General features: G+C 42.5%; 1 protein-coding gene and 1 long non-coding RNA gene across 2 annotated transcripts; both read left to right on the plus strand.

Annotated features, from left to right (window-relative positions):
* The first annotated feature begins 20,383 nt into the window (after nt 1-20,383).
* Nucleotides 20,384-31,129, plus strand: LOC145353653 (uncharacterized). Its single transcript, XR_013888754.1, has 3 exons — nt 20,384-20,498; nt 28,809-28,875; nt 30,579-31,129. It is a non-coding gene; the product is annotated as an uncharacterized LOC145353653 (long non-coding RNA).
* A 14,319-nt stretch (nt 31,130-45,448) lies between these two features.
* ptgis (prostaglandin I2 (prostacyclin) synthase) lies at nt 45,449-119,201 on the plus strand. The gene is made up of 10 exons (XM_080204919.1): nt 45,449-45,667; nt 72,077-72,200; nt 79,480-79,658; nt 84,112-84,255; nt 88,266-88,420; nt 88,913-89,094; nt 107,042-107,195; nt 109,305-109,486; nt 112,790-112,941; nt 118,890-119,201. The coding sequence occupies exons 1-10, from the start codon at nt 45,597-45,599 to the stop codon at nt 119,035-119,037; spliced, it is 1,491 nt and encodes a 496-aa protein (XP_080061045.1). The 5' UTR covers nt 45,449-45,596; the 3' UTR covers nt 119,038-119,201.
* The last annotated feature ends 9,686 nt before the right edge of the window (nt 119,202-128,887 follow it).

The following is a 128,887-nucleotide window of genomic DNA, read 5'->3' on the forward strand; positions in this document are numbered from 1 at the left end:
GATACATCGTACAATTCAAATGCTAATGTTTTGTTTACAGTATTCGACTCTGACCATCCTGTTTCGATGTCTTCAAGTATTGTAACAATGGTTTTAAGTGTGTGTTAATCGTTTCTGTCTGATGGGTTTATTAATGGTCTAGAATCTCCGGGGTTTGAACAATGGGTGTTTGACTATTCTCAGGAAGTTTGTGGGGCCAGGGATGCTTCCTTAGTTATGCTAATCTTTAGGTGTCTCCATAGAGGGTTGCTTGATTAGATCTGAGGTGCTGATTTGGTCGGATGGGGGTGTACTTTTAATTTAGTTCCTGTAGGTGCCACCCTGTCTGGTTCCCTTTGTGTGCTAGCCCTCATTAGCATTCTAAAAGCACGTCCTTGCCTGCTAGTCTGTGTCTGTTCCCTTGTGACCTTTAGTGGGGAGGCTCTGAGTGCAGCTTTAGTCTGCTTCCATATTGTGTACCCAGTTTCATAACATTTGTCGTCCGATAACAGCCCCCCGCTGCCGGTTGGGAGCGGACTTGTTCCACCTCTCTCAGACTGATTTCTTTAGCAAATTTTGTGTCTGGTGCTTCCTGCATTTGTACGCTGCATTCGTACAGTTTAGGGGAGCCCCAGGTTTTGTCAAATTAGGTGTGTGTGGGAGAAGTCTTCCCGATTTGTTAATTGTCCCATGTTGCCAATCATCCTGATTAGTTCCTTCTGAGTTTTCATTTTCTTGCGCTGGCGGTATGTAGAGCGCATCATTACTCCCCAAGATATTGCGAGTATGAGTTGGATGGCAACCAGTACGTGTGAGATTATCCAGATCCAGGGGTGAATGTCTACAGCATTTGATACATACTTCGTGTCTGTTCCGAACAGCATCCCGGCACCTAGATCCCTGAGATATCGATCAGAACAGGCACGATCTCGTGTTTTACATTGTCCTATACACTTTCTCTCTTGTTCCACAGCACTAGTCCTCTCTCCGGCCCCCCGCTCAGCAAGGCACAGGGTAAGATTTCGGGTGCCGTGGTTGTGGGGGCCTGCATTGTAGGAAGTGCAAAACATACGTATAGTGAGACTGCAGGAGCCTCAACTAGTCCATAATATCCACAAATATCAATGTCCGGTTTAAGAATGTCCCTTTGTAGTGGGGTCTGCGGATCTTCAGGGAGGGCGCAGATAGTTCCGAAGGTGCAGCCAGAGTCGCTCAGCGAGTCTGGCCGTTGGATACATGTTCGGAGCTTATCCAGTGTGCAAGTGAAGCAGATCACATTGATACCCGGGTGGACTTGTAGCCATGCATTGAAATACATTCTGTTGTTCTCGGGGCATGGTGTGGCCGGCACGCACAACGCCTCGGACGTATTGCGTATTGTTCCATGGGATTGTTGATAGGTGTTGTGTCCCTGGAAGGCGACACTCGTCAAGAAGATCGTAGTGAAGATCATCCTTCGGATGGTCCGCATTGTCCTGGAGAACATAAGAACATAAGAACATAAGAACATAAGAAATAGGAGCAGGAGTAGGCCATCTAGCCCTTCGAGCCTGCCCCGCCATTCAGTACGATCATGGCTGATCTGTCGTGGCTCAGTTCCACTTTCCCGCCCTCTCCCCATAACCCTTAATCCCCTCTCTTATCAAGAACCCATCAACCTGCTTCTTAAAAATATTTAGCGAGGCAGCCTCCACCACTTCAACGGGCAGAGAATTCCAGAGATTCACCACCCTTTGAGTGAAGAAGTTCCTCCTCAACTCCGTTCTAAACCGCCTCCCCTTTATCTTGAGGCTGTGCCCCCTAGTCCTACTGTCTTTTTTGAGCGGGAAGAGTCTCTCCACCTCTATCCTATCCATCCCATTCATCATCTTATACGTCTCAATGAGATCTCCCCTCATTCTTCTAAACTCTAACGAGTACAAGCCTAGTTTATTCAGCCTCTCCTCATAGCTCAATCCCCTCAACTCCGGTATCAGCCTAGTAAACCTCCTCTGCACTCCCTCCAGGGCCAGGGAAGGGTACACAAAACCTGGTGGCCGCCAGATATTAGATTCTCAGTATTCCCTAATTTTTTCTTAACTAACTTACTTAAGCATACACCTATACCTATACACATATATACATATATCAGAGCCATGGCTGACATGTGGCTCTCCTCCGTTCTAGAAATGAAGGTTGTTAATGCAATCTCCGCTGCGTGGATGAAGGTGGTTAGTTAGGGGTCGATACGTGGCCTGTTTATCTCGAAGGACTATCCTCGTCCCTACGGTCGGTCTGTCCTGTCTCCCCCCCCAACCCGGGGCGGTATGCCTTTAACTGCAACCAGTGTTTCCAGTGGCCTTTCCCTTCGATATCGACACAGGCACATGTGTCGCTGGTGAGGATAATCTCATGGGGTCCTATCCATTTTGGTGACAACCCTGTTTGGTCGGGAGCAACTTGGATTAGGACTTTGCCCCCTACTCGGGGGAGTGTGGTGGTGTGACTGATATCCTGCTTCCTAGCCTAGTCCCTTATAGCTTGTTGGTCTCTGGCTGCATGGTGCTCATTCTTTATGTGCGCTCCCCCCCCACCCACCCCCCCATGGTCATGAACCTGCGCCTTTTCCAGGCCATCATGTAGTCGTGGACCACCCCTTTGGAGTTAAGCATTGTGTAATAAATATTCCAGAAAACAAACGGACTTTTAACACCTCTGCTCTTAACTTAATGCAACAACAATCACTTACATTTGACAAGCAGCCAGACCACACAAACACGCTGAATTACAATACTACTCAAATTATTAGCTCAACCTTAGATTTCCCTAATCAATTTTCCATCTTGCCAATTAATTTGTAATATTTTCCTAGTATGTTGCGACAATAGTATCTCTCAAAATTTTGCAACACACCCTGTGCACTTCCTTCTTTAAAAACAAAGGACAACTTGAGTGTGACTATATACAGTGCTCAGATTCTTTAAAACATTCATTCCCTCCCAATCAACAACATCTCCTGGTAATTCCATGCCTTCCTTGCAACTAATAGTCACAGAATTCATCAAACCAGGGGCAAATTCTAAACTTACTGTGGGATCAGGTGCCTCCGGAAAAAGAAGTGGGGCGGGGAGGGGGGAGGTCCCCAGTCAATGCCACAACCCAATCCATAAATACTATTTCCCTCAGACTCAACTGCCCCAAACACAGACAACATCCTTATCTGCATTGACAACTGAGATTTTAATTGATTAATCTCCTGCTAGAACTTAGAGTAATCAGTACTTGGATTCTTTTCACTAACTTGATATACATTAAACTGACTCATAGACAATATATTTACCTCATTGTTTTGTTCCTGCTTATCTACTTTTCCACAAAATTACTTATTTTCTTCTCTTAATTTCTCAACTAATTCTCTCATAATTTCTGATTCATGTTTTAACTCCATTTTCTCTGACTTCTCACTCTGTAATTGTTCTAAACTAATAATCACAATAACTTTACTTGGTTTCAACAAGCATTTTCTTTTATCTCTGTTTCTCTCATTAAGACATCTCTGACTCATGGATCCCAGATCCAAAAACTTACTGTAATCTTCTACGTATTTCTCTAGGCATAGTCCCAGGAGACCAAGAAGTGACTGAAAGGGTACAGTGCCTACTAATTTACCAATCAGTCCCTCTAAGTCAGTTGGTATCAAGGGTATGATGAACACCCCCTCTCAAGGTTTGAGCCTTGCCTCATGGTCGACAATAGACTCTTCCCCTTGACTAGCCTTACTTCAAAATCTGCCGTAGGGATCCCAGTCCCATCTCAGTATTAGCACAAGATTCTGCCCATAGGGGCCATTCTTTCTTCGTAATATATTCTCTGATTCTTTTTTTTCATATGGGACATTTCTCTTTCTCTATACGTTTCCTGCCATTCTATAGTTAATGACAAGGGGTAGGGAGGCGATCGGACTGCAGGTGGGGGTAAAGTTATGGGTGCAAATATTTATTTACAGAGTGACTGATGGCTCTTCGTGTCTGTGGACTTACAGTGGCAGGAAGTGAGGGGGAAGAGGAGGAGAACATAACCTGGCCAGAGGGGAAGTTTGCAAGTATGAGATTTCAGGGTGCCGTCATTCACAGAATGGCGATCACTGAACAGGAAGTCACCAAATCGTTCCAATTTGTTATACTTCATACACAATGGGTAAAGGGAATGTCAGCTGCGTGTAGGTGGTACAGAGTGCCCAAACAAAATCCTGACTTGCTGTCGTGGCAGAAAATACATTTATCACGAGGCGGTAATGAAATGGCTTGTTCACTTCCGACTGCTTATCGTTCTCGTGTGGTCACAATGCTCAGTGGGTCAGTGCAACTGCATAGGTTTGTCAGTTAACAATGGCCACTTGATGTGGCTTGTGGTAGCATAAACTGTGCTTGTTAGGGAGGGTGTCAACTCCTTCAACTAGCGCCTAGCAGACTTTTAATGCAGCCCACCCCACTCCCTTCCCCCTGAAATACATTGGGGTGCAGAGCCACAGCTTTGGCATTCAATTCTTTGAGATACACAAGTCTCTGGATGAAGGGGAAATGGGCTGCCCGCTGAAGCCAAACTACACCTTAACAATTACACATGGGCAACATCTCTGGATGTGTCCAAATGCAGCACAGGAAACACCCTGCCTCAAGTGTTCCGGGGAATGGACTCCACCAGCCCGTTACCAAAAGGGGAATAAGACGGCACGTCCAGAAGGCCTGGGCATGAGACCAAAACATGAGGTCTGCTGCAGAGCACAGTGTGTGTTAGACAGTGAGTTTTAAATGTCAAGGCTTTAATCCCAATAGTTTATCGCTATGGAAACGCTGGGCTGTTAAAGTTAACAGTCTGGCAGCACCAAATATAGGCAACTGCTCCAAGTCACGACAACTTATCTTGCCCCAAAGCTAAGGATTTGATATTTGTGGATGTGGTGGGGGAGGGATTTCAGCATGATTGGTGAGTGACTTAGTTTAAGATCTATTTAAGCCAACAATGAACCAGTCGAGGGGGGTGGTGAGAGGTGTAAAATCATTGCCTTATCAATTAACTTTTCATAACTGCTGGAATGTGGGGTTCTTGTGTTTAAATTACACGCTCTTCCGAAAGCCCACATTTCGAAATGTCAGAAGGCAAGGATGTGACCCTGAGGAAGGTGAGCAAGGTGGGAAAAGGAGATTTCTTCCTCTCCTTGGCGATTAGTGCAGAAATAAGACGGGCACGAGGCAGCTCAGAAATGGTTAAAAGGGGCACAGAAATTGAACTGGCCCAACCCTGAGAAACAAACAGTCGCCGCTACCTAGATTGAACCTCTCCGATGAGGGAAAGCACGACTCACGCCTCGGCGAGAACGAGCACTGAAGAAAGAAGGCAGGGGGGGCCACACAGAAAGCGGCAGGAAAACTCCACAACTGAACAAGCAACACATCCCAGAGCAGACAAAGCACGTGAGGGCAGTGTAATCTATGGTCAGTCAGTAGCTTGCGTCTGGCTTATGGACTGGCCACATCGGGGAGTTGGTGTTGGACACTGTGGATCTTAAGATACCCTGGACGACCAAAGCCTGAACAATTTCCTCAGTGGCTTGTAGTGCCTCGGGCTTTATGGGGTATTGTTTGTGGGGAGTGTGGACCGGCCTGTGTATGTGTAGGGGAGGGATTCATATGAGGTCGCAGCCTTGTTTTCCTTGGGAACCAATATCCCTGAATCCCACGTATATGTATATTATTTAAATTCTATACCTTTTAAGCACAATCATGGTCATTGATTATACTCAAAAGGCTAAGAAATCCCAAGAATCTATTTCAATTTAATCCAATCCAATTTCCAAATTTTATTTAAACTCTGTGTCAAACCCACCGTTGTAAAATCATAATTAGGGGAAGAACACTAAAACATTAATAAAACAACAAAACAAAAACATTGATGCAACCACTTTACCAAACACACTCACAGACACACATGAAAGCTTCCAACATGCATTCCACATTACCTTCATCATGTTTTTAATTAGATTCTTATTTTTATCTGCTAGATAGCAGGTGAGGGACCCTTCTGGTCCCTATTCAAAGGTGGTATTATTGCTATCCATGTTGGTTTCCTTTACTAGGACCAGTAGTATACTAATCCTGGCTCTAATGCTTTCACAGATACATGTGTGGGTATCTCTGATTGGGTTACGGTCTGGTGTTCCCACTGTCAGTACGTTTAAACCTTCAGTGGCAACATGCAGAGCCTGGCCTGCGTGTAGTGGGATTACTGCTCTCAGAGGCAGGTGAGCTCTGTACAGCCTCTCTGCAGGGGCCGCAGCGTACGGAGAGACTATCGACTACAGGGACTGGGGCCACGAGCTCCTATCCAAACTCCTATTGCTAAATCGACTCTCAGAGGTCAGCTGTTTCCCTATCTCCTCGGGAGTCACCCGGACCTGGGTGCGGACAGGCGTATAGTCGACCGCGGGTTGGAGTCCCCCGGTGTGTAGTCGTTTCTTTGCGCTACCAGAGGTCTCCTGCTTGTAGTGTTCAAGGCACTCACAGAGGCGCCAGGCTTAGTAGCGCCCGGACATGTAGCAAACTCCTCGCGGAATTTGCCCCCAGTGGCCCGATCTTTCGTGCCTGCAGAGGTCCTTCCTGACTTGCAGCACCCAGACTTGTGCTGAACTCCGAGAGTCTGATCTCAGTGGCCCGAAACCTTGGACGTCCTCCTTAACCTTAATTCCCAGGGTACTGTCCCTGCTCTATACCTGTTAACACCTGTTCTGTCAGGTCCCCTAGTGGGCAGTCAGTCTGTGGCCGGGCTTGTCCTTGGGGGTCAGCGGAATGCAAAAATAACACAATCAACCACAGTTCATGATCCCAGTCGCCCGCCCAAAAACAAACTTAAAGCCACTTTACAGCTGTACAGCTATCAAACGGACCCTGTTCACAAGTTCAGATTGCGGCAGCTGTGAAACACCGCTCTGACACTGGGACACTAGTATTCCACGGATTTGATGAAATGAGTAAAGATACTCACCCAGTGCCAGGAGACGGCGTTCCAGCGACGGTCTCGATCCCGGACGAGCCCCCAATTGTTAGCGTGAGTGGGCGAACACGACCACTACGGACTCAGGGTCAGGTTCAAAAGCGGTACAGCTTTATTTTAACGTCGGCGGAGGTGCAGTCAGGACATACAAACAGAACTGTTCTGAAAGCACTCTAAAGACCTGCCGCAATGGGTTACAGTTATGCCTGAACATTGATACATCGTACAATTCAGATGCTAATGTCCAGTATTCGACTCTGACCATCCTGTTTCGATGTCTTCAAGTATTGTAACAGTGGTTTTAAGTGTGTTAATCGTTTCTGTCTGATGGGTTTATTAATGGTCTAGAATCTCTGGGGTTTGAACAATGGGTGTTTGACTATTCTCAGGAAGTTTGTGGGGCCAGGGATGCTTCCTTAGTTATGCTAATCTTTAGGTGTCTCCATAGAGGGTTGCTTGATTAGATCTGAGGTGCTGATTTGGTCGGATGGGGGTGTACTTTTAATTTAGTTCCTGTAGGTGCCACCCTGTCTGGTTCCCTTTGCGTGCTAGCCCTCATTAGCATTCTAAAAGCATGTCCTTGCCTGCTAGTCTATGTCTGTTCCCTTGTGACCTTTAGTGGGGAGGCTCTGAGAGCAACTTTAGTCTGCTTCCATATTGTGTACCCAATTTCATAACATTTGTCGTCCGATAACAAAGGCAATTCTCCTTAGTGCATGAGGACTCCAAGTTTATAATCTGATTCGCAGTCTCACGGACCGAAATGTGTCTGACTCCAAACCATTGAGAAGCTTGTCATATCAGGAACAGTTGAAGACTCTGAGTCTGTACTCATTGGAGTTTAGAAGGATGAGGGGGGATCTTATTGAAACTTACGGGAGACTGCGAGGCCTGGATAGAGAGGTCAGGGAGAGAGGGTTTCCACTAGTAGGAAAAACTAGAACCAGAGGGCACAACCTCAAGCTAAAGAGATGATCCTTTAAAACAGAGATGAGGAGGAATTAATTAATGCATCACTGGTATGCAATGTGGAAGAGCCTAACACCAATGATTTAAATATTTAGTCACTTTTTAACACAAAGACTGGCAAGAAAGCCCCCATTACTGTAATGCACCAGGTAAATGGGAAGCCTCTTAAGATGGAAGTCAATACAGGAACATTGGCTATTGTGATAGGTGAGCATACATATTGGCATTTGAGAGCAGGAGTTCAACCATTAAATTTGAAGAGTACTGCAGCCAAGTTAACAACTTTTATTGGAAAAGCACTATAAATAACAAACACTACAATGATACCTGTGAGCTGTGGTCGACAGTCTGCCCAACTTCCAGTGATCACAGTGTCAGCCTTCTCAGCTGCAATTGGTTTAAGTAAATCAAGTTAAATTGCATCAAGATTTTCCAAGAGCAGGAAGAAAGACTGCTCGAACTGATGAAGAAATACGAGAGCATCTTCAAGGATGAATTAGGCAAAATGAAAAGGTTGCGGCCAAATGTGGACCCAGAGGCAATCTCTTGATTCTTTAGGATGAGCCCAACACCATATGCTTACGAGAGAAAGTAGATACTGAATTAAAGTATTTGGAAGTTCTGGGCATTATCCAGCCAGTTCAGTTCTCGGAATGGGCAGCACTCATGTTTCAAGACAAGGCCATCTACATCTGTGGTAATTACAAGTTAACAGTTCATCAGGCTGCCAAATTGGATAAATATCCAATTCCAAAAATTGAAGGCTTGTAAGCAAAGCTGTCTGGAGGTCAACCTCATCCAAAGCTGGATGTGAGTCACACGTATCATCAACTCGAATTAGACTACGCATCCCGCGGTTAAGTCACAATAAACACACTCATGCTAAAATCATGTCTGGGTCAGGGCAAGCGGGATCCTGGAGGGAATCCAGTCCTTGCAATTTCACATTTCCCCTACCCATCCCACCTCAAAACACATCGGGGAGGTGGTAGGGGGGAGCCTAAAATGCAGGCCAATATTTCAGATTTGTTTCAAACAAAAAAGTTCAGGATGCGGTTCAGTCAAATATGTAGCTTCATTGCAAGATGATTTATTTTTTAAATTCATGGCAAAGAGACATTTCCAGTACATCTTTTAAAAGCTTTTGATTTTCTTTTAATTGAGAGGTTCGCTTCACCAGCCGTGAAACATTTTGGGATTATGTAGTGGGTTCAGACAGAAACAACCCAAAACAACAATCTTCAATGGTAAATATGTCTCTACCTGTTTTCCAGAAAATGAAACCCACCATCGTGGGGGTGGGGCGGAGCAGGGTTTGAAATGCGTATACTTTAATGCGAGGAGTATTCGCAATAAAGTGGATGAACTTGCAGCGTGGATCAGTACCTGGGACTTTGATGTTGTGGCCATTTCAGAGACATGGATAGAGCAGGGTCAGGAATGGTTGTTGCAGGTTCTGGGGTTCAAATGCTTTAGTCAGAGTAGAGAAGGAGGTAGAAGGGGGGGAGGGGTAGCATTATTGGTCAAGGACTGTATCACAGTGTCAGAGAGGAAGTTTGATGAGGACTTGTCTGTTGAGGTAGTATGGGCGGAGATTAGAAATAGGACAGGAGAGGTCACCCTGTTGGGAGTCTTTTATAGACCTCCTAAAAGTTCTAGAGAGGTTGAGGAAAGAATTGCGGAGACGATCCTGGTTAGGAGTGAAAGTAATAGGGTAATTGTTATGGGGGACTTTAACTTTACTAATATTGATTGGAATTGCTATAGCTCTAGCTCGTTAGAGGGGTCAGTTTTTGTACAAAGTGTGCAGGAAGGTTTTTTGACTCAGTATGTAGACAGGCCAACTAGAGGTGAGGCTATATTGGATTTGGTGCTGGGAAATGAGCCAGACCAGGTGCTAGACTTGGAAGTTGGTGTGCATTTTGGTGATAGTGACCAGAATTTGGTTACGTTCACCTTAGTGATGGAAAGGGATAGGCATGAACCTCGGGTCAGTAGTTTTAGCTGGGGGAAGGGTAATTATGAGGCTATTAGGAGAGAATTAGGAAGCATAGGTTGGACTAGGAGACTACAGGGACTGGGAACGTCCGAAATGTGGAGTTTTTTCAAGGAGCAGCTACTGCGAGTCCTTGATAGGTATGTCCCTGTCAGGCAAGGAGGAATTGGTAGAGCTAGGGAACCGTGGTGCACTAAAAAAGTTGATTCGTTGGTTAAAAAGAAAAAGGAGGCTTATGTTCGGATGAGACTTGAGGGCTCAGGTAGTGCACTAGAAAGCTTTAGATTGGCTAGGAGGGAGTTGAAGAGTGAGTTAAGAAGGGCTAAAAGAGGACATGAGAAGACTTTGGCTGATAGGATCAAGGAGAATCCTAAGGTGTTCTATGGGTATGCTAAGAACAGAAGGTTGGTTAGGGCAAGATTAGGGCCAGTTACAGACAACAGAGGGAAGTTGTGTGTGGAACCGGAAGAGATTGGAGAGGCATTGAACCAATATTTCTCTTCGGTGTTCACGCAGGGGGACATGAATGTAGCTGAGGAGAACACTGGGTTGCAGGGGTGTAAACTAGACAGTATTGCAGTTGATAAGGGGGATGTGCTGGATATTCTTGAGGGTTTGAAAATAGATAAGTCCCCTGGTCCGGACGGGATTTACCCTAGGATTCTCTGGGAGGCAAGAGAGGCGATTGCAGAGCCTCTGGCTCTGATCTTCAGGTCGTCGTTGGTCTCAGGTATAGTACCGGAAGATTGGAGGATAGCGAATGTTGTCCCATTGTTTAAGAAGGGGAACAGAGACTTCCCCGGGAATTATAGACCGGTGAGTCTTACTTCTGTTGTGGGCAAGGTTTTAGAAAAAATTATTAGGGATAGGATTTATAGTTATTTGGAGAGTAATGAATTGATTAGAGATAGTCAGCATGGTTTTGTAGCAGGTAGGTCGTGCCTTACTAACCTTATTGAGTTTTTTGAGAAAGTGACCAAAGAGGTGGATGGGGGTAAGGCAGTTGACATGGTATATATGGATTTTAGTAAGGCGTTTGATAAGGTTCACCATGGTAGGCTTCTGCAGAAAATGCAGATGTATGGGATTGAGGGTAATCTAGGAAATTGGATCAGGAATTGGCTAGCAGATAGGAGGCAGAGGGTGGTGGTTGATGGTAAATATTCGTCATGGAGTTCGGTTACGAGTGGTGTGCCTCAGGGATCTGTTTTGGGGCCACTGCTGTTTGTAATTTTTATTAATGATCTGGATGAGGGTATAGTTGGGTGGATTAGTAAATTTGCTGATAACACCAAAGTCGGAGGTGTGGTAGATTGTGAGGAAGGGTGTCATAGTTTGCAGGGAGACTTAGACAGGTTGCAGAGCTGGCGGATGGAGTTTAATGCGGAAAAGTGTGAGGTAATTCACTTTGGTGGGAATAACAGATGTGTCGAGTATAGGGCTAACGGGAGGACTCTGAATAGTGTGGATGAACAGAGGGATCTAGGTGTATGTGTACATAGATCCCTGAAAGTTGGGAATCAAGTAAATAAGGTTGTTAAGAAGGCATACGGTGTCTTGGCATTTATTGGTAGGGGGATTGAATTTAGGAGTTGCAGCATCATGTTGCAACTGTACACAACTCTGGTGCGGCCGCACTTGGAGTATTGTGTGCAGTTCTGGTCCCCACATTATAGGAAGGATGTGGAGGCTTTGGAGAGGGTGCAGAGGAGGTTTACCAGGATGTTGCCTGGTATGAAGGGGAGGTCCTATGAGGAGAGACTGAGGGATTTGGGGTTGTTTTTGCTAGAAAGAAGGCGGCTAAGAGGGGATCTTATTGAAACATATAAGATGATTAGAGGTTTAGATAGGGTGGATAGTGATAGCCTTTTTCCTCGGATGGAGAAAGCTAGTATGAGGGGGCATGGCTTTAAATTAAGGGGTGGTAGTTATAGGACGGATGTCAGGGGTAGGTTCTTTACCCAGAGGGTGGTGAGGGATTGGAATGCCCTGCCTGCTGCAGTTGTAAATGCGCCTAGTTTGGGGGCATTTAAGAGATCCGTGGATAGGTTTATGGATGAAAAGGGTTTGGTTTAGGTTAGAGGGTCATTGTTTTTTAACTGGTCGGCGCAACATCGTGGGCCAAAGGGCCTGTTCTGCGCTGTAATGTTCTATGTTCTATCCAAGTCTGATCAATCTGACAGTAGAATTGCTCATTCTGTACGATCATGAACATTTAAAAATATGAATTGCTACAATTATAATGAATTTTATTCAGATAGGTACATCCACTGATGTTAAATTGTTGATTCCTTCGAAGATCAACGATTCAATCTGGCACTGCTGTAAGATTTCTTTTGTAGTTCCCCATAAGGTCAACGGAAAACTACAAAAGAAATCTTACGGCAGTGCCAGATCGAAACATTGATCTTCATAACCTACCGGCCACCCTTCCTAGTTACCAATTCCAGCGCTGTGGCAGGATTCCTTTTGTAGTTGCCCCACGTAGAGCCACGTGATGCTCAGTGGCCATTTTCTCCGCCCCCCCCCAACCCACTCACTCGCTGCTGATCCTCCAACTTGAAGTTTCAGTCCACAAATGGAGGAAATAGTTTAAAACAGGTGCCTATTCTCTTGGGAGATAGGCCCTCCAATTTAATTATGTTTCAGAGAATCCTTACAGTGCAAAAAGAGGCCATTCAGTCCATCGAGTCTGTACCGACTATCCAAAAGAACATCCAATCCAGGCTATCCCTCCGTCTTGTTCCCCTAACCATATGCATTTACAATGACTAATCCACCAAACCAGCGCATTTTTTGGACATTAAGGAGCAATTCAGCATGGTCAATCCACTTACCAAGTGCACATTTCAGTAGATGGTTACAGCTTTTTGAAGTAAAATCAATCTGTTTTTTTAAAACTCTTGACCAATTTCCACATTCGAAGAGCAAGGCTGCAAAAGTCAGTTAAGCAGTGAGCATGTGTGCCAGATCTAATGTACATTAACAAAACAGACTTGTTTTTATCACAGTCTAGTGCAGTGTGTGAAGCATGCCTGGAAGAGATGAAAAGCCATGGAACTTGGAGAGGAAAAACTGAAGATTAAAGTTTTAGGTCTTGATAATATATTGGCCAGATTTTTGAGACTTACAGTCAGGATGGAGACTATCAAAGCCTCTACAAGCAGTAATTAGCCTGTGTAAAGTTTGTTAACATCTTGCAGCTCTTGAACATCTGGAGATTATCATATGTGACTCTTATGTTCATTATGTTTGGCCACTCCTGGCCTAAGCTGATCATAGTCCCTAAACAGAATCTCTCTTCTTGTCCTCGCTATGCCATTGGTACCTACGTGGATCATGACAACTGGATCAGCCCTCCTACCACTGCAAGTTTCTCTTCAGCCCAGAGCATATCCTGAATCCTGGCACCAGGCAGGCCAGATAAATTTCTGGATCCTCATTAGTGATTGCAGAGAACTGTGTCTTTCCCCTGACTGTACTGTACTCCAAGACTACTACTTGCTGATTTACTCCAGCTCACCCATCCCGCTGCTTGAATAGCTGTAACATTGTGTTGTGTTCATCCACCCTGCAGTCCCCGGCTTTTGTCCGTACAAACCGTAAGACTGTTTGAACTGGTTGGACAATTACAAGGGCTGATGTTCCTCCACTCCAACCTTCTCAATCCCCATAGCTGCCGCACTCACAGTCACACCCTATTATCCCTGACCATGGATCGAATCAAAAGACTGGAGCCTAAGTGGTGTGGCTGCCTCCTGGAATAAAATGTCTGCATCAGATTCCTCCTCACTGACACTTCGCAGTGTCTGCAGCTCAATCTCCCATTTATTGTTTCTGAGCCAAAACCCCTTGAGCCCCAGACACTTACTGCAGATGTGTTTGCCACAGATCACACTGGTGTCCATGAGTTCCCTATACGTATGTGTAACACACACCTGCCCTACCATTTTTATAGTGTTTTAGTTAATGATTTTACTAATTCAGTTTTAATTAATATATTCAGTTCCCCCGTGCTTATATTCTGATTGTTTACACTTAAATTAATTATTCTTAAAGCAAGCCAATGTCTGATCTATCACATTTCTATCACAATATGGTTCTTCTTATCTGCATCTATCCATGTGTGTATGGGTGTGCACCCAAGTCTTGAGTCATGTGGTCAGTGGCTATTCATCACTCAATAGTCACTCGTTGCTTTGTCACAATGACTAAAATAGAGCTTTGATTTGATTTGTTATTGTCTCATGTGTTGAGATACAGTGAAAAGTATTCTTTCTTGCCTGCGAGACAGACAAAACATACATTCATAAAGTACATAGGCAGAAGGAAAGGAGAGGGTGAAGAATATAGTGTTATAGTCATAGCTAGGGTATAGAGAAAGTTAAGCTTACTCTATATGATAGGTCCATTCAAAAGTCTGAGGGCAGCAGGGAAGATGCTGTTCTTGAGTCGGTTGGTACATGATCTCAGACTTTTGAATCTTTTTCCCGATGGAAGAAGGTGGAAGAGAGTATGTCTGGGGTGCATGGGGTCCTTGATTATGCTAGCTGCTTTTCCGAGGCATGACACACCACGACATGCATACATCTCCTAACGCAAACAGTGCTCAGTTTCAGTTTATGCCTCTTTATATATGGCCAAGTGAAATGCCAACTAATGGGTACCAACTGCATGCATGTGAACATAATTAACATATAATTAACAAATAATGCCCTGCAACTTTCATGAAGATGTATTCTCACTGCACTTACATAAGTATTTTGCTCCCTTGGAATAGAGACCCTCAGAGACCATCTTAAGCAACAATGAACAGCGAAATGGGAGATCTTACAAATCTGCTCCAGCCTGGAAGAACCAAATGCAGAAAAATTCATGGTCATCCTCATATACCTGATCATTTTGGATTTTGATTGAAATGTGATGAACTCATTGTTAGTTTTCTTGACCTTAGCTTTAGTTTTACAACAGAGTTCAGATTCTGCAATGTGGATTTGAACTCACAATATCTGGATTGTGGGTTTCTAATTTCCAATTCCCAGTACAGACCTTTTTAATGTTGCTTCTGACAGCTATAAATATGTCCCACACATAATTGTATAGAAACAAAGAGAATTATCGTCTGTGATTTGTACTGCGGTTGAAAGGAATACATATTAAAACAGTATAATGCAGGACTAATGTATTTGTTCGGAGTCAGAGGACCATTAAAGACAGTGTAAAGCTATTGAAAGGTGCCTCAGGACAGAATCAAATGGACTGCCAAAGACTCCCAGTGGAATTAAGCGATCACTTTATATCTAGTCTTCGTTCCTCCATATGATGTTGAATTGCCAGCCATGGGTAGATTTGTATGGTGGATAAAATAAGTAAAATCTTAAAATAGTTGAGGCTACCATTCTAGCCAGAATAAAGCACTTTGCTATCGATCAGCCAGCCAACTCAGATAGCATTCACCCAAAACTAACTAAAGAGATGGGATGTGTGCTTCACATATTTTTAGCAGCTCAGTAGTCTTGTATTGCATATGTCAGAAACAAGACACTCTGGCTAATCTCAGTAATTAATAGTTTAAAGTTTATTTATTTTTTTGTCACAAGTAGGCTTACATTAAGATAGCAAAGAAGTCGCTGTGAAAATCCCCTAGTCGCCACACTCCAGCACCTGCTCTGGTGTACTGAGGGAGATCTTAACATGGCCAATACACCTCACCAGCACTCTTACAGACTGTGGGAGGAAACCAGAGGACCCAGATGAAACCCACGCAGACATGGGGAGAATGTGCAAACTCCCCACAGACAGTCACCCAGTCTGGGAATTGAACCCGCGTCCCTGGCTCTGTGAGGCAGCAATGCTGACTACTGTGCCACTGTGCTACCCAGTCCCAAGAGTCTAGTGGCAACAGCTTTAATAGTTTATTAAGAATATGTTTAGCTTCTGCCTTTAAATTGACGTACCACTTCTAATAAAGGTGCAAGTACTGTACATCCACATCATCTCCAAATGTTCTCCAGGAGAACACATGGCTGCTGCTGTTTGGGGTGAGTGAATGTCTAATAATGATGCTTCGGACATTACAACTGTGTGAAACAGGTTGAACGGACTAGATAGCCTTTCCACTGTTTTGTAAAAATTCAGAAGCCAAAGCAATTTGTTTCATGGAATATTCTGAGTTTATCTTTGCATTATGTTCAGCGGAATACTCAACATCATTCAACATGCATGCTGATAAATAAGATGTTTCTTCTAGCAGTTTCAGCAAGATCTTAAATATATTTCACAAAGTTTTCAAAACATTTTACTGTGACAAAGTAGGAATTCGATTACATAAAATGTTAACACTACCTAATATAATGGTTTAAAGTTCTTTACCTTTTTCACCTCAAGGCACAGTTCAGCTGAATAAAATCAAAACTGTTTGAACTTGATTCATGTGAAGCTGTTGAACAATGCCTGTAAATCTTTCACATTTGTGACATATCAAAACAAACATTGCAATGCATACGGGTCTTATCACTTTCTACTTCTTTAGCCTTCTACTTACTGCTCCTATCCTGTGATTGAATTCAACTTCCCTCCCGCCACTCCTTGCTCCTCTTATGAAGGCACAGTGAGATAGTGGAGAACCGCGTTGCCAAATCCAATCCCGTTCTTACAAAAATCCACCCAAGTTTATCCCATGGCAGAGATTGCTGATAGCAGTCAGGAGCAGAATTCTTATCTCATTTTGTTTCTCACCAGTCAATTGGCCCTATATTACTGTCAGAGATCAGTTAACTCAGCACAGACCCATATCAAAACTTCAAAGCTGTTTGATTTGACAAAGAACAAGAACAAAGAACAAAGAACAACACAGCACGGGAAACAGGCCCTTCGGCCCAACGAGCCCGCGCCGCCGTCCTACTATCTCAGTGACCTATTCATGATTTTAGTCTACGTCTAACGTGCGAGGATCAGGGAGGTCCAATTTAGGGACAATTTTAGTACCCAATCAATCAGCCTAAAAGCACATCTATTGACAAACCTATTATTGGCCGTGTAGCTTATGCACTTGGTAATACAGCAAAATTCATACATGATGTTGCTCAATTGTGTGGTAAACAGAATGTCTTTTGGACTGAAGGTAGCATCTTCTTATGAAAACTACTCTTCACTGCATAATAGCAGCATGAAAGGGTCCCTTCAACTTGTTGTTCAACGTTTCAAAATATGTTCATGCTGTAAACCTCTATGACTCAATGACTCTAAGACATTGCCTTTCTGGGATAATCGGAGGCTGATTAAATAGAAGTGTATGTTCCTTTAGTTGTTCACAATCAGGTAGAGTACAGACGGTACTGAACCAGCCAAAGCTTGCAATGGCAAAAACAAAATGTCTGCTGATTCCCTAATTGCAGTAAAAAGTCTGACAACACCAGGTTTTAGTCCAACCAATTTATTTGATAGTAAACTCACATGCTTTCGAGGGGACACCCTCTTCATCAGGTGAATGGAGAGTTCTGGCTTCAGACAGAGCATATAAAGCACAGACAGTTTAGAGATTACTGATTAGAATGCGAATCTTTACACCTAACCTGCTGTTCAAGTCCTAAAGTGGCCGACAATGTGTGTGGAAGGAGCACTGATCACAGGTTAAAGAGATGTGTATTGTCTCCAGACAGCACAGTGAGTGAGGTTTTGCAAACCCAGGCAAGTCACGGGGGTTACAGATAGTGCGACATGAACCCAAGATCCCTGTTGAGACCGTCCTCTTGTGTGTGGAACTTGGCTATCAGTCTCTGCTCAGCGACTCTGCACTGTCGTGTGTTGTGAAGGCCGCCTTGGAGAATGCTTACCCGAAGGTCAGAGGCTGAATGCCCGTGACCACTGAAGTGTTCGCCAACAGGAAGGGAACAGTCTTGCCTGGTGATTGTCGAGCGATGTTCATTCATCCGCTGTCGTAGCGTCTGCATGGTCTCCCCAGTGTACCATGCTTCGGGACATCCTTTCTTGCAACGTATCAGGTAGACCATGTTGGCCGAGTTGCAAGAGTATTTACCGTGTACCTGGTGGATGGTATTCTCACGTGTGATGATGGTATCCTTGTCGATGATCCGGCATGTCTTGTAGCGGTTGCTATGGCAAGGTTGTGTGGTGTTGTGGTCACTGTTGTCCTGAAGACTGGGTAGTTTGCTGCGAACAATGGTCTGTTTGAGGTTGTGTGGTTGTCTGAAGGCAAGAAGTGGGGGTGTGGGGATAGCCCTGGCAAGATGGTGAGATTGCTGAACAATCTTGTGTGTTATTGGATACACTAACAACCAAGTGAAGAAAAGCTTGTAACATGACTCATTTGCACTTGCCAGAAGTTACATACATTCATATGCAGGGATCTGTTCTCTGTGAACAAAAGAAATATGTTTAAGAATGGTGTTCTTTTCAAATTACCCAGGAACTGAGGAGCCTTTCATTCCCTGATGTTTTTTCAGCAGCAGCATCTCAGCCAATCACAATTGACTTGTTAACTAATCAGCACTCTTTCCTCCTGAGGTATAAATTGTTGTGAGCATTTGAAATTTGGTATTCTTGCATTTGCCTGATGAGGAAAGCTTCAACAACATGGCTCTCTGTTCAGTAACATCCAAGTTCTATACTACCAAATGACTGTTTGCATTCAGTTTAAGAGGATGGGCCTTCAGCTGATAATATACAAGATGTCCTGAATTTCTTAGTTAATTGATTAATATTCCTCAGCATACAGGAATTGTTTCTAGCAAGGCCCACCAGCATTCTTTGACTATTTATTGCTGTCCCAAACATTTGCCTAAAGAAGCCCAACCACAAAAATCAATGGGGGTCACCCACTGATGTCAGTTAGTGTGGAGGTTGGTCAGATTGAGTAATGCCCACTTGTTCTATAACAAAATTAAGGCAAGGAACTACCTATTTCAATTCAGTAAAATAGACAAAACACTGTGGGTGCTGGAATCCGAAACTATAACAGAGGACGCTGGAAAAACAGCATTTATCAACAGAGAAACAGAATTCACACTTTGAATCCATAGACTCTTCATCAGAACTGAAAGCAGAATGTGGAAACTGCAACAGAAAATAGCAACTTCAATATCAAAAGACAGATGGTCTGGTGTGAGAGGAGAAGGGCTGTTTTGCATTGAGATAATGCATGTATGGAATATTTAAAATAAAGGAAAGGGGTCTAAAATGGGATAGAAAGGTCAAAATCTAAAATTGCCGAACTCAACATTGAGTCCCAAGGGCTCCAACATGCCCAACCTGAAGATGAGGTGCTGCTCTTCCAGCTTGCACCAGGCTTCACTGGAAACTTGCAGCGTCATGATGTGGGTATGCCGGCGTTGGACTGGCGTAAACACAGTAAAAGGTCTGACAACACCAGGTTTTAGTCCAACCGATTTATTTGATAATATACTCACAAGCTTTCGAGGGGACTGCCTCTTCGTCAGGTGAATGGAGAGTTCAGCGTGCCAAGGGTGGACATGTGGACATGAGAGTAAGGTGCTGAGTTAAAATAGCCAGCAACAAGAAGGTTGGGATCATACTTATAAACTGTGCAAAGGTGATCTGCAAAGCAGTCACCCAGTCTGCGTTTAGCCTCCCCTCTGTTAAAGATACCACACTGGGAGCAGCAAATGCAATTAAGCAAACTGAGGTTAGCAGTAAGTGAAACTTTGCTTAATGCAAAAGGAGTATTTGGGTGACTGCTTAGTGGGGAAGGAGGGCAGTCAGCTGGTGATCTACTTCATAGTTTCATGTTTTGCAGGTTTTAGTTTATTGAAACAGGAATTTGGATGGATCGAAGGGTTTAAAGTACATTGAAGTTCTTTATGAAGTATGATGTGGGGATGCCGGTGTTGGATTGGAGTGGGCACAGTAAGAAGTCTCACGACTCCAGGTTGAAGTCCAACAGGTTCATCTGGAATCAGGAGCTTTCGGAGCACTGCTCCCTTGTCAGGTGAGTGATGAAGGAGCAGCACTCCAAAAACTCATGATTCGAAATAAACCTGTCAGACTTTAACATGGTGTTGTGAGACTTCTTTATGAAGTATGACTAAGCTCAGCAGCCAAACTGCTAAACAACATGCTGGCACTGCAGTACAATTGTATGCTGTGTAAAGTTAAGACTCAAATTGTATGTTGTGTTGATGGAGTTTTTAGCTTATCATGATTGAATTCGAGGGCATGCTTTTATGCTTGGGGTGAGAACTTGAGAGAAGTCACTACTCAGGAGAGCTAGGCAAAGAGTTGAAATGATTTTCACATCTGGAGGAGTGAAGAGCAGGAGTAAAGAAGCTTGATGTACTTTAAACCCTTCAATCCATCCAAATTTTTGTTTCAGTAAATTAAAACCTGTAAAACCTGAATCTATGAAGTAGCTCACCAGCTGACTGCCCCCCTCCCCCACTAAGCAGTCACCCAAATACTCCTTTCAGGTTAAGCAATATTTCACTTATGTTAACCTCAATTTGGTTAATTGCATTCTCTGCTCCCAATGCGGTCTCTTTAACAGCAGGTAAGTAATTTTGAAATGGCTGGAATCTATCCAATTCATTCTCATTATAAAGAACAAAGAAAAATGCAACACAGGAACAGGCCCTTCGGTACAGTGACACAGTTGTCACTGTATGGGCCTTACAACGCCAAGGACCTGGGTTCAGTTCCTGGCTTGGGTCAATGTCTGTGTGGAGTTTGCACATTCTCCCCGTGCCTGTATGGGTTTCCTCCGGGCGCTCTGATTTCCTCCCCACAGTCCAAAGGCGTGCTGGTTAGGCCATGCTAAATTCTCTCTCAGTGTACCCGAATGGATGCCAGAGTGTGGCAACAAGGGGATTTCACAGTAACTTCATTGCAGTGTTAATGTAAGCCAACTTGTGACTAATAACTTAGCTTCAACAAACCTGTGCCAATCATGATGTTCTATTTAAAGTGAATAAGAACCTCTGTCATAGAATCCTACAGTGCAGAAAGAAGCCTTTTTGGCTCATCGAGTCTACACCAACCACAATCCTACCCAGGCCCTATCCCCATATCCCCACATATTTACCCACTAATCTCTCTAACCTATGCATCCTGGGACACTAAAGGGCAATTTTGAATGGCCAATCAACCTAGCCCGCACATCTTTGGACTGTGGGAGGAAACCAGAGCACTTGGGGAAACCCACGAATGCACAGGGAAAATTTGTAAACTAGACACTGACCTGAGCTGGGATTCAAACCAGTCCCTGGAGCTGTGAAGCAGCAGTGCTAACCATTGTGTTACCGTGTCATCCCTTACCTGTCCTTACTTGGTCCATATCCCTCTATTCGCTCCTTATTCATGTACCCACCCAGATGCCTCTTAACTGTTGCTGATGTGCCTGCTTCCCCCACCTCCTCTGGCAGCACATTCCAGGCACCCACCATTGTCTCTTAAACTTTCCCTTTCTCACCTTGAACCTTGTAATTGATATTTCCATCTTTGGAAAAACTTCTGACTACCCACCCTGTCAATGCCTCCCATAATTTTGTGGATCTTTCTCAGGTCTCCTCTCAGCCTCTGTCTTTCTAGTGAAAACAATCCTAGTTCATTCAACCTCTCCTTACAGCCAACACCTTTGAGATGAGCAACATCTTGGTGAACCTTCTTCGGACTCTCACCAAAGCTTCCATGTCCTTCCGGAGGTGTGGTGACCAGAACTGCATGAAATAGTCCAAATGTGGTTAACCAAAGTTTTATATAGCAGCAACATGATTTCCCAACTCTAGTACTCAGTAAAGTCTCTTCACTGTTTGTGATTTTGCAGCAATGTGATCCCACAGACAGCAAGATTTTACTGTATAATGGGAAACAGGCATATAGACAATTGGCTTGCAACCCAATTTCATGGATTTTTCTACATGTGTTGGGTAACAGCTTTCCAATTTGCAAATGTAAAATCCCAAGCCTAGTGTTTGTGAAAGAAGCTAATGGTGTTCCTGTATGTCAAAAGATAAATAAGGCAAATATGCCGAAGGTCCAGTCATATTAAAATCAGTGATTGCCTATATTCCAGTATATTTCCGAAAATAAGTCGTAAAAGAAACTTTAGAAATAGGAAATCTAATAGCATGGATTGCAATTGTATAATTCATGCTTAACTAACCAATCAGAATTCTCTAGAAGCAGCAATGGAAAGAGTAAATAAGGATAATGTAGTAGATGTCATATACATGTTATTTAAAAAAGACCTTCAACAAAATATCACACTGTAAACTTGTGATAAAGATTAGGTAATGTGGAGACAAAGGACATAAATTTGGATGGATTGCAAATTGGTTAAAAAAGCAGAAGGTAGGGATAAAACATCTTTATTCAATTTGGAAGAAGGTAGAGATCACTGTCTCACAAAGATCAGTGTTGAGGCCCTCTTCTTCTCTACTTAAGTGAATGATTTGGATTCGATAACACTTAAGAGTTGCAGATGATACAAAACTGAGAAATTAATTAACACCAAGAGAGCAAAGCGATCGGGGATACAAGTCAACAAATCAATCAAAATAATATCATGGGTCAGTGAAGGAATTAAAAGCTAACAAAGGATTGAGATTTATTTTTATGAACATAGAATTCAAAAGTAACAAAATTATATTTTACTTGTTGAGGACCCTGGTCATGTTTGTTGCTGCTAAATGATAAACATATCCCTTTTTTTAACTCTGCATTTATTAGCTAGCGAACAGTTCAAAAGAGCGTAAGAATTTGTTTGTATTATCTTCCCCTTTAAGATCTGAAATGCAGCCATATTTGAGAAAGGGCTGATTTCTTGCTCATTGATCTTGTCATCAATGTGCCTTGTTTTATCAATGTATATTTGTGTGGTCATTGCTTTCTCTTCTCTTCATCCTCATGTCTGTACCTTGTGTTGCAGGATCTTATTCTCACCACGTGCATGCTACCGCTGCTCCTTTCCCACCACCGATTTCAACCTATATGCTTCTACCTCACAAATTTCATGGTTTAGGAACATAGGAATCAGGAGCAAAAGTCGGCAAATTCAGCCCTTTGAGCCTGCTCCGCCATTCAATCAGATCATGGCTGATCTCTCTCTGGTCTCAAATCCACCTCCCCACCTGTTCCCCATATTCCCTTATTTTTTTTATACATTAGAAATATATCTATCTCCCTCTTGAAACCATTCAACCATTCAGACTCCACCGGTTTGCGGTTTTGACAAAGGTTATGCACCCAAACCACAAGCTTCCCTTTTCTCTGGATGACCTGCTGAAGATTTCCAACTTTTCCTGATTTTAATTTCCTGTTGGATAGCTCTTGCTCAGTTATTGTTGTCTCTCTCCCGCTCGCATTCAAGCCCAGTGTTTATATAAGAAACCCAGATTCTTTAGCCTAGTATCAGACCTTTAGATCCAAGACAAACTGGAAACATGTGTTGGCTGCCAAAGATACATGAGAAACTGTACTTAAAATACAAATACTGGAAGCTACCTCACTAACAACAGTGTCCTGAAATCCAAATTGAAAACCAGCAACACACAGGGGGCTTAGATTTAAGATTGTAAATGGAAACCATCTTAGGTTGGGTTGGCATTAGACTCTTCAGCATAATGAGAAACTTAACATGATGAACCTCTGGCATTTTTCATAATGGATTTAAAAGAAACAATAATAAATGGATCATTGTAAGACCGTGGGATCCCAGTGTTCAACATAACCACATTCCCAATAATCTTCCACCCAGATTAGTGGATGAAAACTGTGTGGAAGCAAGGCCAACATGTGAACTTCCACCAGTGGCACAGTGGTTAGCACTGCTGCCTCACAGTGCCACGGACCCAGGTTCAATTCTGGCCTCGGGTCACTGTCTGTGGGGAATTTGCAAGTTCTCCCTGTTTCTGCATACGTTTCTTTCGGGTGTTCCGGATTCCTCCCACAGTTCAAAGATGTGCACATTAGGTTGACTGGTCATGCTAAATTGCCCCTTAATATCGGGGGATCACGTGGGGTTGCTGGGATAGGGTCTGGGTGGGATTATGTCAGTGTAGCTTGATGGACTGTATGGTCTCTTTCTTCACTGTAAGAACATAAGAAATAGGAGCAGGAGTAGGCCATCTAGCCCTTCGAGCCTGCCCCGCCATTCAATAAGATCATGGCTGATCTGTTGTGGCTCAGTTCCACTTTCCCGCCCTCTCCCCATAACCCTTAATCCCCTCTCTTATCAAGAACCCATCAACCCGCTTCTTAAAAATATTTAGCGAGGCAGCCTCCACCACTTCAACGGGCAGAGAATTCCAGAGATTCACCACCCTTTGAGTGAAGAAGTTCCTCCTCAACTCCGTTCTAAACCGCCTCCCCTTTATCTTGAGGCTGTGCCCCCTAGTCCTACTGTCTTTTTTGAGCGGGAAGAGTCTCTCCACCTCTATCCTATCCATCCCATTCATCATCTTATATGTCTCAATGAGATCTCCCCTCATTCTTCTAAACTCTAACGAGTACAAGCCTAGTTTATTCAGCCTCTCCTCATAGCTCAATCCCCTCAACTCCGGTATCAGCCTAGTAAACCTCCTCTGCACTCCCTCCAGGGCCAAAATATCCTTGCGCAGGTGCGGCGCCCAAAGCTGCACACAGTACTCCAGCTGCGGCCTCACCAATGCCCTATACAGCTGCAGCAAGACCTCCCTACTTTTATATTCAATCCCCCTCGCTATGAAGGCCAGCATCCCATTCGCCTTCCTGACCACCTGCTGCACCTGCAAGCTGGGTTTTTGCGACTCATGCACAAGGACCCCGAGGTCCCTCTGCACCGTCGCCTGCTGCAGTTTTTCGCCACGTAAGTAATAGTCCTTCCTACCATTCTTCCTACCAAAGTGGACCACCTCACACTTGCCAACATTAAATTCCATTTGCCATTTCCTGGCCCATTCGCCCAGCCTATCTAGATCCTTCTGCAGACTCTCCACACCCTCCGCACAATTTGCCTTTCCCCCAATCTTGTTTTATGCTTCTATGAACTTTAATGTACATTCATAAAATTGCCCCATTGTGGTCACCTTTTTTCAGACATTTTATTTAAAAAGACCATCCTTTTGTCTTTTGTCTGTTTGTCCACTTTTATCAGCTCACCACCAGCTTAAACATCCAATCACTGAATGACTGGTGCACAATTGCTACTGTGTCTATTATCCACTTTATGCACAGTAGCAAGTCGCCCCTACAGAACTATAATATGGAATTAAAGTACAGAATTAATTAAATCAAAATATAGTAATAATCATCCATCCATAAATTAAACTCTCTCATTGGTATCATTTCCAAACTTCTTTTTACACTGGCAACATAATTCAATAGGATATAAACATCCTCTTCTTTTTCAAAAGACTTCCACCATTCTGATGGATGGTCAGTTCCATGAAACACGTATCTTTTATCTTCAGTCCAGATAGAGCTAGCATCTTCTCATTTTCAGTCCAATACAGCTTGCAACTTCTTATCTTCAGTCCGGATAGAGCTAGCGTCTTCTTACCTTCAGTCTAGACACAGCGAGAATAGTCTCATCTTCAGTCCGGACACTCCATCTGGAGGAGTAGGGGGGAATGACAGATCTCCCGGTGCACTGTGTACACAGTGCACTGAGAAATCAGGCTGCCTGTGCAATGGTGCCTCCAGAGCTCAGCAGCTGGCTTTCTGGGGAGAATAAACACCATTCATTCCCTCTCCTGATGAGAATCACATCTGGGCTCTTTTTATCCTAAGTGCTGTATGATTGTGACTGGCAGCTTGTCCAAAATATTCTCTCTCGTTTCCATGCTCATTTGGCACTTAGAATGTTTTTGGTAAGAAGTCTCCTTAGGAACATTCAAGTGTAAGTTTAAAGGCCAATCTTACAATAAAACTACTAATTAATCAATAATTATTTAATTATAACTCAGATGCAGTTGTAGTTTCTGGACTGAGATACTATCCACATGAGTTGATGTAACAAGGTCTAGCTGTCCTTAACTTCTGTTTCCATGGCGACATACATTTTAGTATTGCATGTCTTTCTTGTTCACCTTAAAACTACAAAAACTACAAATTCAAGTGATTTAATCTGAACTAAAAATGTAAAACCGAAAGAAGTAACAACTTAGCTAAAATTATGTACTGTTGAGTTCTGCATTTTGTTACGAGTTATTCTGGGGGTCATGCTTTTTAAAAAAAAATCATTCTAATGTTCTTCATAACTGAAGTTCACTGTTACAATAACTCCAAGAATCAGCTGTAAAAGAACAGTGTTTTATTGCACAAAACAAAGTAAAGCAAAAACCATAAGCCTGTAGTGAACACAATAGGTCCCAACTGGGACAATGGAATAAATAATGGACCCACTCAGGGGCTTTCTTTATACAGAGTTTGGCATACAAGCCCCACCTGGTTAGCTAATTATCAATTCAACGAGTCCTACAGGGAGGTTAATCAGTGATTCCCCATGCAAGTCCTGCAAGGGGGGGAGGGTTATCACAACTGTGTTACAATCATCTGTTGCTGGCTGACTAATTTCTGATATAACAACAATGGGCGGCACGATGGCACAGTGGTTAGCACTGCTGCCTCACCTCACCAGGGACCCAGGTTCAATTCCAGCCTCCAGTAGCTGTCTGTGTAAAGCCAGCACTTTCTCCTGGTGTCTGTGTGGGTTTCCTCTACGTGCCCTGGTTTCCTCCCAAAGTCCAAAGGTGTACAGGTTAGGTTGATTGACCATGCTAAATTGACCCTGGTGTCAGGGGAATTAGCAGGGTAAATGTGTGGGTTATGGGGATAGGTCCTGGGTGGGATTATGGTCGATGCAGACTCGATGGCCAAATAACCTCCTTCTGCACTGTAGGAATTCTATCTATATATAACGTGATTAATGTCAAGGAATCAGATGTTACTTTTCAGATGGCTTCCTTTGGCTCTGTTAGTTTATTCATTGGACAGAATCTTACTAAAAAAACATCGAAGTGCCAGAATCTGACTGGGAACTGGCATGCCTTTCTCCAGAGAAACAGAATGGTTTTCTCTCCAGGTCTTCTGACATTTGCCAAATAAAGTCAGGCGGTCGGCATGTTTCATGCTGTCATGTTGAGGGGCAGGGCCTAAACATACCAATAACATGTCCATTATGGGCTCGAACTTGAATATGTTGCCAGCATGGGGCAGCCAAAATCGGAAATCGTAATCTCACCAGCAAAATTCGCAATTCCTGGGTTTCGCCGGACCTTGAGCCCACACCGTCATTCCAGTGCAGACAGAGTGTGGGCTCCAGATTGCCACCAATACGTTTAGTCTGAGAATGATTGATCTCTCCTAAAAATCACCATTTCAGCTGACTTGCAATCGCAACGCATCAAGAAGAAGGCCCACTACAATCTCTTTTTGGGTGACTAACGATTGACAATACAGTATACCTTTACCAACAATACTCATATCCCAAGAATATTTTTATTCAAAAACAGGACCCGATGAAATCACTTTGTTATCCTTTGTGTGTTATCTATTTTGTATGTGCTGAAAAATTGTACAGGAAGAAATGGTCCACAAAGTATTATGGGGTGATTTAGCTGCTGTTAAAATGGGAGTGCAGCAAGGTGCAGCACAAGAAATGCCCAAACCGCACAAAGTGTGGATGATTGACAGCTATGCAACCTGATCTGCTTGATGTGTGAGCCACAGCTACTCTTCAGATCCAGCTAGAAAGATGACACCGCACACGTGAAAGGGAATCCTAGGTTAGCTATTAAGCGTTGCAAGACAGAAAGTTTCAAATTGCAAGCAGATCATTCTGCTCCATTTAATTTTTTGTTAATGGTTATTATTAAAATATGTCTATAAATGTGGCAAATACTGAATCCTGCTATTTCAGTCTGAATCCTGACAAATGAAACAAATAGCAACAGAAAACATTTAAATGTTAAGGCCTTTTGGGGTGAACTGATACAGAAAGTGGCCACTCTCAAGGTCAGGCAAATAGTTAAATTGAAAGTTCATAACATTGACTGCTGTTTGGGTTAAAAGAAAAGGATTGATTAATATGTAGCGCCTCACCTTCGACTGGTGTGATCTTACTGGCCTGTTCACACCCTATTGCCGCTGCAAGCAAGGATGGAGAATTTGGCATTCAGCTGAAGCTCCAGTCATTGCAGAGGGAACAGAAAATCCCACTGGTGTGAATGGCCGGAAAATCCCCCCAAACATTCTGATGCTTCAAAGCTTGGCTCACAGTTTGTGCTCCTCCTTCTGAGGCTGAAAGATATGGGTTCAAGCCTCACTCCATAATGTAAGCTGCCTATTATATCTGTGCTGGCTGTTTGAAAAAGCAAACTTTTGGACTTAGCATAACTGAGTGCAAAAGCTACTGTTGTTTGTCTGTAACCCTTTAAGTTATTTGTGCTCAAGAACCCATCCAACTCGCTTTTAATATTACTTACGGAATCCAGTTGCACCTATTTTTCAAAATTCAGAAAGTTATAACTGCAGATCCTAGAATGAGCACAAATCTAAGAAATTTTCAATGTGTTATATATTGTGAAGTGAAGCATCTCTGTGTGATTAGTTACACGATGTGCTGTGACATCAGTGGGGGGCATTTGCAGGATTGTACCTTTCTTCAATGTTGGACTTCAGTTAGGCAACATCTTGTAAATAAATCTGCATTAGGTTTGTTTAAATAACTCACAGTGTGACATCCCACAAATCCCTTTTCCCTTGTTGTCAAGTCGGTCAGAAACAATTGCACATACGCAGCAAGAAAAACACTGACAATGAGATTTGTTTTAAGCTGAAATTGACTAGATTCTGAAGCTTTTCTTTTGAACTGTGACTTCAGCATGAAATGGAACATTGACAGCAGGAAGACAAAAGAAGTAAAATTCAGTGCTTCGACTCTGAAACAGGTTTAAAAAAACCCTCCGGTGTAAGAAAAACTGTGAGCAGACTTGATAAAGAATAGTTTGCTTACTGTTTAGTAGCGGGGTAGGCTTCCGAACCTTGCACATGGGGACTACAGCAATAAGATCTCGCACTCATTAAAAGAGAAAGAGTCCATACATTTTAATAAGGGAAGCTACTGCTCTAAATATAAAAAAGAAGCCAAACAGGAATTACAAGTAAAGTCTTCTCATTAAGGAAACAGAAGTGTGTTTGCCTACCAAGAATAGATTTGAATTTTTTTTCCCTACAAATCCACTTAAACAAAACAACAAAACCAATAACACAAATTAATAAGGAAGGGAAAAGAAATAAGAGAGGAGGACAAGAGAAAGAAAGTACTCCGAATTAAGAACTGGTGATTGCAATGGTGGGCAAAGGTGGCACCATAGAGGTATTTGAAGAAAATATGGAATAAAGAGGGATTTCAATGTTGGCTGGCTGTGAAAAAGATACCTGATTAACTTAAAGTAGCCACTTTCCAAAGCGTAGTAGGGCATCAAACCTTTACATTGCTACAGAGCCTTGTCCATCCTGAGAAACCTAGTGAAGAAACCTATGAAGAACTGACCAAGATTCTTGAAAGACTCGCCTAAACCACTGATAATTCTGATTTCATTAACAAAGCCAAGAGAGGGCAAAAATAGGTCAAAATCTGTTGCAGTGCTGAGAAGGTTAGCTAAGCACTGTGAGTTTGACTCGACCCTTGAAGATTGTGAGACAGACTTATTTGTGGACTTTGAATTGAAGCAATTGAAAGACAATCGCTCACCAAAAGCTCTTTAACAGTAAGACTTACTGTTGGGATCATGGTGTCCATGGAATTGCCTTCAAAAGAAGCTTCCCAAATTGGAACTGAAGGCAAGATACACAAGATGGAGCAGCACGGTGGCACAGTGGTTAGCACTGCTGTCTCACAGCATCAGGGTCTCAGGTTCAATTCCAGTCTCGGGTCACTGTCTGTGTGGAGTTTGCACATTCTCCCTGTGTCTGCGTGGATTTCCTCTGGTTGCTTCGGTTTCCTCACATAGTCCAAAGATGAGCAGGTTAGGTTGATTGGCTATTCTAAATTAACTCTAGTTTCAGAGGGGATTAGCAAGGTAAATATGATGGATTACAGGAATAGGGCCTGGGTGGGATTGTGGTCGGTGCAGACCTGATGGATCGAATGGCCTCCTTCTGCACTGTAGGATTCTATGATTCTATGAAGATGGGAACAGACAGGAAGAAATCAATTATTACAGGAAGTTCATCCCAAACCTCGCAACATTACTAAAGCCACTTGATTCTTGATGTGCTAACCAATAATGGAATTGGACAAAAAAGGACAAAAATGTGTGAAAGTGTGTACAGATGAGTTAAAGATGCGCTCAAGCAATCTGGGGTATTGGTCCATTTCAATTCATCGTTGAAAATTGAACTAGCATATATGATACATCGCCTATTGGTGAGTGCTCTTGTATCTCACATCATGGTAATTGGGGAGGAGTAGAAAATAGTGTTCACATCATAAATGTTACCAAATGTGGAACAAAATTATGCACAACTTGAGAAAGAAATGCTCAACATTACTTTTGGCACTAAACAATTTCGCTAGTACCTGTATGGCAGACAATGTACTTTGTTGACCAACTACAGGTCATTGACAACAATTTTTGTTCCATACCAGGAAATCCCATCATTAGCCCATCATTGGCTTCAAAAATGGACATTAATATTATCAATGCATATTTATGAAATCAAGTATCATGATACCGTCACATGTCTTAATGGACCACAACTCATGCCAATACACATAATTTATGGGCAATGATGTTCCTCAGAAGAAAATTAAGAATTCAATCTATTCACACCACCTGACACTACTACAGTATAGAATGACAACAAAAAGTCCATGTTACTCGCCATGACCAAACATCGAAATGGAGGAGTTTTAAACAAGGAGAAAGAGTTTTAATGAGAAATTATTCAAAAAGTGAGAAGTAGATACTGGCAACCATTCTAAGAAAAGCCTGATTTATCGTACAGTGAAACTTGATGACAAGAGAATATGGAGGAGACTCATGGATCAAATTCTCACTTCAAAAAGTAAGTTAGCGGAGACAATATCAGAATGGCTTATGTCAGACACCGAGGTCCTGAAATCCCTGAATCAAGGATTACTACAGAACCAAGTTCGGTTTCTACTCCAGTAGAACAATCAAGGTCTTTGGAAGCTGAAAACAATGCAGCTCATAGAGGAAATACCTGATACTTGTGAGAATCGAGGATGTCAAAGATTAAGTTCTGGAATGTCACCTCCTACCAAAACAAAATTGATGTCCACCAAAAAGACTTTTGTATTAATTGTAAATATGTAGTTAATAATACTTGCTAATGTAACTAATGCTCATAGTGGGTAATCATTAATGTTTCAAGTAATGTTTCAAGTAATGTTTCCATGCCTCTGTGTGATTAATTGCATAATGTGCAGTGATGTCACTGGAATGTATCTTAGGGTTTTTATCTTTCTTCCATGTTCCATGTTAATCTTCTTCCCTGCTTCTTCCCTGCTGCCATCAGACTTTTGAATGGACCTATCTCGCATTAAGTTGATCTTTCTCAGCACCCTCACTATGACTGTAATACTACATTCTGCACCCTCTCCTTTCCTTCTCTATGTACAGTATGCTTTGTCTGTGTAGCGCGCAAGAAACAGTACTTTTCATTCTATACTAATACATGTGACAATAATAAATCAATTCAGATGAATCAAGCATCATCTTGTCACCCACGGTGTAGTACCTCAGGACTCCTTTTCGCTTGTTGTCAAATCGGTCAGAAAGAATTACTCACACACAATACAATGGAGACCAGCAAACTGCTTTCAATCCTCACATGAAGTTTGGCAAACTTTCTATCATTAATGATTTTAACATTGATCAGTGTGAACAAGGAAAATCATGGCCAGAACTTTCAGCTCCCATTTCTGTCAGGCGCGTTCAACGACAGGAGTGGAAAATCTCAAAGGATGTCCAAAACATATTTCACACCTACATAATCACATGATGTTACTGTCTCTCCTCTTCTCCCCATCAGTAACATTGCACATTTCCCAGTGTTGAATGTTTGGGGTGGAATTTCCATACATTTACATATAATTGCCAGACCACTACACAGCATTGCTTGGGAGAAAGGTGGTAATGCCAGGAGCACTGTCAATAGCATTGTCCCTTGGCACTAGCCCTTGGCAGAGCACAAAATACTTCCCTGTTGGCCTATCCAGGCACAGGCTTTGCATGGGAGCAGTGCTGGGGCAGGGGGAGGGATATGCGGGAATGACAAGCTTGGATAAGGTTTCCTGGTGAGCTGATATACACTGTGCCTTTAAAAACGGTGCCCTGATCTTCAAAAAGTAAGTGGGTGCGTGGGGAGGTGAGGGGGGAGGGGTAGTGCGGCGGGGGGGGATGTGGGGGAGTGGGGCGTGATTTTCCATGCTGTTACACCCAATGCAAATCCCCCTCTGTCGGGAAAATTTGGCAAGAGCATAAAATGGAATGCGCATTGGGTGCAAAACAGTTTGCCATTTTCCCAGGCCCTCCAGGCAGATTTAAGCAGGTTCAGGTCCAGTGAGCATGTGAACCTGATTACCATAGATTTATATATGCAAAACTGGCTTAACGCTAAATCTCCTGGAATGTCACATGTTCCCAACTGTTGGTATGATGTAAAACAGGCAGGAATCACCATAGTTCTCCACAAATGGGGAGCAGACATGATGACCATGCCTGGGGGGCAGGGGGAGGTTGGGGGGGCGGGGGTGGGGTTCTCAGATGTGACTGTAGCCCTGAGTGGTCAAGAACATGGCAGGACATATCTGGCATTACTCCCTAGGCAGTGCTGCCAGGTTGGCACTGCCAAAGTGCAGGGCCTGAAGGAGGAGGTTCATATAGGATAACCCATTGGGAGGGCCCCAATACTGGTGAGCTATTTTCAGGGAGGGAGGAGAGGTTCATGCCAATAAACTATGTTTGGGGTAGATGGAGAGGTGTTTCATGTTGGCAATCTATGTTTGGGGGAAGGGGAGTTCATCCCAGTGATTAATGTCTGTGAGAGGATAGTGGGTGGGGGGAGGGGGGTACGGAAACAAGGAACATGCTGTCAATAATTGGGGGGTGGGGGGGAGTGCGGTTTGATGTCCAGGGTGCAGTGGGTCTTTAAATTCAATTTGAGTTGGGATCTCTGTGAAGCCAGGCTTACATGGGTCTTCAGGCTCCGCCCCTCATAATGATAGTGCAAAACAAGCTCTCCCTTCAAACAAATAGCAAAGTGTGGGAAGATCTCTTCAGAACGCTTGCCTGTTTCCCCCTGGGGAGAAACATTTTGGTTTTCTGACCAAACTTGACGTTTTTCGGAAAAACTCCCTCCTGGTTGTTGCTGTGGAAAGGACGGGAGGGGCTCAGTGTAGCCTGCTGTTGTGTGACTCATCCCTTGCTGTCTTTCGTTCCCACATCCCAAATGATATGCCTGGCGCCAGATGTTTCAATACCGATTTTCCTGCCCACTATTGGCGTTTGAGACATCTAGAGAAAACTCTGCCCACGTACAATGAGCCAATAATTCTCTGATGACTACTCCTTGATTGTGAGACTGAATGTGGAAAGAAAGGAAATGAAAATATGGGCTTTTAATCATATCATTGAACCATGATAAAAATAGCCTCCCTTCAGCTTGAAGTAATGAATGAGGTAACTGCAATAGACCTTTCAGAAAAGCAAATAACACAGTCAAAGAACAAAGAGCAAAAACAGCCCGGGAAACAGGCCCTTTGGCCCAACGAGCCCACGTCGCCATTTTAACACTACCAGTCCCCCCTCCACCCATGACCCCCATCTATTGTTTTATGGCCATCCACATTGAGGGAAACTAATTTAGGAACAATTTATTACTGCCAATCAGCCTAATAGCACATCTTTGGGGTATGGGAGGAAACCGGAGCACCCAGAGAAAACCCACGCAAGCACGGGGAGAATGCGCAAACTCCCACAGACACTGGCCCAAATCCATGTGTCTGCACAGCAAACAGTGATAGTCACCAAGCTGTCATCTTGCCCAGCATCTGGTCCAGTTTAAGCACACACTAACGACATGAAGCACTAGGCCAATCTCGAACAACCAAGAGAAGCCCAAGTACGACCCATCGCGTGTGTGTCCCTCGTTGGGCAACAAGGCGGACCGACTTAAAACCTGTGAATGAAAAGAGAAAAAACATTATTATCATACCATATCCATTTACCTTACCAGGGATGCCCCAATGCTAATGAAACTTATTTAAAACAATCTCTTATATCCACCCATCTCGAACCCACTCATGTGCCTGTCTAAGTTACTCTTAAACAACTCCAGCGTGCTTGCCTCCACCACATTACTTGGCAGAGCATTCCATACCCCCACTACCCTCTGTGTGAAAAACGTCCCGCTAATATCTGTGTTATACCTCTCCCTCCTCACTTTAAGCCCATGGCCCCTTGTGCTGTGCGTCTCTATCATAGGAAATAGCTTACCTCTGTTTACTCTATCTATACCCTTCATAATCTCATATACCTCTATTAGATGCCCCCTCAGTCGCCGTCTTTCAAGGGAAAACAGCCCCAATTTGTTCAATCTTTCCTCATAACCCAGTCCTTCCATACCAGGCAACATCCTGGTAAACCTCCTCTGCACTCTCCAGAGTCTCCAAGTCCTTCCGGTAGTAAGACGACCAGAACTGGACGCAGTACTCTAAATGCGGCCTAACCAACGTTCTATACAACTGCAACATTAGACTCCAGCTCTTATATTCTATAACGCTTCCTATAATGGCTAACATACCATAGGCTTTCTTCACAACCTTCTCCACTTGTACTGTCACCTTCAAAGACTTGTGCACTTACACCCTCAGGTCTCGCTGCGATTCTATCCTCCTTATAGGCTTACCTACTGTGTGCAGTTTTGGGCGCCGTACTTACGCAAGGATATTTTGGCCTTGGAGGGAGTGCAGAGGAGGTTTACTAGGCTGATGCCGGAGTTGAGGGGGTTGAGCTATGAGGAGAGGCTGAATAAATTAGGCTTGTACTCGTTAGAGTTTAGAAGAATGAGGGGAGATCTCATTGAGACGTATAAGATGATGAATGGGATGGATAGGATAGAGGTGGAGAGACTCTTCCCGCTCAGAAAGGATAGTAGGACTAGGGGGCACAGCCTCAAGATAAAGGGGGGGTGGTTTAGAACGGAGTTGAGGAGGAACTTCTTCACTCAAAGGGTGGTGAATCTCTGGAATTCTCTGCCTGTTGAAGTGGTGGAGGCTACCTCGCTAGATATTTTTAAGACGCGGGTTGATGGGTTTTTGATAAGAGGGGGGATTAAGGGTTATGGGGAGAGGGCGGGAATGTGGAACTGAGCCAAGACAGATCAGCCATGATCTTATTGAATGGCGGGGCAGGCTCGAAGGGCTAGTTGGCCTACTCCTGCTCCTATTTCTTACGTTCTTATGTTCTTATTCTGGCCAAAATGCATCACCTCACATTTATCCGGATTAAACTCCATTTGCCATGTATCTGCCCAATATACCAGCCTATCAATATCCTGTTGTATTGCCAGACACTGCTCCTCACTGCCTGCCAATCCAGCCATCTTGGTGTCATCAGCAAATTTGCTGATCACACCACTTACTCCCTCTTCCAAGTCATTTATATACACTACAAAGAGAAGAGGTCCCAGTACTGAGCCCTGCGGCACACCACTAGTGACAGACCTCCAGCCAGAAAAGGACCCCTCCACTATTACTCTCTGTCTCCTCTTTGCAAGCCAGTTCTCAACCCATCTAGATACATGGCCACGTATCCCATGAGCCTTAATCTTTTTTACCAACCTACTGTGAGGGACTTTGTCAAACGCCTTACTGAAATCCATATAGACGACATCAACGGCTCGTCCTTCGTCGACCATTTTTGTCACCTCCTCAAAAAATTCTACCAGATTCGTAAGGCAAGGCTTCCCCTTTACAAAGTCATCCAGTGTTATAAATCGCATTACTCTGTGTCACTGTCCTTTAGATTCTTGAATGTGTTATTGTTCTTTGATGAGATTATGAACTTGAACTATTTACTCTTAGTTTCAGTAGGGCCTCCCAACTTTGTGCTGTAGCTTTGGTGGAATATTGGTGGAATTCCTGAAGAAATGGAGGAAATGGTTGATTATTAGTTATTTTTGCTGGCTGTCTCTGACATCCAGCAATCCCTTGTCAGAAAACCCCTATGGGAATTCTAAGCAATTATTTTTTCCACAATGTCCTGTTAAGGGGAACTTTTCACTAGAGAGTCTATTCTGGAAGCCAGAATGTATGGCAACAGTATTGGCCTATTAACAATGCTTCTACTCTACTTAGGGGGTTGGTTTATCTCTGTTGATTGGATGGTTGATTTGTGGTGCAGAGTGATGCCAACAGCATCGGTTCAATTCCTGTACTGGCTGAGGTCATTCATGAAGGCCGCTCCTTCTCAACCTCGCCCCTTGCCTGAGATGTGGTGATCCTCAGGTTAAATCACCACAAGTCAGCTCTCCTCCTCAAAGGTGAGAGCAGCATCTGCGACTATGGCAACTTTACCTTATAATTTCCTGTCTATTTAATTTATTGTAACGTGGCTGATAGCTGATGGGTTTGCTTGCTGGTAAGCCATGCACTAATTTGAACCTTTTCATTGCCTGATTTTTTTAAAGCAAATATATTTCAACAGACTGGGCTATCTGGTCAAAATCATATTTATGTCAGAAAAGGAGTTTATAATAATTTTCAAAACAAATTTTAGCCCGAGCAAGGACTGTGTTAAAAGGTACATTGAGTCAGACTTTGAGAATGAAAAGTCCAGCCACTGTTGGGGATTGCTGTTGCATCCCCAACAGCACTAGCAAACACTTCCCTTAGGACACTGGGCCCAGTCCTGCCCCAGTGCAAACCATCTGTTTTGTACTGATCCCACTTCACCCAGAACCGGTTCCAATGTCCAGGAATTTGAATCCCTTCATCTTGCACCACCACCATCCACCAAGTGCGGGTTGGATGCCCATTTTACAGTTTGCTTGCTTTTGCCCTCCACTGATCAGTTGGGCAGCTTTGGTTAAAATTGGAGCTCTAATTATCTCAAGTGTTATAATTCAGGTCAGAAGTTCCAAAGAAAAAGATACAAAAGTCCGAGATCACGTACCAACCAATACAAGAACAGTTTCTTCCTGCTGTCATCAGACTATTGAGTGGACTTACTTCGTTTTAAGTTGATCTTTTTCTACACCCTAGCTATGACTGTAACACTACATTCTGCAAGCTCTTGTTTCCTTCTCTATGAGCATTATGCTTTTTCTGTAAAGCATGCAAGAAACAATGCTTTTCACTGTATACTAATACATGTATGATAAATAACAATAATAATAATAAACAATAATAAATCAAATCGATTCAAATCAAATCAAACCAAAGTGTTTTATGAGGTCCACCTGGATCATAAGATTTGCACTTTGAATTTGACTAGGGTGAGCAAGAAAGAGCTATTTTACTTCAGGTACAATTCAACTGATCCACTAGGGATCTTTTATCAAACAAAGTTTATTTAAGAATAAAGTTAACATGTATGGAAAGCAAGCCAGCAATACCTTTTACCAATTACAAGTAAGAGAAAAGCAACCATGATTTAGTAACAACCTTAACAACTAAACACCATTTCAATGAAACAAACCCCATTAACAAAGCCTTTGGCACAGGTTTAACACAGCAAAGACTAATGCTCATGTGATACTGGAATTTAGCCCTTTGGTTGAATGCTACAATTCTCTTGAGGCACACACAGAGTTGGAACAGTTTCCCAGAACACCAGGGAGAGAGCGACCCTAGGCAAGCCAATCATCGCCACAAGGCAAGAAGACTTGTCCTCAGCTAACTAGCAGAATTTCTAATACCAGGGAGAGAGAAAGAGAGAGAAACATTGCTTTTAGTCTGATGTCTACTCCCTTCCAAATTAAAACTGAAAACGAATCCTTCGATTTTTTTTCCTGGGGAGGATCCACCTGATTGACTTGTCAATCATTCTCCCCCCTCACAATGCAAGGTCATAAAGGATTCCAGAGAAAAAATAAACAAGACCACATTTATGCCAATAAAGTATCAATAGAAGGACTTCTAGCAGAGCCGGTGCCATCATGAAAAAATAAGTGAAGCTATGAGAGCTGCAGAGAACATGATTTAAAAAACATATCTTAAAGGTACACTAATACTACACAATTGAATTTTTTTTTATGTCAGTCAGAATCCCAGGATAACCTAGTTCAATGAAACTGTAATTATTGTCAAAGCAGCAGATTGTCGAAACATCAATAAGTTATATAACTAGCATAAGATTTAAATTATTACAGGTTTCAGGGCAAAATGATACTGATTACTTGCCACTTTGTATAACTTTTTCATGAAAAACAGTATTAATACGTTCATAAAAATAAATTTTAAACGAACTGCAAATGCTGAAAACTGAAATAAAAACAGAAAATTATGGAAAATTCATTAGATTTAAGAACATCTGTCAACATTAAAGTTAATTAACATTTCAGCATAGATCATTCATTAGAATTGGAAACCGGAAGAAAAGCTTGCTCAAATTTGGACTGAATAAACAGAGGAGGAGGAGAGAAGGATGAAGGATGCCCCTATCACTTTGGATGCCTGGCTCATGCTCATGCGTCATGGCCCACATAGCACTGGAGAGGTAACGCAATAAAGCATCATGAAGCATGCACAGGCGTACTGATGCAATGTTTGAATTTGTTTGCTTTAGAAGGGTGCTTCTACCCTATCCAATCAACGGAAGTAAGATCATAATTCTTCACAATTTTGCAACTGGAATAAACTTGTGCACCCTGCCAAGAGATTTACAACCGTCTCGGAAGATTAGGAGGAAGGGGAGGCAGCTTACTTAAAGGCACTTGAAGTGTAGGCAGGCAGTGTAAAGCAGAACTCCCTGTCAGCTATGTCATGTTAAGGGCAGTTTTTGTTATAATGCAGCTGGAGTTTGTCAATGAGAGAATAAATTTTGGAACTGAGGAAGATAATTGAAACAAATTGCCTGCCTTTGCCATATACTGACATTAAGATCAACCTCCCACATTCCTCAATCTGTCAGAAATATTTGATAAAGTGTGGCATAAATCCAACAGGTACACAGTTAAAGTCCCTCAAGTGAAAAAAGGAAACAGTAGTGTGCTTCTGCCAGACCAATAAATATCAAAGTGGATTAGAGGGAAAATGTATGAGAAGGTACGTTTATTATTTTTTAAAATTTCTGCATGGGAACAAAGAAAGTAGAAGTGCTCCTCAAGATCCCGCAAGAAAATCTTAGGCTTCTCCAACACACACCTGCTGATCCCTACTAAAATTGCAGGTAAAATCATGGAATTATTACAGTGCAGTAGTAGGCCATTTGGTCCATCAAGTCTGCACTATCTCTTTCTGATGCTTACCCAGGCCTTCTCCCCCACCCTTTCCCTGTAAGTCCATGCATTTACCATAACTAATCCACATAACCAACACATCTTAGGACACTAAGGGGCAATTTAGCATGACCAATCAACCTAACCCGCGCATCAGGAACACAGAACACCCAGGGGAAACCCACACAGACACGGGAAGAGTGTGCAAACGCCAGACAGATAGTCACCCGAGGCCAGAATGGGACCCAGGTCCCTGGTGCTCTGAAGCAACACTGCTAACAATTGTGCCACCATGCCCACCCATGCATGGGAGGTGGGCTGCTCAGTCTTCCCATGATAGGTCTCCTAAGCAACTAGACTTAGCTATGAAGTTTTAAAAGAATATATGTTTGAGGATCCAGGCTTATTGCTTGGACTGTACCCCGTATAACGTATGGATTTGTGGAGGCTTTTTATGGAAATTCTGGCTCAGGGATTCTCTGACCTTTCTTCCGCCCTTGTCCATTAAAGGGCAGACGGGTCTTCCAACTTGTCTGAGCTCTCTAAAATGGCAACAACCCAGCATAATTGGATTTTACTTATTTTCCTGGGTTGGTCTTACCAAAGTTAGGGCTAGAAAGAGGGTGAACAGCCAAGGAGTTTCAGGGCCATTGTTTACAATTGTCTACTGTTATGGACATGAAGGGGATGAATCAAAACAGCACTAATTTCACCTCTCATCATCCGTCCGTGAACAGAAAGGCCTTTTAGATTTAATTCCCCCTTTATAAGCAGTGCAATATTTTCCAGCCCTTAACTTTGGGTGTGATCCAACTTTGCAAACTCAAAATAGGGCAAACTCAAAGGTTTATTTGCTCTCACCTAAGCATGGCTGGAGACTGGCAACTTTGCCTCATTTGAATTCAAACAAAAGAACAGTGATTGAGAAAGAAAATGCAGTGCAAAGATGAGACATGGGTTCCAGAGTCCAGAATCAAAGCCCAGTGAGGTATTCCATGGAGTTCAGCAGGCTGAAAACGAATGCTGTATAATTCATTTTTGTGTTGGTGTTGATTTCACATGGTGAGATGGACATGCAGAGATGACCATTTCAGTTTTGGTAGGCAATGCTACAGAAGTTCCAGCACAAGCGATATAGACGGGGCTCGGTATCCCCCACGGCAGTTCTTTTCCTGTGAGGCTACTTGTAGGATCATGAACAACAGACTGTGATTAGCAGTTCCACAAGGCAATATTACTGGTTACACAAACGAGTGGTCCACATCACACGACTTCTATCTCTCCTCACTGCCTTTGACAAATAATGTGTATCCTTGATCTGGGTGCCCAATATTGTTAAATATCTCAACCATAAAGAATTAAAAGGGACGTTGTGGGGCCCTCTGTCCTAGCAGCTGATTAGAGTCTGCTTGTCCAGCCTGGATTGTGAAATACAGATGACCTTTGTATATTTTTCTTTGAGGTTGGTCTGTGCAGCCCATCGGGCGATCATGAGTGGCTTTTCAGAGATATTGAGTAGCTAAGAGTAGTGGGCGAGAAGAGGATTGGGAGAGGTTTAAATGTCAACAAAGATTGACAAAGAAGTTGATAAAGAAGGGTCGGAGAAACTATGAAGCTGGGCTAGCGCTTAATATAAAAAAGGATAGCAAGAGTTTTTATAAATATATAAAAAGGAAGAGGCTGGCTAGGGTGAATGTTGGTCCCTTAGAGGATGAGAAGGGGGACTTAGTGGTAGGGGATGGGGATATGGCTAAGGTCTTGAATAACTTTTTTGTTTCGGTCTTCACGGAGGACGACGTGAATAATTTGCCGGGTGTTAGAGATGGAAAGGTTGTAGGACTGGAGGGTCTTAACGACATTACTGTTACTAGAGAGGCGGTGCTCGACAGACTGGAGGGGCTGATTGTGGACAAGTCCCCAGGACCGGATGGAATGCATCCGAGGGTTCTGAAAGAAATGGCGGAGGTGATAGTGGATGCCTTGGTGGTTATTTTCCAGACGTCGCTGGATTCCGGGGAAGTGCCGGAAGATTGGAAAACGGCTAATGTTACGCTGTTGTTTAAGAAGGGTGGCAGGCAAAAGGCAGGGAATTATAGGCCGGTTAGTTTAACGTCTGTTGTAGGTAAAATGTTAGAATCCGTCATCAAGGAGGAAATAGCGAGGCATCTTGAGAGGAATTGCTTGATAGAGCAGACGCAGCACGGTTTCGTTAAAGGGAAGTCGTGTCTGACAAATTTACTGGAGTTCTATGAGGATGTGTCTAGGGCGGTGGATAGAGGTGAGCCGGTGGATGTGGTCTTTCTTGATTTTCAGAAGGCGTTTGACAAGGTACCTCACAAGAGGTTACTGCAGAAGGTCAGGGGGCATGGAGTTGGGGGTAGGGTGTTAGCATGGATAGAGGACTGGTTGTCAAATAGGAGGCAGAGAGTGGGGGTCAATGGGTGCTATTCGAATTGGCGGATGGTGACTAGTGGAGTGCCCCGGGGGTCGGTGCTGGGGCCTCAGCTATTTACCATTTATATAGATGATCTGGAGGAGGGAACCGTAGGGTGTCAAAATTTGCTGATGACACCAAGATTGGTGGAACGGCAAATTGTGCGGAGGATGTGGAGAGTCTACAGAAGGATCTAGATAGGCTGGGCGAATGGGCCAGGAACTGGCAAATGGAATTTAATGTTGGCAAGTGCGAGGTGGTCCACTTTGGTAGTAATAATGGTAGGAAGGATTATTACTTACGTGGAGAAAAACTGCAGCAGGCGATGGTGCAAAGGGACCTCGGGGTCCTTGTGCATGAGTCGCAAAAACCCAGCTTGCAGGTACAGCAGGTGGTCAGGAAGGCTAATGGGATGCTGGCCTTCATCGCGAGGGGGATTGAATATAAAAGTAGAGAGGTCTTGCTGCGGCTGTATAGGGCATTGGTGAGGCCGCAGCTGGAGTACTGTGTGCAGTTTTGGGCGCCGTACTTACGCAAGGATATTTTGGCCTTGGAGGGAGTGCAGAGGAGGTTTACTAGGCTGATGCCGGAGTTGAGGGGGTTGAGCTATGAGGAGAGGCTGAATAAACTAGGCTTGTACTCGTTAGAGTTTAGAAGAATGAGGGGAGATCTCATTGAGACGTATAAGATGATGAATGGGATGGATAGGATAGAGGTGGAGAGACTCTTCCCGCTCAGAAAGGATAGTAGGACTAGGGGGCACAGCCTCAAGATAAAGGGGGGGGCAGTTTAGAACAGAGTTGCGGAGGAACTTCTTCACTCAAAGGGTGGTGAATCTCTGGAATTCTCTGCCCGTTGAAGTGGTGGAGGCTACCTCGCTAAATATTGTTAAGACGCGAGTTGATGGGTTTTTGATAAGAGAGGGGATTAAGGGTTATGGGGAGAGGGCGGGAAAGTGGAACTGAGCCACGACAGATCAGCCATGATCTTATTGAATGGCGGGGCAGGCTCGAAGGGCTAGATGGCCTACTCCTGCTCCTATTTCTTATGTTCTTATGTTCTTATAATGGGGCGTAAGTTTCCCTGATGTTGACAAGTAGCTTCCTTTGTTTGAGGGTCACAACCACACATGGCTTCTGCCATTTCAAGAGTCCAGTTTTTAAAATTTTAGAAGTAGCCATGGGGATAACTATACTTATTTACAAAAGTTTATGGTGTGAGGTCTTAGTCCCTTCACAATACCTATTTTTCAGTCTTAGTGAATTACATTTTTGAGTGAATGTTATAGTACAAACATGAATAATCATAATATTTTTATTAGTGAAAACTTTTCCTTCTTAATGAGCTTCTGATACTGAATCAGAGATTGCAAAATCAGAAGGGGACTGCTCACAGGCAAGCCCAGCACGTTTTCTGTTTGAGAATTTACGTTCATGTGGAAGCTTGCATGAGATTTTTGGTACATGAGAGTTGTATTTACACACACTGGTAACGTAAACTTCTTACACAAAATAATGACAGCATGAGGAAAATAGTTCACCCTGAGATTGAGTCAACATGACCTTTTTTGACCTTTTTGGCTTTGTTTCAGCATTTTACAGAAGTCAATTATTTTGTGTTTAAATATTTGAATTTGACCGACCTAGAGTTTACTTTGTATGTGTGTTACTCTGTTCCATCAACACAGCCAGCTTCACTTATCAAAGTTATAAGGAATTGTTAGACCAGTTTTGAGCTAATTCACCTAACTTTCAGTGAATTACGACAACACAGCTAGAAACCATCAATGTGACCTCGGAGACATTGTAACATGGATATTTTTGCATTTCTGTGTGTTAGCAAAACAATGTGTACTCTCAGTATTTAATGTACTTAATTGTGAAAATAATGTAGATACTGTGGAAGACTATCTGGCACATGAGGCTGAGTAAAGTACTGCCCACATGGCGATGTAAGAAGGCACATGACATTGAACTGGGGCCAGTCTAGAGATGAGCAGCAATGTGTAAGGACCTAATATGGACTCCTCCTCATATCTACTGTAAATATGTACTTGCTTCAGTATTGTTAATAACAACTTCTTTTTAACTTACTCCAGACTGCTGCATGGTGCCCAAGCAGTATCATTCAAGCGACAACAGAATATATCATGATAACAGCAGTAGAATCTATCAGATATATCTTAGAATAGAATAGAATAGAATCATAGCATACCAACAGTGCAGAAGGAAGCCATTTGGTCCATCAAACCTATGTTGACAACAATCCCATTCTATCCCTGTAACCCTACAAATTTACCCTGCTAGTCCCCCTCACACTAAGGAGCAATTTAGCATAGCCAATCAACCTAACCTGCAAATATTTAGAATGTGGAAGGGAACTGCAGCATCCAGAGGAAACCCAAGCATACACAGGGACACTTTACAGATTAACTTTATATCATGTTCATTCTAAAAAGCTAACAATCTCAAAATATCATTGGGGTGGCATGGTGGCACAGTGGTTAGCACTGCTACTTCAAAGCGCCAAGGACCTGGGTTCAATTCTGGCCTTAGGTCACTGTCCGTGTGGAGTTTGCACTTTCTCTCTGTGTCTGTGTGGGTTTCTTCTGGGTGCTTCAGTTTCCTCCCACAGTCCAAAGATGCGTGGATTAGGTTGATTGGCTATGATAAATTGACTCTTTTTGATAAATTGTGGGGTGACGGAAGTAGGGCCTGGGTGGTATTGTGGTTGGTGCAGGCTCAATGGGTCTGAATGGCCTCCTTCTGCACTGTAGGGATTCTATGATTGTTTTGCGCTAATACTGAGATTAGAAGACATCCTGTGTTCTGTACTTTATAATTACTCACATATGTTAATTAAGAGTTATTACATAACTAGGAACCAGCCAAAAACAGATAATAACCAAATTAAGTTGTGAGAGACAAAATAGTAATTAATTAAGTAGTTATGTTAAGACTAGATTTAAAAGCTTACAAGCTTATGATTTCTGTTTTGGATAAATATCAAATCAGATATTTTGGGTTAAGCTCAGAAAAAGCCATGATCAGATGGACAATAAACAATTATACAAAGTCAGATAGCAAAAGATATTGCTAAAGAAACATTGTCCTTTCAAGAGTTGATGTCTGTTGGTAGTCAAATGCCAATTAAAACAAAATAATAATTAAATTAACCAATTATCAAATTACACAGAAGTGGGCCTAGTTTTCAGTCCCCAAGTCAGGAGCACAGAGTTGGGTAGTTTCCCAATTCGGTGAACCCAACCTTTAAAATTGCACCCCCTCAGATAGCATCTTTGATTGGGTGAGGTGGGCTGAAACAGGATTCAGTACTGTAAGGATTCTATAGATTCTATAGATTCTTGAAGGTCAGGAGCTGTAAAATATGTAACTAATGTATCTAGTTTTATTTCTGAACTGCCTCTTCAAGAAAAAATCCGAAGTAGCAAGTTAAGTTCTGGTTTGTGTCTCATGTGACAAAATATTTAGTATTTAAAAAAAGCTTGAATCTTTTCTCATTGAAGGGGAGGGCCCCAAGAGATGGAAAGGTGCCATATACTGAATCTCAGTTATAAAGGCAGCGTGTTCTGCAGTATGCCACTTGGCTGACAGAGAGTCACAAGACAAGTCAAACCTGTTGCTGTTTCGTTTATCAGCCTTTCGACTTAGACGCCTTCCTACAATTGACATTCAAAAGATCCCACTTGAAACTCTTTAAGCATCACCATAGAAGAAGTGAAGAAGGCATTTTTGTGAAACAAGAATGCATTGGTACACTTTGTTCTTTGCAATTGTGCTATTCATTATACTCTACCTTAAACGACGGAGAGTCAGGTAAGACAAATAACAATAAATAAATGTTTTCTTTTGTAGGAAAAGCACAGAAGCAGGTCAGATATAACTTAAACTCCAGGGCACATCAAATATCTGTCCTCATGTAACTTAGTCTGTTGGCTGATATTTTTGTGTTTGATTATCCAGTTTAAAAAAATTAAACAGTGACAAGTCCTGTAATGCAATGCAGAGCTCTAAAATTTAATAAAAGCATTTTAGCACACAGCTCCAAGTTTTGGTGATAGTCAAGTATATAAATATGTTTTTGGTGTGGATTTATTGCATGCTAATAGGTTTAATGTGTTTAAAGAGGCAGCAAGCACAGTGAGTAGAGGCATCTCTGATATATGTTGTAGTAACCTACTTGAAATAAACATGATCTGACAACTTGAAATGAGAAATATTACAGTTATCTGTATCTTTATAAAGTAAAACAAATCCTCAAGCGATACATATCATTTTTTGATTTCTGAATGATTCCGTGTTTTAAGTTTCTAAAGTTTCTACCATTCTCTGAATCATGCTTTTTAAAATTTTTCCTTCATTGATTTTCATCTTGAAGCTGATAGATTCCCCAATGAATAAAAGCAAATTACTGCTGGAATCTGAAACCACAAGAGAAAATGCTGGAAAACCTCAACAAAAGTATTTTGACAAAGGATCTTCTGGACTCAAAACGTCAGCCTTTTCTCTCCTTATAGATGCTGCCAGACCTGCTGACATTTTCCAGCATTTTCTCTTTTGGTTTCAGATTCTCTAATTGATGATTCCTGAAACTTTATGATTTGACTTTATTTGATCCTGGTCCATATGACCCAGCAAGTGACAGGGATGTATTGCTTAATGCTGTCTGTATTATTTCCACATCCATATTCTCTGTTGTATCATCGATAAGGGTTTCCTAATATAGGGAACCCACCCTTGCTCAATAAAGGTCTTCAAGTGGCCACTTATTGACCAGTTAAGGGTTGTTTCCCACCCAATTTTTAGGTGGATATCAGCTTGGGGTGGAAATCTGAAAATGAATAGTTAAGATATTGGACAAGGAGGATGGACATTCTCATCAGAAGTCACTTTCTGACTAGGGATGTCTTCCCCTTAAGCCCTGTGACCTCCAGACCACCATCCCTTGCCCTGGGCTATGCCCTGAATCCCTTATCATCACTCTCACAACCACCCAGGCCTTTCCTACCCTCCCTGCCAGGACCGCTGACACTTGGTGCCATTCCTCTTCTGGCCACTGCAGCACTATTCCTGGAGGGACAGGCCAGCTAGCAGCCAATCTGATCACACGCTGAGAGGCAGCAGACCCCCCCCTTCCCCTGTGCCCCTCAACCCCCCCCCCTCCTGACAGCCATCCGACTCGCCTCCCACCCCGCCACCTGAGAATCACCTGACCCACTTCCCTTCCCATCCCCACCAGAGAACCATTTGACGCGCCTCCTTCCCACCCAGCCTCCCCCACTCCCCCTCACTGATTGGAGTCAGAGAGCCGCTGGAAGCTCTGAACGTACCTCTTCGGAAGCTGGAGCGCCCGAATCAGACCTTTGCGGGCCATTGCGGACTAGGGGATTTTCAAAGAAACTTCTTTGCAGTGTTAATGCAAGCCGACTTGTGACACTAATAAATAAAAAAGAACTGAACTAATTCTGGAATATCTGATTTACATCTAAATTCCAATCCTTTTTACAAAGCAATCTGATGTTCACATGAAATTAAGCAACTACAGAATTTTGCACCAACAGCTGTAAAGGTGAAAACAACTTTACCGAGCCTTTTGATAACAGTAAAAGTGCTTTCAAGATGAACTCTAAAGGTTAGAAACAACAATGGGAGACATTATCACATAAATCCTTAATGATCCCATACCAAATTCCTCTCTCAGCAAATTGAATGAAGGTGTTAATCCATTTAAAATCCTCTGTTAAAATAACAAAAAAATAGATTTAAAATGAAACATTGAACATTTCTGCAATAAGAACTAGGGCAGCAGAGAAGAAAAATGTCAATTTGCAAAATTTGTACTTCAGCATGAAGTGGTAAAAATGCAGCTGTTTGTGTGATTTAACGGGATGTATTATATTTTTCTACTTACTAACATAATATTTTGTGAATAGTTCTGATTTAATTAGGTCGACTTTTCAAATAATGCCAAATACTTTGATATTTAAGTGCTCATGAGTCACAGTTCCAAGCTGACAATCTGTATTGGAATGTAAATTGTGTGTTTATCAAAACAAGTGGACCTAACTTTACTCTAAAAGTACACTTTGTTCCCTGCCATCAATCGCAGAAGAATCCAAAACTGCCCATTGCAATGGAAATGAAAGTTGTCCAGAGAAATGTCCTTTGATTTTTCCGTCTCTGTTGAAGGAACAAGTTTTACAGGAAAATCTTCTGTTTGACTGTCAGTGATGATGTGGAGATGCTGGCGTTGGACTGGGGTAAACACAGTAAGAAGCCTCACAATGCCAGGTTAAAGTCCAACAGGTTTATTTAGTACCCACTAGCTTTCAGGTCTCTGCCCCTTCGCCAGGTGAGTGGGGAGTTCTGATCACAAACAGGGCATGTAAAGGCACACACTCAGTTTACAGAATACGATTAGAATGCGAGTCTTTACAGCTAATCAAGTCTTAAAGGTGCGGTCTTAAAGCCTTCGAGTAAACGTTCTCCAAGGCGGCTTTCACAACTCACAACAGCACAGAGTCGCTGAGCAGAGACTGATAGCCAAGTTCCGCACACATGAGGACGGCATCAACCAGGATCTTGGGTTCATGTCACACTATCTGTAACCCCCATGACTTGCCTGGGCTTGCAACATCTCACTTACTGTCCTGTCTGGAAACAATACACATCTCTTTAACCTATGCTTAATGCTATCTCCACTCATATTGTCTGCACCTTTAAGACTTGATTAGCTGTAAAGACTCACATTCTAATCAGTATTCTGTAAACTGAGTGTGTGTCTTTATATGCCCTGTTTGTGATCGGAACTCCCTACTCACCTGATGAAGGGGCAGAGCCCCGAAAGCTAGTGGCATTTACTACCAAATAAACCTGTTGGGCTTTAACCTGGTGTTGTGAGACTTCTCACTGTCTGTTTGACAGTCACTGTTTATGACTGTCAGTGCACAGCTGTGACAACAAAGCTGATAATTGGACAAAGGTTTGGCACTTCTAATCCACAGTCAAATAATATCATAATTATTTTTATTCATTCATGGGATGTGGGCATTGTTGGCTGGGCCAGCATTTATTGCCCACCCCTGAGGGCATTTAAGAATCAACCGCATAGCTGTGGATTTGGAGTCACATTTAGGTAAAGACAACAGATTTCCTTTCCTGGTGGATATTAGTGAACCAGATGGGTTTTTGTGACAATCGACAGTGGTTTCAAGGCCACCATTAGACATTTAAATCCAGGCTTTTATTGATTTTAATTTCACCATCTGCCGTAGTGGGATTTGAACCCCCTAGTCCCCAGAGTATTACCCTGGGTCTCTGTATTACTACTCCAGTAACAATACCACTACACTGCCGCCTCCCCCAGTTAAGTAGCAATTCTATTTAGCATTATCATTTAATTTCTTTTTAAACCAGGCTTTTGTGTTTCTTATTTTGAAACTGGGGATTGTTTCGTATCTTCACACACTATTTCACTCTCTTTGGAGGTTAGTGAGGAAGTGTTGAAAGGCTGATTGTCATCCTGCTTGAACTGTATCATGAACACTTCTTCCACTATCAACAAGTCCTGGGGCTGAATTTCAGGGGCAGGGGAATTGATGCATCCTTGCCACCTTTACCCCGAGAAGAAATATTACTGCTGCTACACCGCCTGGTGTTTAACAAGGGGCCTCATAGCAATAACACACTGCAGGTGGTCTTGAGGAGGTGAGTGAGACTTCCATCCCCCAATGGGAGGAACTGCCGTCCTCAAGGCCAGCCTGTTAATCTGAATGGCCGGCAACCCGTGAGGTCCCAGCAGCTCAGTGTGGTGAATGATAAAGAACATTGGATCCCAGAGCACCCAGATAAGATCGATCCCAGGCTTCCTGGGCGGAAAGGGATTGGGGGAGCTGAAGGAGGAGTGTGGGGAGGTGGGTTTTAGAGGCCAGGTAGTGAGTACAAAGTCAGGGCATCATCATGGATGCAAGTGCTCCTGATGCACACTGGACATGACCCAAAAGATATAGACCCCTTCCCAATTCCCACCTTCTCTACCAAATTATTTTTTAAAAAATGACTTTCTGACTCTCGCCCATCACATTATGACACGGACAACATAATATTCAGTGAATTGGTTTGTTAACAATCTTTTAAATGGTGGACGGGCTGCTGATTTTAGCACCTTCCTGTATTATGAGGATCAGGTCGTGAGCTAGATGGGAAGGCCAGCCATCATATTTTTTGCTGAAAATGTTCCTAGTGGTGGGAGAGGTGAAGGGGGGGCTGGTTGCAGTAAAATTAAGCTTCTAATTTAGAGGCAGGATGACAAAGCCTCGAGCTTACAATGGAGTGAAACTAGGCGACATCATCAGCATGGATTGATCTCACGGTGAATCAGAAATATGAAAAATATAAACAAAAGGATTAAGTAAAAAAAGCCAGTGATGAGGTTATATGTGGGTGAGGTTTCTTGATTGTAACACTCTTAGTCCATTCATTTCTGTGAGAGGTGTGTCTCTAGGTTAAGTTTAGATTTGTGACAATGCTTTTGTTTGTATTTTTGTTGTCAGTATGTCTCTGTTTTAATGTCAGATGGGTGGATAGGTGCATACACCTAGAATCTATGCATGCATGAGTGGAATTTTTGCCAATTTTCATTTCAAATTTTTTGATTTGTTTTTAAGACAACCATGCCAACCAGTCAGTACTTTACCTTATATTTCTCTTCCTTGTAGCGTCTTTGAGGCAGAAGTTCATTGGATTCGTGGGGCTGTATTTTCCAGGTCTTTTGGGGGTGAGCTAGTAGATGGGAGAGCTGGCTAAATGATGGGGAAAGCGCAGAAGGGAGAGCCTGACATCTTCCCGCTGCCATGGGTTGTTACTATCATTGGGAAAGATGACAATTTGGAAGCCTAATAGGTTTCGTTTAATGTTTTAAGTTTCATTTGTGCTTTTCTCTTGTTGCAGGCGGGTACCCTATAAGTGGCTGCCCTTCTTATTTTGTCCTTCAGTTCATTAAATTTAATTTAATTGTTCAAACTCAAAAGAGTTGGAAGCCTCATAGGAGGCTAGTTGAACTGCTTATGACCCACTTTAGGGCCACTTCCTGTGTTTTGTCTGTGTCTGGAAAGCTTGTCACCCTGTGGGAAGACTGCCCAATGAAGCCTACCCAATACTGTCACCAGTGAGCTCCAAGTGGAGGCCTTCTGAACAGGGACTCCACAGGGAAGCTTCAATGGCAGCAATGGTCACCCGCAATGCAATAGAGTCACTGGCACTGCTGAGGCTGTTGAGTTCCCAACTCGCTGATTGCACCATGGCTGTTGGGGATGGACTACAATGGGCACCGCACTAGCGGAGACTTTTCAAGTTGCCAGCATGGGTATTGCCACCCACCATCCACTAAAGTGGAGTCACCTCCCGCTTTCAGCCACACATTGGGAATTAATCTCAGAATTCAGAGCAGGGTGATCTCTATAAGAGCAAACATACCATGTGTGCTGAAGGTCTGACATAAAAATAGAAAATGTTGGAAAAACTCTACAGGTCTGGTGGAATCTGTGGCGAAAGCAACAAGAGTTAATGTTTTGAGTCCAATAGAGGACTCTTCTTCAGAACTGCAACATGTAGGATTCGTACTGTTGACAAAGGGGGAAGGATCAGATGGAGCAGAAAGGAAAGTGAAGGATGGGTTAAATACTAAATATGTTATGGAACAAAAGGCAAAGAGTGGCTGTTGTAAAGAAATGAAGCATGGGTCCTGAGTCACAAAATAAAGGTCAACTTAGTCTAAAAGGGATAAACAAGATACAGACTGGCAAAAAAACACTTGGCACTTGGCCCAGTCTTACTCAAATTTCTACCAGAACTCTTTTTCCATGCACCAATGGCTGAAATGCTGCCACTTCCTGTTCTCATTCACCAACTGGAATAATTAATCAATTTTGCTTCCAATTTCTACTCTTCCCAGATGATCCATCCCCAACATTTCTTGTTCCCTCCTTGACTTCTCTGCTTTTGTTCCTGGGAATAGACCATCCACCAATGTTCATTATGAGCTCACTGACTCACACACCTACCTCAGCTACACCAATTCATGTCCTGCTTCCTGTGATGATTCCATTCCAATCTACCGGTTTTTCTATTTCTGTCACATCTATTCTAATGATGCAACCTTCCACAATACACTTTTTACATATTGTCCTTGCTCCATAACAAATAAATCATCCCCACTCTGGTTGAGAGGACCCACAACCATGTTCATTTCCTGCATTTCTGGCCACACCCCTTCCCCTGCCTTCAAGAACCAAGGGTTCCCCTTGTCCTCACTTTCTACTCCACAATTCAAAGGACCACCCTCCAATATTTCTGTCACATCCAGCATGATGTCACCACCAAACATATCTTCCCTTCCCCTTTCGTGTCAGCATTTCAAAGGAACTGTTACCTTTGCGACACTCCAGTTCACTCCTCTATCATCCCCACTGTCTTCCAACAGTATATTCCCATGCAGTGGCTTGAGGTGTGACACCTTATCCCTTTATCACTCCTCCACTCACTGCACAAGACCTCAAATACTCCTTCCAAGTGAAGCAGCAATTTGTTTGTATCTCTTTCAATTAATGTACTACATTGACTGCTTACAATTCAGTCTCCTCTACACTGGGAAGCCCAAACACACACTGCTTGACAGCTTTGGGGAACACTTCTGCCCTGTCCTCAAGCATGACCTTCCTGTTGCTTGCTATTTCAATTCACCACCTTGCTCACACTTCTGTCTCTGGCCTGCTACCAGCCCCCTAGGGTTAACTTGAGTTCAATAAATTCAGGCCATGAATTCTGTCCTCTTCTTTGACTTTTCCAAAAATGCCAACCTGTATCGAATTTTTCCTTCAGGCTGAGCTTTATTCTGCTATAAATACCTGCTCTGGGCCAACATAAGAACAGCTTCTTCCCAGCTGCTATCAGACTTTTGAATGGATCTATGTTGCATTAAGGTGATCTTTCTCTACATCCTAGTTATGACTGTAACACTACACTCTGTTCTCTCTCCTGTCCTTCTCTGTGTATGGTATGCTTTGTCTGTATAGCATGCAAGAAACAATACTTTTCACTGTATGCTAGTACATGAGCCAATAATAAATCAAAACAAATCAAATCAGAAATGCTGTTTCTTTATTTCAACCTTTACCACTCCCTTTGCCATTTGTTCCATGACATCTTTGGTATTTAATCATCCCTACCTTCTAACGAATTCTTGAGCTTCTTTTGTTCCACCTGATTATCTGCCCTTTTTCAAAAACATAATATCCATTACATTTCTACCTCTCTTCGGTTCTGAGGCAGTTATATCGGACTTGAAATGTTGGCCAAAATTCTTCGGCCGTTCACACCCGTGGGATTCTCCAGTCCCACCAGCAGTGCACCCTCGCCCATGGGTGTTCAATTGACATCCGCTGACATCAGTGGGAATTCCCATTGACAGTAGCAGAACCAGAGAATCCCACCACTAGCAAACAAAGTGCCATCTCCCACCGATGGAAACTCATGACTGGGAGAATCTGTGATGTTACCAAACTTGTTGAGCTTTTCCAGCATTTTCTATATTCATGTTTATTGTTACTTTTGTTTAAGTTCTGATTCACACTTTACTGTTGCATCAGAGCTCTCTTTCATGCCTCATTTATTTTCTTTATTCTTTCATGAGATACGAGTATTGCAGGCAAGCAGAGCATTTGATCCCCACCCATATCTGCCCTGGAAACAGTGCTGCAATCCATTCAGTGCAGGTACATCTGTAATGCTATTCAGAAGGATTTTGACCCATCAACTGTGAAAGAACAATGAAACAATCCCATCTCAGGGTGATATGTGATTTGGAAGGACAAATCCTTCTAGCAAATAGAGATAGCGAGTTTGGAGTGTGCCATCGATAGAAGCTAGGTGAATTGTTGCAGCGAATCTTACATATGGAACATTCTGTTGCCACAGTGCATCAGTGACTGAAGGAGTGAATGTTTAAGGTGCTGGATGGGTGCAGATCAAGCAGAGTGCTTTATCCTGGATGATGAAAAGCTTCTTCAATGTTACTGGAGATACAAAGAACAAAGAACAATACAGCACAGGAAACAGGCCCTTCAGCCCTCTAAGCCTGCGCCGCTCATGCTTCCAACTAGACTATTTGTTTGTATCCCTCCATTCCCAGTACACTCATGAGATAAATGGAGGGTATTCCGTCTCTCTCCTGATTTATGTCTTGTAGATGCCGGACAGTCTGTGGAGTCAAGACCTGCCTCTGGCCTGCTCTTGTACTACAGTATGTATACGTCTGGTCCAGGTTCTAATCAATAGCTCCCAAAATGTTGATGGGGATGGGGGTGCGTGTTCAATGATGGAAATGTCGTTGAATGCGGAGGGAAGATGTTTAGATTATGATAGTGTACATTACATAACACTGTTATAGAAATATCTAACCACACCAAATGTAATAAATGGCTACCTTGCGGTGAGAGTTCTGCAGGGATGGTCAGTGTTGTGGTGGGGTTGCTGCTTAATATTAGGCAAATCATAACAGTGGTAAGCCTTACCAGCTTAAACCTCACCAGGTATGAATCCTGTTAGCCTAACCCTTACTAGCCACAAACACTGCGAGTGTCAAAGCAACCATTGATAAATCATAACAACAATAACCCTACCAGCCATCAATGATAAACAGTACCAGTCATAAACCTTGCTGGTGCCCAAAGGACAATTCCCTCAATAATTATTCAAAAGTGAATGTTAGTACCTTCATTAGTGGTAGCTGTCTGTCTTAAATGGGATAGTTTGCATAGAAATAATATAAATGCTTTGGAAATTTATTAGACATTATGACATATATTGCAATAATGGTAAGTGACTTCTGAGGAATGGAATCACATCAATTATCAATGTAATAGTTAAACATTGTGAAAGAATGAAGAGGCACTGGGGAAAATTTTCAACTTCTGGTTGTCTGTTTGAGGTCCTTGATTGTATTGGCTGTTTTTCCAAGGCAGCAGGAAGTGTGGATGGAGCCACTGGATGGGAGACTGGTTTGCGGGAAGGACTGCACTACATTCACAGCCCTTTGTAGTTTCTTGTAGTCTTGGTCAGAGTAACAGCCATTTCAAGCTGTGATACATCCAGAAAGAATGCTTTCTATGGTGCATCTGTAAAATTTGGTAAGAGTCACAATGGACCTGCCGAATTTCCTTAGCCTTCTGAGAAAGTAAAGGCATTGGTTAACTTTCTTATCAAAAGCCTGAACTATAGCAGAGGGTCCAGAACAGCTTATTGGTGATCTGAAGACCTAGAAACTTGAAGCTCTTGGTCATCTCCATTGCATCACCATTGACCTAGACAGGGGCATGTTCTTCACTATATTTCCTGAAGTCAATAACTAGCTCCTTTGTAGGCAGTAGGCCTCCAAATTATGGATGGAAATCCCACTTCATGATTATCCATTGAATGCGCAGCCATCATCCATCAGCCATCATTTAGACTGGCATGTATTTTAATTATCCAAGATACTTGCCACCCCAATGTAAATCCGAGTATTCTTTCTATTGCAGAATGCTGCAGCCATTTTCAACACTCTCAGTTCTGGGTTTGCCCTTTCCAAGGGTAGGACAAGAGACCAACTGTGGCAGTAGCAGAGTTATTTAAAGAGAAAAATTGATATTAGATTTGAAACGTATTATGCGCACAACGGATACTTCCACAGATTTATAACAGTCCTGTAAGTGCTGCTAAGGAACTGACCTGCCATAACTGACCAACCAGAAACTGATGGACTATTCAACAGCATGCTGCTTAGGGATGCAAAACTCGGTAGTCTAATTTCGACAAGGCCCAAAGTTCAGTTGTGATTAACCTCAGCCTTGATCGTTCCATTGACGCAAGAGTCCTCTGTGCCCAGTTCATGCAAAAGTGATTTATCCAATTCCTCCAGCATTAATTTTTCCACCATGATATCTCACCGCATCCATTAAAGTGAGGTAAAAGCATCATTTTGGGTTTATCCTGCAACTATTGAAAACGTTGTGGGAAGTGGAAGCACATCACAAGTGATGCAAAATTGGTATGATAGCTACACTCTTAGCAGTGCTAAGATGGTTTCAGTGTTTCAAAGCTGGTTGTCAGGCTAATCTGGGTTGATAGAATGGCTCTGGTTCACATCATGAATAAGATGCATGAGGAGTGATACTATCATCTAAACAGAACTACATTATGTCCCATCAGATTGAACACACGTACTTTACAATTTTACTTACGGGTGACGTAAATTAATACATTATAATGGAACAAATGTACAAATCTTGTGCAAACATGCATACACTTGACAGCTACAAAGTGCTTCTAAAAATAATGTTCATTGCTCAGTTTGAGTTAGTCAGGATAGGGAAATGTGAACATTACCACATTTCTCCCTCTCTTAATGAAGTCAGTATTTAATTGAACCTAATATAGTTTTGGAGGAGAAGTTCAGGGCTGCTATTTCTAAAGTTTAGAAATTGGATCCATCTTACAGTTGTGGCAACTGTCAAAGTTGCTAAATATTAGGGTCTGAAGTCAGGTGGTGTGCGGTAATGATGTGGAGATGCCAATGTTGGATTCGGGTAGGCACAGTAAGACAGTTGTGAGACTTCTTGGTATGCAGTAAAACATTCCTAACGGTGCAGCGTCTGAATGAGAATATCGTGGAGACAGCAATGAAAGAAACAGCATAAACTGGAATAGAGGAAGAGAGGAATTGACATTTAAGAGAAATAGTAAAAATAAAAGAGCAATAAGCCAGAAGCAAAAAGTAAAAATAGAAAAGAGAAGTGCCTGAGAAAGATGAGCATTGGTTAGAAAAATTCCAGCACCAATTAAAATAAGTGATTCTGGCACAACTTGTGTATTTTGACCAAATCTGCTTTTCCCACCCTACCCCAATTCTGGTACATATTGGAAATACCCAGAAGGGTAAAAACAATTCCGATAGCATTCTTATTTCCCTCTTTTACTGTGTTTCATTTTAAAGTGTACAAGACCAATTCAGATCAGTATTCTTATCTCCCTTTTTACTGTTTTTTCCTCTGGGTATAATCATAGAATCCCTACAGTGCAGAAGGAGGCCATTCGGCCCATTAAGCCTGCACTGATAACAGTCACACCCGGGCCTTGTCCCTGTAACCCGCCATATTTACCCTGCTAATCCCTGTGACACTAAGGGGCAATTTACCATGGCCAATCAAACTAACCACACCTGGAGGAAAGTGGACCACCTGGAGGAAACCCACACAGGCACAAAGAGAATGTGCAAACTCCACATTGGCAGTCACCCAAGGCTGGAATTGAATCCAGGTCCTTGACACAGTGAGACAGCAGTGCTAACCACTGTGCCATCATGCTGCCCCATAAATCACAAGTATCCATTAGCAGCAGTAGAATCGATGAATCTCCCAATCTTAAACTGAGAGTGAAAGGGTTATTGACTCTGGATTCAGTCCCTACCATTTCGCAGGACATCATCTGCCTTGAACTGAGAAATGACTAGGTCTGTATTGCAATGTAACTTGTCCTGGCAAGAAAGGGAAGCTTTAGTTTCCCAGTGGGTGATTAGAGGAGTGCAGGCATTTCTCAAATTGACTCTGTTAACATGTGTTATCGAATTCTGAAGATCTTCCCTTGCACAAGGCATCCAGTATATGAACAGTCCATTTCAATGTTTCAACAGAGTAGCTAATACTAGAAAAATGGCGATAACGCAGTCGAGGAGTCACTATCCTGTAATGAGTACAAGGAATGGCTAACATGAATATCTTGAGAAGATTAACTTTGTAATGTATTTTGACCTTTATCACTTGGAAGTCAGGGTTCCTTCTGAGGCCCATGAATCATTAGCAGAGCACACATCAATGCGTTGGAAGCAGCGGGGAGACCTGGAAGCAGATTCCTGGTTCAGATTTGAAGGGTTTTCTGGCCATTCCCACCAGCAAGATCTTCCTGTCCTGCTGACAGTGACCAACCAACCACCCACCACCACCCCCCACCGCCCCCCCACCCTCCACCCATCGCCAGCCAGCGATGTCCAGGAGTGAGATTCTCCGGCCTCACAGCCACGTGTTTCCATCGGCAGGAGCTGGCCTACATGTGACTCCAGATCCACAGCAACACGTTTGACTCTTAAATACTCTCAGGGATGGGCAGTACATGCTGGCCCAGCCAGTGATGCCTACATCCCATGAGTAAAAATAAAGAAAATACCGTTCTTTGGAAAATATCAATTTGGCTCTCTCTCTCTCTCAATGCTGAGCTTCTGATTGAATCTTGATCCTTTACATGCAACTATGGGGTTGAAGACAGCTTTAAGTGATTTTATTAGTCACTTGATCTTTCATAATCATTAATGAGGTTGCATCTTCTTCTTTTGAAGTGATGAAAGTATTCAACAGGACTGTACATTACCCATACCCCAAATCTCGTATTGGCTTTTCTGCGAGTATGCATATCTCCCAGCTATTAGAGGGATTCAAAAGTATGCGGAGAAAACAAGATCACTGAAAGCATGCAGAAAATCTGGAACACCCGGAAACCTCAGGACACTGACAACAATCTTGGTGTTGTGCAACCTTCAGCCCACCAGATAGCGAGCCATGACTGACATAAATCATACTGTGTTAATAGATTTCACATGTTCACCTCAGCAAGTTGGTTGTTTTTGCCAATCTGCTGATGATACTTGATGACAAATGATGATTTATAGATATGTTGCATAATCCTCAGGCAAAAACTCCGTGAATTAAAGAGAATTTTTCTGAATTGTTGACATTACTTCACCTCATCCACTTTCGCAGACGTGGGCTGTATTTATAATGCATGTTTAATACCATGTTGGGCAGGAGACAAATGGGATTGAAATTCTTCTCCATGAGGATGTTAAGCCTATTTACTGATCTCCTTTTTCAATTAAGTTATCAAACATGAGAATTTGACAGGTTCTTCCTACGTTTTTTTCATCTAAACAGCATGGTGAATAATTACTAATGTCAGGAGTAGGAAATCTAATAGTTATGTTCAGACATTTATTATATAAATATTGGCAGGGATTGCAGTTTCGTGTACAGCAGAGGTGATAGGTGTAGTAAAGTGAAAGAATCCAGTTGCCGTAGATTCGAGTGAAAAATCCAGTCACCACAAGGTCAAAGCTTAGAGAAAGTTCTGATATTACGCATATTTTCACTGACATTGATTGATCCGCTATTCAGTTCAGGCCTATATTAGGCTGAAAAGGTGAGCCAAAGTTCGAGAAAATATCAACATTTAAATTGCAACAAAATATTTGAAGCATAAGAACATAAGAACATAAGAACATAAGAAATAGGAGCAGGAGTAGGCCATCTAGCCCTTCGAGCCTGCCCCGCCATTCAATAAGATCATGGCTGATCTGTTGTGGCTCAGTTCCACTTTCCCGCCCTCTCCCCATAACCCTTAATCCCCTCTCTTATCAAGAACCCATCAACCCGCTTCTTAAAAATATTTAGCGAGGCAGCCTCCACCACTTCAACGGGCAGAGAATTCCAGAGATTCACCACCCTTTGAGTGAAGAAGTTCCTCCTCAACTCCGTTCTAAACCGCCTCCCCTTTATCTTGAGGCTGTGCCCCCTAGTCCTACTGTCTTTTTTGAGCGGGAAGAGTCTCTCCACCTCTATCCTATCCATCCCATTCATCATCTTATACGTCTCAATGAGATCTCCCCTCATTCTTCTAAACTCTAACGAGTACAAGCCTAGTTTATTCAGCCTCTCCTCATAGCTCAATCCCCTCAACTCCGGTATCAGCCTAGTAAACCTCCTCTGCACTCCCTCCAGGGCCAAAATATCCTTGCGCAGGTGCGGCGCCCAAAACTGCACACAGTACTCCAGCTGCGGCCTCACCAATGCCCTATACAGCTGCAGATATACGGCAGCTGATTATCCCTGTGCTTGGGGTATTATATCCTTGTGCCTGTGGGTATCAGATCCCTGAGCCAGTGGATATTAGATCCCTGAACCTAGGATATTGGATCCCTGAACCTAGGATATTGGATCCCTGATCTAGGGTATTGGATCCCTGAGCCTAGGGAATTAGATTCCTGAGCCTAGGGTATTGGATCCCTATTTCCGTAGGATTGCATCCCTGTGGCTGCAGGTATTGGTCATTGTGTCCAAGATACTGGATCCTTGATCCCGGGACATTGGATCCCTGTGCCTGTGGTGATGGACCCCTGTTCCTGGGGGTACCAGATCCCTGTGCCTGCGGGTATTGGATCCTTGTTCCTGGGGTATTGGGGCCCTCAGTCTGAGGTCATTGGATCCCTGGGCTGGGAATATTGGATCTTTGTGCCTATGGATATTGGATTCCCATCCCTATGGTATTGGATCTCTTTGTCTAAAAATATTGTGCTGGGATACTGGACCCCTGTGGTTGGGGTGTTAGATCTCCATTCCTGAGATATTGGATCCCTGTTCCTGAGCTATTGGATCCCTATTCCTGGGGCACTGGATTCCTGTTCCTGGGGAATTGGACCCTGTGTGTAGGGTTTTGGATCCTGGTGCCTATAGGTGTTGGATCTACTGGACTCAGGACATAAAGAAGTTGGGTGAGGGAATCACACATCAGTAAGGGGACCTGTACAATTTTCTTCCATTTAATGAAATGGCCAAGCAATCCTTTCAACTTTTTAGCACTATGTCACAGTTCCATTCACACCAGGCATAAGAAAAGCAAAATCTACTTCTATTTTAAATCATGTGGGTTTACTTTGCTAAAACGAGAGACATGGTGCTGAAACTTTTTGATTTGTCAGTTAATTGGACAAATGCAAGAATGCCAAATTTCAAAGCATCACAACAGCTTATACGACAGGAACAAAGAGTGCTATTGGTTGGCAAGTTAAATTTGATAGGCCAAGGCACTGCCATAGAGAATGTAAGAAGCTTTCTAAGATCCAGCCTTTGTCCTGATGAATGCAAAATGAAAAGTTTCTGTGACATGGCTCTCTTTTCAGTAATATTTAAGCTCTGTACTACCAAGCAGCTCTTTGTTTCTTTTTAACTTCAAGTCCCCTCACACTGAAAAAGCATTCACATTAAATGACTTGGTTACATTTTTAACCTTCAGATTTAATATTTTATGGGCTATGTTCTGAATCCCAAGGTACCAAGCTCAAGTTCCACCTCAGGACTTGAGCACAAAAATCAAGGTTGGCACTCCGATGCAGTACTGAGGGAGCATGGCATTACTGAGGGAGGATGGCATTACTGAGGGAGCATGGCATTACTAAGGGAGGATGGAGTGCTGAGGGAGCATGGCATTGCTGAGGGAGCATGGCATTACTGAGGGAGCATGGCAGTACTGAGGGAGCATGGCATTACTGAGGGAGCATGGCAGTACTGAGGGAGCATGGCATTACTGAGGGAGCATGGCAGTACTGAGGGAGCATGGAGTACTGAGGGAGCATGGAGTACTGAGGGAGCATGGCATTACTGAGGGAGCATGGAGTACTGAGGGAGCATGGAGTACTGAGGGAGCATGGAGTACTGAGGGAGCATGGAGTACTGAGGGAGCATGGCAGTTCTGAGGGAGCATGGAGTACTGAGGGAGCATGGCATTACTGAGGGAGCATGGAGTACTGAGGGAGCATGGCATTACTGAGGGAGCATGGCAGTACTGAGGGAGCATGGCATTACTGAGGGAGCATGGCATTACTGAGGGAGCATGGCAGTACTGAGGGGGCGTGATGTCAGCTTTCAGATGAGACATTAAACCGAGGTCCCAGTTGCTTGCTCAATACATGTAAAAGATCACATGACACTATTTTGAAGAAGAACAGAGAAGTTATTCATGGTGTGCCTCTCAACCAACACCAAAACATACTACCTGGTCACTATCACATGGCTGCTGTGGGAATTTACAGAATGAAAGCTGGTTGCTGCACTCCCTGCATTATGGCAGGGACTACACGTCAAAAAGTATTCCATTGGCTGTCACGCGCTCTGAGACATGGTCATGAAAAATGCTGTATGAACACAAGTCTTTCCATTCTTTCTTTCACTTTAGGATCCCCACCTCCCCCCAGGCTTGTTGACTGGCAGAACTCAGTTGGCACAGGGCTTTCGCTCGGTGCCGTGACTCAGACACATTTCATGGGTTGGGGCTCATGAGGAAATCGATATTGGCTCCAAAAGAGATTTCTGCCACACCGAGGGAGATCACCACTCCCAGCTACGGAAATTCCTCAGTGCTGCCGCACGACCTAAGGCACCAAAGATGAGAAAGGGAGTGTTCCCATAGATTAACACTGCAGTTTGATTTCAGGTTTCAGAATGAATTGAACTCTGTGTAAGGCTAGTGACTTGCATGGACGAGGAAGAGATGGCCACTCTTTGGACATTCTCTCTTCCGCCTCCTTCCATCATGAAAAGGATACATAGGTCTGACGTCATGTACCAACTGACTCAAGAACAGCTTCTTCCCTGCTGCCATCAGACTTTTGAATGGGCCTACCTTATTTTAAGCTGATCTTTCTCTACACCCTAGCTATGACTGTAATACTATATTCTGCACCCTCTCTTTTCCTTCTCCCCTATGTACTCTATAGATAGAATGCTTTTTCTGTGTGGTGTGCACGAAACAGTACTTTTCACCGTACACTAATAAAGTGCCAATAATAAATCAAATCAAACCTTTGGTGCTTCCCTCACAAAAGAGTGGCTTGCATTTATGCACTGTACCTTTCAACTCTCATCTCTGGATGTCTGAAAGGGCTGCAGCTAATAAAACGTAACTACTGCTGTAATCTTGAAAACACTGCAGTTAGTCAACACACAACAAACTCCCACAAAGTGTGAAGCAACAACCAGATCATCAGCTTTTTTCAGTGACGTTGACTGAGGATAAATCTTGTTGGGGACACTGTGGATAACTTCCCTGCTCTTCTCTGAAAGAGTGCCATGCGATCTTTTATGTCCATATATGACAGCAAATGGAGCCCCGGTTTAATGTTCCATCCAGTAGTCAGCCTTTCTAAAGATGCTGTAACCTTACATCATTCTTCAATTCGACCATGCAGCCAATTATTAAACAAGAGTAGCCCATCTCATTTTGTACAAATCACAGCTATTAGCTTTACCAAAATATTCATGTGACATTTCCTGCTCTTTGATTTGAATTTGACAATATGATGAAATCTGTTGATTCATTAACTAATTAATTTCCAAGATTGCCCAACTCTCTCAACAAAAGCATTCACTGAAAGCCAATTAAATCTTAATTACTTGGGTAACAATTTGAGATAGCAAGGAAAATTTTCCATCAATACAAAAATGTACATCTTGCCCTCACTGTAATTTGTCTGCTGAAGTTACTAGAAGGGAATCTGCTCCTTGATTTCTCAATATTTCAATCAGTCAGCACAATTTGATGCTGGCCAAAACTCTCCAATCTCGTACACGCTCCTCCCACTGCCAGTGAGAATGGGGAATTTGGCCAATACTCTGTTCACAGTAGCTGGACTGGATAATCCCAGCTGTGGGTATGGTTGGAGAATTCTGGTCACTAAATGCTGTGGTGGGTGGTTTGTGCGCCGTATTTCCCTCTGGTCGGAATAGTGAGAAGTTGCAACCGTTTCAGCACTTTCCAACTCACCATTATCAGTGGTGAGTAATTCTCCAAATCACCTCGTGGTGCAAAAATTGATTCATTGTCATTATCTTGGTGAGGTCGAAGTTCTGGGCGTCATTTAATTGCACATGAACATGCACATTTCACTCTGTCCATCCCAGATGTCTCCAAGGCATGCACAGAAATGTCTGACAACCAGAGGAGGAAAATTTGAAACCACCAAGATGTAGTTTGAAAATTGTTTTAACCTCAACACTCTCAAGGACTTGATCAAAGAATGTGGCACCAAAGCAGAGTGCTGTACCCAGGGAACGTCTCCAGAAAGCACACCTGCCTCACCACTCCAGCCTGGCAAGTCTCAGCAGAGGAAGTTAACACATTGTCCACTGTACTCACAATGCCATCTAGTACAGGAACAGAATGAATGATCTCATCTGCTCCGCCAAGGCAAGTCAACACTCACCTCGCTTCAATATCAAACTCTCACCATGTACCCAAAGGGCCTCTCTCTTCAGGGATCTCACACATCATTAGCAGGAGTCACATATAAACATTAATTGTCTCATGAAAGCATTCACATCACCACAACTTCATTTATCATGTTGTTTACACTCCATCCTCAGCCTCTTCTGTGGAGGACTCAACTGACATTGGGGACCCAACCCGTGATCCATCTCTTCTCAGCACCCTCCTTTCATTCATCTTTATTCAATTCAAGATGGCAAAAAACACACAGGAAAGATCACATACTGGGGGAGGGATGGCCAACATTATACCCCTCACCAAATTTGAGGAGGATGCCACTGAGCTGGCTGGAGAGGACAGGGAATACTCCTGTAGGGAAGATAAGATCAGCCTCTCCCAGCAACCCAGTATGGATTCATCATTTCATCAAATCCTGATGATCATAGTGAGTGACATGCAACCTCATATTCAGCCTACTCATTGGCTGAAACGCTCTCTCTTCAAGATCCAGGGAGACAAAGATGGCCGATGTAACCCTCATCTCCAGAGCACATCGGATAAGGGAGCTGAAGAAGCTTCTGATGAAGAACTGTCACTGCGTGCATCAGCACTGTCCACCATTGCAGAAGTGTAAGCTTTGGAGGGCATAGCTCTAGATTAAATTTGGAGTCACCTGCTGGAGAACGCCTCACTGACATATCCCCACAGCAGGGACAAGCCAGGTATCCGGCACTCAGAGGGCCGATGGAGACCAGGTACTCATCGGGTCTGAGTCAGATAATAAACTTCTGCAAGCAGCCACCAAACCAATGTTGGAGATGCAGCAATAGGCAGCAAAACATCAGACAGCAATCGCCCAGCAGAATGGAGTGAACGATGGGCGATTCCACTGGCATTCTGTCATGTCATGGTTCCAACATGTCAGCACCTCAAGGTCACCATGGCAATGTTGGCAACCATCATGGAGCACTTGGTCCAGCAGGTTCTGCCAGATTTGAGCTCGGCCCTGGAATCTAAGGCCACACACACTCGTGGGCACCATCAGTGATAGGGAAACAGGACAGTTTGACCTCTCTCCAGTGCCCCCTCTCCTCAGGGCATCAGAGAGGAGCCTTCAAGCACCCACAGAGGGAATGAGCATCAGCCGGATACCCCGTGGGTCTCCCATCAGGAGACTCCAAGATCTTCAGCCACTCAGAATTGTTTCTGCCTGCAATCACATTCACTCCAGCTGTTCAGGCTGATGAGGATGCATCTGTCCTTTAACCAGGGGGCCCTCATTAGGCCAGGGCCTTTCAGGCCTTGGGCCACCAGAGGATGGTTGTCACAAACATTGGGACGTATCAGTCAGCAGGCTGCCTCCACCTCTGCTGTGGGTGTCGGGGCTACACCAAGACATAAGCAGCAGGTTTGGAAAACTTAAAATATTGAAATCACTTCTAGATCATGGGTGTGCAATCTATTACACTTTTATTAGTACATGAGATGTTTCTGTGAATGTTGTGATTATAAATCCTCTTATTTCGAGGTTTAGATATCAGTAATAGTCTCCCTTTGCGAGATTCACAATGACGTGATGTCAAACTCATGGCTCCTACAGCCTCGAGTGATGTCAGGGAGGTGTGTTACAATCTTCATTGGAAGTGAGTGCTTTATACACTCATAACCATTTATCCTAATGACATACCATTGTGAGATGGCAACTCAGCAGTCTTGAGGGATTAGAAGCGGTTACGTTTCCTCAGTGTGGGTATCAAAGGACAAGGCCTGGATGGGTGGGATGATATCCCCAACTGCGTTCTCATTTCACTGGCCGCTGTAATTTCTCATCAATATAAGTTGCCAAAGTGCTCCTACTCTTGTTTCGACTTTCGTCCCCAGACCTAGCGCTTACAGGGTGCACTCCTTAACAATCATATCTTGGTCACTCATGATGATGGGATGCTCAACTCTGAATGCTGCACTTGCTGTTCATGTAACAGGTTAGGCATGCCTTTGAATGCAATTAAGTAACAGGCGATATTTGACCATCTCTCAGTGCTTTCACTTTACCTCTGTAGGAGTCTGGTAGCAATTAGAGAGGTACGGGTACATCTTCCGTGTTGTGCTTCTTTGCTGGCGCCATCCTGTGGTAGCTGGCCCTCAGCACTCTCTGCAGGTTCCTAGCCCGCCCTGCTCTTCACTCGCCAATGAGCTCTCATTCCTCTCTATTTCGCCCTCTGGCAAGGAATCATCCCTTTGTAGTACCAGGTTGTGAAGGCCATAACACACAACGATGATATGGAATTCCCTGTCAGGAATGTAATTAGTAAGGGAATCAAGGATTATAGGGATAAGGTGGGAGAATGGAGTTGAGGATTATCATATCAGAGCAGTCATGATCTAATTGAATGGCAGAGTAGACTGGATAGGATGAATGTCCTACTTCCGCTCCCATGTCTTATGGTCTTATGATACTGCAGTGCTCACCTGAACAGCCCAAACAGTGGAAGCACATCTTCAGAATGCCAATAGTCTGCTCGATTAGGAACCGTATGGAGCTGTGTAGTTCTCATCTGAAGCATTCTGACGCTGATGCACGGAGGTCATAGCCAATCTTCATAGCCATCCACATGGACATTCAGGATCTTTGAACATGTAAGGCACCTGGAGTGACTCAGGATGTTTGAGTCATGGCAATTCCCTGGCACAGACATGTGATGATTATACCAGTTGTGCACTGATGGAATGAAACCCTTTATGGTTAATAAACATTGGGGGCTGCTGCCGTGGAGCCCTTTAAACCACATGGGTGCAGCTGATTGCAGCCTGCACTGTTGGGAAGCCAGGGATAGCTGCAAAGCCAGTGAACCTTGCAGCCTGGCTACCTTAAGTGAGCATTACCCTTGCATAGTAATGTGCCTTGATTTAGAGATCCGAGACCTCCTTGGTACATCACTGTGTGGCAGATTGAGATAGACCTTTTCTGCACCGTAACAATTCTGTGATTCTAAGTTTAAACAAGCAAGTCTCAAGGTGACCTCATTAATACATCTAAAGAACCCATAATACAACATAGAGTGACAGCAAACATCATCCATATTATCACACCCAGGGTCCTTGATCCTAGGGAAAACCCAATTCTGGCCACATAAGTATCTGAGTGGCAATTAATATGCTGGACCTTCCCCAACGGAGACAAATGCGGACTCTTGTCAGCTCTTCAGCAATGAGGTATGTCTCTGTCACCTAGATTAAATTCTATCATTATCTGAGTAAGATCTATTCCAGTCCGATAGCACACCATGAGCAGTCTTCTCAAGGCAACTTGTAAATTTACCAATAGATTTCAACTGATGAATGTGTTTATTTACATTGATTTTACTTCCTGTTAGAATAATATTGGTTTTGACTTTCATGGCTTGTCATAATTTGGCATGACATGTATCCATGCATTGAATATCAGCTGGTTCAGTTGTTGAATGTATGTGTGATGGTTTACTAGTCTAGTCAATACTTATCATAAAATATTAAGAAATCAAAATCAAAGCATTTTTCCAACTAAGTAGATGTAAGGCAAGTCTTTAAAATAAATTTTAGAAACGTCAAACAGAAGTATAACATTTTTCCTGTGAGTTATTCTACATACATTATGTGCACATTTGCTTTGGTCAACTAATTAATTGCAATTAACAAATACTCGCTTAACAACGTTTACTTAAGAGGAATATTTATTCTCGTACAAAATAGAAAATATGTTGTTTACTGGAGGTAAAGGGACAAAGAAAAGCATTTGCGTTGCAAAAAGTTGTTTTGATTAACGTTTTGATTCCTTCTTTCTTTGTGCCAATAGTTTTCTTAACATCCATCAAACTAATTTCACTAACAAATGGTACAAGATTGAACAATCAGTGTAAACATTGGAGTTCTGAAGAAAAAATGTCATAACCATTAGCCTTGAAGTTAGACCACAGGACACCAATGATCCAAGCTTGCAAATTATTTATCAAAAACAGATTTTGCCGCTGTAGTAGATGTAATACCTGAATGAGTTAAGGAGAATCCTAAGGCGTTCTATAGGTACGTCAAGAACAGAAGGTTGGTTAGGGCAAGATTAGGGCCGGTTATAGACAGCAGAGGGAAGTTATGTGTGGAACCGGGGGAGATTGGAGAGGCATTGAACCAATATTTCTCTTCGGTGTTCACGCAGGGGGATATGGATATAACTGAGGAGGGCACTGGGTTGCAGGGGAGTAGAATTGACAGTGTTGCAGTTGATAAGGAGGATGTGCTAGATATTCTGGAGGGTCTGAAAATAGATAGGTCCCCTGGTCCGGATGGGATTTACCCCAGGATTCTCTGGGAGGCAAGAGAAGTGATTGCTGAGCCTCTGGCTCTGATCTTCAGGTCGTCGTTGGCCTCTGGTATAGTACCGGAAGATTGGAGGTTAGCGAATGTTGTACCATTGTTTAAGAAGGGGAACAGAGACTTCCCCGGGAATTATAGACCGGTGAGTCTCACTTCTGTTGTGGGCAAGGTTTTAGAAAAAATTATTAGGGATAGGATTTATAGTTATTTGGAGAGTAATGAATTGATTGGAGATAGTCAGCATGGTTTTGTGGCGGGTAGGTCATGCCTTACTAACCTTATTGAGTTTTTTGAGAAAGTGACCAAAGAGGTGGATGGGGGTAAGGCAGTGGACGTGGTGTATATGGATTTTAGTAAGGCGTTTGATAAGGTTCACCATGGTAGGCTTCTGCAGAAAATGCAGATGTATGGGATTGGGGGTGATCTAGGGAATTGGATCAGGAATTGGCTAGCGGATAGGAGACAGAGGGTGGTGGTTGATGGTAAATATTCATCATGGAGTTCGGTTACGAGTGGTGTGCCTCAGGGATCTGTTTTGGGGCCACTGCTGTTTGTAATTTTTATTAATGATCTGGATGAGGGTATAGTTGGGTGGATTAGTAAATTTGCTGATGACACCAAAGTCGGAGGTGTGGTAGATAGTGATGAAGGGTGTCATAGTTTGCAGGAAGACTTAGACAGGTTGCAGAGCTGGGCCGAGAGGTGGCGGATGGAGTTTAATGCGGAGAAGTGTGAGGTAATTCACTTTGGTAGGAATAACAGATGTGTCGAGTATAGGGCTAACGGGAGGACTTTGAATAGTGTGGATGAGCAGAGGGATCTAGGTGTATGTGTACATAGTTCCCTGAAAGTTGGGAGTCATGTAGATAAGGTTGTTAAGAAGGCATACAGTGTCTTGGCGTTTATTGGTAGGGGGATTGAATTTAGGAGTCGCAGCGTCATGTTGCAACTGCATACAACTCTGGTGCGGCCGCACTTGGAGTATTGTGTGCAGTTCTGGTCCCCACATTACAGGAAGGATGTGGAGGCTTTGGAGAGGGTGCAGAGGAGGTTTACCAGGATGTTGCCTGGTATGGAGGGGAGGTCCTATGAGGAGAGGCTGAGGGATTTGGGGTTGTTTTCACTGGAAAGAAGGCGGCTAAGAGGGGATCTTATTGAAACATATAAGATGATTAGAGGTTTAGATAGGGTGGATAGTAATAGCCTTTTTCCTCTGATGGAGAAATCTAGCACGAGGGGGCATGGCTTTAAATTAAGGGGTGGTAGTTATAGGACGGATGTCAGGGGTAGGTTCTTTACCCAGAGGGTGGTGAGGGATTGGAATGCCCTGCCTGCTGCAGTTGTAAATGCGCCTAGTTTGGGGGCGTTTAAGAGATCCGTGGATAGGTTTATGGACGAAAAGGGATTGGTTTAGGTTAGAGGGTCATTGTTTTGTAACTGGTCGGCGCAACATCGTGGGCCGAAGGGCCTGTTCTGCGCTGTAATGTTCTATGTTCTATGAATGAGGAGCTCTGATTAGACTTTTTGATAGCAAACTAATATATATAGAACAGTTTCCATATTCTAGTTATCACAATAAATGGAGAGGAACAAAAACTTCTGTTTGACAGTTTTTTAACTTTATTTTAATAACTTGCCTTATATCTACTTAGTTGGAAAAATGCCCAGATTATCCCTCTGAATCTGACTACGACTTCATGATTCACGACAAGCACAGGATAATGTGGAAATTATGAAGTTATGGGCCGGAATTTTCCAGCCCTTCTTGCCCTGCCGCCGTTGCAAGGGAGATGAAGAATTTGGCGCTCAGCCAAGTCTTTGTTCACCGCAGCATGACCAGAAAAATCTGCTTGCATGACGGCCTGAAAAATTCCAGCTGCTGGTTAGATCGGGGAATTCTGGCTGATGTTCCCAACATCTTACGGCACAAAACGTTGCCTGAGATTGACAGCTGGAGCGCACAATCGCGACCTGGCTTCACGATGAGATTAAACTGATTTTTGGTCTTCTTGTGATATTTTCTCTTCTCACCCATCGTGACAACCGTACAAATGGGTGCAGAAAATCCTGGTGATTGACGTAAATTAGAAACAACAGCACCCTCACATCAAACTCAGAAGCAACCCACTCCGTACTTCACCATCATTCCCCAATGAATAGAAACATAGAAACATTGAAGATAGGAGCAGGAGGAGGCCATTTGGCCCTTCAAGCCTGCTCCCTGCCATTTATTACAATCATGGCTGATCATCAATTGCCTAATCCTGCTTTCTCCCCATACCTTTGATCCCATTTGTCTCAAGTGCTATATCTAGCCATCTCCTTAATGCATTCAGTGTTTTGGCATCAACTACTTCCTGTTGATGAATTCCACAGGCTCACCACTCTTTGGGTAAAGAAATGTCTCCTCATCTCCATCCTAAATGGTCTACCCTGAATCCTCAGACTATGACCTCTGCTTCTGGACTCCCCCACCATTGAGAATATCCTCCACACATCTACCCTGCCTCCTCCTGTTAGAATTTAATGAGATCCCCCCTCATTTGTCTGAACTCCAGAGAGAACAATCCAACCTATTCAATTTCTACTCAGACATCAGTCCCGCCATCCCCAGCATCAGCTTGATAAACCTTCGCTGCACTCTCTTGAGAGCAAGAACATCCTTCCTCAAAAAAGGAGTCCAAAACTGCACACAATACCCTCGGTGTGGCCTCATCAAGGCCCTGTATAATTGCGGCAACACATCCTTGTCCCTGTACTTGAAACTTCTCGCAATGAAGGCCAACATGCCATTTGTCTTCTTTACCGAATGCTGCACCTGCATGCTTACCTTCAGTGAGTGGTGCACAAGGGCACCCAGATCCCGCTACACACTCCCTTCTCCCAATTTACACTATTCAGGTAGTAATCTGCCTTCTTGTTTTTGCTTCTACGGTGAATAACCTCACATTGATCCAAGTTATACTGCATCTGCCATTGATTTGCCCATTCACCCAACCTGTCCAGATCGTTCTGAAGGATCTCTGCAACCATGTCGCAGTGCACTCTCCCACCCAACTTGGTATCATCTACAATCTTTGGGATGTTATATTTTACTCACTCATCCAAATCATTAATATCTATTGTGAATAGCTGGGGCTCCAGCACTAATCCCTCTGGCATCCACTCATTACTGCCTGCCAATTTGAAAAACACCCATTAATTCCTACTCTTTGTTTTCTCTCTGCCAACCAGTTTTCTATCCATCTGAATATACTTCCCCCAATCCCATGCACTTTAATCTTGCATGATAATCTCTTGTGCAGGACTTTGTCAAACACTTCCTGAAAGTCCAAATATATCACATCTACTGGTTCCCCCTTGTCAGCTCCACTTGTTCCATCTTCAAAGAATTCCATTAGATTGACCACAGTGGAATTCCTAAAGACTTTTCTATGCTTCAGCCAATCTCAAATGGATTAACTCTAAATTCCCACAAACTTGAGGTTAACTAATAATATTGCATGTCAAACTTTTCCATCTAAATGCCTAAATTAGCTGAATTTACCCAATCCCACTTGTGGTGTTATACCCCACAAAGAATGCAAAGAAGGTGAGGTGGAATCTCACTCTGTTGAATATTAGGCTCCTCGATGTGTTTTAATCTAGTTTTTAACCTGTTCATATTAATATTTTGTTAAAGGCATACATGCTTTCATATTCATGTAAGTAATAGTAACAATAAAAGTGAACTTAAAATTAATATTTGAATTTTTCCTATAGGTTATCAAATGAGCCACCTCTCGATAAAGGTACCATTCCATGGCTAGGGCATGCCTTTGCGTTTGGCAAGGATAGTGCCAAATTTTTATTGAAAATGAAGAAAAAACATGGAGACATCTTCACGGTAAGAACTCTTTGACTTTGAACCATGTCTGCAAACTTCCAAATCGGCCTGTTTCCATTTGATGTTGCTCCCGGAACAGCTTGTTATTGCTCATCCGACAGTAGAGCAGACCTCTCATTCAGCTGGCCTTGCTTACGAACTTGAACTCATTCACATTCTTAACTGAAGAATAGGAGAGTACTGTGAAAAGAATAAATCTAAAATAAAAATTGTAAAGTAAAAAAAACTACCATTCTAATGAGAAGAGAATTATTAATACCGTTATCGACTGATCTGTTCTTGATTTTGTGATTCCAATTTGAACTTGTATGACAAGGAAGGTAATATATTAAAATGTATTATTACACCACCCAGCAAGGCAGATCTATTGGAAAATTATTTTTGCTACCACTGAAGCAGTTGGCAAGTGCTAATTATGCTGGTGGCACGGTGGCACCATGATTAGCACTGCTGCTTCACAGCACCTTAGACATGGGTTCAATGACAACCTAGGAAGACTGTCTATGCGGAGTTTGCACATTCTCCCTCTCTCTGCATGCGTTTCCTGCAGGTGGTCCGGTTTCCTCCCACAGTCGTGCTAAATTGCCCCTTACTGTCGCAAGATGTGTAGATTAGGGGGATTAATTGGGTTAATGCGTGAAATTACAGGCAGAGAATGGGCCTGGGTATAATGCTCCATTGGAGAGTCAGTGCAAACTCAATGGGCTAAACGTCCTCCTACATTGCAGAGATTCTATGATATTGGACTCTATGGTATGTAAAATGTTCATGTTAAAGCTGGGTCTTACAGAAGATCCTTCATGGCAGATGTACACAGATAATTTAGAAGAAGGCAAACTTTCACTGCCACCTAGTGTTACTGAAAGTTAATTCAGGAAAGTAACAAGAACAGGTCTGCGCTTGTTGGGAGTTTAGAAGGATGAGGGGGGATCTTATTGAAGCTTACAGGATACTGTGAGGCCTGGATAGAGTGGATGTGGAGAGGACGTTTCCTCTAGTAGGAAAAACTAGAACCAGAGGGTACAACCTCAGGCTAAAGGATGATCCTTTAAAACAGAGATGAGGAGGAATTTCTTCAGCCAGAGAGCGGTGAATCTGTGGAACTCTTTGCCGCAGAAGGCTGTGGAGGCCAACTCTTTGAGTGTATTTAAGACAGAGATAGATAGGTTCTTGATTAATAAGGGGGTCAGGGGTTATCGGGAAATGGCAGGAGAATGAGGATGAGAAAAATATCAGCCATGATTGAATGGCGGAGTAGACTCGATGGGCTGAGTAGCCTAATTCTACTCATAGGTCTTATGGTCTTATGGGGAAAATATTTTGAGAATCATTGGCAAGATGTGTGGAAAAAAGTAATTTAATGTTAAATAGTTTACAGAAAGTAGATAAAGTTACCAAAAAGGTTTTAAGTGCAGAATGAACGTGAAAACAGGAGAACATTGTGCTGATTTTTTTTGGGTGACTTCAAAATCCAATCTTACCACACTCTGAGGAATAAAATGAAGCAAGATCTGTTTCCCACCAGCAGGGGAGGGGGCTCACCTGAAAGCTGGCAGATTGCAGCAGAGTGCACCATTGTGCTTGCACAAAACAGAGAGTTCAGTCACTGCCTCTCCCCACCCACCCCACAACGGGCTTCCCTGGCCAATCACCTCTCCGCCACACAGACTGGTCAATGGCCACTCCCCCCTCCCCCGCACGGATTGGCAAAACCTGGTTGCAGAGTTCACAGTAACCACCCCACCCCCCCCCCCCCCCCCCCCCCACCCTCCCCTCCCCAACCCCGCCTCCCTGATCTCTTTGGAAGAGGTTGGATGCTCCACGGGAGGGCGTAAGGTGCCTTTTGTAATTGCTAAAAATAGACAAGAATGTCTGTAAAAAGTGTATTAACTCACTGGAATTGTAGAGCTTGTTAGAATTGTCAAACAAAACTATCAAAAGTGTCAAGACGAAAGGGAGCTAACAAGAAATTTATAGTCCTGCCTTTTAACTATTGAAAAAAAACTGCCTGCAGTGTTAAGAAAAATGTTTACTTGCTATTTCACTCTGTCTACTCTGTTGACAGAAGTTAGGGCTATCATTACTAGATTACAGCTGAATGACTGATCTCACAATACTCCATCATTACAGTAGGGTGCAAGCCATTTCATAATTTCATTGAGAGTTCCAAATGATCACGCATTCTTTGAAGTGGGACTATGAATTCTAATGCATGCTTTTAGAAGGAAACATGCAATTGTATGAAATATTTGTAGTTTATAAGGGTTAATGTATTTGAAGGATTTTAAATATAGTGAATGGGTTTTTTGAATGAGTCTTTTTTAAAAATCCAGTCAGACATTTTCAGAATGTTGTGGGGACAGAAATTCTTCTGACTGTGCACCCAACCCATGGACAAAAATTTAAGTGATGATGCAGTATAAGTATTAGTCTTTTAAATGCAGAGTTTATAAACTTCATATCTCAGGTTGTTTAGCTGAGATTCAATGCTTCCTGATCATGTAGCTAGCAATTATAACACCTTATATGCCAATACCAGCTGCTACAATGCCTCATTCTTACTCTCTAACTCCCCCAGGGTGTATGTGTTGGGTACGACACTTAGTCAGGATATGACCGATCGCGTATGTTGTGAAGTATTTGCGTCACCAGATAATCAGTCTGTTATCATTCTGATAGGCTATCTAGATAAGTTTTCTTGGGGTGCGAAAGACATCTGTTATCTCTATTAGAAGCAGTGACACGACAATTTCATAATAAAGTTAATTGGCAATTAATGATAGGCATAATAGGAAGAAAAGTAAACTATACTGATTAACCCTAAGCAGTACAGGATCTCCTACTTCCCCATATCCGACATGCCCAATAACTTCCATCCCAGGATGTGTATCGCTTCCTGCTGATAAGGAGATGGCGATTCCAGGTTTGTGATTCTGCCAGCTGTGACTGATCTCTCTCTCTCCTGAAATTGGCTATTTTCTCCTGGAAAATGTAATGTACAAAAACCAAATTATTTTTACTGATTATGATGCACAATAGAACCCAAATGTCTGCATGCAATTGGTAACTGTTGTGACGTTTGGTGCGTGCAACAACATGCCATGCAGAGCATTTTGCAGGGATTAAAAAATAGAAAGTCATAGATAATATAGTACTTCCACTGCAAGACAGGGCTATAAAATATAATGTGTCATTGGAATCATTGACAGTCAGGCAGCCAATTAATAGAATATGAGGAGGAGGATCATTATGGAATAGCAAGCATGCTGAGTACAGCAGTTAAAGGTTCAGCTGACTGCACCTATCTTGCATGACCAGGTGAGATCATTAAACTTTCTCTTTTGTAAAGTATGAACGCATTGGGTGACTGCATTTACTATCCCTGTGACTTTCACCTATTGGTCCTGAGCCACTCTTCCGATATATATCTTAAGTTTATTGCATGAAGTAAAATATAAATAACATTTTCTTTCCATTTATCTAATGTTTTTCTTCTCAATACAGTGTATTTTTCAACTTCCTGGCATGCCTAGGTAATATGCTTCTAGAAGTCACGTTTAATGGTCATAAATGAGATATGTGCACTTTTTTTATTCATTTGTGGGACATGGGCATTACTGGCTGGCCAGGTTTTAAGTATAAGTTTTATGTTTATTTATTAATGACAGAAGTAGGCTCACATTAACACTGCAATGAAGTTACTGTGAAAATCCCCTTTAACCTCATTGTGCTTCCTTGCAATAAAAGACCACCATCTCAAAACTATAAAAGTTACAGCCAAACTTCACTTTCTAACTCCATCCATGTCTGGAGAATTTGCTGTAAATAAAAGACTGGAGCATCAACAAACATATTAAATCATGCTTTAAAAATAACACCAGAAAGAAAACTTTTTTAGCTAAACAGTTATCATTTTATTTGGTGTATCAGTATTTCTATTACAATGATGAATAAAATGCTTCATAAATGCAACTCTAGATTTCATATGCAGACATTGCAAGCAATCATTTCTTTGCTCATGACGTTGAAATAAATCAATGTGACTTTGGCAATGGCAGAAGATCTAATGCCTATGCAGTTTTACAATTTACGTACAGATTGAAAGATTTACAAAAGAAAGAACGCATTATGAGTGTCACTGATCAACTGTTATGATGATATTGTCAAGTACTTGTTCCTGTAAACTTCCAGTAAACAATAGGATCAATTTTAACCTAGCCTGCCCAACAGAAACAGAGCAAACATGCAATCCAAAGACTTCAAAACCCTCCTTCTCTCCTGATAGATGCTGACAGACCTGCTGAGTTTTCTAGCATTCTCTGCTCTTGTTTCAAAAACCTACTGTCTTGCTCCCCAATCCATTTGTCAGCATTTTAACTGAATCTGTTAGGAGCCACATTGAACCCTGCAAATCAAAGTCCAGTGATTTCTTTAGGACACAGGAGACATTTTAACCATTGACTGAGTGAGGTAGCGATTGTCCAGTTTGCAATTCAGTTCTCATTTCAAAGTCATATATGCTTCTATACATAATGCTTCAATTTTATATAATTTATTTAACGGTAAATGTTCTAGTAACTTGGAAAAGAGTGAATTGGTTTTGGATGGAATATTGGAGTTTCTCTGTAATACACTATGAATAAATGGTGGTGGAATTTAACCATTTTTTGGCAAAGTGCCCTCTCGGGCAGGAAGAGCGAAGGATAGCCAGCCAGCGCGTTGGTAGATTTTCCCACCTTATTCTTCAACTGATTGTCAAAAAAGGAAGAGGCAGGTTCCCACGACATACGATCTCGCCAGAAACTTAGGGCCTGATTTTGATTCTAAGTGGGATTGTTTCAGATCCGACTTTTAGGCCCGTTCTCAGGTCCCCCCATGTGCCTGAAAAAATATCAGCAATTCCGAATCATGCTGCAGAAGCCTGTGGATGCGCAGTAAAAAAAACTGAAAAATGCTCCACCGCTACTTCGCTCACGGGCCCGATTAATGCCTCCCCCCGGCACCCACAGACATTGTCCCACCCCCACAACATAACTGCCCCCCTTATCCCCCGCTACTCAAACCGATCGTGGCCCCATGTCCCCTTCCCACCTATTGATCGCATGCAGAATGGCAGCGGGCCCCCTACCCCGCACCGCAGAGCCATCTGACCCACCTCTCTCCCCCTGAACAGAGAGCCAACTGACCAGCCTCCCTCCCCACCCAGCAGAGAACGATCTAACTCGCCTCCCCCCCACCCCCCCGCCACCGATCTGAGTCAGAGACTTACCTCCTCAGAAGCTGGGGTGCCCGAATCAGACCTTTGTGGGCATTATCTGTTTCGCACTGAATCTGGACAGGCAAATGTGGTGGTAAAGGGGAAAGAGCCAATAAGTGTGGGCATCCAGCCCATTTAGTCAATTTAAATGCATGCAAATGCAATGAAATTGATATCGCACCAGTTTCAGGCGTGATCCCCACCGTGGCCATTTTTGGCAGTTGGTGAAGGGGGAACGGAGGCGGGTGCGGATTGCGCTACTCACCTCACCTCCAACTTTACCAAGTTTTTGCACCCGAAAACGGGCACAACTTTTTGGTAAAATCAGGCCCTTAGGTTTCAGTAACAGATCCCCAATGTAAAAGGATAAAAATTCTTCCCCCCACCATCTAATCTCCCCCACCCACCATGGAAGTCCACCACCCTCATGGAAATCCACCTATCACCTGCACCCCCGCCCCATCCACCCCCCCCCCCCCAACTGCCCAATCCCCCCACTTCCTGCCCCCCACCAAAACTTCTCCTGGGCAATTTCCCCAAGGAAGTCAATCCCACACCTCCGCCAACATAAAGCCTCCCCACCAGCCACAGAAATGAAACAACCCCACCTCACAGAATGCACCCTCCCCCAACCCCGGCATGCGGCCAGTGCTAGGAAGCAAAACCCGGGCATGACCGTGTCCCCCCCAGCCCCTCCCCAGACTCTGTACTCATATATGCACCTCCAGCGGGTTCTCCTTACCATGTGTATGTCATGAGGACCCTGTCATGAATGGACAATTTAACATTGGGGGGGGGGAGCTGTCAGGCATTGCCAGGGTGGATAGTCAAAGGCTCTTTCCCTGGGTGGCGATGTCTATTACAGTTCAAAGTGAGAGGGGGAAAGTTTAAGGGAGGTGTGTGGGGGAAGTGGTGGGTGCCTGGGACATGCTGTCAGAGGAGGTGGTGAAAGCAGGCACAGTAGCAACATTTAAGAGGAATCTGGATGGGTACATGAATATGAAGGGAATAGAGAGATGGCAAGTAAGAGCAGAAGGTTTTTTTTAGTTTAGTTAGGGCATCATTATCGGCCTGGGCTTGGAGGGCTGAAGGGCCTGTTCCTGTTCTATACTTGTCCTTGCTCATTGTTCTTTGTATAAAAGCTTAATAATTACATTTAAATTTATGCAGATGGGGTCACATGTTTCAACATCATGATTCCGTTACATCATTGGTTGGGGGTGGGGACAATTGATCGGAGAAATCCTGCAGGTGTAAAAGCTGTTTTGGTGATCCCATATGATTCTTCACCCCTCCACCGTTCCCATCCCCAAAAACGGGAGCAGAAAATCCTCCCCGGGGAGTTGAAAAACTGACTTGGAACAGTCCCGCTACTGAGTATGTGATTACAGTTTACATAGGCAAATTCACAGAGAGAGTTTCCAATGTAAACATGAACAGTAATGTATATTAGAAAACAGTTGACACAGCAATGGGACAAAAATGTAATAACAGAAAGCGAAACCTTATGGATGGAAACTTTAGTGCGGATGAAATATTTTAAATAGTTTCAATTTGACATGCAATTCTCTCATGGAGATCGAAGAAATTTCCTGAACAGCTGTATTTTCTCTGTTAAAAATTAACAAACGTAAATGGAAGGAATAAGGTACTCTGAAAACATTCAAATATTAAGTGCCACAAAACTCCCTTTTTTGTAGTTTTAGGGTAATATTGACAGAATAGAATGGACTATTTGAACTTTCAATGTCTGAAAATTAATTATCATAAACTATGAATAAACAAACTGTCACAAATCTAGAATTACTAAAACACTCTTGAACTATCTCAAACATTTTCAAATACATCTCTTGTTTCTTTGGAAACAAAAGTCTGTGTGATGGAAAACCCATTTTCAAACACTGCTGTCCAATTGAACTGCCAATATTTTAACAAAACCGAGATTCGCAAGAGCAAACTGTGTGTGTTTCATTAAGGAGAGTTCTAATATAAGGCTGTTGATCATTTTCTTTTCCCACTTAGGTCCAACTAGCAGGACGATTTGTTACAGTATTACTCGATCCTCATTCATTTAATTCAGTTGTGACAGAATCCAGTGCAAAGCTGAACTTCACAAAATATGCATTAGTTTTAATGGATAGAATCTTCAACCTTCAGCTCCCTGACTACGATCACAACAAAGAAAAAGCTTTGATGAAAATGTGAGTGAAGTATTTTTTTAAAGTTTATTCAGTAGGCTTACATTAGCATTGCAATGAAGATACTGTGAAAATCCCCAAGTCGCCACACTCCGCCATCTGTTTGGGTACACTGAGGGAGAATTTAGCATGGCCAATGCACCTAACCAGCACTTCTTTCAGACTGTGGGAGGAAACCAGAACACCTGGAGGAAACCCACACAGGCACGGGAAGAATGTGTAGACTACGTGCAGACAGTGACAGAATCCAGTCACAGGATATATATGAAAAAATATTTCAAGAAAGGAGCCACTAGCATAGTAATTGGTGTATTCTAATTTCCACTGAAGCATGCAATTGGGCTAAATGCATTATTGTATGGGTATAAGTTCCACTTTAAGTAATGCAATAATTCAGATATGTGAAACAAAAAACTGGTTAGCTACATAAATGGTCATTTACAATTGCACAGGCTGTTACAATCTCAGCTGATGTTACCACTGGTCAGTCAGGTCCCAGAGCAAACCCTGGCTCGATAGACCACTATTTTCATTTCTTGGATACTTGGATGAACAGAGTCACAGGCCTGCTAATTAACTCTTAATAAAAGAATAAAGCATTTATTAAACAAGAAAAGATTAACACTACTCCTTCACAGATATGTACAGATGCGAAAGGATAACACAAGTTTACAAAAAGTATCTTACGCTCTAATGAGTGCGCAGTCCATGTAAACCAATAGGAAAATGTGATCAGACACACCACACTATGAAACTTAGCGACAGATGACACCCAAAACAACTTCTGTGGGTTTCTTATCAAATCCCCTGCACCTGCCCCCTCACCCTAGCCCCCCCACCCCCCTTCCCAGGTGTTTGCTACACTGTGGGCCAACTGGTCTCACTGGAGCTCTGACTTTCATATAAGGGTTTTCAAACTCCACTGTCAAAGAACGTACTTTGAAATCTTTCCCCGAACAACTCTTTCTCTCAATTTACCAAGGATCCACACACAAGATTTCAACCCCTCCTTTCATTATTTTGCCCTGGAATATAATGTTAGTTGAAACTTTCACACATTCTCGCTGGTATGCATCCATGTCAACAGAATACCACAGATTCACAGACTGCATTAAGATGTTATCAATCTTAGGGGCACTTCAGATGTCTGGCTTCTCACTCGCCAACTTCTACAGGTTTGTACCTCGCAGCCCTGCTTTTTATTGTGTGCTTCTCTTTCTGCTCCTGAATTTAGTGAACAGTACCTTGTTCAGATTTTGGTTCTTTGCCCCTTTGTCTTCAATCGTTCTGGGACTTTCCTCTTTTTTTAATTCCCTGGTTTCTGGAACTTCCATTCCTTTAGCTTTGGGGATTTGTTTTCTGCTGCTCTGTCTTATCCTGCCTGTACTGGTAGTTTCTGTGGAAAGCTTCGTGCTTCCCGGTTATCTGGTTCCGACTAAATTCAAATGCTTCTGCTTTTCAGTGTTGGCCTCTGGTTGCTAAGAACAGCTTAGTTTCTTTCATTCCTATGCTTTGACATCATAAAATCTCAATTACATTGAGAGCAAAGTTTAAAGTGAATCTAAACTATAGACCCGCAGGCACCATTGCTTAACGTGAGGCTAAACTGAAGGTTATTAGCCCTTTCTGAGCGCACAAACACATAAACTTAAACCGTATTTCCAATACCTTTAAAAAATATAAATTATTTAAAATATTTGTTTCCCAACAGAATGTAACTTGGGCATAAAATCTGCAGTGATGAACAGAATATTTTACAATTGATCTTCATGGTATCTGTCACTCATGTTTAAAACTATTTCTTCATACTCCTAAGGATTGACTTGATTGATTCCTTGTCGTTAGTGAGACCATGACAAACACTCAAAATATAACTTCCCATAACCATCATTGTCACTGGCTATTGGAGAGCGAATCTTTCTGTAGATACTTCACACTGAGAAAATGTACCCATAAGCTTACTGCTCCTTCAAAAGCAACGAGGGTAAGGTTTCCAAGACTTCACTCCTAGCATGGGGTCTTAATCAGCAGGACTGCAGACCAAAAAGGTGGAACAGAGGTCAGCATGCCCAATTCATAACTCCTCCGATTGTCTGGTCATTAATTTTAATGAGCACTAGGCATAATGTTTTGGAAAATCTCCATTGTGAGAAATTATGGACGCTGGAGGTACAAGCCCATTTTATTTGAAATCAGTTAAGAAGCAGACTTATTAAACATTCCTATGCTCATATCTAACAGCATAATTTGAAGGAATTAGCATCTAACGAAATATATAACAGATTAAAACTGAATAAAGCTAACTCATGGATGGGTATTTTTGTGGTATTCTTCCAATGTTATTACACAGATGATTAAAACATGGAGCTAATGATTTTCTTTCTAAAATAATGGAAGCCTCCAATTACAAATACATTAGGAAGATCAGTGAATGTGGGTGCATGCTGTTGGTGCATGTCAATATTTGTTAAAGGAGATGAATTTGTGTCACCAAGACTGTTTTCCCCTTTCACAGATAGGCTTTCCATCATTATCCCTCTCCAGTGATATGATGGAGTGAGTGAGCGAGATTCACATTTCTCATGTTTGCCCAGAGTCCCTTCCTTGATTTTTATGCCTGCGTCCTACAGTTACATTGCAAGTGCAACTCATACTTCCCATGTAACTTTTGTTCTGTAGAGCAGAGTTCTCTAGGTTATGACATAAATGTTACTACATGAACTTTAATTCACAATAACAAATAGGCCTGATATAATAACCCCACAGAGGTGAAAGTTATTTTTTTAAACTATACATTTGTATGCAGCCAGCTCACCAGTTGCTTCCTGCTGAATGCAGGATGGGAGTTTGATACACCTCTGCTTTAACTAGGGAGCATGAAGCTCCCTGATATAACCATCAATTAAAACTCAACAGGTATTTCATACACTAGCAAGACAACCTCATTAGCCTGGCTGAAGGCATCACACCTGAATCTTTAGGAATTATTTCACCTCTGCCTGCGATAACACAAATGCTGGTGTTTGTGCCCCTAGCTAGTTTCTCACAGCTGCAGGTGTCGCCAAGCATCCTGAACCTGCTTCTGCCTAACTGTCAGGGCCAATGGTACAATCTGGTGCATGGGTGTGCATTCTGCTCCTGTAATGAATTTATTATATCTCTGAGAACTTAAATATAAAGAGGAAATTAATACTTCTCCCCATATATTAGCTTCCCACGAAGCTGCTTTTTAATAAAAGTGATTGGTGTGACCAGTAAATTTAAGTGCAACAAAATGCGAACTACAAACCAGTATGCATGGCCACTGTCCCTTCACAAATCTGACTCAAACTATTCAGCAAAAATATTATAACATTATATGCAAATTGTCTGTTTACCTCAATTCCATAGTTTTTAAGATCACATATCCTGCTAACATGATGCCAAAAACACAATGATGAAATATAAAAATCTCTAGTGATCTAACCAATGTGTACTGGGGACAGACTTTCTAGTTTACTTCAGTCTGAGTTCAGCTTCACATTAATTGCTCCTTAGGTGCTCAGTAATTATTCAATTAAAGTACTTTATTATATCCTATGAGGAAATATGGAGGTATAAAATGGCAATTAAATCTAAATAAAACTTATGTAATAGCGTGATCGTTATTGATTTTCAGATTTAAACTTCACAGAATGTTCAACTGCATATGATTATCATTCCCACTCAAATGTTCACAGTATCTGGAACCTTTTCTTCTGGCTCACTTTTGCATATTTAATTCTGCTGATCGTTTAATGGCACACGCATTTAGTTAATCCCTTGAAAAATGGCAGTGTTCATATCATTGCCACTCATGCAGCTTTCAGAGGATCACTGCTGCTTGCCAGAAGAGGTTGGTTAGATGGCAAAACTTGTTCTTCACAGTTGAAAACAACTGCTCTCATCTTGTTTACAGTGTCAAGATATCCAAAGAGGCAAACAGAGATCTTTGCTCCAAAGCATGATAAAACAAAAAACTGAGTTCTGAAGCAAAATTGGCTTTGCCCCAATGTTCAAACATGTGGGATGTAAATTGGGTGTGAAGAAACATTTCAGATCTCTCTCCACTTTGCTCTGGAGTCATTACAGTGTTAGCATAAAGCAAAGCCACAAAGGTTAGGGTTATAAAAAAGCAGCTTAAAACAGCAAACAATTATGTAGATACAATTCTCTAAGCAACTTTTATTCAGGGAAAATACTGCTTTATAAAGTTTATAAGAAGGTTAATAGTTACAACAAAGATAGTGGTGCATCCAACAGCTCATTATCCAATTTCCCCTTGGCCATTTGTAGCTTCACATTGATGGTTTAAAAGAATTATAACACATTCAGGAAAATTCGAACTCATTGAGTTGATATTTGTCCTAGAATCTTGAAATGATGAATAGAAAGACATTTTGTGAATGTTAATTCTGGTTATTTTTGTTTATGTCAGGCAACTTCAAGGGAAAAACTTGTCTTCATTGACACAGGCATTTCTGTCTAATCTGAAAACCATTTTATTGATTGATGAAAATGAAACAAAGAATGGCTGGAGGAAAGAAGAGTTATTCAACTTCTGTTATGATGCTATGTTCAGGTAGGGTAATGATGAGTTTCTGTGCTCATGGATTTTACTCTGGTGCTTGATGTATGCACGTGCTATATAAGCTATTTTTCAAAGTTAAGCTAGTCTTAATATATTATCCCTACAGTACAGAAGGAGGCATTCAGCCCATTGAACTTGAACCAGTAACAATCCCACCCAGGCTCTATCCCTGTAAACCCATGTATTTACCTCGCTAATCCCTCTGACGCTGAGACAATTTTGCATGGCCAATCCACCTAACTTCTTTAGACTGCAGGAGGAAATGGGAACACCCGGAGGAAACTGACGCAGACATGGGGAGAATGAGAAAACTCCACATAGACAGTCACCTGAGGCCGGAATTGAACCTGAGTCCCTGGCACTGTGAGGCAGCAGTGCTAACTGCTGTGCCACCGTGCTAAATCACAAAACGATTTTGCATTCTAACATAACTTATTGTTCAGCAGTAAATACCAATGTGCTGATATTAGAAACACAAGCTGAATGTAAGGTTACTTTGTAAAAATGGCAGGAGCATATATTAGTTTATTCGGTAATGGGATTTCCAAAATAAAGTGTCTCTGGCCAGAATCTTGAATCAGTAAAACTTTGAAAGACACACAGAAGCTTTATTGGTTCAAAACAACGCGTAGTCAAATCACAGAAACCAAGTCAAATTTGATCAAAATCAATACTGAGGAAAATATCAAGGGGAAAATTGCATTTAAATAACATATAACACAACTTTAGGACATCGCAAAGTGCACAATGTCCAATTCAACATCTCAAAGTGTTCTGACTCGGCAACATAAGGCATTACTCTGACACAGTTATAGAAAACACGGCCTCCAATTTCATATCATCACAGGTAATCCACAAGCAGGAAATATTTCAAACTCAGATTTCAGCACCTACAGATATTAAACTAACTCGCAATGTCAAGCTCCAGTTCAGGATTTTGGATTTGGAGTTAGGACTCCGATATCGGGGTTGAGCAAGGATCCCAGTGTTGCGCTGGGTCAGAAGCAGTCATCCGATAAAGATTTCACTTCAGTAGACCAAGTCCTGGACAGAGGGCATGCTCACTGTGGAATGAATGGCCAATGAGCTCTTAAAGCTGGAGGGATTATAGGAAATCCTCCAGCATGGAGGGGGCTGCAGTCTGTCACTGAGGGTAAGGGAGAAAGAGGGTGCCTCCATCTTTCTCAGCAGTTGGAAAAGCTGATGAATTAAAAAATGCACAGAGATGCCGACTCACCATTGTGGATGAAGTCACTGTTAGTAGTTCAAGAAAGCACAGCGCTGTAAACTGCCTTAAAATAAAAATCAGGAATTCGAAACTGTGACAATCCTGACAATCACAAGCACCTTGCTATGATGGGGATAAACTGGAGGTCAGTTTCTAGCCAATCCCACTGTTATCTCTGCTCCTCAAATGACTAAGAAAAAGAGCTTTCCTCAGAAACACCAGGGTATACATGCCTCTGCTTTAGATACGGATAACAGTGAAAGAAGACTTGTTTGTTTCAAGTGTCATCTCATTTGCAACTCACTTAAAATTACATCCCAAATCTGTCTGACATCTCTCCTTTCCTCCTTTTCTTTCAAATAATATATTGAATTTGTGGGGTTCCTACTGCAAGCCCATGTCATAAGTTATGTAGATGCTGTAACTAAAACAATTTCAGCTAAAGTTGTTGCCGAGCACCTAAAAAAAAAATTTGCATTGAAATATTCAAAATTCACAGATCTCCATTTAGATGCTGATTTCGTGGTTTGTGTTGACTGACACTTGCTAAAGGGTTTGGTTTATATACATGAGATTAACAAAGTGAAAATCATGGGAAGTTGCGTAGGAGTTTCTCCACATACAATTACCAATGAGTTTAAGATTGTAATGAAACTTCTGCTCCTTTTCAGCAATAGTTTCATCCGTCAAATTTACAATACCTCTTGAGCATGGTGCACAGTGTATTGGGTTTCATTCCAATTTCAAACAGCTTATTATGCCACTGCTGATGATGAGGAAACAGACCCTTGCATGGTGGCACAGTGATTAGCACAGCTACCTCACATTCCAGTCTTATGTGTCTGTCTGCATGTTCTCCCCGTGTATGCGTGGGTTTCCTCCAGGTACTCCCATTTCCTCCCACACTCCAAAGATGTGCTGGCTTGGCACATTGGCCACACTGAGTTGGCCCTTAGTGTTATGGGGCTCAGCAGGGTAAATACATGGGATTGCAGGGATAGGCCCTGGGTAGGATCGTTGTCGGTGCAGATTTGATGGGCTGCATTGTCTCCTTCTGCACTGTACGGATTCTATGCTTATACAATTCTATTATTATGCACTGTGAAGATGTACCTGCATTTACAAATAACAGGAAATAAATGACCGTTTGTATGTTACACATGAGCAATGTCACTTCACCTCATCATGACTTCAAAATGAAACGGCCTTGATGAATTCCAAAGCTGGTTTGAAAACGTTTTAAGAACATAAGAACGTAAGAAATAGGAGCAGGAGTAGGCCATCTAGCCCTTCGAGCCTGCCCCGCCATTCAATAAGATCACGGCTGATCTGAAGTGGCTCAGTTCCACTTTCCCGCTTTCTCCCCATAACCCTTAATCCCCTTGTCTACCAAAAACCTATCTACCCGCGTCTTAAATATATTTAGTGAGGTAGCCTCCACCACTTCAACTGGCAGAGAATTCCAGAGATTCACCACCCTTTGAGTGAAGAAGTTCCTCCTCAACTCTGTTCTAAACTGTGCCCCCCTTATCTTGAGGCTGTGCCCTCTAGTCCTGCTGTCCTTTCTGAGCGGGAAGAACCTCTCCACCTCTACCCTGTCCATCCCTTTCATCATCTTATACGTCTCAATAAGATCCCCCCTCATCCTTCTAAACTCTAACGAGTACAAGCCCAGTCTATTCAGCCTCTCTTCATAGCTCAACTCCGGTATCAGCCTAGTGAACCTCCTCTGCACTCCCTCCAAGGCCAAAATATCCTTGCGCAAGTGCGGCGACCAAAACTGCACACAGTGCTCCAGCTGTGGCCTCACCAGTGCCCTGTACAGTTGCAGCAAGACCTCCCTACTTTTATATTCAATCCCCCTCACTTTGAAGGCCAGCATCCCATTTGCCTTCCTGACCACCTGCTGCACCTGTAGGCTGGGTTTTTGCGACTCATGCACAAGGACCCCAGGTCCCTCTGCACAGTAGCATGCTGCAGCTTTTCGCCCTGTAAGTAGTAGTCCTTCCTACTATTATTCCTACCAAAGTGGATAACTTCACACTTGCCAATGTTGTATTCCATCTGCCAGGTCCTCGCCCACTCGCTCAGCCTATCTAGATCCCTCTGCAGACTTTCTACACCCTCCGCACAACTTGCTGTTTCACTTATCTTTGTGTCATCAGCAAATTTCGACACCTTACACTCGGCTCCCTCCTTCAGATCATCTGTATAAATGGTAAATAGCTGAGGCCCCAGCACTGATCCCTGGGGCACTCCACTAGTCACCAACCGCTAATCCGAATAGCACCCATTGACACCCACTCTCTGCCTCCTATTTGACAGCCAATCCTCTATCCACACTAACACCTTACCCCCAACTCCATGCCCCCTAACCTTCTGTAACAACCTTTTGTGCGGCACCTTATCAAACGCCTTCTGAAAATCTAGCAACACCACATCCACCGGTTCCCCTCCATCCACCGCACTAGACACATCCTCATAGAATTCCAATAAATTCGTCAGACACAACTTCCCCTTAACAAATCTGTGCTGCGTCTGCTCTATCAAACAATTCTTCTCAAGATGCCTCGCTATTTCCTCTTTGATGACAGATTCAAGCATTTTTCCTACAACAGACGTTAAACTAACTGACCTATAATTCCCTACCTTTTGCCTGTTATCCTTTTTAAACAGCTTTTAAACAGTTTTGGGAGAAACGGTTAATTTTCTTCTCACAATCAGCACTTGAGATGACTGGCAGATCTCATGTTTATTCTCGCTGTTTAATTAGGGCGGGGTATCTTACGCTGTTTGGAAATGAAGCTGTACAAAATAATGGACAAGCATCAAAAGTTAAAGATGGGATTTATTCAGCACAACTCTACAATGTGTATAAGAGACTAGACCATCTTTTGATGAAATTGGCCTCATCAACATTATCTGGTGGTGAGTCATCATTAGCAAGCTATCTTTAAGAGTTTAAAGTTTATTTACTAGCCACAAGTAAGGCTTACATTAACACAGCAATGAAGTTACTGTGAAATTCCCCCAGTCACTACACTCGGGCACCTGTTCGGGTCAATGCATCTAACCAGCCTGTCTTTCGGATTGTGGGAGAAAACCAAAGCACCCAGAGGAAACCCATGCAGACTCCGCACAGACAGTGACCCAGGCCAAGAATCGAACCTGGGTCCCTGGCATTGTGAGGCAGAAGTGCTGACCACCGTGCCAAATTATCTGTGCCATACTAACCAAGTGTATAATGATGCTGAAGGAAAATTGTCTTGAAACAAATTATATTAGTGGATAACTTAAAATATTTGCAGGTCTACTAAGACTGTTGCGGTTAATTTTTGCTCTTCATAATAGTTTAATTGACTTCAGTCAATGTAAATTACAGCCGATTGATAAATAAGTTACTTATTTTGCTTTTGGAAGATGAGAAGAAGGAGGCTGCCTTGGTGAAGGGTCGCCTATGGCAATTGTTGTCTGAGGAGAATCTTAATACCAAAGTGAACAGAAGCAGCTGGCTTGAAAGCTACCGGAACTACCTTCAGAAACTGGGTGTGTCTCCTGACATGCAGGCACGAGCAATGGTACTGCAGCTGTGGGCTACACAGGTAGGCAATCTTTACAAAAGGATACTCCTTTCATTGCTGCAAACTCACACTTAGATTTGAATAATATAATGTGCTGCCCATAATAAACAGTTATAACATTTAAAAATGTTCACATTAATAGACAGGTAAGATACGGTAGAGCAGATGCTTCCCCTTGTTAGACATTCTAAATTGAAAGGCCGTAGTTTTAGGCTAAGGGGTAGTAGATTTAAAACAGAAATGAGGAGGAATTACTTTACTCAAAAGGTTGTGAATCTGTGGGATTCTCTATCCCAGTGGATGCCAAATTTATAGAAGATTGAGGAGGAAATAGGGAGATAGGTTTTTAGTTAATAGTAGATGAAGGGTTAAAGGGAACGGACAGGATGGTGAAAGATGAAGTTGAGATGAGATCAGCCATGTTCATATTGAATGGTGGCGCAGGCTCAAAGGGCTGAATTACCTACTGCTGGTCCTAGTCCTTATGCTCTATGTCACTTACTATTTCAACAGACAAATTTATTGGTACTCCATTACTTCTAGTGTCCATGTGACAGATATATCCAACAGTGTAAGTTGTTTTCATTGGATTCTATTGAATGTACTTTGTCCCCAAAATGCATCAAGATTGATATTGGTGCAATTCTCCAGGCTCCCATGCTCATGTGCAAGTCTTGCAAGGGCTGCCAAACTGCAGGGGAGGGGCCATGGTGCATTTAGTGCTGGCAAGAATCCATTTTTGGATTCTCCGAGCCCCTGCGCCCCGACACAATCTGGTTCTAGTCTGGCGAGGGCCTGAACCAGATTAGCACATTTTAAATAAGCATTTAAATATAAAATCTCCAGCCATTTGTTGAACTGCCTATTCTTATGATTGATGTGGTGATGCCAGGGTTGGACTGCGGTAAGTACAGTAAGTAGTCTCAGAACACCAGGTTAAAGTCCAACAGGTTTATTTGGTAGCACAAGCCACTATCTTTCAGAGCTCCAAAAACTTGTGGCTTGTGCTACCAAATAAACCTGTTGGACTTTAACCTGGTGTTCTGAGACTTCTTACTATTCTTATGCTTGCCAGTACATGGCACTGGGGAGTAATCCTGAGATTACTACTCAAGGTCCTGCTTTCCAATTTCCTTTCTAACTCCCAAAAATCGGCTTTCAGGACCTCATCCTTTTTTTCCTGCTTCTATTGGCTCAATGTTGTCACTGTGTGGGCTACTACCTTTGGCTATTCACTGTTCCCCAAAAGAATATCATGCATTCTTTAAACTAATTTAACATTGATACTTGGGCCTGAATCTTCTGGCCCTGCCTATTGCAGACAAGTGAGACAAAGAGAATAAGCAAAAAGATCCATTGACCTCGGGCAGGAACTTCTGGTCCCAGGGTGGGCATGACCTGAAGATCCCACACTTGAACTTTAACAGTTGTAAACTATCCCTCTAAAAGTCACTTTTTTTTTACGCATTAAAACAGCCTACTGAAATTTTGCTTGGCTAGCTTTTGATGAGCATCAATTAATAAACTATTAAAAATGTGTGTCCTTATTCAAAAGCCTTAAAAATAGTGGAGTGAGCATAAAGTGTTTTGTTCCAGGTATGATGCAATTGATCCACTAGGAGGTTTTTATCAAAACAAACTTGAGTTAAGAACACAGCTAGAATATAACAAAAAGAATTATTTTTACTAGTTAAAATACTTAAATATGACAAAACATAATACTTAACAGCTAACCATCTTTATTGTTCCAATTTGCAACATTCCCCATAGACATAAATCTCTTCTTTAGAACCAATAGCATCAAAAGCAAAATGCTTATATGGATGCTAGATTTCCAGCCTTTTAACACTTCTGGACAGTTTCCAGAAAAGAATATATCCTCAAAGAGCAGCACTTAACAGAAGTAAACCTGTGCTGGAATTCTACCACCCCACCTGCCATGGGAATCAGAGCAACAAGGGGCGGACAATGAGAAAGTCAGTTGACATCAGGCGGAGCAAGGTTGTAAACTACCACACCTAGTCTCTGGCAGATTCTAGACTTCAGAGACAAAATAGCCTATCTCTCTTTGCAGCTTCCAAACAGCAACCAATCTTGAATTTGCAGTGTAACTCTAGCTCCACCCAGTCATATGTCCCTACCTGTCAATCAATCTAATTAAGTCCTATTTTGCAAAACCCCAGGGGAAATCACTGTAATCAACAGAATGGCATTAGTCAGATTAAAATAAACATTCTAGCAATTAGGAGCAATTATTCTGTGACTGTAACAAAAGACGGCTGCTGGATATAAACAAAACGGTCTTCTCTTGGCCCAACTCATTCCCCAAAACGGTATCAGTAATGAAAAACAAATGCTAAAATAGATATTGCATAAGAAACATGACAAATATATTTCTTAAAGACACAGTATCATCACAAATGGAACTGTGATATTATTGTTATAACAGAGTCCTGGCTCAAAGAAGGCCAGGATTGGGCGTTAAATATCCTGGGGTACAAGATATTTGGAGAGACAGGAAAGGAAGAACAAGAAGTTGGGTAGGGTCGGGGCAGGCAAGTGGCAGTATTGATTACAGGTGGCATGGCAGTACTGGACTGAGAGAATGTTCCAGAGGGGTCAAGGATGGAATCTCTCTGACTAGAGGTAAGGAATGAAAAAGGTGCAATCGCATTGATCAGTGTTGTATATAGAGCATTAACTCATGGAAGGAAAGTGGAAAAACAAATCTGCAAATAAATTACCTAGAGGTACAAGAATTATAATGGGGGGCTTATCTAAATGAGAGTATGATTGGAATAGTGCAAAGCAACAAGAAGGGGGAGAGTTCCTGGAATGTGTTCAAGATAATTCTCTGCAGCAATGTGTTTCCGATCCAATGAGAGGGCAGAAGTTATTGGACCTGGTTCTGGGGAATGAGTTGGGCCAAGAGAAGACAAACAAGAATTCAAGGACGGAGCATGAAGAAAAAATGAGCAGCTAACAAAGAGGCATCCCTGGATCTTCAATCAGCATGTAAATAATATAAAAGAAAGGGCTGATTAGAGATTAAAAAAATAGACTCGTATGTGGACACAATAGAGGTGTGGCGGATTTAAATGAGTACTTAACATCTGTCTTTGCAAAGGAAGAGTTTGCTACTCAGGCTGAGGTGAGCAGAGGTAACAGGTGCACTCAAGGAATTTATAATTGAGAAGGAGGAAGTTGAGAGAAAGACTATCTTTACTTAAAACTGATAAGGCACCAGGACCAGATGAAATGCATCCAAAGTTTCTGAGGGAGGCAAGAGTGGAAATTGCAGGCACTAGGAATAATTTTCCAATCCTTTTTAAACACAGGGTGGTGCTGGAGGACTGACGAATGGCAAATGTTACACCCCTGTTCAGAAATGGTTGCAAGGATAATGTTGTCAACTATAGGCCAGTCAATTTGACTTCAGTGGTAGGGAAAGTTCTGGAACTTATTGTTTGGGGCAAAAGCAATAATCAATTAGACAGCTACAGATAATTAAGGAAAGCCAGTGTGGATTCATTAAGGGAAAATCATGTCTCACTAATTTGTCTGAGCTTTTAGAAGCAGTAACAGGTTGACAATAGCAGTGCTGTTGATATGGTGTATATGGATTTTTACAAAAGGCATTTGATACAGTCCCATACAACAGACAAAACCCTCACTCATGGATTAAAAGGGAGGTAATCACTTGGATAAAAAATTGGCTGAGTGACAGCGACCAGAGAGTAATGTTCGATAGTTGCTTTTCAGATTGGAGGAAAGTTTGTCATGGAATTCCCCAGGAGTCAATGTTAGGGCCCTTGCTCTTCCTGATGTATATTAATGGCCTAGAATGGTATGCAGAGCATGATCTCAAAATTTATGGACGACACGAAGATTGGAAGTATTGTCAACTGCGATAAGAATGGTTTTGAACTTCAAAAGGACACTGGCAAATTGGTGGATTGGGCCAACAAGTGGCAGATGAATTTCAAAGCAAAGAAGTGTGAGATGATTCATTTTGGCAGGAAGAATGTGGAAAGACAGTATGAAACAAAGGGAGAAACTCTAAAGGAAGTCAGAACAAAGAAACAAGTTGAACTGGTTTAAGACACTAGAATTTAAATATTACAAGTGAACCCAGGATGCTATTGTCTGGGCTCAATTGCCTCTGCAGCCTCGCTGGTGAAGGTTCTCACCAGCTGAGGGTCACAAATGGTCCCTATCAATGGGGACCAGGTGTGATGGCCTCATCAGTAGACTGGAGGCCATTGAGGCCCCCCAGGAGGTGGGGGGGGGGCAGGGGTACCCCTTGGGCAGTACCAGCCTGACATCCTGGCACTGCCCACTGGTTTCCACGCAGCACCAAGGGGGCAGGGCCTGAGGGGGCAAGGCCTAAGGGGAGCGTGGGCCGATTGAGGGAGGGGATGCTGCGTGCTCTGCAACAATGATTGGGGTAGGGAGGCTGTATGCTCTGAAACTGGCGATCCTCCGGTCCATGCACGGGGTGGGGACTTGCCTGAGGAGCCCCACTGTAGCAGTGGGGGGTGGGCGCGGGTGTGGGCGCAGGCAGGGGGATTGGATGGGGTGGGCAATCAGTCCAGGGAGAAGGGATTGACCACAGAGGCCCGCAACAGTTGGTGGGGTGGAATCAGTGTCGGGCGGGGGGCTAGGAATGAGCCATGAAAGCCAGCTGTAGTTGGGGAAGGCAGTCACTGACAGATCTGTGTTCACAGAACACAGAGAACTGAGCATGTGCAATGATGCCCTCTGCTGCTATCTTCTGGCAAGTTTAGGCCCTGTCCCCTTCTCCTGTTGGTGTAGGCCAGATTTGGTTTCATTTTTTTGACAGAGTGAGGTAAGATTCCATTTTTAATTTGCCCAAAAAAGCACTGCAATGCTCTCATTGGCATTTAGAATTTTTTGATAAGATCAGCCGTCTGTGAATTTATGTAACAGTCTCCATTTTAAGCACACATTTACACTTTATTTTAAGTAGATTAACATCGATCTGAAAAATGCAGAGAGGAACATCGTTAGAGCGCACTTAACTATTTTGTACTGACTGGAAAATATATCCCTTGACATCTTACATGCTTTGAAACAGCTTGGGAAATAGAAATAAACCATTTTATTTATTTGGGAACTATGTTTTCACAAAAAGCAGACAACACAAATAAGATGAACATCAAAATATGATGGATCAGATTGTTTCCAGAAGTCCAGCCCCTCCTCTTATCCTGGGGTAGTGAAAGATAAATTTAGTATCATTATGTTATATTAACAATTGGCAAGGAGTCAAATAAACCTGGCTTGGTGCCTCTCTAATCTCTTCAATCTTTTTTTTATAAAAATCCAGTATTTAAAGCACTTTTTCTATAAAAGCTGAATGAGATTACTTGCTTGCATTTTCTGGATCTATGCTTGGTCCAACTTGTTACTGACCCAGGGAATACAGAAATGTTGCTCATTGCATGAACAGTTTCTACGATGGACTCTGTATCAAGGTTAAACAATCCAATAATATGGGGTCCGAGAAACTGAGGTAAACTGAGAAACACTTCAATAAAGTGTTTTCCATGTTCATTAGTTAAATGCAGCTTTCTGATATTCAGATGCATTGGAAGTGAAGCAGTGTCACAGGCTGGTGGAGTATCCCCACAGGTTCTGCTGACTGGCATACTAAAAAAGACCTTGTGAAGTATTGCCAGTAGTTCCTTGGCAGCACATACTGTTTAGGAGAGTGCAGATCAGACTGGAACCAGTACTATTTTAAACATAGAGTACATGATAATACTAGATCCTGTTACATTGTACTGCACTGTTATTCCCCTGTATTGTAAAAGGATCCCAATCCATTTTTGTCTTTTAAAGATTTCCCTCTTATCCTTCTACAATTGCATGACTTTTTCGGGCGCAAACAGTAAGACAGAACTTCTGTCAAAGACATTGAGCTCATTAATACATTCATTAAAGAAGACTGGCAACTATTCACAAATTTCCAAAGATAAATATTATACAATGTTTTATATGTTACACAAAATAGTGCCGTACAATTGAAATCTTGTCTTTTACATTTTCATAATGCTGCTGGGAACATTTTGCCTTTTGGCTTGCGCTGAAAAAGGAAATGATTGGAATGTTGGAACAGATGCAGAATGCAATAAAACGCTGTGCCAAAATGTAGCCGAGCATGGCAATTTCTTTGTGATTCCCTGCACAGTGGCCTCTCAGAGGATAATCTGGGATACAAACAGCCAGCAGAATGTATCTTCCTAGAATATATGAGGAAAAATCAGAGGGACAGAAAATGGAAAGTTTAACAGAATGTTAGCCTTTATCTCAAGGGGGGAGTTATACCACAGTTGGATCCTGACAACTCTTACTAATCAGATGGGCCCTGAAGACTTAGGCTCAGAGTTAGTCATGTCCCTATAGACAAATTATACCTGTGTAACTATAAAACTGGCATCCACCCCACAGTTTGGAAAATTGCCCAGGTACATCCTATCTACAACACCCTATCCAACCAGCCAATTATTGCCCCATCAGTCTACTCTCAATCATCAGCAAGGTGATGGAAGGTTTAATCGACAGTATTACCAAGTGGCTCTTACACAGTACTATCACCAATGCTCAGTTAGGTTCCGCCAGGCCCACCTGGCTCCAGACCTCATTATAGCTTTGACCCTAACTTGGTCAATATGAATCATAAAATTCTCCACTGGTCTGATTCATAGCATAGCAAAAAGGAAAATGGTTGGTGGTTTCTGGAGGCCATTCATCTCAGTCCCAGGACATTGCTGAAAAAGTTTATCAGGTAAGGTCATGGGTCCAGCCACTTTTAGATGCTTCATCAAAAACCTTGCCTCCACCATAAGGTGAGAAGTGAGGATGTTCATTATTGGTTGCAGAGTTCATTCATGACTCCTCAGATAATGAAACATCCATAACCTACATGCACCAAGACCTGGATAACATTCAGACTCGAGCTGATAAGTAGTGACTAACATTTATGTCTCGCAAGTGCCAGGCAATAACCATCTGCATGCCGTCCCTTGACATTCAATGGCATTATCATCACTGAATCCCCCCCATCAACATCCCGAGGGTTTACCATTGATGAGAAACTTATGGACTAGCATATAAATACTGGACCAGAAGAGCAGATCAGAGGCTGGGAATTGCCATGAGAATTCACCTCCTGATGCCCCAAAACCTGCCCACCACCTACAAGGCACAAGTCAGGAGTGTGAGGGAATACTCTCCACTTGCTGAGATGAATGCAGCTCCAACAACACTAAAAAAGCTCTACACTGTCCAGGACAAAGCAGCCTGCCTGAGGGGCAGCCGGTCTCCTGCCTTCAACATTCACTCCTTCCCCTTCATCACACAATGGCAGCAGTGTATGCCATCTACATAATGCACTGCAGCAACTCATCAAGCCTCCTGCAACAGCACCTTCCAAACTTGCAGCCTCTACCACCTAGAAGAACAAGGGGAGCAGACACATGGGAACACCTGCAAGTTTCCTTCTAAGCTACACCCCCACTTGACTTGGAGCTAGACTGCCATTTCTTCACTGTAGCTAGGTCAAAATCCTGGAACTCCCCTCTTAACAGTCTGCACCTTCAGCAGGGGACTGTGGTTGTTCAAGAAATTGGCTCACCACCACCTTCTCAAGGGCCAAATAGGGATGAGTAACAAATATTGGTCTTGCCAACAATGCTCATAACACATAAAACATTTAAAAAAATGTTTAGACTGCATTTGGAATCTACATTTCTGGTCACAAATGATCTATTAGCCTCGGATTTGGCAAGACAGATTCACCAGAATCATTAGACAACTAACATGAGAGCAGTTCGCATTGATAAGCTTGAATATAAGGATCTTACTAAAGTTCTTGAGATAACTAAAGGTTTTTAAATGATAGATAGAAGGAAAGTCTGGTGGAGGAGTCCAAACAAGAGAATATAATTTAGGTCTTAGGGGCAATATCAGGAACCATTTCTTCATACACTGGGCAGCAGAAATCTGGAACTCACTTCCTCATAATAGCGTTGAAGTTAAACATTTCAAAACTGAGATTGATGAATGGATGATGTTTGGTAAGATTTGATTTGATTTATCATTGTCACATGTATTAGAATACAGTGAAAAGTATTGTTTTGTGTGAGCTATAGAGCCAAGACATTCCGTTCATAGAGTACTGTGGACAGAACGAAAGGACAGGGTGCAGGATATGGTGTTGCAGTCATAGCTAGAGTATGGAGAAAGATCAGTTTAATATATGGTAAGTCCATGCAAAAGTCTGATGGCAACAGGGAAGAAGCTGTTCTTGAGTCTGTTGGTACATGATCCCAGATTTTTTCCCGACAGAAGAAGCTGGAAGCGAATATATTTGGGGTGCATGGTGTCCTTGATTATACTAGCTGCTTTTCCAAGGCAGCAGGAAGTGCAGACGGAGTCAATGGATGGAAGGCTGGTTTGTGTGATTGACTGTAAGGGAATTAAGAGATATGGAACCAGTACTGAAAAATAGAGTCCAGATACAGATCAATCATGATCTGACTGAAAGGCAGAATTGGCCAAGACATTCTGAGCACTCCCTTCTTTTTCTCAATTGTGCCGTGAGATCTCCAGAAAAGGGCAGATTAGGTTACTATCTCACCTGGGAGACATCACCTCTGATAGTGCAGCAAGCCAACAATAACACACTGAAGTGCCAGGCTGGATTATCTCCTGGTGTGTAGCTTGAATCCACAAACCTCTGATTCAGAGATGGGAATGCTACCTCTGAGATAAAAGTAACACTTAGAGGCTGTGCCTCAAATCTATATTCCACAAGATCCATTTTCTATAATGGAGCATATTACATTTTGGGAACTTCCATGAAAAATCTATTTCTTGCTGCTGCTAATTATGTTTTATTTTCATGTTAAATTATCAGTGAGCATTGAGTAATAAGCATTAGACAATTAGGTAAATGTTGCAAAGTAAGCTGACTATAGTGGTGCCTCACTCACTGGGAGCCTAACTCACACAACTTCTAATCGCCAATTGCCCAACCAATCTTCTGATCTGCAATTTCAGCAAGTTAGGATGCTAACTGAGAGCCTCACCACCCATTAATAAAGGAATTTATTAATTCTGTCTTAATGTAATCATTATACTGACATATAAGATACTCATTTCTTTCGAGCATTTAGCTGCAGTTGGAACCTGATTTTTGGAATTCAATTTACAACAGTAAATTAATTCATCATTTAACAGAAATGGTTGAATGTAAAGTTCCATGGAAGAAGTAACAGTCAAAGTAGCTTTAGCAACTATGGCCCTAGTCATAGAATTCCTACAGTGTTGAAGGAAGCCATTTGGCCCATCGAGTCTGCACTAACTCTCTGACAGAGCTTCCCACCTGGCCATATCCCTGTAACCCCATGTATTAATCCCCCCAACCTCCACATCCTGAGGCACTAAGGGAGAATTTAGCATGACCAATTCACCTAACCCGCACATCTTTGGAGTGTGGGAGGAAGCTGGAGCACCCAAAGGAAACCCATGCAGACACTGGGAGAACATGCAAACTCCACACAGACGGTGACCCAAGATTCGAATTGAACCCAGGTCCCTGGCACTGTGAGACAGCAGTGCTAACAACTGTGCCACCGTCTTTCCCGAATAGGAGCTAAGAGGTGAGGCTTTAAAACGTAATTTGTAAAACCTTTTCAATTTCTTATCCAAGCAAGTTGAAGGACAGGAAATGATGTTCCACTGAGCTGCCAGCAGCAGCTGTGTTTTCTAATTGAATTCCGCAATTATAATCATCTGGTTTTGGTCTGAGAAGAACAGGGAAGTTCTATTTTGGTATCCTGGCCAGCATTTCACCTCCAATCAATAATATCAAATAAAAATAGATTAACTAGTTGTTCAGCTCAGTGCTGTTTTGCGAATCTTGTGAAAGCACTGGCCTGATGGCTAACAGAACAAGAATCACTCACTACAAAATAACCCATTGTGTAAGTTTTTTTGGGACAATGCTGAGACACACGGTAAGTGGTTATCTTAATGCAAGTCATTCTTGGCTCTTCACTCATGCTGTGATAAGTGCTATTATTCTCCCTTGAGTGGTATCTTATTAAAAAGCTATTTTTGTCGTGATCTGATCACTTGGAAGAGAAAAATAGCATTCTCTGATTCATCCTGTGCCTATTCAATGTATGAAAATTGAAGGGCTTGCTCTTATATTGTCAGTACTGTTTCATAACCACTAGGTGAAGCTTTAAAGTCTTGGAATAGATATTTGTGTCCTTGACCATGGTGTTGCAATCTCAGAAGGTAAAACACTCAGTTAGTATTATGTATTGTACATGACAGTTTGTCTGTTATTATTAGCATTATGTATTCACATTTCCTCTGGGTGTAAAGTTTTTTTTTAGTGATTTGAATTGTTGTTTCCACTCCAACACATGAAGGTTAAAAATATAAAAGCCAAGGACAAAATCCATCGATTTTTTTTGTTAAATAATTGTATTGGTTTTCTAAGAATCTGTGGTAAATATAGATTGTGACTATTTCATTTTAGCCAAAAAAAATGAAAACCAGCCAGGTAGGAGAAGAAGGAAACTATTGTGCACATCTATAGCAATACACTGTAGAATGCACCATGGGTTACCCTGTGTTATTGCAGGTGGGCAGGGATATTTAATGGGGATGAGAGTTCTTTTTATTTCTGTCACTGAAAGAATTCTGAACAGGCATTACCCCTGCTGTTTCCAGCAAGCAGTTGCAATTGTTATCATCAAAGCTGCACTCACTGCTTGTGCAAGTACTGTGGCTCCAATCTATTTTCACCTCTTGATGACTTTTTTCTTGAGTTCCATAACCTTCTGATATAATTTCATTCATTTGTAACACCTATCCGGTGTCAGCTCTGTGGTAGCACTCGCACTTCTGAGTTGGAAAGTCATAGGTTGAGCACATAATTTTAACTTAACTGCTTCACTGCAATGTTGTATTGTTAAAGGTGTTTCTCTACACCCAAACTATGACTGTAACATTACATTCTGCACTTTCTCCTTTCCTTCTCTTTGAACAGTATGCTTTGTCTGTATAGCATGCAAGAAACAATAGTTTTCAGTGTATACTAATACATATGACAATAATAAATCAAATCAAAAATACTCTGCCTTTCTGATCAAATTGGAGCATCTGCCACTCTTCATTGGTGGATGTAAAATATCTCAAGGCTATTTTTGAAGCAGGAGTAGGAGAGTTGTTTGACTAAAAGTTATCCTCTACTAACATCTTCAGATATGAGATGAGAGTAACTGCCTTTGACATCAAGGCAGCATTTGATCATGTGGCATCAAGGAAACTTAACACAATTGAAGTCAATGAGAATCAGAATAAAGCTCCCCATGAATGTTGAGCATCATTCGTAACTTCCCAGAAACTGAAGCACTCTGTTCCTGTGTACAGAAATATCTAGATAACATCCAGACTTGAGATGGTAAGAAGCAAGTAACATTCATGCCTCCCAAAAGCTAGGTCTTTTCCAACAAGGGAAAGAATCTAACCATTTCCCCTGGACCTTTGAAGGAATTACATTGAATCCTTCGCCATTAACATGTTGGGGGTCAGCAAGCACCAGAAATTAAAGCAGACTAGCCCTTTAAATATGTGGAGATAAGAGCAGATCAGAGGCTGGGATTTCTGCAGTGAATAACTAATCTTCTAACTCTCCTGTCCACAATCTAAAAGGCACAGATCTGGAGTGTGATGAAACACATGAGTGCAGCTCCAACAACATTCAAGAAGCTTGAGGCTATCCTGGAGCAAATAGCCCACTTGTTCGCCATCCCACCTACAAGCTTAAATTTTCACGCTCTTCACCACAGTGCAACAGTGTGTACCCAGCTACAAGATGTACTGTAGCAAGTTGCCAAGTCTCCTTCTACAGCACCTTTCAGAAACTTCAGTTACCCAGAAGAACAAGAGCAGCAGATGCAGCAAAATAGCACCACCTGCAAGTTTCCCTTCAAGCCACACACCATCCTGATGTGAAACTATATCACTGTCCATCATTCACTGTGGCAGAATCAAAATCCTGGAACATCCTGCCCAAGAGCAATGTGAGTGGACCTATGTCACATGGACTGCAGCGGTTCAAGAAAGCAACTTACCATCTGCCTTCTCAAGGACAATCAGAGACAGGTAACAAATATTGACCGTGGCCAGTATTCTCTGACCTTGCCCGCAATTGGGTTCTCCAGTCCCACCGCAGTGAATGGAATTTTGGCTAAGCACCAAATTTTCCATTCGCGCTGTCAGCGGTGCTGGAGCCGAATCGCACCAGAGAATTCCGTGAGTGCATGACAATAAAAAAAATTAAAACTAGATTAGCTGGTCATTTTTCTTGTTGCTTGTCAGACCTTTTTTTGCTGCAAAGGCTGACGGCAATCCATGCCATACCTTCTGGCCCCGACCATGTTAATTATGCATCTGGGGGTTGGACACCATAGTCTGTGGTGGGACAGGCTTGATTGTGTCCATCCCACCGTCATATCTGCATGCCATACTGAAAACGCGCTCAACATCACTGACCCACCATTGAAGAAAGATGATGAACCGCTTGGAAAAGAACACTGGATCTCCAGAAACTCCTATTTTCCTGCTGATGTTGCAGAGAATTGGATGTGGAGGGGAGGGTTGATTGAGGTACCAGGGGGTTCCCCAGTCTGCTATGGTGGGCACCAGCCAGTTCCCCAGTCTGCCATGGCAGGCACTAGCCAGTTCCCCAGTCTGCCATAGTAGGCACTATCTGGTTCCCCAGTCTGCTATGGTGGGCACCAGCCAGTTCCCCAATCTGCCATGGTGGTCATCAATGTGTTCCCCAGTCTGCCATGGTGGGCACCAGTGGAAGGTCCTGCAGGAAATTCATGCTGACGTAAAACTGATAGTTTGGCTTCGCACCGTCAGGATGGTGTGTGACTTGGAGGGAAACTTGCAGGTGGTGCTGTTTTGCTGCATCTGTTGCTCTTGTTCTTCCGGGTAGGAGAAGTTGCTGAAAGGTGCTGTGGGAGAAGGCTTGGCGACTTGCTACAGTACATCTTGTAGGTGGTACACACTGCTTCATTGTGGTGGAGGGAATGAAAGTTTAAGGTAGTAGGTGGGATGGCAAACAAGTGGGGACATGGGAGAATTCCACCCTACAAGGTAGGGAAAGGAGGAAAATTGTAAGGATGCTACAATTAATAATTTTTTAGGAATTGCTTAACTATTAAGTGGGATCCTGTTAATGAGACTTCATTTTAATGTTCCTCAGACCTGTTCTTACCAATGGCAAACCACTAGTGAAAATAATTTGAGCACACTTTATTGAGTAAATTTTTCATACTTAGCAATTTCAAATAAATTTGATTAAACGGTGCATTTTTAGTGTCTCGGAAAATTAATTCAATATTTTAAGGAAACTTTCAGTTTATAACCATTTTAGTGAAAACTATAAAGTCTAAATGAGTGCATGGTCAGAAAGGGGAATAGATTGGTTTAGTGTAAATCAAGGGCCAATTACAGGGTTGCCATGTTGAGTGGTCTGATTGATTAGATTTGGTGAATTATCAATGCTGTAACTGGAAACCAACCAACCCATCACTTCCACAACAGTGTATGCAATTCAAGGTTACAAGTTGTCAAAGATATTTCTTAATTAAAAGTGCTGACCAATTCACAAAGTATTCTAAATTGAAAGCTAGTATTTAAACTTCATTCAAGACTTGTATGTGTAAGAATTTCTAGAAAGTTGGAAAATATTTACTGTGCTATTAAGTCTATTTGCAGCATTATTGTAACATAAGACAGATTATGACATTAATTCTTTACTGGAGATTCTCAACATAAATAAGTTTAATGATCACAGGATGAAAGGGAGCTAAAAGTATTCATCAAATTATGGTTAAGTTTCTTCAGTGCACAATAAATAAGGACTAAAATTACAAGTTCAACAAGGTCCAATTTCTACTTGCCTTTCTCCTAAGGTCACTGTCCCTTGTTGGAATGTTGTTTCACAAATAATGACACATCTTGAACCTCTGTCTTAAATATCTTTATTACTTAGTTATTTGTATGGAGGGGAGTGGGCAGGGAAAGGCAGACAATGTTACATTTTTTGCCACTTGATGTACAATTTCAGAGTAACACATTTCGGGCAGGATTTTTTGGCCGCGCTCGCCCCAAGGCCGGCAAATCCCACCTGAGAAAATGGACCTTTGCATGGTCCTTTCCCACCTGCTACCATTCCCATGGAGGGCAGGATGGGAAAATTTCACCCTCCAAGTGTGCAGAAACAATAATAGCATGTATTTAGAGAATGCTTTAGCAGAGAATGAAATGTGCTTCACAGGGACAAAGGGAAAAAGTGACAGCTAAGCCAGAAAAAGAGATACTCAAATCCCTGATCAAGAGCTGGATTTTTGGAATGGTTGGGATCCAGATCAGAGACGGGCATTGGTTCACCACCACAATACCCACCCCAGCTATTTTGAAAGGGTTTGGTGGACAACAAATTAAGGCCAATTACATTTAATGAAGGGGTCTATTAAGGCTCCATTCCCATGCTGATTGTGATTTTTGGTCAGCAGTATTTGCAGTGTGTACATTAGCAGGGGGCATAATAGTCCACGCAGACTACCGCCCCCTAGAGCCATAACTGCCACTAGGTCACAGCACAGGTCCTAGTGATTCCCTGGGGGGAAGGGAGGGGAGTGGGTGGTGGCACCTCTATGCTTATGACTGGCATCTGGCCTTTTGAAAAAGAAAATGAACTTAGCTCCACCTGTCGTTTGTCTATATCCATATTAAGAGCCAATGAGAGTGTCAGTCACAGTGCTGGAGAGTGTCATGGAAAGAAGGTTGGATTTTTTCTGGATGGAGATGTAATTATTGCCTAGCGTTGTGTGGTGCACATGTTACTTGCTATATTTATAAATCCAAGTTTGAATATTACCCAGGTCTTGCTGAATGAACTGTTTCATACTCTGATGAGTTGTGAATGAACTGAATTCTGCACAATCGTCAGTGAACATCTCCACCTCTGATCTTATGTTAGTGAGAAAGTCAATAAGGAAACAATTGAAAATAGTTTGGCCAAAGCACTGCTGCAAGGAACCCCTGCAGTGATGTCCTGTGGCTGAGACGCTAGATCTCCAGCAATTGAGGCAAACATCTTTCTTTGTGCTAGGTATGACACCCATCAGTGGAGAATTTTCCATTGATTTCATTAACTTCAATTTTTCTAAGGCTCCTTTAAGCTACACTCAATCAAATGGTGCCTTAGTGTCAGTGGTAGTGTGAGGAGTATACTGTGCTATGTGGTTGCAGTTTGTGACAGAATGCTGGCCCAGAGTGCCTTGTGGATGCCCAGTTTTCAGCTAAGCCTGTTCTGAATCCATCCCATTTAGCATGGTATTAGTGCCGATTATACGATGATATTTGTCCTCAGTGTGAAGAAGGGACTTCATTCCCAAAAGAACTGCAACCAGTGCTGTCACGGAAAGATGCATCTTCTATTATTGAAGACTAGGGCAGGTGGAATTTTCCATTATTTTGGTCCTCTCTGGACGTGCCACAAGTCCAGTTAGGCAAATGTGCCCTTTAGGTCTTTGTTAGCTGTGTCGGTCTTGGTGCTATTGAGGCACTCTTGGCACCGAAGTAATGATCCAGAGGATAACCTGCATCCTTACTGCCCTCAGTGGTTCTTCCAGTTAATGCTCATCCCCTGCAGGAGAATGTAATCAACAAAAGGTTTCCTTGATTATGTTTGACCTGATGTCAGGTTGTCTGTGGGACAGCTCTCCTAATTTTGCCACAACTCCCCAGGCATTAATGACGAGAAAGAAATTTGCAGGGCTGAATAGGCTGGGTATTCCTTTGTCATGTCTTAATCTGATGCCTCAATTCAAGCTTGGCTTTATTGTTATATTGCAGCAGTTTGATACAACTGAGTGGCTAATTAAGCCATTTAAGGGAGTAGTTAAGAGTCAATCTCATTGTTGTGCAGCTGGATATAAACCAAATATAAACCAGACCAGGGAAGGATGGTGGATTTCATCCCCTGAGAGACATTAGTGAACCAGATGTGATGTTAAGACTATTTGGCAGTTTCATGGTCCCCTTTTACATACTTGCTTTTAATAACAGATTTATTTAATTAACAGAATTTAAACTTGTCAGCTGCTGGGGTGGAAATTGCACTTGTGTCTCGGGATGGTTTGTTCAGACCTCTAGATTCCATCCCACCCAACACGGGAGTAGTAGCTTGTGGTGGGGGGGTGGGTGGGTCGGGAGGTTGGGGGGAGATGGGGTGGTGGGGTGGGTGGGTCGGGAGGTTGGGAGGTTGGGGGGAGATGGGGTGGTGGGGTGGTGGGGGGAGGTTGGGGGGAGATGGGGTGGTGGGGTGGTGGGGGGAGGTTGGGGGGAGATGGGGTGGTGGGGTGGTGGGGGGAGGTTGGGGGGAGATGGGGTGGTGGGGTGGTGGGGGGAGGTTGGGGGGAGATGGGGTGGTGGGGTGGTGGGGGGAGGTTGGGGGGAGATGGGGTGGTGGGGTGGTGGGGGGAGGTTGGGGGGAGATGGGGTGGTGGGGTGGTGGGGGGAGGTTGGGGGGAGATGGGGTGGTGGGGTGGTGGGGGGAGGTTGGGGGGAGATGGGGTGGTGGGGTGGTGGGGGGAGGTTGGGGGGAGATGGGGTGGTGGGGTGGTGGGGGGAGGTTGGGGGGAGATGGGGTGGTGGGGTGGTGGGGGGAGGTTGGGGGGAGATGGGGTGGTGGGGTGGTGGGGGGAGGTTGGGGGGAGATGGGGTGGTGGGGTGGTGGGGGGAGGTTGGGGGGAGATGGGGTGGTGGGGTGGTGGGGGGAGGTTGGGGGGAGATGGGGTGGTGGGGTGGTGGGGGGAGGTTGGGGGGAGATGGGGTGGTGGGGTGGTGGGGGGAGGTTGGGGGGAGATGGGGTGGTGGGGTGGTGGGGGGAGGTTGGGGGGAGATGGGGTGGTGGGGTGGTGGGGGGAGGTTGGGGGAGATGGGGTGGTGGGGTGGTGGGGGGGAGGTTGGGGAGGTTGGGGGGGAGACAGGGTGGTGGGGTGGGGTGGGGTGGGGGGGAGGGGACCATTGCAGAAGTCTGTTGACCTCAGATGGGATTTTCCAGTTTTGGGACGAGGGTGGCCAAAAAATTCCATCCCACTAGTCCAGTGAGATATCTGTCAAATTGCCATACTTGATGTGAAGCTTGCAAATGAGCCTTTTGCATTTCCAAGTTTTGAACAGCCGAAGCAGCGGTGCTTGAATGAAACGCCGAAGGAGCTCAAGACTGTGAGATAACAACTGAAGCTTAGGAAGAGACACCCGAGCTGGAGATGCTTTGGATAGATCAGTGTGGAACTGAGCAATTGAGCATTCTTAATCAGAAGCTCAGTGGCAGAATCAGAAGATAAAGATAAATGAAGTTGACAGTGCGAATAGAAGATTGGCACCCTCGTTGTAAATTATATGTATGAATATTACTGGGAGTTACAAACTGACTCAGAGAAACAAGCAGAAACTAATACCAACTTGCAACATTGCAAAGAAAAAGAAATTTGCCGCTTTTGTTATCAACAGCTGTTTCATTCCCTGCTTTAAAAAATGTGTACCATATAAAAATTAAATCACCAGAATATAGAAAAGGCAACTGTGCAGTTCATTAGATACAGAGAAAAATTCTCAGTCAGGGAATACATAGAAGCTCCATCACTTTCTCTCTTGAACATCTGACAGTTTTTCCAGAGGGTCTGTCAGTAAAAATTTCTCTAAACTCTGCCCTACATATCTATTTATGCCCAATGGCTCCTGACATCGGTACATGTACTGGAAAGCTCAAAAAAATAAAAAAAATTTCCTGTCAAAAGATGTATCAATATAAACTGCTTTTGATTCTCTTTTTTAGGGTAATGTTGGGCCTGCAGCATTTTGGCTCCTGTCATTCCTGCTGAAACAACCAGAAGCAATGGCTGCAGTCCAGGAAGAAGTCAAGAAAATCGGCTTTAACTATGCAATGTCTACTATTAGTCAGGATGTTCTTGATAACACTCCAATTTTAGGTACCGTCTTCATTACTTATAATGTTGCTTTATTCATTTCATCATTACCACATAATAACCAATTATTGTAATAATTTTTGTAAAATAAAGTGAATAGCTTTTACCAAAGTGAAGGCGATGGGCTCAACCCTAATTCAATTTCCATATGAATATCTGTAATTTCTGTTTTGGATTTCTAAGTTTACAATTCTATTGGCCATACTGAACGTTAATAAGTCACCAGGATCAGATGGGTCGCATCTGAAGATGCTGAGGGAAGTAAGGATGGAAGGTGTAGAGGTAATAGTTATAATATTCCTTAGTTGCATGGAGAGTGCTCAACGACTGGAGAATTGCAAATGCTACACACTTGTTCAAAAAAGGGTATAAGGATAAACCCAGCAACTACAGGCCAGTCAGTTTTTAACCTTGGTGCTAGGAAAGCTTTTGGAACAATAATTCAGAACAAAATTAACAGTCACTTGGCCAAGGGTGCATTAATTAAAGGAAATCAGCATTAAATTGTTAAATACAAATTGTGCTTAATTTGATAAAAATGTTTGCTGTTGAGGTAACAGAGAGGGTTAATGAAGGTAATTCAGTTGATATGATATATCAGGACTTCCAAAAAGGATTTGATGCCTAGAGTTGGTCTTAGAGTTGGGTGTACAAGGCACAATTTCAAAATTTGACTCAAAACTTGAGAGTATTGAGAATTGCAAGGAGGATAGTGATAAATTTCAAGAAGATAGAACCAGGCTGGTCGAGTGGGCCAGTGAAGTTTAATACAGAGAATGTAAAGTATTTTGGTAGGAAGAATAAAGGGAGGTAACACAAAGTTAATTGGACAATTCAAAAGAGGTGCATGACCTCAGGGTAAGTGTGGATAAGTTGTTCAATGTAGCTTGAGGAAATGACTAAAGAAGCAAAGCAACCTGAGTTTGAAAATAGAAGAGTAGGATACAAAAGCATGGAAGTTATTATCATTCATTATAAAACACTGGTGTGACCTCAACTGGAGTATTGTGTACAATTCTGAGCATGACACCTTAGAAGGGATGCAAAGGCTTTGAAGGGAGTGTAGGGATGACTTATGCAAATTGTTCAAAGGGTGAGAAACTTCCATGGATAAGTTGAAGCAGCTGGGATTGTTGTCCTTGAAAGAACCTGGGATTGTTCTCCTCAAAGAGAAAGTTAAGTGGGGGTTTGCTATAGTTGTTCAAAACCTTGATATGGCTAAATGGGAGTAGCTGTTTCCATTAGTGGAAGGGTTGAGAACCCGAGAACACTCAATTTAAGAAGATAACCAGAATTAGGGTCATGGTTTGAGGATAAGAAATAAACCTTTTAGGACTGAGGTAAGGAGAAATTTCTTCATCCAGAGAGTGGTGATTGTGTAGAATTCACTACCACAGAAAGTAGCTGAAACCATAACATTGTCTGATTTCTAGAAGACATTAGTTAAAGCTCGAGGTGCTAACGGGTTCAAGGGATAGGAGGGTAGAGGAGGTTCAGAATATTGAATTTGATGGTCAGCCATGATCGACATGAATGGTGGAGCAGGCTCGAAGGGCCGAATGGCTTACTCCTGCTTCTAGTTTCTGTGTTTCTATAAGCAAAAGAACCAAAGTTGACATAGAGAGAAGGACATTTTTGTTCAGTAAGTGGTTACAATGTGGCACTGCTAAAGAGATTGGGGTAAGAATCTTGATAGAGAAAAAGCTTGTAGGTCTGCGGGGAAAGGGCAGGGGATTGGTAATTAGATGAACTGTTCCTGCAGGGAATTGACATGGACTCAATGAGCCAAATATCTTCCTGCTGTGCTGTAACCATTCTCTGATTCTAAAAGCTTGCATTGGCTTAAAGGGGACCACGATCTGTCCCGGTGGCTTCGAAAGCTGCTTTAGAATGTATTTTGTTTGCTTGGGGATGAGCGAGATCTTGCAACCGGTGCAATTTTGGATCAAACAGTCCTAAGTTAATAATTGTGTAAAAATGATAATGAGGTGGATTCCTGTGTTATCACAATTATTATCTGTTGGAAAATTCAACAATGTGCTGGCAAACTAGGTGGATTGATTTAATGTAATGTAAGAAAATACAGTGAAGTTCTTTCCTTTTTATCAACAGATAGTGTTTTAAATGAGACTCTGCGACTAACAGCAGCACCATATATTACCAGAGAGGTTCTTCAAAACATGTCACTGCAGCTCGCAGATGGCAGAAAATATTCCCTTCGCATGGGAGACAGACTCTGCCTCTTTCCTTATTTAAGTCCCCAGATGGACCCAGAAATCTATGAAGAACCGGAGGTAAGTTAGATTCATCTGAAGATGCATTTCATAGATGGCTGAGAAACTATACAAAGTAGAATGTTCTAATATGATACAGAGTTATTCATTCATGGGACATGAGTATCATTGGTTGGCCAACATTTATTGCCATCCCAAGTTGCCCTTGGAGTGCAGTTGAGAGTCAACCACATTGTTGTGGCTCTGGAGTCACATGTAGGCCAGACCAGATAAGGATGGCAGATTTCCTTCCCTAAAGGACATTTGTGAACCAGGTGGGTTTTTTTTGACAATTGACAACAGTTTCATGATCATCAATAGATTCTTAATTCCAGAGTTTTTTTTAAATTGAATTCAAATCCGACCAACTGCCATTGAGAGGATTCAAACCCCAGAACATGAGTTGAGTTTCTGGATTAATAGTCTAGCGATAATACCACTAGGTCATTGCCTCCCCCCAATAGCATTGTCCTTTATCAGTTCACAGAGATGGTCATTTAAAATCATTGAATGCCAAAAGCAATTAAGTAATGTTTTGAAAAATCTTAGCTTGAACTTTGCTTTAGTTAAAATATCATTTTGGTTCAATGAAGGGGTGGCTTATTTGTCTAAGTCGTGACTAGAGATGGTGGTTCCAGCTATGTGGTGGCTCCTGTCCTTCTCAGAGATAAAGGTTACAGTGCAGGGCTGCTAAAACAAACTCTGCACCCTGTACCCTCGTTTGTCCTCATTTTCCTTTGTAAGAATATCAGCTGAAAGCAAATCAAATGCAGACTTTACAAGGTCAGCATTATATTCCCACTCAAGGTGCTGTAATTAGCACTGTTATTTCTGGTCTATTTACTGATGTCTCTCCATCTGGGATTCTCTTTCAGTGAGGAGGGCAGTCTCCTGACTGATACAAACATTGCTCTGCTTCAGCCAATACTGACTGAAATGGATGTCCTATTCCTCAGGGAGAAACAGTGTTGCTTCAAAGATTTTCTCATCATTGCTCACTTTTAGAATATATGAAAGGCATGTCTGAACTCAAGTGAGCATCCATTTAAGTGGGGAGGTAGAGAGAAGACATGGAATTACAGACTGGTCATCCTGACATGGGGAAAATGCTGGAGTCCATTATAAAATATTTAATAGCAGAACACTTGGAAAGCAATGGCAAGATCTGACATAAATCAGCATGGATTTTTTCCTTTCATAAATCAGCATGGATTTATGAAAGAAAAATTATCCTTGACAAATGTACTGGAATTCCTCAAGGATGGGGAAAGCCAGTGGAGGTGGTTTATTTGGATTCTCAGAAGGCTTTCAACAACTTCCCACATCAGTGATTAACATGTAAAATAAAAAGTATGGGTTTGGGGGTAGTGTGTTGAGATGGGCTGAGAACTGGTTAGCAGACTGAAAAAAAGAGTAGGAATAAATGGGTCTTTTTTCAAATGGCAGGCAGTGATTAGTGGGGTACCACAGGGATTGGTGCTGGGACCCCAGCTATTCACAATTTATATTAGTGACTTAGATAAGGGAACTAAATACAATATCTCCAAATTTGCAGATGACACAAAGCTGGGTGGGTGGGTGAGCTGTGAGGAGGATGCAGAGATGCTTCAGTGTGATTTGGACAAGTTGAGAGAGTGGGAAAATGCATGGTAGATGCACTATAATATGGATAAATGTGAGGTTATCCACTTTGGTAGCAAAAACAGGAAGACAGACTATTATTTGAATGACAATAGATTGAGAGAGGGAATGTGCAACAAGACCTGGATGTCCTTATAGGCCAGTCACTGAAAATAGGCAACCAAGTGCAGCATGCTGTGAAAAAGGCAAATAGTATGTTGGCCTTCATAGTGTAAGGATACAAGGCCTTGGTGGGCTCAGCGATAATGACCTTTAAATGGTTCAATGAAGAGCCAAATTAACGAGTGAGCGGGTTCCTTGTGTTGGCCCATTCCCACCACTCTGCCACTATCTAAATGGGGGCCAGTTCTCAAGCAGGAATAGGTTGTGTGGACTCCATTACAATTTTGCCAGCCCACCCATCGCCTAACCTGATTCAGAAGGCTCCATGGCCTGTGGAACAGCCATGCTCTTCCATGGCCAGCACGGTGGCATATTAGTTAGCATTGTTGCCTCACAGCTTTGTGGACCAGGATTTAATTCCTGCACTGCCTGTGAGAAGTCTGCACATTCTCCCCATGTCTACATGGGTTTTCTCCAGGTGCTCCAGTTTCCTCCTACAGTCCAAAAGACATGCTGGTTAGGGGCATTGACCATGTTAAATTCTCCTTTAGTGTACCTGAATAGGCATCGAAGTGTGTGGTGACTAGGGGATTTTCACGGTGAGTTTGTCACAGTGTTAATGTAAACCAACTTGTGACACTAATAAATAAACTTAAACTTAAAACTTAAAACTTGAAGTTATTTGACTAGCTAAGCTTAACCAAAATAAGTAAAGATTCTTTAATGTTCACAGTTGCAAAATGGCTAGCACTGCTGTCTCACAGCACCAGGGACCTGGTTTGATTCCCGGCTTGGGTCACTGTGTTGGTGGAGTTTGCACATTCTCCCTGTATCTACATGGGTTTCTGCTGGGTGTTCAGGTTTCCTCCCTCAGTCTAAAGATGTACGGGTTAGGTGGATTGATCATGTTAAATTGCCCCTTCATGTCAGGGGGACTAGCTAGGGTAAAGCATGGGGTTCTGGGGTCTGGGTGGGCTTGTGGTTGGTGCAGACATGATGGGCTAAATGGCCTCCTTCTGTACTGTCAGGATTCTATGGATTCCACATTAAAATAAAGTTTGCCTGGTTTATTAAATTATTAAGTAGCTGTAATAATAAGTTGCAGAATCCTGTGGTCCATTTTGAATCTCACACAGTTATTAACTCTGCCACCACCCTTTCTTATATCTTCAGGCCGCATTGGCTTGATTTTTTTAATATTAAATGCCATTTTCCACACATTTGTCTACTTGTTCACGATTTATCTACCTAACTAGATCACTTTGTGCTTTTGTACTACTTTTTCATTCTTTAAAACAATCTCATCCAATATGTCGCCATCAGCAAACTTGGCTAGCTTTGTTTTTATGTCTAATTCTATGTAACTCATATACCCTGTCAATGACAATGTTCTCAGTACTGATATCTAGGGCACCCTTTGATGTAGAGCTGAGTTTTCTGTGGTACTGCCAATATTGAGTCCTTCCCAGCAGTTTGCTTTCTATTCCACGTCTTCCTAGCTTTGTGAGCTATTTTGCTACTGTGTCACCACACTCCAAGATGTATGATTTTAATTAAAACATTTTCTCATTGAACTCACAGAAATTTAAGTATGACCGTTTTTTGAACCAAGATGGAACAAAGAAGACTGCTTTCTTCAAGGATGGAAAACAGCTGAAGTACTACAACATGCCTTGGGGTGCAGGAGTCAACGTTTGTATTGGACAATCCTTTGCAATAAATAGCTTAAAAATGTAAGTGTCATTTGGATTCACTGTAATCTCATGACATTTGCCTACAAAATGATAATATTTCCATATAACTTGCCTTAAGAAATTAAGAGGCTCAACTATAACAAGCTCATAAAGCAGCTAATGCATCCTCAGTGACAAGAAAGTCAACAGCCAAATAAAACTGGAGTGTCATATCTTGCTGCTGTCCGGTTCTGATGTCTAGAGTGATGAAATCCCCAGAATTCTCCTGAAAATTCAATTTGTCACTTGACAAATATATGTCTATAATTGCAAGGATGCTCATATGGTGGTTGTATTTTTAAATTTTTTTGTGGGATGTGGTCATTGTTGACTGTGTTAGTATTTATTGCCCTTTTGTGGTCACTTAAGAGTCAACCACACTGCTGTGACTCCTTTAAAAAAATCAAGCTGAAGTTGGTAAATGACAAGTAACATTTGCATCATGCAAATGCTAGGGAACGCTCACCTCCAACAAGACAGAATCTAACCATTGACATTCAATGGCACTACCATTGCTGAATCCCTCACTATTGAACCCTGGGCATTAGCATTGGCCAGGAACAGAACTGGACTAGCCATATAAATATTGTAGCTACAAGAGCAGATCCAAAGCTGGGAATTCTGTTGCAAGTAACTCACCTCCTGACTCCTCAGAGCTTGTCCACAATCTACAAGGCACAAGTCAGGAATGATAGAATACTCTTCATTTACTTGGATGCATATAGCTCCAACAAGATGCAAGAAACATAGAAAATAGAAGCAGGAGTAGGCCATTTTGGCCCTTTGAGCCTGCTGATTATCAAATTCAATACCTTGATCTTGCCATCCCCCCACATCCCTTAATCTCTTTAGCCCCAAGAGCTATATCTAATTTCTTCTCGAAATCAGACAACAATTTGGCCTCAATTATAGAAGCTCAACACCATCAAGGACAATTGAGCACCTTAAATATTTGTTCTGTCCACTAGCAGCACATAGTAGCAGCAATGTGTATTATATACATGATGCGCTGCAGCAACTCACCAAGACTCCTTCGACAGAACCTTCCTAACAGTTAGGACTTGGACACACAAAATGGGAACAAATGTGTTCCCAGATATAGGGAACACATAGGTGGGACCTATACAAGAAGGACAGATTGTGTCTAAACTGGAAGGGCATAAATATTCCGGCCAGGAGGTTTGCTAGTGTCACATGGGAGGATTTAAACTAGCTTGGCAAAGGGGTGGGAACCAAAGCAAAGGTGAATTAACTGAAAGGGAACTAGACAGTCTAGGGCCAGTAAGACTCAGAGAAAGAGCAGGCAGGGTGTGGTTACTAATGGAAGAAGGTCTGGTGGACTGAAAATGCATTTGTTTCAATGCAAGAAGTGTAACAGGTAGGGCAAATGAACTTAGAGCTTGGAAATATGCAGGCAGATTTTGGCAAGGTGTAAAAGTAACAGGGTTGTTGTGGTGGGAGATTTCAACTTCCTGTATATTGACTGGGACTCACTTAGTGCTAGGGGCATGAATGTAAGGATAAAGTATAAGTATGGCAAGTTTCGGGACCTTTGGATAATGAGATATATTGTGAGCCTAGTCAGAGAGAAAAAGGAAACATTTGCCAAGGCTAGGAGGCTAGGAACACACAAAGCAAGTGTGGAATACAAGGAAAGTAGAAAGAAACTTAAACAAGGAGTAAGGAGATCTAAAAGGAGTCATGAAAAGTCATTGGCCAACAGGATTAAGGAAAATCCAAAGACTTTTGATATAAAGAGCAAGGGGGTAACCAGGGAGAGGGTTGGCCCACTCAAGGACAGGGGAAGGAATCTATGCATGAAGCCCAAGAAGATGGGTGAGGTAATGAGCACTTTGCATCCGTATTCACCAAAGGGAAGTTGGTGGATGATAAGTCTGGGGAAGGGTATGTAGATAGTTTGAGTCATGTTGAGATCAAAAAGGAGAAGGTATTGAGGGTCTTGAGAAACATTAAGATAGACAAGTCCCCAGGGCCTGATGGGATATACTGAGAGAGGCAAGGGAGGAAAATGCTGGGGCCTTGAGAAAAATCTTTGTATCTCTACTGGCTACAGGGGACATCCCAGAGGATTGAAGAATAGCCAAAGTTGTTCCTTTGTTTAATAAGGGTAGCAAGGATAATCCAGGTAATTACAGGTCAGTGAGCCTTATGTCAGTGGTAGGGAAAATTTGGGAGAAGATTCTTCGAGACAGGATTTGCTCCCACTTGGAAATAAGTGGACATATTAGCGAAAGACAACATGGTTTATGAAGAGAAGATCGTGTCTCACGAACTTGATCAAGTTTTTCAAGGAAGTGATGAAGATGATTGATGAGGGTAAGGCAGTGGATGTTGTCTACTAGACTTCAGTGAGGACATTGACAAGGTCCCTCATGGCAGACTGGTCCAGAAGGTGAAGTCGCATGGGATCAAAGGTGACCTGGCAAGGTGGATACAGAACTGGCTCAGTCATAGAAGACATAGATTGGCAGTTGAAGGGTGTGTTTCTGAATGGAGGACTATGACAAGTGCCGTTCCTCAGGGATCAGCGCTGGGACCTTTGCTGTTTGTAGTATATATAAATGATTTGGAGGAAAGTGTTGTTGGTTTGATTAGTAAATTCGTGGACGACACAAATGTTAGTGGATTTGCGGATAGTGATGAGGACCATCAAAGGATACAACAGGATATAGATCGGTTGAAGACTTGGGTGGAAAGATGGCAGATGGCATTTAATCGAACAAATGTGAGGTAATGCATTTTGAAAGGTCTAATTAAGATAGCCATGATGTGGAGATGCCAGCATTGGACTCGGTGAGCACAGTAAGAAGTCTCAGGACACCAGGTTAAAGGTTAAAGTCCAAGAGGTTTATTTGATAGCATGAGCTTTTGGAGTGCTACCCCTTCATCAGGTGAGTGGAGGATATGGTTCACAAGCAGGGCATATATAGACACAAACTCAATTACAAGATAATGGTTGGAACGTGAGTCATAACAGGTAATCAAGTCTTTACAGGTACAGACAATGTGAACGGAGAGAGGGTTAAGTACATGTTAAAGGGGTGTGAATGTCTCAAGCCAGGACAGTTAGTGAGATTTTGCAAGCCCAGGCAAGTTGTGGGGGTTACAGATTGTGTGACATGGACCCAAGATCCCATTTGAGACCATTTTCATGTGTGCGAAACTTGGCTATCAGTTTCTGCTCAGCGATTCTGCGTTGTCGTGTGTCTTGAAGGCAGCCTTGGAGAACGCTTACCCATAGATTAGAGGCTGAGTGCCCTTGGTTGTTGAACTGTTCCCTGACAGGAAGGGAACACTCCTGCCTGGTGATTGTCGAGCAGTGTCCATTCATTCATTGCCATAGCGTCTGCATGGTCTCACCAATGTACCATGCCTTGGGACATTCTTTCCTGCAGCGTATCAGGTAGATGACATTGGTCGAGTCGCAAGAGTATGTACCGTGTACCTGGTGAATGGTGTTCTCATGTGAGATGATGGCATCCATGTCGATGATCCGGCACGTCTTGCAGAGGTTGTTTTGGCAGGGTTGTGTGGTGTTGTTGTCACTATTCTCCTGGGGAGTTTGCTGCATACAATGGTCTGCTTGAGGTTGCGCTGTTGTTTGAAGGCAAGTCGTAGGGGTGTGGCCTTGGTGAGATGTTCATCTGCATCGATGACATGTTGAAAGCTACGGAGAAGATGTCGTAGCTTCACTGCTCTGGGGAAGTACTGGACGACGAAGGGTGCTCTGTCTGCTTTGTCCCAAGTCTGTCTCCTGAAGACGTTTTTTGCTGTGGTGCCTCGGTATTGTCAGTCAATGAGTCGAGTGCCACATCCTGTTCTTACAAGGGCGTCTTTTACCGTCTGTAGGTGTCTGTTGTGATCCTCCTTATCCGAGAGATCTTGTGTATAAAGAGGGCTTATCCATAAGGGATGGCTTCTTTAATGTGTTTAGGGTGGAAGTTGAAGATTTGGAGCATCGTGAGGTTCTCCATGGGCTTGCGGTACAATGAAGTACCGAGGTGACCATCCTTGATGGAGTTGCGTGTGTCCAAGAATGCAACCGATTCTGGAGAGTAGTCCATGGTGAGTCTGATGGTGGGATGGAAGTTGTCATCATATTGTTGTTTCAGTGATTGTTCACCATGAGTCCAAAGGAAGAAAATGTCATCAATGTATCTAGTATATAGCATCGGTTGAAGATCCTGTGCATCGAAGAGGTCTTGTTCGAACCTGTACGTGAAGATGTTGGCATATTGAGGTGTGAATTTGGTCCCTATGGCTGTTCCATGTGTCTGGATGAAGAACTGGTTGTTGAAGGTGAAGATGTCATGGTCCAGGATGAAGCGGATGATTTGTGGAATTGCGTCTAGAAATTGGCAGTTGTCGGCATCAAGTACTGAGGCTGTTGCAGCAATGCTGTCATCATGGGGATGCTGGTGTAGAGAGCCGAGACATCCATTGTGATGAGGAGTGTTCCTGGTTCAACTGCTCCATGGATGCTGAGTCTCTGTACGAAGTCCATAGTGTTGCAACAGAAGCTGGGAGTTCTTTGTACAATAGGTTTCAGGATGCCCTCGACGTAGCCGGAGAGATTCTCACACAGGGTGCTATTGCCTGATATGATGGGACGGCCGGGTGTGTTGGCTTAAAGATAGGGAATATACAGTAAATGGCAGAACCCTTAAGAGTATTGATAAACAGAGGGATCTGGGTGTACAGGTACACAGGTCACTGAAAATGGCATCGCAGGTGGAGGAAGTAGTCAAGGAGGCAGACGGCATGCTTGCCTTCATCAGCCAGGGCAATGAGTTCAAAAATTGGCAAGTCATGTTGCAGCTTTATAGAAGCTTAGTTAGGCCACACTTGAAATATAGTGTCCTATTCTAGTCACCACACTACCAGAAGGATGTGGAGGCTTTGGAGAAGGTACAGAAAAGATTTACAAGGATGTTTTTGAGGTATGGAGGGCATTAGTTATGAGGACAGGTTGGAGAAACTTGGTTTGTTTCCACTGGAACATTGGAGGTTGAGGGGTGACCTGATAGAAGCCTACAAAATCACAAGGGGCATGGACAGAGTGGATAGTCAGAAGCTTTTTCCCAGGGTAGAAGAATCAATTATTAGGGGCATAGGTTTAAGGTGCGAGGGGCAAGGTTTAAAGGAGATGTATGAGGCAGATTTTTTACACGGAGAGTAGTGGGTGCCTGGAACTCATTGCCGGGGGAGGTAGTAGAAGCAAATATGACAGTGACTTTTAAGGGGCATGTGGACAAATACATGAATAGGATGGGAACAGAGGCATATAGTGCCCGAAAGGATAGGGGATTTTAGTTCAGTTGGACAGTATGGTCAGTGCAGGCTTGGAGGGCCAAAGGGCCTGTTCCTGTGCTATAATTTTTTTTGTTCTTGTTAGTTAACATCTCCTACAAGCTCCCCTGCAAGCAAAACACCATCCTGACCTGGAACTATATCACCGTTCCTTCACTGTCGCTGGATCAAAATCCTGGAAACCCTACTGAACAGCACTGTGGGTGTTATTGCACCACATGGACTGCAGCAGTTCAAGAAGGCAGTTCACTGCCACCTTCCCTAGTGTAATTAGGGGTGGGCAATAAATGCTGGCATGACAGCGATGTCAACATCCAGTGAAAGAATAAGAAGATAGCAGAGTTGTGCTTTTTTGCCTGCTAACTTCACCATCCACCACCTAGATTGTCTGCTCAGGCCTCGTTCAGGCGCCAACAGTCCCGACTCCATTTGTCCCCTAACTCCTTGAATGGAAGATGTAGTAGGCAAGGCTTCCTTAACGGAAATGAGTTTGCAGACAGTCCTTGTCTTCTTCACAAAAATCTGCCCTTCAGTATCAGAGCAATATCTGGAACTATATACATTTTAACAACCTTCATTGAGTTTAACTGAAATTTATTATGCATTTTGTTTTACAGGTTTGCTTTCATCATGTTAAGCTGCTTTGATTTTCAACTTACTGATCCAAAGGCAAAAGTACCTGCCTTTAAGACAAGCAGATACGGATTTGGACTATTGCAACCAGAAACTGATATCACTTTTCAGTATAAACCAAAGGTCGAATAACCCAAAGGACAACAAAACAACAGATATTAGAATTCCTGAATGTGCCAGAGAAATTTTGCAACTCAAACATTCTTCTTCACTTGATGAAGATTTATCTTTGCCTGTTGCATTCAACAATTGTTTTATTTTTAGAAAGACAACTTGAAGTTAACAATGGAGTTCACGATGGAGTTAACAACAAATAATAATGGGAGTTTTTTTTAAATAAGCTAACCTCTCTAGGATACGTGAGTGAAGTGGAGAGCTGGTTAAATAGTCCTAGCCAAAACAATTTCTGACTTTTAATTGTTCCTGGTTTTATTTAACATTTAAACAATTGAAAAACTGCAAAGCCTTTCATAACAATAACAATCATTTTTGCTGTGAAAAGAGTAACGGGATCTCAAAGAACCTGACACCTATCTATTTCTGTGTACCCATTTGTGTACACTTGTTGGCTAACTGACCATTTCAAAATGTTTGGTATGGTGTAATGAAATAACTACAGAATTAATCATTCATATTTATACCCAATTAGGACTTTGCAATGACAGTTCATTAGCATGAAAATTGACAAAATTCACCAATACACTGCTTTTAATTGGAAACTCTGTCAAGTCCCAGTGTTGTTCAGTAAGGAGACTGCCTAGAAGGCAACTGTCTGATGGTACCAATATTTCTAAATCAACAGTAAGCTGTCCTCCATTTTATTGTTCAGATTCAACTGCATTATTACTGGTTTTGTAAAACTCTCTAAAGACAAGAAGAAAGAAAGAATTGACGATGGATTATCATCAGTCAGAAAATAAGGTGCACTGTCAGATTTCACCAAAAAAAAGCATGTTTAACAGCATTAGGGATATGCATCAGTTTTCTTTAAATTCACAGACAAATATATCTAGAAGCAGGTGCTCACAATTCAATATACTCCCAGAACTACCGATCAGATTTTTCTTCCATCAGGCTTGTAAATTATTGAATGTATTGCCACTGAACAGAACTGGCAAAACTTGCAAGAAATTGAAATTTTAAAAAATATTTGTATTTAATAGCACCTTTCAGAACCTCAGGACACTCCAAAGCACTTTACAAATAACGAAGAACTTTTAAAGTGTATTGCCAATGTCCTCTTTGATTGTGTCTCATTGCGCTAAGTGTGTACATTTTGAATGTGTGGTATATTTAAGTATTTTGCTTGTCTGTGAACATTCAGTATATTAAAGGGGCACCTTGCAGTGGCCTATGTGTTTCCTTCCAGGTTGCTGTGCACAGTGCACACATGTAGCCTAGGGAATGTTGGTAAGCATTATTGTAATATAGGAAATACAGCAACCAATTTGCACATAGCAAGCTCCCAGAAACAGCATTTTAAAGTTTACTTATTAGTGTCACAAGTAGGCTTGACAATAACATTGCAATTAAGTGAAAATCTCCTAGTTGCCACACTCCAGCTCCTGTTCAGGTACACTGAGGAAGAATCTAGCACCTAATGAGCACGTCCTTGGGACTGTGGGTGGAAACTGGAGCACCCAGAGGAAACCCATGCAGATGCGGGAAGTGCAGAGTCTACACAGTGACCCAAGCCAGGCATTGACTCCAGGTCACTAGTGCTGTGAGGTAGCAGTGCTAACTATGGTGCCACATACAGCCCATGTTGCTATTTTTTTAAAGATATGCCGATACAGATTGACATCTGATTTATAAGTCTCAAGAGAAGATTGTTTATTTCGTATTAGGTCAGAGCTCTTTACAATGATTCTATTAACGTATTTGAAAATGCTTTCCAATATTAAAAAGGCAGTCAGAACAGAAGCTGCTACATTTCTCTCATAGAAAGCGATGGTTAGCAAAAATGGAATTTATTGCACGGAACAGGTTTTCCACATTTGCTATGTTTTATATTTCCTTGGCCAAGAGGTCACTTTTTACAGCTTTAAAAGTCTGGTGAGAGAACCTAATGATAATGCAAACCTCCTTCTCGGTACAAACATCATTACTCACCCACCATTAAAGCAAAGGGCCTGTTTTGGTATGAGTTACATCTGGTTCAGAACAGAGGTTGGCAAGAGCTTTTGTTATTGCAGTGTTTTTTTGTGTTTTCCCTCAGGAAAATATTTCTGTGATGTTTGAATCAGGAAATGTCAGCTTTATGAGTTTTGTGAAATGATCTGCAAGTGCAATCAGTATAATCTATGTTTTCCAATGACTTGGCAAAAAGTACTTTAGAATTTGTACTCTTTTGACCTGAAGTCTGTTGTTCTGGGCTAAAAAAGCCTCTTATCGGCTGCAATGCTTTTGAAGCTATGGCTCGACTTACAGGCTTGAAAGTTTCCAGGTACTTTTTGAGGTTGTTTAAGTCCAGAATTTCCAATGCTGATGTCTGATTTGATTTGATTTGATTTATTATTGTCACATGTATTAGTGTATGGTGAAAAGTATTTTTTTGCGCGCTATACTAGAACATGTCGTTCTTAGAGGAGGAAACGAGACAGTGCAGAATGAAATGTTACAATCATAGCTAGGGTGTAGAGAAAGACCACCTTAATGCAAGGTGGGTCCATTCAAAACTCCAACGGCAGCAGGGAAGAAGCTGTTCTTGAATCGTTGATGCGTGACTTCAGATTTTTGGATCTTTTTCCAATGGAAGAAGGTGAAAGAGGGAATGTGCAGGGTCCTTGGTTATGCTGGCTGCTTTGCCAAGGCAGTGGGAAGTGTAGACAGAGTCAATGGGTGGGAGGCTGGTTTGCATGACGGGGATTAGGCTACATTCACGACCTTTTGTACTTTCTTGCAGTCTTGGGCAGAGCAGGAGCCATACCAAGCTGTGATACGACCAGAAAGAAAGGTTTCTATGGTGCATCTGTAAAAGTTGGCAAAAGTCACTGACATGCCAAATTTCCTTACTCTTCTAAGGAAGTAGAAGCCTTTATGGGCTTTCTTAACTATAGTGTTGGCATGGAGGGAATCAAGACAGGTTGTTGGTGATCTGGATACCTAAGTTGTCCTTAGAACAGATATGACAAAATTCTCCTGAAAAGACAGCACAGTGACACAGTGGTTAGCATTGCTGCCTCAGCGCCAGGGACCTGGGTTCAATTCTGGCCTGGGGTTACTGTGTGGAGTTTGCACATTCTCCACATGTCTGTAAGGTGCTCTGGTTTCCTCCCACACTCCATGATGTGCAAGGTATGTTGATTGGCCATGTTAAGACGTATAGGTTAGTGGGATTACAGAGTGAGCCTGGGTAAGAGTCAGTGCAGACTGGATGGGCTGAATGGCCCCCTTATGCACTGTAGAGATTCTATGAAAGTCTGCTTTAATCGACTGGGTAAGGAAACTCTCCAGTCTGTGTTATACTTTCACCTGTAACAGTGTCATTTACTTTGATTTTCCTTTTCCCATCATGAATGCTTTATATAACTTATGCCAGTAAAAATAAAACTCTGAAAATGTGGACACAGAATTGTCAGGAAGAAAAACATACCTCCATGTAATCTCCTGTCAAATATTAACAGCAATGAAATTAGCGACATGTCCCTCGAGGAACAATATTATGGTAATACATACACTTAAGCAATACTTAACAAATTAAAAACTCTGCAAGGTACTAAAAAATGGATTCAATATCCAGTGTAGGTTAGGCAATCACAGAATCATAGAGTAGTTACAGCATGGAAGGACGCCATTCAACCCATTGTATCTATGCTGGTTTTCTGAAGAAGCAATCCACATAAAACCATTCCCCCACCTCTCCCCATAGCCTTTCACGTTCTTCCTTTTCTGATAATAATCGAGTTTCCCTTTTCAAAGCCTCAGTTGAACCTGCATCTATTCCATCAGGCAATACATTCCAAATCCTAACCACTCACTGTGTGAAAAAAACTTTTCCTCATGTAATATTTAATTCTGTTACTTATTACTTTAAACCTGCACCCTCTTATTTTCAATCCTTGCACCAATGGAGACAGTTTTCTCCCTCCACTCAATCCAGACCCCTCTTGATCTGAAATAACTCTAATAAATCTCCTCTCAATCTTCTCATCTCCAAAGACAATAGTCCCAATTTCTCCAATCTATCCAGGTAACTGAAGTTCCTCATCTCTGGAACTATTTTTATTATTTTTTGTCTGAACCCTCCAATGGGCCTTCACATCTTTCCTAAAGTGTGACTCCAGTTGAAACTGAACTAGTATTTCATACAAGTTCAACAAAACTTTTTGCATTTGTACTCTATGCCCTTTTGATAAAGCCTCAAATGCTATGTTTTATTAATCACTGTTTAAGGGCAACACAGTAGAGTAAGTGTCACATGACCTGTGTGATCAATTGAGACTCAGGTTTTAGGCTGACAGAGACTGATTGGAAAATAGACATTCTGAGGACAAGGCTGCAGCTATGAGGTTACTGCTGTATTTTTATTAACAAATACCTTTCTTGCTTCTATTGAAGGTTGTGGAGGTGCTTCATTACAAACACTCTCTCAACTTGCTCTGCCACATTCAATTATTCAAGCACATATATTTGCATGTCCCACAGTTCCTTTACAGTTGTACTTTTTGCTTTACATTATCTCTTCACATTCTTTCTACCAAAATGAATTTCTTTACACATCTCTGCATTAAATTTCACCCGCTACTTGTTGCCCATTGTACAAACCTATCAGAGTCCCTTTGATGCTCTACACTATACTCTTCACAATTCACAATGCTCCCAAGTTTTGTGTCACCTGCAAATGTTGAATGTGTCCTGTACACTAAGATCTAGGTCATTAATATGTTAGGAAGGGAAAGGGTTCTAACACTGATACCTGGGAACCTCCACTATAATCTTTTCTCCAACCCAAACATCAACCACCACTGTCTTTGTTCCGTCACTTGGCCAATATCATGTCCAAATTGCTACTGTCACTGATATTCCATGAGGTCTAGCCTCACATACTAATCCATTGTGCAGCACTTTGCCAAGCTCCTTTTGGAAGTTCATGTGCAGCACATCAACCACATTCATTCATCTTTTCTGTTACCTCTTCAAACAACTGAAGCAAGTTAGGGAACAAAGAACTGGAAGAACAAAATCAATTGAGCTTGAAAGCCTTCTGAATTCAAGATCCACACATTTGCTGGATATTAGCTTCTCCTGTGTAGGCCTGCATGATTTTCAGTCTAATAAATAATTCAGTGTTCACACCTTACTAGGTAATCTGAAAAAGTCAAAAACAAAGACTTTACAAATCATTCATTACCCTCCCATTGTAACCTATAAACAACTTCAGCAAATGTGAATAAAGTATGTTTGAAACTTTGTAATAGTTAAAACCAGTTTTGGGCTGATCACAAGTAGACTGGTCACTTTTAATCATTTTCTGTAAGTGACCAGACTACTAATGATTAGATGTGCTAATGATTTGATCTGCCTCAACTTTAAAGATGTAAATCTTAGATAGGTTTACTCACTTTCACCGAATACCCGTATTGCACAGTGAAAGATGGTATTGTGTCCTCCTGCCTGAACAGAGATCGGACAGGGTGCCATTCCCAATTGGAAATCAGTTTGAAGTTAGGTTTATTATTCCTCCTGAAGTAGAAATCGCCTTCAGATTACTGTCAGCCACCACTCATTGCCAGCTTCCCAGTACTTGGTCAACTTTGGGAAAAGTCCCGGTTTCTCTCATGGCACGCGTGTGTTTGCAGAAAAAAAAAGAAATTTTGAAAGTTCCAGTGCGAACTCCTGAGTGATCTCATGATAAGCTGGTGAGAATTGGCACATCCACATCAATAAGCTGGATGGAAAATGTGCAGTGAGATTCTCTGGCCTCCCAGCTACTTGTTTCCCATTGGCGGGAGGTGGCACATTGTTTGCTAGTGGCAGGATTCTCTGGTCAATGGAAATTTCCATTGGCATCACCCCATGCCAGAGGGAATCCTGGAGAAATCCAGCCATGGACTTTTCACGTTACCATAATTGTTACTTTCTGTGAGCTTGTGCACAAATTAGCTGCTGTGTTTTTTACACTCTAAAATGGTCAATCTTCTGAAGTACTTCATTGACTTTGTGATATCCTGAGGTCATGAAAGGTGTTTTATAAATTCAAGCCTTTAATTTAACTGATACAATCATATTCTCATTTAGTACTACAATGAAATGTATGTATTTACATTCAGCTCATATTTATAACATAAATGTCTTAAGTTAATACTTTATTCAAGCAATGTAAATATTGACTTTATGTATGTAATTTTATTTATATTTTTCAGAATATCTGTAGAGGTAAGGGAAGAGTTTTGACAGTAAAATGTGCATGGGTTTGAGCTCAAAAGTGTACTTAAAATTAGAGCAAACGTCTGTGTGTCTGGAAGCTGGTTCCAACTTCCTGATTTCCAGGTTTAACTCCAATTTATTTTAATGTGCTGTGTGTATAATTTTCTCTGGTCAGGTTGGTTACTGTCTATTTAACACAAGAGATTTGGGATTTAAGTTAAATATGATATGCACAGGGTTCTGCTATATCATTGAAATGAAGACAAGATAGTCAGTCCATAGAACTGGTTAAAAGTTAAATATCTGGTGTTGATCCAGAAGGAACTCTTCCAGTGTAGACAATAAAAATGTAACAAAACTTATTCCAACTTATAAATCAAAGAGAAAACATAATAAAGATCAAGAGGTATCATGATGAAATACATTGTCATGTAAAATAAATATTGATGATGGAAAAACTTGCACTTTGTACAACTTCTTCAAAGTGCAAAGGAGCAGACAAGTTGAATCAAGAGGTCATAGTAAGATGACAAAGCTTGAGTTTTTAAAGCCTTCATATTGTAAAAAGAAATTATTTGTTTTCAAATAAAATCAATTATTATCTTCATGTCAGTGATTTGTTTTAATTAAAATTATTAACAAAATATTGATTCATTTATTGATAAATAATCAAGTTACTACTTTCATGACAATGATTTCTGTCTTTTATTTAAATTATTAATAAGTATTTTGGAATTACAAAACTTAATTTTGTTCATGTGTCAGTAAAGTGTAACAGTATTTGAACTGGAGATTTTTTCCAGAATGAATTGTTTATGATTTGGGATTTTTGGAAAAATCTTTTGAGCAATCACAGTATTATATTCGTAACCATCAAATTAAAATCATAAACATATCAAACATGAACAACAAGCAAACTATTCAGTAAAAGCCATGGGTGGAATTTTCACCCTCCCTAACAGCACTGCAGATGTACCTACATGACATGGGCTGCAGGGATTCAAGAAGGTAGGTCACTTCTCCAGGGCAGTTAGGGATGGGCAATAAATGCAAGCCTACCAGAGAAACTCACGTGTGGCAAAATGTCAGGTTCTGACTGAAAACAGGAGAAACAGCCAGGTTTTCTCTCCAGATCTTCTGACACTCTGTCAAAAAGCTGCAGGGGTTGGGGAGGGGGAGTCTTCATGAGGGGTGGAGCCAAAAGACATTGGTCAACAGGGGTTGCCTGATCTTTTAAAGGGTGTCCCGATCTCAGCATTGTGAAACAGCCCCCCCCCCTTACCATAATGGATATCGTGATCCCACAATCTATAATCACTGGCAAGTTCCCCCAATCTCTATTTTTGATTGGTTCCTGTTCCTGCTCTTGGCCCTGTCCCTGGCCCCATCCCCTGGCAGTGCCACCTTGGCAGTGATCCCTGGATTTCCCTGATCACACAGAAACTCCACTGGCCTCCGAGCCCCCGCCGTGGTCATCTCAACTTCTGCAGATCAGTAGTGATTCCTGATGATGTTACACCACGCTGACTGGGGAGAATATCTGACGTCCCCGGAAGATATGGTGTCAAGCCATTTAGGCATACTTAAATAATTTTAAATTGATAATCAAGTTCATGCTCTCACTGGATGTGAACATGATGATGTTGCCAGGGGTGGTGGTGGTGGGTGGGGGGTGGGGGAGAGGGGAAGGGAAGAGGTGGGGGGGGAGGAGCACAGGAGATCTCACTCTGCTATATTCCTGGCACAAATCCCATTAGGGCCTCTCGTGAGAATTAGTGATCATAACGGGCTTTATGCCTAGGTCAAGCAAGCACAGAAAATCCCGGTCCATAAACTGCTCTGTAACCCTCCCTAACATCATTGCAGATGTACCTACATGAGATGGGCTGCAGGGGTTCTAGGAGGCAGATCCTTCCCCAGGGCAATTAGGGACGAGCAATAAATGCAAGCCTAGCCAGCAAAACCCACATCCCTTAAATGAACAAAAAGAAACTTTAAATAGCTGATACAACAGAGGTAAATCTCACAGACTTCCAGCGATCATAAAAAGAAATCTAGTTTTCGGTTCGGATTTTTTAATAAAATTGCCAGTAGCTGATAATGGTAAATGCAATTAAAGCTCTGTAGAGCGTACATTGCATAAATACAGCAAAAAAGACAGTGTTTTAAAGATTATCAAGTCAACAACACAGATAGAATACCGGCTGTACACAGTCTGACAAAACTCAGACATATTTTCCCCATATATTTGCATTCTGACATTAATCCATAAACAATGCAGCAACTGTATTTTTTTTCAATGTTGTTCCTCTGCACCAATTAGTTGACTGCACCAGTTGCTGCAATGTTCCGAAAGCAATTCTGATTACTTATCACAACAGGAGGACAGCCCACTGCTGACTTTATCACTCAGTAATCTTCTGATTGGCCTAATTAGTGCTGCTGTGTAATAAAGGCTCACCATTGGTAATGTCTGTTGACAATGGCTCAAGGACATACCCAGGAGTTCCACATTATTTAGGTGTGAAGGAAGCCAGAGAAATTTGCTGCAGGATAATAATATCCTAACCCACATGTGTGCAGGAGCTTCCTGTCAATGCTTGAACACATCAATTTTGTGATGGACACTTTCACCATTTATCTGCTGGAATATTTTTCACTATTCTCTTCAGGTTGTTATGGAGAGTGCAGCAAAAAGGTTCAGGGTGCAATTGGCTTCGTTTATCATTCCTGCTCCTAACACAATTACAGGCTCATAAAATCATACAGAAGGGGCCCTTTGGTCCATTGAATCTGCACCGACTTGCAAGAAACACCTGACCTCCCACCTAATCCCATTACCAGCACTTGACCCACACCCTTGAATGTCATGACATGCCAAGTGTTCATCCAGGTACTTCTTAAAGGACGTGAGGCAACTCGCCTCCACCACCCTCCCAGGCAGCGTATTTCAGACTGTCACAACTGCCTGAATAAAAAGGTTTTTCCTCATGCCCTCCCCTAAGCTTCCTGCCCCTCACCTTGAACCCGTGTTCCCTTGTGGCTGATCATTTTTAAAGTGAAAGTTTATTTATTATTCACAGGTAAGGCTTACATGCAGTGAAGTGACTGTGAAATTCCCCTAGTCGCCACAGTCCGCTGCCTATTCAGGTCAATGCACTGAACTTTCAGAATGTGGGAGGAAACCGGAACATCCGGAGAAAACCCATGCAGACCCGGGGAGAACATGCAAACTCCACACAGACAGTGACCCAAGACAGGAGTCGAACCTGGGTCCCTGATGCCGTGAAGCAGCAGTGCTAACCACCTTCAACTAAGGGAACAGCCACTCTTTATCCACTCTGTCCGTTCCCCTCATTCTCTTGTACAATTATAGGCAGACATTTTACTGATCTGACCCATCGGGAATGTGTCACTCAGAATGTTGTTGAAGGGTAGGGGAATGGTGGGGGAAGGAGCCCATTGTTTAGGGTTTCCCCCACATCTTGTGGAGTTTTAAGTCTGCTGTGTGTCTCTGATGTCACATATCAGTTCTCCCATTGCACCAGGCCTGGAGGTCCAGCCTGACTGATTGTTTATGGGTTCCAGTGGGGGTGATATTGCAGAGAGAGTC

This window comes from Carcharhinus amblyrhynchos, chromosome 16 (assembly GCF_965287045.1).
Source record: "Carcharhinus amblyrhynchos chromosome 16, sCarAmb.v2.hapA, whole genome shotgun sequence".
NCBI lineage: Eukaryota > Metazoa > Chordata > Chondrichthyes > Carcharhiniformes > Carcharhinidae > Carcharhinus > Carcharhinus amblyrhynchos.

What these genes read in the sequence shown, in the direction of transcription:
- ptgis (XM_080204919.1), top strand. Translation starts at nt 45,597, where the DNA reads ATGCATTGGTACACTTTGTTCTTTGCAATTGTGCTATTCATTATACTC. An exon ending in AAATCTATGAAGAACCGGAG is followed by an intron (nt 109,487 to 112,789) that starts GTAAGTTAGATT and finishes TTGAACTCACAG; the next exon opens with AAATTTAAGTATGACCGTTT. An exon ending in GCAATAAATAGCTTAAAAAT is followed by an intron (nt 112,942 to 118,889) that starts GTAAGTGTCATT and finishes TTTGTTTTACAG; the next exon opens with GTTTGCTTTCATCATGTTAA.